The sequence below is a fragment of the Hibiscus syriacus genome, unplaced genomic scaffold (assembly GCF_006381635.1).
Source record: "Hibiscus syriacus cultivar Baekdansim isolate YM2019G1 unplaced genomic scaffold, ASM638163v2 tig00110236_pilon, whole genome shotgun sequence".
Taxonomy (NCBI): Eukaryota; Viridiplantae; Streptophyta; class Magnoliopsida; order Malvales; family Malvaceae; genus Hibiscus; species Hibiscus syriacus.
This window is the reverse complement of record NW_024062640.1, coordinates 768,405-912,583: the sequence shown is the minus strand read 5'-3', so window position 1 is coordinate 912,583 and position 144,179 is coordinate 768,405. Positions and strand designations below refer to the sequence as shown.

General features: G+C 35.0%; 4 protein-coding genes and 2 pseudogenes across 7 annotated transcripts; 2 read left to right on the top strand and 4 right to left on the bottom strand.

Annotated features, from left to right (window-relative positions):
- Positions 1-3,307: 3,307 nt before the first annotated feature.
- On the bottom strand, positions 3,308-4,085 carry LOC120114585 (E3 ubiquitin-protein ligase ATL23-like). The gene has a single exon (XM_039135437.1). The coding sequence runs from the start codon at positions 3,872-3,874 to the stop codon at positions 3,479-3,481; it is 396 nt and encodes a 131-aa protein (XP_038991368.1). The 5' UTR covers positions 3,875-4,085; the 3' UTR covers positions 3,308-3,478.
- A 55,596-nt stretch (positions 4,086-59,681) lies between these two features.
- On the bottom strand, positions 59,682-60,777 carry LOC120114602 (pentatricopeptide repeat-containing protein At1g20230-like). The gene has a single exon (XM_039135454.1). The coding sequence runs from the start codon at positions 60,286-60,288 to the stop codon at positions 59,821-59,823; it is 468 nt and encodes a 155-aa protein (XP_038991385.1). The 5' UTR covers positions 60,289-60,777; the 3' UTR covers positions 59,682-59,820.
- Positions 60,778-66,711: 5,934 nt separating this feature from the next.
- Positions 66,712-70,124, top strand: LOC120114600 (calcium-dependent protein kinase 29-like). Its single transcript, XM_039135452.1, has 8 exons — positions 66,712-67,395; positions 68,535-68,678; positions 68,779-68,931; positions 69,026-69,141; positions 69,258-69,428; positions 69,530-69,657; positions 69,732-69,831; positions 69,919-70,124. Exons 1-8 carry the CDS (start codon positions 66,765-66,767, stop codon positions 69,979-69,981), a joined length of 1,506 nt encoding a protein of 501 aa, XP_038991383.1. The 5' UTR covers positions 66,712-66,764; the 3' UTR covers positions 69,982-70,124.
- LOC120114601 lies at positions 68,730-70,855 on the bottom strand (annotated as a pseudogene).
- A 389-nt stretch (positions 70,856-71,244) lies between these two features.
- Positions 71,245-91,279, top strand: LOC120114598 (probable alpha-amylase 2). 4 transcript variants are annotated; one of them, XM_039135450.1, is made up of 14 exons: positions 73,675-73,685; positions 87,331-87,343; positions 87,554-87,636; positions 87,768-87,792; positions 88,217-88,254; positions 88,489-88,615; positions 88,720-88,946; positions 89,074-89,216; positions 89,293-89,405; positions 89,559-89,647; positions 89,903-90,025; positions 90,567-90,602; positions 90,771-90,869; positions 90,943-91,278. In XM_039135450.1, exons 3-14 carry the CDS (start codon positions 87,619-87,621, stop codon positions 91,135-91,137), a joined length of 1,233 nt encoding a protein of 410 aa, XP_038991381.1. In that variant the 5' UTR covers positions 73,675-73,685; positions 87,331-87,343; positions 87,554-87,618; the 3' UTR covers positions 91,138-91,278. The 4 variants fall into 4 exon arrangements, with proteins under 4 accessions (XP_038991382.1, XP_038991381.1, XP_038991380.1 ...); XM_039135451.1 differs by lacking the exons at positions 73,675-73,685; positions 87,331-87,343 and adding an exon at positions 71,245-71,264 and having other exon boundaries at positions 87,560-87,636; XM_039135449.1 differs by lacking the exon at positions 73,675-73,685 and having other exon boundaries at positions 87,052-87,343.
- A 21,362-nt stretch (positions 91,280-112,641) lies between these two features.
- Positions 112,642-128,251, bottom strand: LOC120114615 (annotated as a pseudogene).
- Positions 128,252-144,179: the final 15,928 nt, after the last annotated feature.

Below are 144,179 nucleotides of genomic sequence, written 5' to 3'. Positions count from 1 at the left end.
ATGGTCAGAACCCATCCGGAGTGCTGGACTTAGCCCCTATTTCACGTATAGGACGTTTCAGTCCTAAAGCATATGAGATGGCAAAGTATCTTCGGGGTATCCATGAGCAGGTGAAACAGACCATTCAGGAGAGCAATACCAAGTACAAGACTCGGGTTGACAATCATCGTCGCCAGGTACTTTTTTATGTTGGTGATTTTGTTTGGGCTGTACTAACTCATGATCGTTTTCCTGTTGGTGAGTATAATAAGCTTAAGGATCTAAAGATTGGACCTTGTGAGGTCGTGCAGAAGATCAATGATAATGCTTACAGGTTGCGCCTTCCCAGTCACTTGAAGACTTCTGATGTCTTTAATGTGAAGCACCTGAGTCATTATTTTGTGGATTCTGATGACACTACTCTGAACTCGAGGACGAGTTCTTTCCAACCCGGGGTGACTGATGCAGTGGGATCTGAGACAGATGATGCTGAGCTGTCAGATTGCACCTTGATGGCGCTGAGATACCATGAGTTGGCAGATCAGCGCAAAGGCGGGAGTTGATTGTGATATGTTCCTTATTGGGGCCGTTTTGAGTGTGTTTCAGTCTTTTGGCCATAACTTTGGCTACAGGTGTCGAAATCGCGCATAAGACCCCAATTCAAAAATCCCCTTTCAATGCGCACGTTGTGGCCTTTATTTCGACCTCAAATTCTACCATTTTCCCCTCCGAATCACTAGTTTTATTTATTTTTTACTATTTATGGTAATATTTCGCTTATCAGCTAGGAAGTCAATCTAAATTCGATTTAGGCCCGATTTTTTGCAGTTTGTTTATTTTATTTCGAATTTTAATTTAGAGTGATTTTCGGGATTTTGCTATTTTTGGCAAAATACGAATAAAGAATATTTTTGGCTATAACAGTCCGGCTTGTGGACTGATTTTTGGATGGTTTTTGATTTGATAATATTCTAATAAACCCTAGAGACTTTTTCTATGGTTTTTTTGGGCGAATTTTCTCCTGTGATTCATCCGTTAGAACGAGCCTGCAGGATAATCGTTATTCTGGCCGGCGTCACAACTTCAGCTTCACCGGTGTTAACTGGTCCTCAAAGGATATTATCCAAGCGCCATAAGCTTGGACTCGACCTCTAACCCCGAAGCTCTGGAGTATCGCTGGAGGTCCTCTTCGTGCTGGAATGGTTAGGGTTTCAAATCATGGTCGCGGTCGCGTTTTCGGTTATTTTAGATTTACCGTGATTGCGGCTGTTGCGGGCACTATTGCGGCCATCGCGGACGTTATTGCGGCCGTCACGGGTAACTCTGACGGCGGTGAAACCCCTATATCACGGCCGAAATCGCGGTCGCGGACCATTTTTTAAAACCCAGGGTTAAGCTAAATACGGATGGTACGGTGAATCCAAACTCGAAAATGGCAGCGGGAGGTGGTGTAATCCGGAGTAACAATGGTGCTTGGATCGATGGTTATAGCCGCAATATCGGGCGCTACTCGTTCTCCACGCTGAGTTTTCGGCTCTCCTCAATGGTCTTCGACTTCCTTGGAGATATGGCGTGAGGAGCATCCTGGTTGAGATGGATAATGCTGAAGCTGTCTAACTCTTCACGACTCACAATCAATGCCATGAATCAACTATCATTATAAGGATTAGAGATCTTCAAAGATGTTGGACGGTCAATTTTTCTCTAATCAGTTGGGAGGCCTACTGCATAGCCGATGCCCTTTTTCGTAAGGGATCAGTCAATGGGTTTGTCCGAGTGGAACAATCAGCCTAGTGAGCTTCATCAAATGTTGCAAGTGGGTCTGCAAGCTTGGCGTATGGATTTAGTTTCGAGTTAGCTTTCTCTTTTTATTATTCTGTCATAAAAAAAAATCTTATTCTTTTTAAAGAATCCGGATTCGGAAAACAACATTTGCAGTAAATATGTCTTATTAATAACTAAAAATATTATAAATAAATAATACATTCAAACTATAAATATAATTATACTTTTAAAAAAATATTTTCTTTTATCATTAATATCTTTCTATAAATTTTAAATTATTAATTTTTAAAACATTGAAAATCCTAATCCATCATATGAATAAATAATTGGAATCAATCATTTACATCCATACCCATTCCAAAAAGATAATGACAAGTAAACTAAACACGTCAATAAATTTGCATCTCTACTTGTATACCTATACCCAATCCAAACAATCCACAAGTTTCAAGAAGTATGGCGTGACCCCTTCTTTCTGGTCCACATCATATCAAACAAAACACACACAGTTATTGAAAGATTTATGTGCAAAACTCATGATTAAAGCATGTAATATATTATTTTATTATAATATTTAACAAGTTAATTAAGTAGTGCCATCACTTTCCTATGCTTATATTACACCTGTTTGTTAGATGGTCACTAAATCCTCTTTAAATTTAATAATACTAGATAGAAAAGCGTAAGAAACAACCCCTAAGAAATAAATAAAACAAAATTATGATAAAAGTTATAATATTTTTCGGTTGAATATAACAAAAAAATGTTATTTTTTACTAACATTTTTAATTTAACCTAAAATATTATGATTTTTATTATATTTTTTATTACGTTAATTTCTTGTCATTCCATAGTCTATTGTACATCAGGAATTCCCAATATTATATATATGCCAAAAATACAAACTTCCAACGATCTTACAAAACTTATTGCTAAAGAGAGAAAAGGTAGAGCCGTAGTGGTCAGGTCAAGTGACAACTTAACTTGCCTAACATAATTTACATTATCATTGTTCAAGTTAGGTTGCTGCATTTATTCATTTGATTTAGAGAAAAATAGGAAACACGAAACCCTAAAACTGTGGGTTAAAAGGGCTAGTTGTTAGCAGTCGGCGAGATGCCATTGCATATGTTCGAGTCTCGCCAATCTGCCACCATTCACAGTCACTCTTCATGCACAATATACTGCTGGAGTTGGGACCCATTTCGGGAAATTAATTCTAAGGAGATATATTCTAAAGCCATTTGTTCCCTTACGTGGCACGCCCAGATTGATGCACTCTGGCCTGTGCACACTGCCAAATGCTGCACTTTCCTGGTAAGTTTTTAATGGTAGTTTTCGTTTAATCTTTTTAATTAAGTAATAATAAAGTTGTTGCTGAGAAGGTACATGGCGTACACCGCAAGGTACTAATGCCAGTTCTACCTTTTTCCAATTACTCTATCAAAATGTTCTTGCTTTACCCCCTTGAATCAAGACCTTTTTTTTTCTACTTTCACAACAAAAAGAAAGCAATTTCTTCAAGGACGGGCTTTTACTTGTCTACATTAGTATCAATGAGAATTGATTCAACTAATGAAATATCGATAAATCAGAAGAGCAACGATAACCCATACATAGATGAAAGTGAAACACTAACATTTTTCTTGATCTCTTTCTAGGAAAACCCTTTATGTAAACACCCAAAACACTGAACTTTATACTCAAACAAGGTTTAGCAGGGATTACCATCACTAGGATCGAACAACTCAGGCTCAAGCTTGGCCCTACAAAGAGGACAAACCGAGTGCTTCGAGAGCCAAGCATCAACACATTGCAAATGAAAGTCGTGACGACAACCGGGAACCATTCTGGCCAACTGATCCGCCAAGATCTCATCGAGACAAACCGCACATTCGGTCCCCAACACAAGGTCCTTCCCGGTAACCTTGGGCAGCTTCTCGAGCTCCGAAACAGGCCACCCTTTCTCACCCACCTGCTTAACCGACGACGACCCTGAATTATCAACCCGATAATTCGTGGCGTACCATAATAGACAGATATAAACAATGAAAACCGCGTTCATGCCGACACACGGCAGAAAAAGGGCTAACAAAATAGAAACCAGCATTGGGTGCTGGTTGCCGGCGACGGCGGTGGTGTTTAGGGCGGGTTGTGGAGAAGGAGAGAGGAGGGGAATAGTGCGCGGCGCATAATAGTCTGATGGTTTATGGGTAAGTGTTAAAGTTTGGGACTTTAGGGAGTTGTTTCTGCTCAGGGAGGGCAAAGGGGGAGGCTTTTTTATGGAGAGAATGGAAAAAGATGGGGTGGTGACCGGTAACGGCTATATTGGGAAGGGGAAATTATAGAATTATTAGCGCTTCAGTTATAGAGAACAGAGCTGAGGCGTATCGTGGAAGACAGACAAAATGCCCTCGAAACGGCACTCACGAGTTTACATTTAGGGTGCGTTTGGTTCACGGAATATAAGATTACCAGTGAGAATGTAAGATTATCAAGGAATAGCATTACTGGGAATGTTGTATTTTGTGTTTGGTTGGCTTAGCAGGAATGTAAGATTACCGTGTTTGGTTAAAGGAATAAAAGATTATTGGAATGTATATTTGACCAAATTGTTCTAATTATATATTTGTGTAATATTACAAGTTGGAAAATATTTATATATTTTCTTTAAAAAAATTAAATTCATAATATTTATATATTTTTTACAAAATTAAAAATAAAAAAAAGTTTAATGAAAGGGTAAAATTTTATTTAAACCTTGAACTTTATATAAAATTTTAATTATAGATTTTTTTTTGTAAATCTAAAATAATTTAAGGATAAATTTGTAATTTAACATTCGTAAAATTTTTATTATTCGATGACAGAATAAATATATTTTTGAAAAAAATAAAAATTTAAGGGCATTTTAGTCCAAAACGCCGGTAATCCAACAATACCTAAGGAAAGGGAGGTAATGACATTCCCGGTAATATACCCCAAAAAATCCACTATTGGTAATCTTACATTACCGGGAATAGGATTCTCAGGCTAACCAAACGGGGGAATGTGGATTCCATTCCCATGGGAATCCCACATTCCCCAATCCAAACACCCCCTTAGGTTTTTATGTCTAATCTGCTTTGTATTTTTCTGCTTGGGAAAATCAGCGAGTGGAAGGGTGATTAATGTGATACACCTATAAGGTGTTTTTTATAAGAGTGTAAAATTAAAATGGATGAAATTATATATTTTAAGATAAATTATATATTTAGTGGTTTAACAATTTGCATGTAGTCATTTAATTTTTTTATTCGTTTTAGTACCTAAACTTTTAAATTTTTATAGTTTAATGTTAAATGTAATACCTCGAAATACGGATTAGTAGTTTGGATAAACTCGAGACCTTTAAGTCAACCTAATTAGACTTCCCAAGATAGTTGCACCAAGTTATATAGGTATTGGGCTTAAGTAAGACCCAAGAGTTAAGGGTAAGTGATGGTTTTATGTAGAAGTAAAAAATAGTGGGATAAAAAAATGTAGTTTACCCATAATTGGTTTTAAAGGTTATAAACCCTCTTATTTAGCTAGATTTCACTGGAACCTTCAAAAAAAAATCTCCCATCTTTCTTTTGCTCTTCTCCTTTCTTATTCCTTCTCAAGAGAAAACAAAAAGACAGAAGTTTCTTGAATCCTAAAATTAGTTTGAAGAAACCAAGGTAAGAACCCTCATCATCGTCCTTCAAGCTTTCTTTTAAACCCTAAAACTTAGATTTTTGGTTAAGATTTATGAAAAATGAGTTTTAACGAATCAAGTGATTGAAGCTATTTTAGGAAAGGATTTGAGTTATAGGGAGTGTATTTAAGTTTTATCTAGTATCTAGTTGAGTAAATAACTCATTTATACCTTGTTAGTGAAAAATGTTGAAGAGAGTTCAAAAGCCCAATGGTAAAAGAAAGGTGGATTCCTAGTTGTTTGAGAGAGGTTATAACATCCAAAGAATCCAAGTAACACACTTATAGCTTCATCATATCAATTGTAGACCATTTGAAATGAGTTTTAGCTAGAAAGTTAAGATTTAAGCATGTTTAGCAAGTTTCCATGGTAGATTGTATAATTGATGTTATTAGCATGTATTAAAGCCTTATTTATGCTCCTTTATGATCAAATAAGACTTAATAATTAATGGGAAACCTCAAGGTAGGAAATTGAGGACTTTGGGAATGTTTTGAGAGTGTTTTAGAGAGTTTTCTCGGGTAAAAAAGTGATATGCAGTATAGGTTTCGAAACTCTAGGGCTGGTTTCAAAACCCCTTATTCATAATAATATTCTGCCAGAGAGGTTTCGAAACCCCCCTCAGAGGTTTCAAAACCCCTGCCTAAAATGTCAAAAATTATATAAAAGGTTGTTCAAGAGGCCTTAGATCCATAGTATGACCAGAAAGGGGATCGAAAATGCGTAAAACACTAGAATAAGTGTTATAGAAGGTGTTTTAAGTTAGGTTGTAATTGATTAAATAACTATAGGGGTATTGATACCTTAGGTAGGTTATCGATAATGTAGAGTGGGTATTAATACTATAGAGTGGGTATCAATACTGTAAGGTTGATATCTATACTAAGGGTATGGTTTGAGCTTTAAAGCACAAGTGTAGAGGCAAGAGAGTGTATCGATATTCTAAGGCCAATATTGATACCAAGGTTCAGAAATGGGCTTTAAGGCAAGAGAAAGTATAGAGGTAAGTAAGGTTTCCCAAAAGCTTATAATTTCTCTTAAATAAGAGTACAAGTGGAACAATATTAATAGTTAATCAAATGTAGAAACAATATGAAATATGGACAAATATCACTAGCCTTGTTGGATGCTCGAGAAAAGATTCGGACACCCGAGTTTCTTTAGTTCAAGGGTCAAAAGAATATATACAACCCGAATATATCCTTAGGTAGGGTGCAAGGCCCTTAAAACCTATAATCACCTTTTTTTGTCTTGCCACCTCTACTGTTGCCCCATGCCTCCATCTCTAACTTTGTAGCTGCACCCCATGCTTGCACTAGCCATCCCGTCACCATTTTTATGTTGCCACCACCAACTTCATAATAACAACATGCCTTGCACACCAACTCAACAACAACCTACACACCATGCCCTGTTATCAGTAGCTGTTTCCCATGCCCATACTGTCATCTGGAATTCACTAAAAACGCCACCATTAATCTTCATGCCATCCTCCATATAACACCTGCAAAGAAAGAGATCGGGGAGGGAGGAGAACCAAACCAAAAAAAAGAAATGAAGACCTTTCCTTTGGGTTTTTGACAACGACAGTTCTGCTGGCCGGACGATAGATCCGAACGGTCAATTAAAGGAGTAGACCGAGGAGAACAACATACCTCGAAACAGAAACGATCCAACGATGGAATAATAGAATGGAACAGTGGAAACTTGAAAGGTTTTGACATTTTTTGTGGAGTTGAAGGCCACATCTCGCAAAACCGAGACCAAATCTGAGTTACTGACGTTAAGACGAACCTCCCCTTTGAGTTTGGCGTCGAATGGCCACCGGAGACCGGTGGCGGAAGATTGTCCTCCCTTCCTCGGTGAAATGATGTAGCTTTCTTCCTCTCTGTTTTCTTAACTAAGATGAAGAAATGAGCACTTTAAAATTATTTTGGTGTTTTGTATGTGCACAGGTGTTAATGCATGGGTCATTTGTGTATGAAGCCATTCTAGTTTTGAATGAATGCATTTTGATTCTGTTTTGGATTAATTTCATATTATTTTGAGCCTTTTATTTATTTTCATTATATTTTCATCCTTTATGATTGTTTACTTATTAGACCAAATTATCTCTATTTATTTTGATCGAGTAATTTCACAATCTATTCGATTTATTAATAATATATGCACTTGCCTTTTAGAACTTATTGTTTCGTTTGTTTTAGGATCTGCATGTTTCATTTTCCCATTTGCAATCCATATGCTTATTCTCATTTTTTATGTTATTAATATATTGTGCACATGGAAGTACACCTACACATATATTAAGATTTATTTACTTTCTATATTTTATCTTGAACTACGTGCATGATATATATATATATATATATATATATATATATATATATACATATTTTAACTTTTATTAAATTTCTTTGATAATATTTTAAGTATTTTAACTAGTATTTTTTATAACACTTATAGTAGAACGGGTGTGAAGAGCACTACTCGATTGAAGTAATGTGATTTGAGACAACATTCGAACAAAAAAGTGAACTTGAAAAAGTTAAGTTTATTTTATAAAAAAATAATAATTATTCCATTTTTTACTTTTTATTTTTATTTTCAATTTAAATAATGTCAATGCATGTTTAAAATGGTATGTTATGTTATTTCATGAAATTATTGATATTTAATTTATATGTGATTTGTGCTTTTTGACAATGTTGAGGAGGGGACATTTCTCGTATAAATGATAAATATATGGGATAGCATTCCCATTGGAGGATGTGCAAATCCTGTGATTTATTCTCAAATTAAGGAATGTTCTCCAGTAATTAATTCGAAACAAATTATTCAATGTTTAATAAAAGGATCACACTTTAAGTACTTATTCAAATTTATGATGTCCACAACCACGACAACATACAAGCGATTAGGGACCAATTTTTGGGCATTGTGGGGGTGCTAAACCTTCCCCACGCATAATCGACTCTCGAACCTAAAAGGAAACTTTGACAAGTACATATCAATTTTTTGTCTTAAAAATGGTTTTTCTTAAAATTGTTTAAATGATGTTTTTAGGTGTTCGACCTGCCTAACTCAAAGGTCAATGGCGACTCGAAATCAATTTAATCAAAATAAATACAAATATTCAAATTTTCCAAATAAGTTGTAAATTCGAGGTTTTCATCAAAAACATATTTGTTCATAAAAAAGATGTTACGACAGCTTGTCGACTCTGCTGGGGATACTTTAGAGAGTCAGGCTATTAGTCCCTTATACATTATCATAGTGGTGGAAATTACGATTTTGATTCCATAGTTAGCTTAGATTATTTCGTTGAATTTTTTTATTATACATTCTTTATGTAAATAGTTGTACTAATGTTTAAATTCATATTTTCAGCTTCACCAAAATTTATCTCGAAAGTTTTTCTTTTATTTTTGTTGTTTTATTTGGTCGAAGGTTTGTGTGTTCCTCCTCATACACCTCACGTGCATTTCCATGACATAAGCTCTATACCCGAGCTTCATCCCAATTAAGTATGGGTGAACGCTTTTCTCTCGTAAGAATTTATTCTTTATATTAGCTTTAGCAAATAACCTCTGGGGTACACATGCCTTATACCTTTGTAGGGATTTATTCCTAGTATGGGTATAAGGAAGTGAATCCCCTTAAATTGAACTCGATTCTTTTAAGCCTGTAATGGGTGAGGATTGAGGGTTTGGCAGCCCAAGGGGGCACCGACAACAAGGACAATTCGAGTACATTTCCCTGATAGAGCCGAAACCATACATATAGTGAACCATAAAATGGTCACCCTAGGTAGATCCAAAACAGAACCTCTTTCCGTTAGTAGGAACCAAAATAAGTTTACATGAAGGAGGAATGACTCTAAACATATTATCGATTATCTTACCTGTACTAACTCATTTATTTTCATGTTTATATCATTTTCACATTTTTTTGCATTGCATTTCATCGACATGACATAATGTGAAAGTGCTGATCCGCAAGGGGATATTTAAGTGAAAATTTTCGCAATGAGAGATAAAAGTTTTCAATCAAGCAGTCGTGTACACAAACATGCACCAAGAGCTAAAATAAGTTCAGAGAGTACAAGAGGGAAACTTGCTTGAAGATCATACAACATTAAAGACTGAAAACGTGGGGATTAATTCATAAGAATTCGATGGTAGTGGTCCTAATCACATGACATAATGGAAGAAAAATTTGAAAAACTGAAGAAATAATTGGAAAAGAATTTGTAAATGATGCAAACATATTAAGAAATTCAGGGCATTCCACTGAGAATTATGGGACATTGAATCGAAAGGTCCAAAATCTGATTGATTCGGGGGCATGGACGTTCGATGAATGATGGGGCATTTTGATGCTAATCAAGAAGAAATCTTTGCATCTACCATGAAGCTTTCTTGCACTTGCATTAAAATTATTGTGTTATTTGAACTCATTTTTATTATTTCTTTAATATTTGCTTAAATATTTTTAAATCTTTTGATGATTGAACTTATGCTACCTTATAAAGTTGTGAACAATTGAACAAGTGTTAATCTTGTAGTTCTTTGAATATCGAATGAATTACAGGTTCTTTTAGTTCCTCAAGAATTTTAGGTTTTTGACATGTGACAAGATTATACATTTCTTATACCATCCAAAACCAAAAATAAAACCTCCCGATTCTTTATCCGAAATAATTCTTGGTCACTACCAAAAGACTAAATTTTGACATTACCTCTATGTGAAACTTTGAAATATTGCCTTTATCTTTTTTGAAACACAAAAAGTCATACCTTTCATTGAGCCAATAAAGTGACACAAACATGTTCTTAGACACAAAACCAATATTTTTCTACCATTAAAACCTGAAGGCATAGAGTACAAGATGTTCACTTGAACGTGAACATTCCTACAAGAAGAAACAATGTGGGACATCTCGAATCAACTTCATGAAAGAAGCATGAAGAAAAAAAATAAAAAAATGAATTCTAAATAATTCTATCATATATTAATTACATTGTTTTCATGTGAATAAAATTAATCCTGAAAATCTATCCCCCTGAGATACCTCTTCTGCAAGAACTTTCATGTATGAAATGATGAACGACCTTCTTTCATTATCCCTTCACAAAAGGAGAAAGCATGTATCACATGTTGTCCCCATTTGAGCCTAAATTATATTTTCTTCTGATTCAACCCTAACTAAGGATCACCCTCCACACTGGGGGGCAAAGTGAAGAAAATATGCTTTTATGAGTTAAGACCATCAATCAAGATAAGATACCATAAGGTAGACCAAATAAGAGGTGTTCGAATATCAAATCAAGGCAAAAAAAGGAAAAAAGAGAAAAAAAAGAAAAAAATAAGAAAAAAATAAGAAAAAGGGAAAAGAAAGAAAACGGATCAAGTATTTCAAAATAATTGACTCATCGAGCTTCAAGTTACAAGATTTAGCAAGTACAACTGGTTCAAAGATCTAGAAACTGGTTCAAAGATCTAGAATCAATTCACCAGAAGATCATGGAACATCAAGAGAAAATAAAAGACATACGAGTAGATTCAAATCGAGTAAGACAATATTGAATACAACAGAACGAATTGATCCTTGGTTCGATAACCCTTAAACATTTGTTTGGTCCTATTTATCCCTTTCTTTCATAACCATGAGCTCTGGCCTACATTACGTGCCCTAAAAGTCTCTTCTAATCATACATAGATTTCTAAAACAGAAGAGACTATCTTCAGATTCATCCCTCCCATCAAGATTAATCTTTTATTTATAAAAGGTTTTCTAAAATCTTTAATGCGTGATAGATAAAAAATGACAAATGGGGGTTCAAGACGTAAAATTTTGAATAACGTCTTGAAACCAAAGGAGGATTTGAGTTGAAAACCTAAAAATGTAGCTCGAATATGAAGATTGTGTAGTTGTTGTATAGGAGGCGATCTCACAAATCCCTTGATAAGACATCACACAACTTGAATGTGCTCATGAGAGCTGAGAACCGAAGAACACTTCCAGTAGATGAGCATAGAAGCTACTCCATCAGATCAATGAACATCAAAGAAACGAGAACGCCATATCTTGACCAAAGACAATAACCCAAGACACCTTATCCTTTACTTAACCTTTCCTCAAAATTAGCATTAATCTTGACACTTGTCAAAGAGATATAAGTTTGAGGGAATAAAATAGCAGTTGATTCCTTGATATCTAATGAACTCTTATTTTCTGATTTGTCTCAATTCTGAACCCAAAGTAAGGGGCATCATTTTTCAAAACTTTTTCATCAAACATTTTCACATTTGAATAAGGGGCATCATTTTTCAAAACTTTTTCATCAAACATTTTCACATTTGAAAGTAAAAGAGGAAGAAAAACATTTTCAAACAAGACAATCTCTCTGGAATAGAGCTTGAAAATTGGCATATATCTCCCAAACATAGAAGCTCATGCCTAGAATCAGTACTGAAGTAAGAAATGATAAATGTTGGGGCATTATTGAAGTCACATATCATCCAAGAGTACAAGATCATTTAATTGAGCATACATTTATTTTCAATGAGACAAAAAGGTGTGAAGACTGAAAATGGTGAAGCATAGACAGTGGAGCTTACTATATATGATTCTTTTGTCAACCATCACAACATACAGTTGTATCATGCTGATGATTTGTCATGCATTAATGTTGAAGCCACAAAAATGATGAATGCTTCATGTTCCAACAGTTATGAAGTTGAGCCAAAGTTGAGTTCATAAGGGGTTTCTAAATCCCAATTGGGAGGTCGTGTTCTGTCTACGCCAATATCAAAAGTGGATAACGAGAAAGTTCTCTTTCCACTAAATGGGCGATAAAACTTCAAAAAAAAATCAATGTAAATCTTGGAGAGCTAAATTCGATGTTAGCAATTGAACAAACACCTTCAATTTCGATTTTGATTGCCTCTATGGCTCCAACTACCATCCTTGGCATGTATGTATTGTAGAACTTGTCAGAGAACGTTAATGTTCTGTGAGTTTTTGCGGTGGGATGATAGCTTTATTGGATTTATACACAAGGTCAGGAAGAGAAAGCCAATTTTATCAGGGGAAAAAATTTTCTAGGGTAATAAGTAATTGACATGAGTTAAGGATTGCAATGATGCACACTGGTGCAAACAAAGAGTGAAGACAATCAAATCAGAGATATAATGAAGAGTGCTCAGGTATCAGTCCCTGACCATTGAATCAAGAAAACATGCATCAACATATACATACATGTTACATGAATTTGCATATTTACATCAAACATTCATCATCACATGCAACACAATAAACTTGGACTTCCCTCTTACGAGGATACTTTTATAATTTCCATTGAAAATTTGTCTTTTTTAAGACCAATTTCATCATCTTATAAATTTTTTTTGAAAGATTTTATTAAAAAAATAAAAAAGAACATCATATGAATTTCATTCTAACATTCTTGAAAATAGTTGCATTCATACATGCATTAGGATTGGTGACAACTAGATCTCCTCAACACGAATGAACCGTGTTGTCTCCAAATTATCAAAATACGTCTCGACGTCCTCAAAGTGAAGAAACAATATTGTCCACCGACCAGATCTCCTCAATGCGAAGGAGCAGTGTCGTCCTCAGACAATCAAACTTTCTCAACGTGAAGGAACTGTCAAATTATCCAGATGGATCAGACTTCCTCAACGAGAAGGAACATTGTCACCTGAAAGCGACCAGAAATCTTCAACATGGATGAGTAGTGTCATCTTCAACATTAGATTATCTCCAGATTGACTCGACTTCCTCAACAAGAAGGAACAACGTGATACATGCATCGCAAGGCTCACATCAAAGGAAGAAGTAATAACTCTTCCATGTGATCTACTCGTCCTTGCCTTAGAAACAAAAGACCAGAACAATAGAAGACTTTCAAAGACTTTTTGAATGAGATCCTGATCTTATTTGGTCAACATGTCTTCTGTATATACGACCTTCTGTATCTTCCCTTTTTAAAGGTTCTTTAATTGTATCAATTCGATATCGGGAACTCAAGATATGGCCATTTTAGTGAAGACGGTGCATGCAGAAAATCATATACGGGATTTTGTAAATATTATAATTTTTCAATATTTTTATTGATTATTTGTAATATAATTTAATATAGGATGATGCATTATCTTTTAGGATTAGATTTTTTATTTTATTAGGAATTAATGTTAAGTTAAAACATTATTTTTAGTTATTATTATTTTATTAGGAATTAGAGTTAAGACATGTTTAGTTTGTTATTATTTTATTCATTAGTTATTTAGAACCTTTAGAACTCATCCCCTATATAAAAGTGGCTTCATTCAACTTTGTAAATTAAATTTGTTTGATTAATAATACAATGAGAGTTCATTTTTGCAAGTGTTGATTGCCTTGTGCCTTCGAAGCTTCTTCTCCTAGAGTTCTTTCAAGTTATTGTGAGGGAGATTAATCTTCACACTCCAATTTACCTTTTCATCGCGACTAGGAGGGTTATTTAGAGTCATTTATCGAGTTTTTCTTTTCATTGCGACTAGGAGGGTTTGATAGGACACTTATCCATCTATTTTCCATTAAACCATCTGCACCATCAATCATCTTTACCGTCCACCTTCACAATGGAGATCTTTTGATTTCTTTATTATCTTATTTTATTTTCAAATTTTTTATATTTTTTTTATTTTGTTATAATCTTATTTCCTTGATTACAACACCTAAAATAAACCCTAAAAAATCCTAGCTGCTACCACCCCATTCCCCTATTCATCCCATTTGTTCTTCATCGAGTCTAGAGCTTTCTAGGTTTGATTCTTCAACAAGAGAAACGTTCATTAATCTTTCACCACTTCCCCTATCAATTGGTATCATAGTTGGGCTGATTCTTAGAAAGAATCAAGCAATCTTGCTTGTTCTTACACACAAAATCGTCAAGGTACCCCAACGGAGCTAGTTCTCAAAATATTCATCATTTCATATCACAAAAGTTTTCAAATGAAGGTATTTAGGGCTAATTTTTTCCATATCTCATATTCATCCTAAGAGTAATATCCAGTCCAAAATTCACTCCAATCGGAGTTCATTAGAGCCTTCAAATACATTATTGAAGTTCTATCGGTAGATTCATTCTAGAATCTTGTCGAATTTCTTGAAACTTCTACAGGAGTAATTTCAAGGTGAAAGTTTTTAGATTGAAACGACATATATTGAATATCATTAAAAAAACATCATAATTTTTGGAGATCAAGAACACTTTTGAACAAAGCGATCTCGAAAAATAGATTGTTTGAGGACTCACCGTTCAACAGAGTCTACCGGATACTACTGATGGTATTTGGCTCTGAAAATTTACAGGTGGTTTCTACACACATTGAAAGACATTCAAGAATTTTTCAAGAATTTTTGGACACCGAAAAAATCCTCAAAAATGTTTCTCAAGTTGACCAAGCATTTTCTAGGTTTCTGGTTTGGTTCTTTTTCTTTCTTTCTTTGACTCTTTTTGCTTTAGGTTCTTTTGTTTTTCTTTTTATTGTTCTTTTACATTATATAATACATTATCTTCCTTGTGTTAGTAGGACTAAAGAGTTTACATACTTCTTCCTTCTTTGCATTCTCTTTCTCTTGGAGTCTAACCTTTGTTTGACCTCTTAGAGCTTTCAAGTTTTTCTTATTGCCTTTGCTAGTAATCAAACTCTAATACGAACTGTGGAAGACTACTTGGTAAAGTGAGTTTTAAAGAGTACAAGATTGTCTTACTTGCCTCTCTGTGTTACTTTCTTGGAGTGACTTGTGAGGTTTCTTGCTTTGTTGAATTTTCTTTCTTTTATTTTTATTTTACTTTAAAATTTTCTTTTGAGTGTTATGATTTCAGGATGGGAGAAAATAACAAAAAGAACTTATGACCATCTTAGCCGCACTTGCACGACTCACGACTCAATTTGAGAGATTTGATGAACTTAATAATATCGTGATAGAACGACAAGAACCATAACTGGATCTACCAAACTAGAATCCAAGACCAAACAATGCTGAACTTTTGGGACCCAGACGAGCACAACCACATTTCCAAGCACCCAAACTCTTTGCAAAACCAAAGTTCATGATCCCATCTTTCAAAGGATACAACGATCTGGACAAGTAAAACGATTGGGAAAGAAAAGTTGATCTTATGTTCGTATACCATGACTGCCCCTTAGCTGAACAAGTTCCCCTCATCACCATGAAATTCGAAGGATATGCCCAATGTTGACATTAAATTTTTGTCGTCAAGCTCTCATCTTCCGAAGACCCTCCACGCATGCAGCAGTGGTCTACAACGGTAACAACCCGAGAAATTTGACCATAACCAAGTCAAGAAAACAGAAAAAAAAAAAGTTTGTATTTTAGTAGGATTCAAACCGAGCATTTCACTTGGAATCAAACTCTCTAAAAATATCTTTTTTATCACTATAAATGCATGTAAGAATCGCATAGAGAAGGGGCACCAAGCGAGGAGGAGTTCTCGAATAGAAAAAACATATAGAGATTCGGGAGAGGGGTGTTTAGAAAAAGAAAGATTCGAAAAAGAAAAGAAAATACTTTACCTCTCGGTTTCAAGGATCCTTGTTTCGCCAGAGTTGAGGGGAACTTCATAACATCAAAGGAAAAAGAGGTCATGTTCAGAGATAGTAGCAGGAGGGATTTGAAACCAAAAGAAAAAGTGGAGAATGGGAAGCCTTTTTTGCTTTGCATGTATACTGGAAGATAAGCGGGTGTTTCATTTTAATTATTTTGGGTAAATCACATGTGTTGAGTTAATCGATCGACGGAATAGGTCAAGAGGGGGGGTAAATTGGCAATAAAAATTTCGGTGGAAGCTTTTGCAGAAAATTAAAAATATTGGCACAACGATTTAGAGTGGTTCGACTTTCTCAACCAAAGTCTACGTCCACTACCTTAGCTATCCACACTAAGGATTTTCCACAAATTCACTAATTTGTCTTTCTTTTGAGGACAAAGAGTAACCTTACAAAACCCTCAAGAATTATACACCAAATTCTTGAGAACACTCTCTCCTAAAGAGAGCAATACAAATTTCACAAACTTACAAGAAAATCCTCACAAGGAAAGATGTTTTCACAATTCTAGAACAAAGAAAGAACACTCAAGAATGATAAAATTGAGCACAATAAGTGTTCTTGAAAGAAAAAATGAATATTAAATGGAATAGGCTTGAAAATGCTCAAACTTGAGATTTGATGCTTTCTCTTTGATTCTCTCTTGATTCTTGATAATTGTTGTTGATCAATGGCTCCTAAGCTTGTTTAAATACTCATTGGATCATTTATGAACGTTGCGGATCATTAGTGAAGTTAATAGAGTCGTTAGTCTGTGAAAACAATTAATAAAACAGCTTGGAGCGTTAGGGGGTATCGATACCCCTGCATAGGGTATCAGTACCCTACTGTGTAAAATTCAAATATTTCGACCGTTATAAGATGGGGGTATCGATACCTCCTGGGGGGTATCGGTACCCTCTGAGCAATCTATTATTTCTCAGAGCCAAATCTTACATGGGGGTATCGGTACCCTTTGGGCAATCTGGTTTTTTGGTTTAAGATTTATTAAGAAAATACTTTTGGCTCGATTAAGGCTCGAAATACTTTGTAAAAAAAGATTAAAACACACTTTTACACTTAAGTAAGGATTGATTTTGACATTTGAAAAACTTGGAGTAATGTTTTGATATTCGAATAGTTTGATCGAATATATGTTTGAAAATTGATTTAGAAAATCTTAAAATCCAATAACATTTAATTTGTTATATCGAAACATAAAAATGTTTTCAACAATCTCCCCCTTTTTGATATAACAAAAAATTTTAGTAATTTTAAGATTTTCTAATTGAAAATCAAATTTTGAAATTACTCCCCCTTACTCTAATACTTTGAAAATAAATTACACTCCCTTACTCTTAATACTTTAATACTTCTCCCCCTTTTTGTTAAATCAAAAAGATACTAAAAACAACCTTAAACAAGGTTTTTGAAATTTAAGCCAATTGATAGATTAAGAGAAAGTGTAAGATGCTAAGATTACAATCAAGAGAAATGTTAGCCATTAGTTTCATAATTCAATATTCAAAAAATAATGTGAAATGGTAAATTGGTCATATTTACTAATATTTAAATGATGCAAAACAGAAATCAAACCCATATATATATATATATATATATATAAGTTCAAACATCCTAAACAAACTCAAACATTCAATCTAAAAACATTAAAAAGTTTAACAATTCAAAGTTCTAGATCCGAAGTTCAATCTTAAGGAAAATCGAAACTAGGCAAGGTCTACTCCATTGGAGGATCAAGAGGAGATAGATGTGTCCATATATTGGCCACATCTCGTGTAAGTGCATCGATTCTATCGTCTATAGCATTGAATCGATTATCCATTGCTTCACGATTAGCTCGAACTCTTGTTGATTCTCCAATTGTTGAGTCCCCATAGTAAATAAATAGGACTCTATGGATGTAAACCATGAATCCATTGATATATATTCTGGAAGTCGAATGTCTCCATAAAAGATCGAAAATATAGAGGCATTTGATCCTCTTGTTGTGCTTGTTCCTCGTGCTGCTCCGACTCATCGTCGGGACCTTTGTCAATGTCTTGCATCAACTGTTAAAGTTCAGGATCATCGTCTGCAGCCAGTGCCGGTAGAGCTCTTGAAAAACTAGCTCCCGGTGTATGCTCAGTATATCGAACCCATTGCCCGATTTAGTTATCCTTTATTCATCCCGATTTTGTTATCCTTTATTCATCCCGATTTTGTTAAGGAAATGAGGTTAATTTTATTTTTGAGAATGATGGCGGCATCAAGGATTACCCTAAGCTCCGTTTTGGCAAACAGATTACTTAGAATACAACCGTAAACTATAGAAGAACAGAGTTTCTTATTAGGGATAAGGTTTACGGTTTCAATAATTTTAGCAAAGAAAATCTGAGGTAGGTTTATTTTATTATTGTTTTGGATACAATGTATCCACCAAAGATCTAGAGCTCTAAGAGTGGAGTATTTTCCTCCGGATGGTCAAAACCACCAAGAGATCATCTGATGAAGGAAACGATCATGGAGATAAATACACTCGCATTATCCTTTCTTTTATAAGGAGTACCTACTGTTTGTTTTTCATTGTCTAAGCTGACATTATTTAATCCAAATGCACGAGCTATGTATTTCGGGTCAATATAGATGAATTTTCCTAGAAGGAAGGATCTAATTCCTAAGGTTTAGGTTTTATCCCGGTTTTGGACACAAATGGCATTGGAATAAAAGATTCGAACAAGTTGAGATAAACTATTGGTTTGAGTTCAAAAAGTTTATCAAATTTCCACTCTCGTAGGGTAAGAAGATATATAAAATATATTTCTAACATAGCTTGAAGAGATGGGATTCGTTCCTCCAGGATTTTGTATGACTCAAAATATTGAGAATACCTGAAGAAGAGATTTTGTCTACGACCAGGTTCATTGAAGCACAAATCACGAATCACGAATAGTCATATTAGGATCATCGGGATTAGGAAATTGTTGGATAGAAGGTGGATTTAGAGGTGGGTTTGGCGGTTAGTTTGAGCGACTAGAGGATGTTATAGGGCATTTTTGAGACATGACTTAGGAAATTGGAATAGAAAAGATTAACCTGCAATTTTAAAACACATGTATGCAATAATATCAATCCCATAACTCAAATGAGTCCTCATTATTTCAAAGTTCTCTAAAATAATTCTAATGGGCAATTTTTGAAAACCGAGTTTGAAAACAAGGTTTTAAAATCAATATATGTATAATTTTTCATGAAAACAACATAATTAAATCAAAAACTACAATTTAAAAACAAAACTCATTTTTTTAAGTTTCGAAAATTTTGAAAAATCTTTAAAAAATCTTGTGTTTTTGATGAAATTAGTTGTAGATTATAGTTCTAAACTAAAATTTAAGTAATGCCCAATATTTATTTCAACCTAGAACTAATTAAAACTAGTCCTGTGTTCAAAATCAATAAAATAGTGGGTTTTGAAAAATTACCTTGAAAAGTTAAGATTAAGTTGATTTTGATGTTGTTTGCACGAAATCAATGACGATAGCAAGTTTAGGAGTTGAAATATGAAGTAATTCTGACTTATATTTGATGGTTTTGGCAAAAATGGAGATTAGAGAGGAAGAGAGGAGTCGTACGGCGTGAAGAGAAGAAAAAGAGGGTTTGAGAGAGAAAAGTTCATTTAGGTGTAATAAACCAGACCCCGTGGAGGGTATCGGTACCCACTGAAAGGGGGAATCGATACCCATGCAAGGGGGTATCGATACCTAGAGCACCAAAACTGATTTTAAACACTTAGAATAATAAATTAATCAACTCTAGTGGTATTGACAACTCATATTATGAAAATTAACTATGTTCAATCAATCAAATCTATCATTAAATTCTATTTGAACATATAATCAATTTTCATTAAGAATCATAAACTCCCCCTAACAAATAGCAAAGAATGCAATCAAAATAGTTATTTTTATAAGCATTTTTCATTTATCTTTAAAAGTGCTAAAATTATTTTAAACACTAAGTGAAGATAGGTCAGTTAAACCTAATTCTCTCCTAAGTGTCCAAAATCTTTCTTTATCTAAAGGTTTTGTAAAGATATCCACTAATTGGTGCAAAGTATCAACATATTCTAGAACTATATCTTCTTTATTGACATGATCTCTAATGGCATGATGTCTAATTTCAATGTTCTTAGTTCTAGAGTGTTGGATGGGATTTTTGGTGAGACAAATAGCACTAGTATTGTCACACTTGATAAGTATGGTACATACTTCAATTCCATAATCAAAAAGTTGTTGTTTCATCCATAAAACTCTTGCACAACAACTACCCACTGAAATGTATTCCGCTTCAGTGGTAGATAATGCAACACAATTTTGTTTCTTTGAAAACCAAGAAATCAACATATTTCCTAGGAATTGGAAAGTACCGGAGGTGCTTTTCCTATCTATTTTGCATCATCCATAATCTGCATCAGAGAATGCATGCAAGCTAAAGCTAGAGTCTCTAGGATACCAAAGTCCTAAACTAGGAGTGTCCTTAAGGTATCTAAAGATCCTCTTAACATCTAGTAAATGTGATTCCTTAGGGCATGATTGAAATCTAGAACATAATCAAACACTAAACATAATGTTTAGTCTACTTGCGGTTAGATAGAGCAAAGATCCAATCATTGACCTATACAATTTAACATCCACACATTTACCTCCTTCATCTTTGTCAAGCTTTGTTGATGAGCTCATTGGAGTGGTGTGAGGTTTCTCATTTTCCAGTCCAAACTTCTTGGGCATATCCTTGACATACTTAGCTTGATTAATGAAGATGTCATCTTTTCTTTGCTTGATTTGGAGTCCCAAGAAAAATGAGAGCTCCCCCATCATGCTCATCTCAAATTCACTCTGTATTAGCTTAGAAAATTCTTGGCAAAGAACATCATTAGTAGAACCAAATATTATATCATCAACATAAATTTGAACTACTAATAAATCTTTACCTTTATAATTTAACAATAATGTAGTGTCAACCTTCCCTTTTGAAAAACGCTTTTTAATTAAAAAGTTTGACAATTTTTCATACCAAGCTCTAGGAGCTTGTTTTAAACCATAAAGTACTTTTGTCAATTTAAAAACATGATTTGGAAATTTTTAATCTTCAAAACCAGAGGTTGTTCCACATACACTTCTTTTATAAAATCATTTAAAAATGCACTTTTAACATCCATTTGATATAATTTAAATTCATTGAAACATGAAAATGCTAATAACATTCTAATTGCTTCCATCCTAGCTACGGGAGCGTATGTTTCATCATAGTCTATGCCTTCTTCTTGAGTATAGCCTTGAGTAACAAGTCTAGCCTTGTTTCTTACTATATTACCACTTTCATCAAGCTTATTCCTAAATACCCATATAGTACATACAGTAGATTTATTACTAGGCCTTTCAACTAATGTCCTTGTTTCTTACTATATTACCACTTTCATCAAGCTTATTCCTAAATACCCATCTAGTACCTACAGTAGATTTATTACTAGGCCTTTCAACTAATGTCCACACTCTACTTCTCTCAAATTGATTTAACTCTTCTTGGATAGCCATAATCCAATGTTCATAATTTAATGCTTCTTTAATATTCTTAGGCTCTTTGCATGAGATAAATGCAACATAATTACAAATATTTCTAAGATAAGATCGAGTTGTTACCCCTTTAGATGGATCACCTATTATCTCACCATCCTTGACATAGTTGTACTCTCTTCGGTAAGAGACTTCCCTTTCTTCAATGGTTAGATTCTCGAGAGGATCTTGAGTTTCCTCATTTTTTGTTTCTTCCTTTGATGATGGTTCTCCCACGTTATGTCTAACGTCATTTGTGTTTACAATAACTACTTCATCATTTACACAAGAATCCTTTCTCGGAAGGGGATTATCATTGAAAACAACATATATAGACTCTCCTACAAATAAAGTTCTTTTATTAAATACTCGATAAGCTTTAGAATTTAAGGAATAACCCATAAAAATTCCTTCATCACTTTTAGCATCAAATTTGCCAAGATTTTCTTTACCGTTGTTTAAAAAAAATTATATCCAAAAGGATGAAAATAGCTAATGTTAGGCTTTTTATTTTTGAAAAGTTCATATGGAGTTTTGTAACACCCCAACCCATACCCGACCCGGATACGAGTTCGAGATGTCACATTGACTTTTTAAAACAATTTCTTTACAAAATAATTGAACATTTGAACTTATATTAAGAAAATACAATAAATACTATTAAATTATGCTTCATTATAAAAATTTAAGAAAAAATACATATTTGTGAACAGTATTATACGGTATAAACAATACCGTGAACAGTACCATGATTAGTACCATGAACAATGAAATTTTTTTAATATAAATTGTGTATCGATGCACTGCTACAGTGCATCGATGCACTGCAACAGTAACTTTCGTTAAAATACTTATAATCTCGTAAAAATCTAAATTTTCATCCGTATAAAATTTATCAATCACATATATGCATTAAAAACATTACAAAACTCAATCGTATGACTTTTCAAAACCGATTAGAACATATCGGATTTAATCCTTTATTTAGATGCCAACCACTTTCCTTATTACAAAATACATATTATACATTTCTTTTTTGATATGATCTTTGGAAAGGAGGAACTGACCTATCTTGCATAACTTTTATCAATCTTCCTCTTCTCAGAACCTACGCATGAAACAATCACACGCTAAGTCGTTGACTTAGTGAGGCATGAAAACGTATGATATTACTCTACTCATATCAATGCACAAACAATTAATACTATCATATCATATAAAAGCATATCTCCTATTATATAACCAATGCACACATATACATTTATCATTAACATACTTATCAGTACTCATATTTCTATCACTAATTCCTTTTTATCATGTACTCATATACTGTACCTTTTTATACTCACCATCGGGCATCCATGTCATTTCATAACAGAGCACACATATTATCATATCAAATTATTTATTATATTTAAAGCCCATGTATACTATTGATAACTTAAGGTATGTGAGTACATTGAGGTTGTGCACCACTATGATGTCACTACAGCTCGTATGAATGTCCCGAAAGACCAGTCCATAGATTCTAAAGAACGTAGGTAATCAGTCCATATATCCCGAAGAACATAGGTAAATAGTCCATATGTCCCGAAGAACATAGGTAAACAGTTCATATGTCCCAAAGAACATAGGTAAACCCTCGACCCTTGGCATGACAACTATACCCCTAGATCTCATATCACATAACATGGGCATTATCATTTATAACAGTTCACATTACTTAATCATATCCTTTCTCTTATAAACACATATTTTTTTCAGTCACGTATCACATATATGTGTAATCATTGATCTTATAATCACATGTTCCTTCTCTTCTGTCACATACCACATGTATGTGTAAACATATATCTAATATCATATAACACGTATCACAAGTGCATGTATTCACATAGACCATTTCATATGGCTTTTATCATTTCTCATTTATTTATGTAATCTTGCATGTCATATCAAGTAACATATATCATATGTTGCATTTTCAAGTAAGCATGTAAATCATGTAACATATGATATCATACATCCATTTCTATGTATTAATACACACATAGTAATCACATAACATTTTAGAAGTTAATTCTTATCATAGTAACTCCATCATTGGCTCATCGCAAGCCAATGTTTGATCAATAACATAAGTACAATTTAAATTTCACTCACCTTAGCTTTGCTTTGATTCGATCCTAATTCTTTGATTGTTCCGGAATTTGTTTAGGCTCAATACCTACATAAACATAATTTCCGAGACAATTATCAAAGGCCTAAACCTTATAACTTGGTATTAATAACTTAGGCTAATTTAATAAAAAAATCAATTTTTCTTTTAGGGGTGTATCGATGCACCATGGGTGCATCAGTACACAAAATAGCTTCAAAATATCCATGCATCGATGCACCTTCAAATTTCGTCTTAGTGCATCGGTACACACTCATAGTGCATCGATGCACCTGGCCAAAATAGGTTATTTCATCCAAAAATCATCAACACTTCACCCAAATTTTCATGTATAAGATCATTATTATGCTACTAAATTCATCTATAACAACTTTAACCAATTCCTATCATTCCAACACCTTATAATCTTCCATATTTCATCCAAATTCTTAAGGCTAAGAATCATACCAAAATTTCCATGTAATCCAAACTTATTTCTAACACTTATAACTTCTTATTCTCATAGATGACAAGTTAAATTCATCCTCCAAATTCATTTAAACCTTCTTATTCAAAATTCCACCTAAAAATCCATTTTCTTTAATCTTTCATAACTTCTTCATCTTTTGATTTTAAGACAAATTAAGCTTCCCTTAAGCTTAATTATCATCTAAGGATCAAACCCCAATTTAAATTTCAGCTAATAATCAACAACGAAGAAATCTTACCTTTGCTTGAGCTCTCACGTGGAGGAGGAAGAAGAAACAAGATGAAGAAGAGAAGTGGAGAAAATATCTCCTTCATCTTATCCCCACCTACATATATATCATTTTTTATCATTTCCAAGTCAAATGACCATATTTCCCTTTCATTCTTTTAATAATTACTAACAACTTTCAAGAAATATCTCTACATAAATCATTGAAGTATTCAACTATTCTACTTTTATCCTCAAATTCTAAAATTTACAATTTAGTCACTAACCCGGTATTTAGGATGTTTCAAGTTTTCTTCAAAATAGGCCTAATCATTACTCGATTAATAACATAACAAGTGGTATTTGTGGTTTTCGCCCAAAAATATTTTGACAAATTGTTTTCACAAAGCATGGTTCTAGCCATTTCTTCTAAAGTTCGATTTTTCCTCTCAACAACTCCATTTTGTTGAGGGGTTCTAGGTGCTAAAAATTATGGCTAATACCATTAGAATTACAAAATTTAGTAAATCCAAGATTTTCAAATTCAATTCCATGATCACCCCTAACACTAGTTATATAGTAACCTTTTTCGTTTTGGATTACTTTTGAAAACGTGATGAATTTTTCTAATGCTTCATCTTTAGTACTTAAAAATAGAACCCAAGTATATCTAGAATAGTCATCTACCAATACAAAAGCATATTGTTTTCCACCCAAGCTAGTATTCCTAGATGGCCCAAAAAGATCTATATGAATCAATTGTAATACTCTACTAGTGGATATGTCATTAATGGATTTAAAAGAAATTCGCTTTTGTTTTCCTTTAGCACAAGCATCACAGATTTTATCATTATCAAATTTTAGTTTATGCAACCCTCAAACTAAATCTCCTTGAATTAGTCGTTGTAAAACACTCATCCTAGCATGTCCTAGTCTCCTATGCCATAACCAAATATCATGCTCATCCTTAGCAACTAGGCATAAATTAGTCATATCTATAGAATCTAAATGCACCATGTATATGTTTCCTATTCTATGACCAACAAGCATAATCCGATTAGATGCAATGTCAACAACTTTACAACCACTAGTCTCAAACATGACATTGATTCCTTTATCGTATAATTGACTAATACTCAATAGATTATGCTTTAATCCATTCACATATAATACATTTTTAATTTGTCACCTTTTGAATTATCACTAAAAGTCACCTCTCCTCTATTTTTGGCGTTAAGCTCTATGAACCGGCTCTTGTCTCCGGTCATGTGTCTTGAGCATCCACTATCAAGGTACCATAAGTTTGAATTTGTTTCCCGTGCCTTGTAGCAAATCTCATTTTCCTACAAACATAGATTAATTTTTATTTTTGGTACCCAAGTTCTTTTGGGTCCATATTCATTAGTCTCTAAAATTCTAGACCCCTTAGGTATTCATTTGTGTATGATATCCTTATCTTTAATAGTAATGAGTTCTTTAGGAACCCATATACTTCTAATGATTTTTCCATTAGAGGTTCTTCGGGGACTTCTATGAATGTAGTTTTTAAAACTTTTTCTAACAAAGTTGTTTTTTGAACTTTCTCCTTTTTCAAAACGTTTTAAATCAACCTTATTGAAAGAAGCTTTAAGATCATCAATTTTCTTTTGATGATCGTCATTTACTCTTGAAAGTAAGTTATGCAAATCGGTATTTTTCTTTTCAAATTCATCTAATTTGATTTTCAATTCTTTGATCTTACTTTCAATATCATTGTTGGTTTTGGGCATAAGACTATTTTCATTTTTCAATTTTGAAATATCATTTTTATATTTTGAAAATAAAGTCTTATAATCTAAAGCCAACTCATTATAATCCTCTAATAACTCATCATAAGATAAATCATCTAAATCAAATGAGTTAGAGGTTACCTGAGAGTTTTCCCCGATGGCCATTAAGCACAAGTTTGCAACTTCTTGTTCCTCTTAATCGGAACCTTCTTCATCGCTCCATGTATCCACATGAGCCTTGTGCTTCTTCTTTGATTTACCCTTTTTCTTCAATAGAGGACACTCATATTTGACATGCCCCGGCTTTTTGCACTCATAGAAAATGATAGGGTCTTTCTCCTTCGGTTCATTTTTGAAGCCTTCATTGCGTTGAATTTTCTTCCTAGGTTGGGCCTCATTAATTTTTTGAATCCTTTGGCTAATAAAGTCATCTCCTCATCATCGTCATTGTCATCCAAATCACTCTCATCTTTTGTAGATTTGAGAGTAACTCCCACGTTCTTCTTCTTCTCCGTCTCTCTCTTTATCTCGTCTGTCTTTTCGAGGTCTACCTCATCTTGAAGCATCATTTCATGAGTGATGAGAGAACTAATAAGCTCATCGAGAGTTAAAGATTTTAAGTTCTTAGCCTCGATGATCGACGTCTTCTTTGATTGCCAAGATTTTGAAAGAGAGTAAACTAACTTCCTCACAAGCTTCTCATTTGGAATGATCTCTCTAAATGATTTGAGACCATTGACAATCGTGGAAAATCTATCTGTCATAGCTTTGATATCTTCATCCGGTTTCATCTTGAAATTTTCATAGATATGAGTTAGAAGACTAATTTTGGATTCTTTTACCTCGTTTGTACCTTCATAAATGACTTGTAGTTTATCTCATATCTCCTTGACGGTTTGTACAAGATGAAACTCTCCCGTATTCATCCGGTCCATGAGCATAAAAAATAATATGGATAGCTTTGGAGTTGAGTTGAAACATTCTTGTCTCTCCTTCACTCCATAATCTTGGATGAGTGGAAGGTTTGATGTATCCATCTTTTATAATATTACATGCTCCCATGTCACTTGCTTGAATGAAATACATCATCATATTCTTCTAATAAGCATAATTAGCTCCATTGAAGAAAGGAGGCTTGTTGACGGGCAATGAATCAAGACTGAAGTCAGAGTTTGAAGTGTAGGCAATTGATGACTTGATTATCGATGTAACTCTTTCCGAATTGACTCAAGAGGTGATTAAACCTTCAAATGAGTGAGGCTCTGATACCAATTGTTTAGTTAATCGATCGACGGAATAAGCCAATAGGGGGTGAATTGGCAATAAAAATTTCGGTGGAAGCTTTTGCAGAAAATTGAAAATATTTGCACAGCGATTTAGAGTGGTTTGACTTTCTCAACCAAAGTCTACGTCCACTACCTTAGTTATCCACACTAAGGATTTTCCAAAAATTTACTAATTTGTCTTTCTTTTGAGGACAAAGAGTAACCTTACAAAACCCTCAAGAATTATACCCCAAATTCTTGAGAACACTCTCTCTCCCAAAGAGAACAATACAAATTTCGCAAACTTACAAGAAAATCCACACAAGGAAAGATGTTTGCATAATTCTAGAACAAATAAAGAACACTCAAGAATGATACAATTGAGCACCATAAGTGTTCTTGAAAGAAAAAATGAATATTGAATAGAATAGACTTGAAAATGCTCAAACTTGAGGTTTGATGCTTTCTCTTTGATTCTCTCTTGATTCTTAATAGTTGTTGTTGATCAATGGCTCCTAAGCTTGTTTAAATACTCATTGGATCATTTCTGAATGTTGGGGATCATTAGTGAAGTTAATAGATCCGTTAGTGTGTGAAAATAATTAATAAAACAGCTTGGAGCGTTGGGGGGTATCGGTACCCCTGCATAGGGTATCGGGTTGTGTAAAATTTAAATATTTTGACCATTATAAGATGGGGGTATCGGTACCTCCTGGGGGGTATCGGTACCCTCTGAGCAATCTGTTATTTCTCGGAGCCAAATCTTACATGGGGGCATCAATACCCTCTTGGGGGGGTATCGGTACCCTCTGGGCAATCTGGTTTTTTGGTTTAAGATTTATTAAGAAAATACTTTTGGCTCGATTAAGGCTCGAAATACTTTGTAAAAATGTTTAAAAGATTAAAACACACTTTTACACTTGAGTAAGGATTGATTTTGACATTTGAAAAACTTGGAGTAATATTTTGATATTCGAATAGTTTGATCGAATATATGTTTGAAAATTGATTTAGAAAATCTTGAAATCCAATAACATTTAATTTGTTATATCGAAACATTAAAATGTTTTCAGCAACATGTCAGGTCCCTGGGGTCTGGATTGTTCATTTATCTTAAGGGTTAATCCCCTTTCAGGTCCCCCATTTGTTTTATTGTATTAGTTTTACCCCTAAATTGAATTTGCACACCGAATTTCCTTTTAAATTCATCCCCTAATTTTCTTTCCCTTTTAATTTAATCCTTTTATCTTTTTTTATTTTTTATTTTATTTTTACTTTATTTCTTATTTTTTATTTATACGATATTATATATATATATATATATTATTTTTATTTTATTTTAATTCTTTTATTATTATTATTATTATTATTATTATTTTATTATTATTTTTTCTACTACTTTGTTTATGCGTATATATATATATATATATATTATAACTATTATTATTATTATTATTATTATTATTATTAACATATATATGTTTTCCCTTTATTATTATTATTATTATTATTATTATTATTATTATTATTATTATTATTAAAATATATATGTTTTCCCTTTATTATTATTATTATTGTTATTATCATTATATATACTTTTTTTATTTAATTTATTTAATTTATTTAAATTTTTTTATCTTTATTGTATATTTTTCCTTTCTAGTTTTATTTATTTATTTATTATATATTTTATTTTTTCCTTGTTTCTTTTTCTTTATATTTTTTATTATTTTTTTTCTTTATTATATTTATCCTATTTATCTTTATTTTATTTTTATTTTCTTTATCTTATCTTATTTATTTCATTTTTTTTAATTTTTTAATTGTTTTTTATCTTATTTATTTTTATTACTTTTTCCCTTCTAACAAGTGTCCTCACTTTTTAATCGTAAGTTTTCAAATCGATCAGAGGTAAGCAATTCGAATCGGGTAATTAAATTTTAATTTTCGCAATTAAAGACAACCTACAAATTAATTGGTATCGAAAGGGCGGTTCAAGGGTGCTAATCCTTCCTTGACCGTAACCGACTCTCGAACCCAACACATTTATGGTAAAACGCAGATTAGGTAAGATGGTGTCTGACCTACCTAAATGTTTTTAAAATGGTCGGTGGCGACTCTAACCCAATTATTCAAGTCGAAGCCCAATTCTAGGCCCAACCGAAAGACAGCCGCGACACCCACACTTGGTGGATGCAAACAAGGAAAAAGATCGAGAACTTCCAAATTTAAACAATATCTTCTTGGACCGACCTTAAACAAACCATGAGAAATCGATTCCTACCACACAATATACACGAGAAGTTAAACTACGACTACACCGACTTCGACAAGATAGAAGTTCAGTTGAAGACTACTACAAGGAGATGCAGTCCTTACTTAATAGGGCTAACATAACCGAATAAGAAGAAGATATCGTGTCAAGATTCGTCGTCAGCTTGAACTCAAACATCACTAATCTTCTTGACCTCCATGGGTACGAAAACCTTGAAGATACACTAAAGAAGGCAATAACAATCGAAGAACAAATCCGAAGGAGATTCCGATTCAGAGAATATTACAAAGGTACTTCATCCTCTTACCAAGGTAATCCTTCAAATCCTTCCTCATCTTCTACTTCATCTTCTCAAAAAAAGTTGAGAGATGAAAACCGGACAAGGAGAAACAACAACCAGCAAAGAATTACACACTTCCAGTCTCTAAAGATCAAATGAGAATTTGTGAGGAGGTAGGGAAAGTAAAAAAAGAAAAAACTGAGAAAGAGGCAAAAGCAAAAGAGGTTACTAGTTACAAAAGCCAAAAGAATAATGACCCTTAGGAGGTAAGTGAACCTAATTGTAAGAAAAAAAGAGTGACTCAAAATCTATGTATGAGCACAAAAGAATTGAGAGAGAACCTTTTTACAAACAGCCTTGCATCCTTGTTCCCTTTAGAAAATCAATTGTTTCAATTTCTAACATTAACAAGGATTTGCCTAGTGTGTTTTCATCTCTTTTACAGGATTTTCGAGAAGTGTTAGGTGATTCACCTACCGCACAGAAAAGAGGAAAACAACACCAAACCAATCTAATTCAAGGTTTCATCATACTTCATCAAACATACAATCTCGAAGAAACCAAAGAGTTAGATTTATTACAAAAAGTCTACATCCCGGAAATCCTTAGTCGTGACGCCATCTTAATGACGAAACATGATTTGAACAACTCCACAAGCTTTATAGTTCGTGCACAGGGAATCCATGTAATTGATAAAAAAGAGAAAGCAACACGGGACTGGCCCATACCATCTTCCATCACCAAGTGTTGTCGAATGGTGCTAGGTGACCCTCCTGAAGGGTTACCACCTGAAAGCCCTAATCACTATGCCATATCAATAAAGAGTCATAATTTACGAGAGTCTAAAGATTCGAGAAAGAATCATTTTGAGGAGTGGGGGAATGATACATACACTAGAGTTCATAATGATAATACATACTTCTTTAGACTAATGTTTCTAGTCGAACCTATTAGAAGAACAAAGACTCAAATATTCAAAGCATATATATTCGGTAAGCATAATGTGAATGAATCATTAAACGATTATAATGTTGCTCCCTTTAATGTTTCAAATTCAAGGTCGAATCTTTTTGAAGAAAGAGAGGATGATACATACATCACAAGGCTCACATAAAAGGAAGAAGTAATAACTCTTCCAAATGATCCACTTGTCCAAGCCTTGGAAAAGAAGACTTGAACAATAAAAGATTTACGATGACTTTTTGAATGAGATCCTGGTCTTATTTGATCAACATTCTTCTTTAGCTATAACCGTCTGTTTCTTATTTTTCCAAAGGTTCTTGAATTATATCAATTCGATATCAGGAACTCAAGATATGATCATTTTAGTGAAGACGATGCATGTAGAAAATCCTATACGGGATTAATACGGGATTTTGTAAATATTACAAATTTTCAATATTTTATTGATTATTTGTAATATAATTTAATATAGGATGATGCATTTTATTTTAGGATTAAATTTTTTATTTTATTAGGAATTAAGGTTAAGTTAAAACATTATTTTTAGTTATTATTATTTTATTAGGAATTAGAGTTAAGACATGTTTAGTTTGTTATTATTTTATTTATTAGTTATTTAAGACCTTTAGAACTCATCCCCTATATTAAAGAGGCTTCATTCAACTTTTTAAATCAAATTTCTTTGATTAATAATACAACGAGAGTTCATTTTTGCAAGTGCTGATTGCCTTGTGCCTTCGAAGCTTCTTCTCCTGGAGTTCTTTCAAGTTATTGTGAGGGAGATTAATCTTCACACTCCAATTTACCTTTTCATCGTGACTAAGAGGGTTGGTTAGAGTCATTTATCGAGTTTGCCTTTTTATTGCGACTAGGAGGGTTCAATAGGACACTTATCCATCTATTTTACATCAAACCATTCACACCATCAATCATCTTTACCGTCCACCTTCACAAGGGAGATCTTTTGATTTCTTTATTATCTTATTTTATTTTCAATTTTTTTATCTTTTGTTTATTTTGTTATAATCTTATTGCCTTGATTCCAAAACAAAAAAAAACCCTAAATAATCCTAGTTACTACCGCCACCTTCCCTTATTCATCCCATTTGTTGTTCATCGAGTCTAGAGCTTTCTAGGTTTAATTCTTCAACAAGAGCAATGATCATTAATCTGCCACCGCTCCCCCTATCACAATGTATTATGAAAGTGGCTAGAACTCCTCAACATGAAGGAGTAGATTGTCAGTCTCTCTTGAGATTGTTTCTCTTGAAACAAATTTTATCTCACTTGAGACAGTTTCTCTTAAAACATAAACCTTGAGATTATTTCTCTCGAAAAAAAGTTTTGTCTCGCTTGAGATAGATTCTCTTGAACATAAACCTTTGAGATTGTTTCTCTTGAAACAAAGTTTCATCTTGTTTGAGACAGTTTCCCTTGAAGCCTAGATTTTGAAGTTGTTTCACTTGAAAAAAATTGATCTCAGTTGAGATTGTTTTCCTAAAAAAATTCGTATCGCTTAAGACAATTTTCTCTCAAAATAGAAATTTTGAAATTGTTTCACTTGAAACAAAATTGATCTCACTTGAGATTGTTTTCCTAAAAACAAATTTCGTCTCGCTTGAGATAGTTTTCCCTTGAAAAGTAAATTTTAAAATTGTTTCACTTGAAACAAAATTTCATCTCACCTTATATAACTTTTCTTGAAACAAATTCCTTTTCACTCGTTTTTTCACTCAAATTTCGAATATGTGACAGTAATTCGAAAAGTTAGTAGAGAATTTCATTTCACAATTCCATATTGAAGAAGAATATTTCAGTAAAGAATTAGTCTTCATCTCAAGTTTTGAAAAATCCAAATCAATCATAAAAAGAGGTGGGTTATCATTTCTAATGGAATGATTCATAATGAGAAGAATTCGTCCGAAGCGAGTGAAAAGTTCAAAATGAGAATAACTTGGAGCTTAGAGATTTCAGGTGGCCAAAATGGCCAAAAATCGTGCTTTAAATCTTTGCTCCATTCCTGTCCCACAATAACGAGCAAAGAAGGGCAGTTATAATCACCATTTTTGTCCTGCCACCTCTGATGTTGCCCCATGCCTCTATCTCAAACTTTACAGCTGTACCCTACTCCCGCACCAACCATCCTATCACTATTTTTGTATTGTCATCACCAACTTCACAACAACACCATACCCTGCACACCAACTCAATAGTAGTCTCCACACTATCCCCTTCCATCACTTGCTGCTGCACATGCCCTATACCTATACTGCATCCTGAGCTCACCAAACACACACCTCCAAGCTTCACGCCATCGCCTGTAAAGAAAGAGATCGGGGGAGAGGGAGGAGAACCAAACTAAAAAAAAGTAAGGGCATATCTTCGGGTTTTTGACAACAACAACTATGGTGGACATACTATAAATCTGAACGGTCAACTGAAGGAGAAGTCTGAGGAGAACAACTTACCTCATAATAAAAACGATCCATCGACGGAATAATCAGATCGAAACAGTGGGAATTTGAAAGGTTTTTTACTTTTTCATGGAGTTTAAGGTCACATCTCGCAAAACCGAGACCATATCCGAGTTACTGACATTAAGACGGACATCCCCATTTGAGTTTGGCACCGAATAGCCACTAAAGACCGACGATGGACGGTGGTCCTCCTTTCCCCAGTGAAATGATGTAGTTTTCTTCCTCTCTATTTTCTTAAATAAGATGAATAAATGAGCACTTTAAAATTATTTTGGTGTTTTGTATGTACACAAATGTTAATGCATGGGTCATTTGTGTATGAAGCCATTCTAGTTTTGAATGAATGCATTTTGGTTCTGTTTTGGGTTAATTTCATATTATTTTGATCCATTTATTTTATTTGCACTATATTTTCATCCTTTATGCTTGTTTTCTTATTAGACCGAATTATCTCTATTTATTTTGATCGAGTAATTTCACAATCTATTCAATTTATTAATAATATATGCATTTGCCATTTAGAACTTATTGTTTCGTTTGTTTTAATACCTGCATGTTTCATTTTCCCATTTGTAATCCATATGTTTATTCTCATTTTATATGCTATTAATATATTGTGCACAGGGTAGTACCACCTACACATATTAAGATTTCTTTACTTTCTATATTTTATCTTGAACTACGTGCATGAGATATATATATATATATATTAACTTTTTATTAAATATCTTTGATAATATTTTAAGTTTTTTAACTCATATTTTTAAAAACATTTATTATAGAATGGGTGTCAATAGCACTACTCGATTAAAGTAGTGTGATTTGAGACGCCATTCAAACGAAAAAAGAACTTGAAATAAATTGAGTTTATTTAATAAAAAAAATAATTGTTCCATTTTTTATTTTTATTTTCAATTTAAATAATGTCAATGCATGTTTAAAATGGTATGTTATGTTATTTCATGAAATTATTGATATTTGATTTATATGTTATTTGTGCTTTTTGACAACGTTGAGGAGGGGACATTTCTCGTATAAAGGAAAATAGATGGGATAGCCTTCCCATTGGAGGATGTACAAATCTCGTGATTTCTTCTCAAATTAAGGAATGTTCCCTAGTAATTAATTCGAAACAAATTATTCAATGTTCAATAAAAGGATCACACTTGAAGTATTGATTTGAATTTACGATTTCCACCACCACGATAACATACAAGCGATTATGTACCAATTTTTGGGTGTTGTGGAGGTGTTAACCCTTCCCCGCGCATAATCAACTCCTAAACCTAAAAGGAATCTTTGACAAGTGCATATCAGTTTTTTGTCTTAAAAATGATTTTTCTTAAAATTGTTTAAAAGACGTTTTTAGGTGTTCGACCTGCCTAACCCAAAGGTCGATGGCGACTCCAAATCAATTTAATCAAATAAACACAAATTTTCTAAATAATTCATAAATTCGAGGTTTTCATCGAAAACTTATTCATTCGTCAAAAAAGACGTTACGAAAAAACTGACTAATTAAGGCCGAGGCATGACACTCGCAAGGGGTAGTTTAGTAGGGATATATCCTCGGTAGACTAGAGGTGTTCATGAGCTCCGAGATGCAGTAATCCCTCAGCCGCATCATGATTTCTGCCATAGCATAGAGAGTGAGTAAACAAGTATACTCACTAAGTAGCTCAGATTAATATATTTATAGCTTAAATCTTTCAGTGATGTATAGTTAGTATGATTTAGCTGTTAGTGTGGCACTGAGCTAGTTAGCTCAGCCTTCGGATGTTTTCATTGGCAGGTTAATAGATAAGCTAGTTCGAGAAGATTTAGAGTGACCGAGGTCCAGATCTAATGTAGAGCATAGTACGTCATCCAGTTTCTTAAAGTGCATGTATATTCATAAACCCAGTTGTAAAGTCAGTTTAAGAGTCGGTTTGTAATATTTTAAATGTCAAAATGTTTTATTTGGAGAGCTCTCCAGTGTTAAAGTTTCAGTTATGTTTTATGTGAGATTTTCTATTTCAAAATGATTGATTTTTATTATTACAATAGTTGTTCTAAAGTTATAAAAAAATGAGAAAAAAGGTTGGTCAACACTTCGGTGTTCCGTGTGGCACTCGGATCGGTCGATGTGTGTCGAACTGGTCTAGAGTGTTACATTTAATGGTATCAGAGCATAAATTTAGGCGTTTCTAGGACCCATGGGTTAGTGTCGATCAGTGTCGTTAAAGAGTTTATAAGTATATATGCCCTTAAAGAGTTATGACATATTTCTGCATATGAAATAATAGAGAGCTCATGCCACAATAGAAATGATAGACATGAGAGTAGAGCATCCCTAGCTGGTGATTCTAGTGATGCGAGTTTAATGTATAAGTTCTATGGCTTAAGTTTAGGAAGAAAGTTAGGACTAAGATAGTGGAGTTTAGTGAGAAGCCAAAAGTTCAAGGATCGTGTAGCCCATTAGGGCACAGAAGGTTTTCTTTAGTGAAGGTTTCGTGGAGAAACCATGAGGTCAAGGAAACAATCAATTGGTTAGCTTAGAGGAGTATTATATTAGAGTTGCGCAACAGAAGCATAGATGTCGATTTTAGTAGAAGATTTGGTGTCAGCAGTGAGTTGTTGAGTGCCTTAAGATAGGGTTTAAGTTTCCAACCCTTATAGTTATATTTTCTAGTGGATAAGATCTATCGTAGATGCCTAGTAGAGTTTCATAGTGAAACCTTTCTCTAGGGAAATTTTGGGGACAAAATTTCTTTTAGGAACAAAGAGTTGCAATATCTCGAAATATGGGTTAGTAGTTTGGGTCAACCCGAGACCTTTAAGTCAAGCAAATTAGACTTCCCAAGATAGTTGGACCAAGTTATATAGGAATTGGGCTTAAGTAAGGCCCAATAGTTAAGGGTAACTGATGATTTTAAGTATAGGTAAAAAGGAGAGGGACCAAAAATATGGTTTACCCATAGTTGGTTTTAAAGGTTATAAACCCTCTTATTTAGCTAGATTTCACGGGAACCTTCCAAAATAAATTCTTCATATTTTCTCTTCTATTCTCCTTTCTTCTTCCTTCTCAAGAGAAAACAAAAAAAAAGTTTCTTGAATCTTAAACCTTGTTTGAAGAAACTAAGGTAAGAACCCTTATCATCATCCTTCAAGCTTTCTTTTAAACCCTAAAACTTAGGTTTTGGTTAAAATATATGAAAATGGGTTTTTATGAGCTTTAAGGAAGCAAATGATTCAAAGTATTTTAGAAAATGATTTGAGTTATAGGGAGTGTATTTAAGTTTTATCTAATATCTAGTTAAGTAATTAACTTATTTTATACCTAGTTAGTGCAAGAGGTTGAAGAGAGTTAAAAAGCCAAGGGTAAAATAAAAATGGATTCCTAGTTGTTTGAGAGAGGTTATAGCATCCAAAAAATCCAGGTAACACGTTTATAGCTTCCACATACCAGTTGTAGATCATTTGAAATGAGTTTTAGCAAGAAAGTTAAGATTTAAGCATGTTTATCAAGTTTCTAAGGTAGATTGTTTAATTGATGTTATTAGCATGTATTAAAACCTTATTTATGCTCCTTTATGATCACATAAGACTTAATAATTAATGGGAAGCCTCAAGGTAGGAAATTAAAGACTTTGGGAATGTTTTGAGAGTGTTTTGGAGAGTTTTCTCGGTGAAAAGTGAAATATGTAGTTTATGTTTTGAAACCTTCGACTGGTTCGAAACCCTTGTCTAGAATGACATTCTACAGAGAGGTTTGGAAATCCCCTCATAGGTTTCGAAACCCCTGCCCAAAATGTCAACAATGGCCTAAAACTTTGTCCGGGAGGTCGTAAACCCATAATATGTCCATAAAGAGGATCGAAAATGTGTAAAACACTAGAATAAATGTTATATAAGGTGTTTTAAGTTGGGTTACAATAGATTAAATAACAATAGGGGTATCGATACCTTAGGTAGATTATCGATATTGCAGAGTAGGTACCAATACTGTAAGGTCAATATATATACCAAGGGTACGGTTTGAGCTTTAAAGTACGAGTAAGTGTAGAGGCAAGCGAGGGTATTGATATTGTAAGGCTAGTATCGATACCAAGGTTGAGAAATGGGATTTAAGTTAAGAGAAAATATAAAGGTAAGTGAGGTTTCCCAAAAGTTTATAATTTCTCTTAAATAAGACTACAAGTGGAACAATATTAATAGTTAATCAAACGTAGAAACAATATGAAATATAGACAAAAAAGACTAGCCTTTCTTGATGCTCGGGAAACGATTCAGACACCCGAGTTCTAGTTCAGGGGTCGAAAGTATAGATGCAGTCTTATCCTTAGGTAGCGAGCAAGGCCCTTAAAATCGAATAACTAAGGCTGAGGCTTGACAATCTCAAGGGGTGGGTTAGTCAGAGGTATGATGTCCGATGTAAAATTCTGGGGGCCATATCCTCGGTAGACTAGAGTTGTCTGTGAGCTCCGAGATGCAGTAATCCCTTAGTCGCACCATAATGTCTACCATAGCTTAAAGAGTGGGTATATGAATATACTCACTAAGCATATCAGATTAGTAGACTTGATAGCTTAAACCTTTTAGTGATGTATAGTTAGTATGATTTAGTTATTAGTGTGGCACTGAGCTAGTTAGCTCAGCCTTCAGATGTTTCCGTTGACAGGTTAGTAGATTAGCTAGTTCGATAAGATTTAGAGTGACTGAGGTCCAGATCTAGTGCAGAGCAGAGTACATCATCCAGTTTCTTAAAGTGCATGTATATTCATAAACCCAGTTGTAAAGTCAATTTAAGAGTCGGTTTGTAATATTTTAAATGTCAAAATGTTTTATTTGAAGAGTTCTCTAGTGTTAAAGTTTCAATTATGTTTTATGTAAGATTTTCTATTTCAAAACGATTTATTTTTATTTTTACAATAGTTGTTTTAAAGTTAGAGAAAGTGAGAAAAAGAGTTGGTCAGCCACTTCAGTAGTTCCGTGTGGCACCAATATCGGTTAATTGTGTGTCAAACTGGTCTAGGGTGTTACATTAAATTTTGAACGGATACTAAAATGAAACAAAAACTAAACTTCATGTATGATTTTGAAAAAAATAAAAATTTAAGTACCAAAACTGATAGTTTAGGTACTAAACACGTAATTTAACCTAGTTTTTATAACTTTATCTATACTACTACAATTATAAAATTTATTAAGTATATGTAATCATAGATTACCATTATTAATTGTGAGAGTTAGGGGTGTTAAAAATGTAGGTACTTATAATAAAAAATATTCTATTTTCCAGGTCGGGTATTCTACTAGTTATTTTTTTAGGGTTTTAGGTTGGGCTCAGATTATAAAGTATTGCTTAACTGTGTACCCAATATATATATATATATATTTATATTAAATTGTTTTTTATAGTTCTCAAATTATTTCACTCTAACATTTTAAATTCCTAATTGCTTAAATTTTATATTCTAAATTTTTCATTTCTTAAATTATTTCACATTAACATTCTAAGTTATTTTTTACAAATATTTATTTTAACTTTAAAACATTTTAAATTTAATTATATATTTTTTTTATTTTGATTTTTAATAAATTTTCTTTTAATTATTTAATTTAAAATTTTAAACTTTTTGTGTGGATTATATATATATTATAGATCTTTAAATTTTAAAATTTAAATTTTTTCTATATAATCTTTTAAAAAATAATATAATTTAAAGAATAAAAAACATTATAAACTGGGTACTCGTAATTTGAAAATACAGCTACCCAACTAACGGATACTTTTTTTTTTTGTTTTTGAAAATGTAATGGATCAGGACACGTATTTTTGGTAGCCAAAAATTCTAAATATCCAATATTTTAGGTACTTAAAAATAAGGGCACCCTAGTGTGTGTTCATTCCCACTTAAGATAACTTTCATACTATTAATAGTTAAATTAATAATGAATAGTGTTATTGAAATGGAAAAAGTTTCTCTACTTTTGTGGTTTTCAAACTAAGATAAAAACAGGTGGTGTATTGTAAATTGATAATGGATATAAAATAAGATTGAAAACAGAAAGGATTGGCAGTGGATAGTGGAGTATGGGCAGAGGTTGAGAATTGCATATGAAAATTGGGTTAGAAAAATAATGATTGGCAGAGAGATTTGGTTTGGCCCATCGAATTCAATTATATAAGGAGAAAATAACCTCAGTGATCAAAAATCACATATAATATACGATTTTAACCAACTTTTTCCGGATTTGCCAAAATGACCAACAAAATCGCAATGCGATCGCTAATTCGCAACGCGATCTCCATTATCGCAAATCAGTTTCCAGATTCGCAACGCGATTATGACTATCGCAATGCGATTTTCCAATTTCGCATTGCGATTTTCCCAATTCGCAATGCGAATAAGTAAATCGCAATGCGAATTTGGAAAATCGCAATGCGAATTTGGAAAATCGCAACGCGGTACTGACTATCGCAACGCGATAATACAAAATCGCAACGCGATACTGACTTTCGCAACTCGATACTTAATTTCGCAACTCAATACTGACTTTCGCAACGAGATAATACATAATCGCAATGCGATTTTCAAAGCGCCATTAGTATCGCAAAGCGTATTTTATTTTCAAATTCCAAACACGAATATTAATATATTGGAACACTGAACCGTCCACAGTATATCCCGTAATCGCAACTCATAACCTAAAACCTAAAATCACAACTCAGTCTCATCTCCATCTCTCACTCTCTCACCCATCTCCGACGAAATCCATCCCCATCTCCGGCGAAATCCGTCTATCTCTTATCTCTCAGAGCCACCCTCATAATCAGAAATGGAAAATCAACCAAATCAACCACCGAGGGTTAGTTTTTTTAATTATTTTCTTTTTGAAATTTTTGCATTATTATTAGGTTTTTCATATTGAAATTGATGATAAGTTTACTGGTAATTTCAATAATAGATTAACCATTTCACTTAGATTGCTTATTAAATCAACCGAGAATCGCAACGCGAAATGAAAATCGCAACGACAAAATCGCAACGCGATTTTATTCTCTCGTTGCGATAGTCAAATTCGCGTTGCGATTTTCATTTTCGTGTTGCGATTTTCATTTTCAGAAACTATTCTTCTTCTGCAAATTGAAACTTGAATGAATTGCATTACTTCAACCAAAAAACAAAGACAAATAAGAAATTCACAGTGTTGCAAATTTAAGTTTGAAGAATAAACTACTACTCTTTATGTTTATTATTGTTTTTGGTATATCTTCACAGTGTAGTTTTTGGTATATCTAACTTAGTATGTTTATTGTTTTTGTAGAACTTTTATTCGGCTCAATTGACCTTAAGAAATAAAGTCAGCCTGGCCAAAACAATTGCGTCGAAGCTTTTACCTGCACAAAGAAAAATGTTTGAGGATACTTGCTTCGGGCCATGGCTGAAAGTACAACATCTCGGTGGAGATGCGATGTTGACACACCTGTTTCTTCAAACCATGACTAGGGATCTACCAGATACTATACAACGTCGTGATGAAGAGATATGGTTTGATTTTTCACCGGCGTATACGTGTTTTGGGCGGGAGGAGTTTTGCTTAATCACCGGTCTACGCTTCGGACACGATGATGTAGGTCGGTACACTAGACACATTACCCGCCCATCATTGTTATCCCGGATTTTTCCTGAGCTGGAGAGGCCGAATCTACATGTGGAAGACCTGACGATATTATTGAATAAGAAAGATGGTTTTACTCGGATGGATAACATCGATGTTGTCCGAGTATGCCTTCTAATACTTTTGCATGCCGGCTTTTTAGGCAGAGAGGCCAGACAACCTATTCTGAATGATCTAATCAAATTGGTAGAAGACCTAAATGCGTGGAACCTGTTTCCATAGGGCTCGTATTTATGGAAAGCTACATGGAATAAGTTATCATCTGCCTTGGATGATCGAAAAAGTTTGCATGGCGATGGTTCCAAATACACTTTGACAGGCTTTATTTGGGCCTTTAAGGTAAGAATTTTTATATAATGTTTCCAAAATTATAAGTAATTATTTAACAATTACTAATGTTTATTATTATATTGTTTGTAGATTTGGATATTTGAGGCCTTTCCCGCCATGAAGACATATGCAATAAAAACTTCAAATGATATTCCCAGGGCTATTTCCTGGAAGAGGAAACGGACCTTGCAATGGGAAGATTTACTACGGTATACGACAATAAAAAATGTAAGTTAACATAAATACTACCATATGTTTATAAACAAGTTATTACTAGTACACGTTTAACTTTGTTTGAGCTTTTATATTGTTAGGAGGCCAACACTCCATTACAGAGGCTGACACCCATGGAAGCTGAGCTTGCCACTGATTGGTGGCAAGCTAGTAAGCGTTTTTTTGATGGCACGGATGATGAGCAGCCTCCACTTCGGGAGCCATCACCTCACCCAGAGCTATCACCTCACCCAGAGCCATCACCTGATCGACCCGACTATACACCTCCACAACGACAGCCATAACCTATTCTATCACATCATCGAGCCTCTTCTCCACCATCACCGCAAGATAGGCGACCGGCAAAGATGCCACGACATTTATCTCCCTGTTCTCCACCTCCACCTCCACAGGATGAGTTAGGAGAGTTACGTGATGAGGTCAATGCCTTGCGTGAGGAGGTCGGTACTTTACGCAAAGACGATGGTGTATGGCGTGTTGAGGTGTCTACTTTACGCGATGAGGTAGCCGCTCTACGTGAGATGGTAGTATCGTTGCAGAATGAGGTTCATACTCTAAGCAACAAGGTAAGTTTAAGATTTTTCATATTTAACTTGATGATAAATTTACACGTAATTTCACTTAGATTAACCATTTCACTTAGATTGCTTAATAAATTCATTCGGTTGCTGCCAATACTGCTAAACTGTTTTTGTTAGTATTTGTTTTTGATTTTGTTTTTGTCTTTTGGTTGAAGTAATGTAATCCATTCAAGTTTTAATTTGCAGAAGAAGAATAGTTTACTTTCGCAACACGAAAATGACTATCGCAACGCGGAAATGGCTATCGCAATACGAAATGAAAATCGCAACGACAAAATCGCAATGCGAAATGAAAATCGCAACGACAAAATCGCAACGCGAAATGAAAATCGCAATGCGATTTGTGTTTCGCGTTGCGATTTTGTCGTTGTGATTTTCATTTCGCATTGCGATAGCCATTTCCGCGTTGCGATAGTCATTTCCGCGTTGCGATAGTCATTTTCGCGTTGCGAAAGTAAGTTTCGTGTTGCGAAAGTAAACTATTCTTCTTCTTGAATGTTTATATATGTTGTCCTTTTAAATGTTTATATAAGTGCTTACTTCTGGAATGTTATCTGATGCATTTTGTGAACTATGATAGAATAATGACTTGGGTGAATACAATGCAAGTTTGAAACATATTTGTCTTTGTTTAATATCATGTCTGTTTGTTTACTGATTTATGTATTAATTTTTTTAGCGGCCCGATAAGTGGATGCTTTACGTCGGGTTTTCCTTGCACGACGGAGTTCACGCATCAGACGGTGTGCACGTGCTATTACGTTTCCGTTCACCCCAATGGTGCGAAGACTCCGCAAGAAGAAGCCCGACTCACCTGTCATTCCTCAAGAGTCCCCTCCAATCGTTCAAGAGGCCCCTATCATCCCTCAAGAGTCCCCCCCCCACCGTTCAAGAGGCCACTGTCATCGTTGAAGAGGTCCCTCCCACCATTCCAGAGCCCGATTCACATGGGGTAATATATCGAATTATTGAGAAACCCCCACCGTTGCCGGACATGATGGATGAGAGTTGGCTCTCGTATGAGTTACCGGCTAGTACCCTTCCGGTATCTGAAGTGGAGAGGAGACAACTACCGGAAACAATTCTGGATAATACCCTTTGGGCTAAGACCGCAGTTGATTTTTATCTACATGAGCGGAGCCAAGGGTGTTACACTGATATAAGCAAACTCAACGATGAGATGTATTTGTTGCTTAATCGGTCTTGGTGGGGTGCGTTATTAGGGGTTGAAGACAGTGGCTATTTCGATGGGAAGGTAAGTCTTATATTTGACTTATATATGATTTTGATTAATTTTTTAAAAAATTAATGTAATTAACTAATATATGTCTTTTCTTTGTAAAACAGCATATCGATGCGTGGGTGTCACGTCTTCTAATAATAAGGAAGCTTAGGAAAAATAAAAAAAAATTCGCGATATACAATAATGCCGGCGGCTTTTCACGCAGTTCACTTGAAGAATCAACGAGATGAATCATTTTCGTTGGGCAATGGACAAGCTAAACTTTATCCTGCATGGTGGGAGGTCGATAAGGTTAGTGTTTATTTTTTAAATTTTTTAAAGGTGTTCATAAATAAGTGCGCAAATAAATGAATTATTACTTATGATTGCAGGTGTTTATCCCTGTTTTGGAACGTCGTCATTGGCTTCTCGTCCAACTTCAGCTCCCATCCCTGAAGATAATAGTATATGACAGCATGATAAATTACATATCACTGTCTGATTTGAGAGATATTATCAAGGGATGGAGCTCTCATTTGGCTAAATTCTTGGATGGGATTAATTATTGGACTCATTCTGGACACAAGAAGCCAAAGAAGTTCAATGTCACAGTTGTCAAAGACGAGACCGTGCCACAACAATCGCCGGGAGCCAAAGGGGATTGTGGTCCTCTCGTATTCATGTGCTTGGCGCGTTTGACGACGGGAAGCACAGAGTTTCTACCTCCTACCGATAGAGATAGAGCTGCAGTAGGCTTGTGGTTTCGGCATTATATGGCTAGGGCGATATATTCTAGACACTGCCTACCTGCATCCGCGTTATGAAAGTATCCACTGTTAATTGGTAAGTCAAATGCAAGTTTTGTTAACATATATACTTCTTTTGGTTTGAAAATGTTTGGTTAAGTACCTATAATTCAATAATTTGTTGTTTGTAGGTTTTAGATGTGTAGGAAGTCTTGTTTGAGCAAATGTTTGGTTTTTGCAGGTTAATCCTTAAGTGAGCTACGTGAAATGGATGTACGGGTGCAAAAGTTGATTCATTGATTCAATAATTGATGAGGAAATAAGAATTATTATTATTTTTTGATTGTTTAATTGATTTGTAAAAAATGATTTGTAAATGTTGATTTGTTTAATTAGTGTGTACATAATTCTTATTTGTGCTTGTTTAATTGATTGAAATGTAATAGTTGATTTGTTGATTTTCAATCTGCATTATGTTGAAGGCAAAACAGACTATCGCAACACGAAACTGACTATCGCAACGAGAAAATCGCAATGCGAAATGAAAACGGCAATGCGAAATGAAAATTGCAATGCGAAATGAAAATCGCAACGAGAAAATCGCAATGTGATTATCATTTCGCATTGCGATTTTCTAGTTGCGATAGCCATTTTCGCGTTGCGATTTTTCATTTCGAATTGCGATAGCCATTTTCGCGTTGCGGTAGTCAAATGAATGTCTAATAAGTGATAACAACTGAACAGATCATAGCAATGTTCAAACTCAAGTTACTAATACATGCCTAACTGAAAATGTTAAAAGTGCACACATAAAATACACATAATACAACGTTTGCATTTAAAAATCACCTAAGTTAACAGTCCCAAAAGGTGAAGCCGGTTGTGATTGGGATTTTGAAGATGATTGCGATTTTCAGAATCTCGTTGCGAAAGTCAGAATCTCGTTGCGATTTTGTATTATCTCGTTGCGATAGTCAGTATCGCATTGCGATTTACTTATTCGCATTGCGAATTAGGAAAATCGCAACGCGATACTTACTTTCACAACGCGATAATACAGAATCGCAATGCGATTTTCAAAGTTCGCAATAGGTTTTAGTTTCGCAACACAAATTTTTTATGTATATATCTACGCAGAAGCAACAACTCATAACCTAAATCCCTAAATCGCAACTCATTTCATCTCCATCTATCACTCTCTCCGGCGATATCCGTTCCTACATCCTTCCCCATCCGGCAACAGGTCTTAGTTTCGCAGTTCGTTTGTTTAGTAAATTAATTTACAACCATGAAATCATCTAATGTTGATCATGTTTGGATAGATTTGTGTTTTGGAGGGTTATGGGAGAATATTCATGGTGTTTTACAATATATGCCTTTACCCATGAATCTTCAACTAAAACTGTCATTAAAAAAGTTAACTTATGAAACTCTAATGTTATGTGTTTCAAAGAAATTGAATTTAGAGCCCCTAAGTGGATTTAGGCTATCTTATCAGAGAAATGGTAAAGTTTATTTGTTAACCGACAATGAAGATGTTGAACGATTCATTGCTTACATTAGTGTTTCAAGTGATGATGTTACATTGTATGTTGTTGAACCTAGAAGTAGTATTGTTGGGTCAGTAGCGGGTAGTAATCAACTAAGTTTTTCTCAAAACCCACAACCTTTCTCTAATCCAAATCCCAATCAACTTTCAGCACCAAATTCTGATTTTCGTATTGACCAATTAGACGATGATGAGCCAACAGAAAAAATTGTGAGTACTAGTCAGTATTCGAAATTTGATCTTGGTCAATACCCGGACTTTGATATTGGTCAATACTCGGATTTTGATGATGTTTCAGAAGAAGAAACAGACCCTGCGTGTAATGATTTTGATATTGGTCAATACCTGAATTTTGATGATGAAACAACCGTTGCCTAGGAAGATGTTGTTGATGATAATGAGGAGGAAGTTACGACTGTGAATGAACATGTTGAACATCCATTCTGTAATTCATATAATTCTGAAGAAGAAAAAGAAGAAGAAAAAGTCCCTAAAGAAAAGAAAATGCCACGGGAGTATAACTGGAATATACCAGAATTACTTCAGATACCGGAAGAAGAGTTGGTAAAGAAAGCAGTTGATTGTTACACAAAAGTTATTCGTATCAAGAAAGATGATTGTTTTGATACAAAGGAAGACTTGAAGATAGCTTTGTATACGAAATGTGTGGAAGATGGCTATCAACTAAAAGTTAACAAATCAAGCAAAGATCGTTTTGAAACAAGGTGTATGATTGACAAAATTGTACGTGGCGTATGATTGCAAAGAGGATAAAAGATTGCGAAATGTTTCAAGTTAGAACTTTTATTGATAAACATACATGTTCAAGAACCCAAGTTTTTCCTCACCATAGACAGGCAAACAAAAAGGTGTTGGGTGGTTTTCTGGCTGAGTTAATGTTTTTGAATGGCAGGGTATATCGGGGACATGAAATTATGACTGACATGAATGCTCGGTTCAAGATTAGTATATCATATTCTCAAGCTTGGAGAGCCAAATGTTATGCCTTGGAATTGTTGAGGGGGTCGCCAGAAGCATCGTTTGCCCAACTGCCGGCTTATTGTCACAATTTAAAGCTGAAAAATCCTGGGTCGGTAACTCATATCAAAACAGATAGAGATGGACACTTTGAGTTGCTGTTTATCGCCATTGGTGTTGTGGTTAGTAAATCAATATAATTCTGTTGACTCATTTTTGTTAGTTACATGCATTTCACATTTAAATGATTATATTTCTTGTGTATATTATTTTGTAGATTCGTTCGTTTATTACTTGCATGCGCCCAGTTATTATAGTTGACGGAGCACATTTGAAAGGTTGATACCTTGGAGTAAACTTATTAGTTGTAGCCATGGATGCTAACAATGGGATATTGCCAATAGCTTACGGGGTTGGCAAATCTGAAACCTCTGATTCATGGACATGGTTTATGGGGCATCTTAGGGATTGCATAGGTCCTATTAGCAATCTGACAATCATATCTGATAGGGCAAACTCAATTGACAACGCTGTTAGAAGGTGTTTCCCAGATGCTTTTCATGGACTTTGTGGTGTTCATTTGTATAGAAATCTAAAATCGAAGTCTGCTGGTATAAAAAAGCACAAATGGACATACTGGAAGGCTGTAAAAGCTTATCAGGAAGTGGATTTCAATAAGCATATAAACTATTTAAGACGTGTTTTGCCTCAGTGTGCTCAAACACTAGAAGATGTCGGGTTTGAAAGATGGTCAAGAATACATCAACTTGGAGCAAGATATGGTTTCATGACGTCTAATAGTGCAGAATCAATCAACGCTCTAAGTCGTCATTCCTGGAAATTACCCATTACTATGTTAATGGAGTTTTTTCGAGCCTCTATTCAACAGTGGTACTACAAGAAAAGAAACCATGCAGGTATTATTTCTTTGAATTCGTAACTTATCATATATTTTACTAAGTATTATTTATTTAAATTTACAGGAACATTGGAACATCGTGTTACACCATGGACTGAAAAAAAGATAACGAAACGTGTTGTGAAGTCAACGTCATGGAGAGTTGAACCATGTTCAAACACTTTGTTTGAAGTACTGGATAATAACTTAAATGGGCTTGTCGATCTAAATGCAAGGACGTGTAGTTGTATGAAATGGCAAACATCTGGTTATCCGTGTGGCCATGTTATAAAAGTTGCTCTTCATCTAAACCAAGATGATTCAAGCACATACGCTATGGATTGCTACACTACATAAGTATATCGACAGACTTATGCCGAGATTGTCTACCCTATTCCACATCCTTCTGAGTGGGACATACCAGATGACTTACAAACAGTTTTGCCACCAGCCATGGACAGAAGGCTACCTGGCCGACCAAAAAGTCACGATCGTATACCGTCTAAGGGTGAAGAGAAGAAGAGATCGACATGTAGTCGGTGCAAGGAAAGTGGTCATACAAGGTTGACATGTGGATCACCAGTGCCATCACTATCATCTTTTCCTCTACCAAAATATGGATCATCATCAAAATCCAAAGCTCATATGGTGTCAAGAAAAAGGCAATCAAAATCGCAATCATCTTTAAAATCCCAATCACAACTGGCTTCACCTTTTGGGACTGTTAACTTAGGTGATTTTTAAATGCAAACATTGTATTATGTAGATTTTATGTGTGAACTTTTAACATTTTCAGTTAGGCATGTATTAGTGACTTGAGTTTGAAAATTGCTATGATCTGTTCAGTTGTTATCACTTAATAGGCAATCATCTTAATGTCTATCGCAACGCGGAAATTACTATCGCAATGCGAAATGAAAATCGCAACGCGAATTTCGCAATGCGAAATGAAAATCGCAACGCGAATTTCGCAATGCGAAATGAAAATCGCAACGCGAATTTCGCAATGCGAAATGAAAATCGCAACGAGGGAATCGCAATGCGAAATGAAAATCGCAACGCGAATTTAGTTTCGCGTTGCGATTTTAGTTTCGCGTTGCGATTTTCATTTCGCGTTGCGATTCTCTCGTTGCGATTTTCATTTCGCATTGCGATAGTACTTTTTGCCTTCAACATAATGCAGATTGAAATCAACAAAATCAACCATTACATTTCAATCAATTAAACAAGCATAAATAAGAATTATGTTAACATCAATTAAACAAATCAACTTTTACAAATCACCTTTTACAAATCAATTAAACAATCAAAAAATAAGCAATAATTCTTATTTCCTCATCTACTATTGAATCAACTTTTGCAACCATACATCATTTTCACGTAGCTCACTTCTGAGATTAACCTGCATAAACCAAACATTTGCTCAAACAACACTTTCTACACATCTAAAACCTACAAACAGCAAATTATTGAATTCTAGGTACTTAACCAAACATTTTCAAACCACAAGCCTATAAACCTACCAATTGTTTATGGACATTTTTATAACGTGGATGCAGGTAGGCAGCGTCTCGTATATATCGATCTAGCCATATAATGCCGAAACCACAAGCCTACTGCATCTCTATCTCTATCGGTGGGAGGTAGATACTTTATACTTCCTGTGATCAAACGGTCCAACGCCAAGCATACGAGAGGACCACAATCCCCTCTGGGTCCTTTCGTTTGTTGTGGTGCGGTCTCGTCTCTGCTAACTGTAATATTGAGCTTCTTTGGCTTCTTGTTTTCAGAACGAGTCCAATAATTTATCGCATCCAAGAATTTAGCCAAATAAGAGCTCCATCCCTTAATAATATCTCTTAAATCAGCCAATGATATGTAATTTATCATGCTGTCATATACTATTGCCTTAAGGTATGGGATCTGAAGCTCGACGAGAAGCCAATGTTTACGTTCCAAAACAGGGATAAACACCTGCAATCATAAGTAATAATTCATTCATTTGCACACTTATTTATGAATACCTTTAAACTCAATCTAAAATAAACACTAACCTTATCGACCTCCCACCATGCAGGATAAAGTTTAGCTTGTCCATTGCCCAACGCAAATGATTCATCTCGTTGATTCTTCAAGTGAACGGCATTAAAAGACGTCGGCATAATTGTATATCGTGTATTTCTTTTATTTTCCTTAAGTTTCCTAATTATTAGAAGACGTGACACCCACGCATCGATATGTTGTTTTACAAAAAAAGACATATATTAGTAACTTACATAAATTTAAAAAAAAATCAAATTAAAATATAAGAAAAATATAAGACTTACCCCTCCATCGAAATAGCCATTGTCTTCGACCCCTAATAATATGCCCCACCAAGACCGATCAAGCAACAAATAGATATCATCGTTGAGCTTGCATATGTCAGTGAAACACCCCTGGCTCCGCTCATGTAGATAAAAATCAACTGCGGTCTTACCCCAAAGGGTGTTATCCAGAATTGTGTCTGGTAGTTGTTTCCTCTCCACTTCAGATACCGGTATGGTACTGGCCGGTAACTCATACGAGAGCCAACTTGAATCCATCATGTTCGGCACGTCAGAGGGTTTCTCAAGAATCCTACATATGACGCCATGTGAATCGGGCTCTTGAATGGTGGGAGGGACCTCTTCAACGATGACAGTGGCCTCTTGAACGGTGGGAGGGGACTCTCGAGGAATGATAGGGGCCTCTTCAACGATAGGAGTGGACTCTTGAGGGATGACAGGCGAGTCAGGCTTCTTATTGCGATGTCTTCGCACTATTGGGGTATACGGAGACTTAATAGCACGTGCACGCCGTCTGATGCGTGAACTCTGTCGTACAAGAAAAACCCGAAGTAAAGCATCCACCTTATCGGTCCGCTAAATAATTAAATACAAATTTCAGTAAATAAACAAACATGATATTTAAATAGTGAAAACAAAGACAAATATATTTCAAACTTTCAACCAAAAGACAAAACAAAGACAAATACTAACTTCATAGTGTTAAAGAATACACAGTTTAGCAGAATTGGCAGCAACCGAATAAATTTACTTCAACCAAAAGACAAAACAAAAAGACAAATAATAACTTCACAGTGTTAATAAACAGTTTAGCAGTATTGGAAGCAACCGAATAAATTTACTAAGCAATCTAAGTGAAATGGTTAATTTAAGTGAAATTACGAGTAAATTTATCATCAAGTTAAATATGGAAAATCTTAAACTTACCTCGTTGCGTAGAGTATGAACCTCATTCTGCAACGATACTACCATCTCACGTAGAGCGGCAACCTCACCACGTAAAATAGACACCTCCACACGCCATGCACCATCGTTATCGCGTAGAGTACCGATCTCCTCACGCAAGGCATTGACCTCATCACGTAACTCCCTTGACTCATCCCGTGGAGGTGGAGAACAGGGAGATAGAAGTCGTGGCATCTTTTCCGGTCGCCTATCATGAGGTGATGGTGGAGAAGAGGCTCGATGATGTGACGGGATAGGTGATGGCTCTCGTTGTAGAGGTGTATAGTCGGGTCGATCAGGTGATGGCTCTGGGTGAGGTGATGGCTCTCGAAGTGGAGGAAGTGGAGGTTGCTCATCATTCGTGCCATCAAGAAAACGCTGACTAGCTTACCACCAATTATTGGCAAGCTCAGCCTCCGTGGGTATCAGTCTCATTAATGGAATGTTGGCCTCCTAAAAATATAAAAACTCAAACAAAGTTAAACGTCTACTATTAATAACTTGTTTATATATGATAGTATTTGTGTTAACTTACATTATTTATTGTCGCATATGGTATTAAGTCTTCCCAATCCAACAGACGTTTCCTCTTCCAGGAAATAGCCCTGGGAATATCATTTGAAGTTTTTATTGCATATGTCTTCATGGCGGGAAAGGCCTCGAATATCCAAATCTACAAACAAAATAATAACAAACATTAGTAATTGTTAAATAATTAATTATAATTTTGAAAACATTATATAGAAATTCTTACCTTAAAGGCCCAAACAAAGCCTGACAAAGTGTATTTCGACCCATCGCCCCGCAAACTTTTGCGGTCATCAAAGGCAGACGACAACTTAGTCCAGGTAGCTTTTCGTATATACGAACCCCGCGGAAACAGATTCCATGCATTTAGGTCCTCTACCAATAATATTAGCTCCTGAGGAATAGGTTGTCTGGCCTCTCTGCCTAAAAAGCCGGCATACAAAAGTAGTAGAAGGCATACTCGGACAACATCGACGTCATTCATCCGAGTAAAACCATCTTTCTTATTAAACAATTTCTTCATGTCGTCGACGTGTAAGTTCGTCTTCTCTATTGACTCATCAGGAAAAACCCTGGATAACCATGATGGGCGGGTGATATGACGAGTGTACCGGCCTACATCATCGTGTCCGAATCGTAGACCAGTGATTAAGCAGAACTCCTTCCGCCCAAAACAAGTATACGCCGGTGGAAAATGAAACCATATCTCTTCCTCACCACGTTGTATACTGTCGGGTAGATCGCTAGTCATGGTCTGAAGCCACAAATGGGTCAAATTAGCATCTCCACCCAGATGTTGTACTCTCAACCATGGCCCGAAGCAGGTTTCCTCAAACAATTTTCTTTGTGCAGGTGAAAGCTTCGAAGCAATTGTAGTGGCTAGGCTAACTTTATTCCTTAATGTCAATGAAGCCGAAAAAAATTTCTACAAAAACAATAAACATACCAAGTTAGATATACCAAAAACTACACTGTCAAGATATACCAAAAACAATAAACATAAATAGTAGTTTATTATTGAAACTAAAATTTGCAACACTGTTTTGTCTTTTGGTTGAAATGAAAATCGCAACGAGATAATGAGAATCGCAACGCGGAAATGACTATCGCAACGAGAGAATCGCAACGCGAAATGACTATCGCAACGAGAGAATCGCAAAGCGAAATGAAAATCGCGACGCGAAATGAAAATCGCAACGAGAGAATCGCAACGCGAAATGAAAATCGCAATGCGATTTTGGTTTCGCGTTGCGATATTTATTTCGCGTTGCGATAGTTATTTCGCGTTGCGATAGTTATTTCCGCGTTGCGATTTTCATTCTCGAAACTATTCTTCTTCTGCATTACTTCAACCAAAAGACAAAACAAAGACAAATACTAACTTCACAGGCTAAACAGTTTAGCAGTATTGGCAGCAATCAAATGAATTTAATAAGAAATCTAAGTGAAATGGTTAATCTATTATTGAAATTACCAGTAAACTTATCATCAATCTCAATATGAAAAACCTAAAATAATGCAAAATTTTCAAAATAAAAAATAAAATAAAAAACTAACCCTCGGAGGTTGATTTTCCATTTCTGAATGATTGTGAGGGATTTTTGACTGTGAATGGTTGTGAGGGATTTCGCCGGCGATGGGGACGGAAATCTTCGGAGATGGAGACGGATTTCGCCGTAGAGAGTGAGAGATGGAGATGGGACTGAGTGTTGTGATTTTAGGTTTGAGGTTATGAGTTGCGATTACTGTGGACGGTTCAGTTTCCGATTTATTAAGAAAAAATTCGTGTTTGGAATTTGAAAAAAAAATACGCGTTAATACGAATGGCGCTATGTAAATCGCATTGCGATAGTAAGATTCGCATTGCGATTTACGTATTCGCATTGCGATTTTCCTAATTCGCATTGCGATTTACTTAATCGCGTTGCGATTTACGTATTCGCATTGCGAATTATGAAAATCGCAACGCGAATACGTAAATCGTAATGCGAATTAGGAAAATTACATTGCGATAGTCAGTATCGCATTGCGAATTTCCAAATTCGCATTGCGATTTACTTATTCGCATTGCGAATTGGGAAAATCGCAACGCGAAATTGGAAAATCGCATTGCGATAGTCATAATCGCGTTGCGAATCTGGAAACTGATTTGCGATAATGGAGATCGCGTTGCGAATTAGCGATCGCATTGCGATTTTGTTGGTCATTTTGGTAAATCCAGAAAAAGTTGATTAAAATCGTATATTATATGGGATTTTTGGTCACTGAAGTTATTTTCTCATTATATAATTAAATATACTAGTGGTACACCTAAATGTACAATTTTACTTTTGATTTGAGGTGTGGGGATCGTGTCACCTAACTTGTTATTTAAATTCAGTAGGAAAGGATAGGCTTTAGTATTAGGCTTAGGCCACATATCCTATGATTTTGCAACATATCATTGTATCTACGAAAACAACACCAGGAGATAAATTTGTTTATAATGCTTGCTTCTACAATTTTAAAAGTTGGGTTTTGAAAGCAAAATAAATTAGTGTCATTGAACTTTAAGATATGTAGGTCGGATATTTAAAAAATACCTTTTAAAATAATTTTAACAAAAAATGCTTTAAAAGACAAAAAGTAGCCCGCGTTTAACCAGAAACTTATTTTTAAAGATTCAGGAGTTGATTACGAGTGGGAAAAGATGAACACCCCACAACGCCTAAAATTGGTACCTAAGCGATTATACGTATTCTAAATATTGAAACTTGTAAATTCAAATGATATTTAAATTATGATCCTTTTAGAAAAATTAAAAAATGGTATTCTTTTATATAAAAAATCCTTGGAAACATACTCCTTACCAGTCAAGATGTATTTCCCTAGATTCTCTATATAAAAGGTCATTGTCTTAATTTTATAAAAATATATATTTAATATTCCCTAGAATAAAAATATATAATTTTGTACAAACAATTATCGGAGACACGCTCATTGCTAATTAAGGCGCGTCTCCATAAATTTTCCACACAAAATATTATTTATTTCGTAATTTGATAAATTACATATATATCTAAAAATAATATTTAACATAAAAAATAAGGTATACTAATATAAAGTATAGGGGCTAAAATGAAAATGAAATAAATTACATGTACTGGAAATAAAATAAAGCTAAAAATAACATGAAGGCTAAAATGAAATACGATAAAATGCAAAGCTCAAATTAAAAGACAACAGAACAGTAAATGCAGAATTTTTTTAAAAAGGACTGAAATATAAATGCTGAAAATTTAAAGGGCAGAAATTAAAGTACAAAAAATTAAAAGAAAGAAATGTAAATAACAGAAAAATAAAATGTATAAATGTAAATAACTGAAATGTTAATCGAACAAAATTTAAGGTTAACAATTAATGAGTTAGAAGTTAGTGGTTATTTTAAAATTTTATTTAGACCATAAATAATGCGGATCTTAGCCTAGAGCAGCTCACCACAAGGTCGTAGAATAATTCAAATTCGATAATAAAAGTTAGTAAGTTAGCAATTAGTATGTTAATAAATAATTAGCGTTTGCAAGTTAGAGGTTAGTAGTAAAATTAAAATAAATAATAAAAAATAGTGCACAATTTACAACAAATAAAAGAAACAAGCAAATGACTGAAATGTAAACAAGAAAAACATCGAATCCAATTCAAAAATAAAATTAAAAAAACAATGGCTATTTTTTAAAAACGTGGCGAACTTCAAAGGGTTTAAACGTTGTTTTTCCGGAAAGTTTTGACTATAAAACCAACCATTTTTTTTATTTCATTTTTAACCTAAAAAAACATCCCGACCTCTTTTCATTCTCTCTCAGTCAGAAAAACATCAACCCAGAAAACCCGACGCCAGCTACAGAGCGACCATCGTATATAGGTGTCGCCTCCTAATGATAATTAAATTTAATCATATAAAATAAAATTTTAGGTAGTAACTTGACTTTATAATACTTCATATCAAATAATTTTAATTTTTTTAAAATTATCGGAACAAATATGGAGATGATCTTTTAAACTAGAGAAAATTATAAACTATTAAATTATTATCAAACATAATATTGGTGGTTATTAAACTATTATCAAAGTTGTGATTAACTAGTAATATAATGTAAAAAAAAAGAATAAAACATGCATTATTTTACTATTCATCATATTGTTAACAAATATATAATAACATTAAATTATTTAGTCACTTTTACTCATTTATCGGGTTAAAAGTTGGGTCAATGTTCGGTTCGAATTGGATTTGGTTAAATTAAATCCGGAGTGCTTTCAGTTTGAGTTGTTTTTTGTTCAGGTTGCTTTCGGTTCGAGTTAATTTCGGATCGGGTTAATTTCGATTCAGATTGTTTTCGGTTCGGGTTAATTTTGATTCGAGTTATTTTCAATTCGGATCAAATTGAATATGAGTCCATATTGGTTCAACTAAAATTTGGATCGGTTTTAGTTCGGGTCAGGTATAGATCGAATTTTGGATCAAGTTTAATTATCATGTTTGGGTATATATCGGATATTAGATCGGATTAATTGATTCGAGTAATTGGATCAAGTTTACCAGGTCTATGTGACACTCAAATCTTTCATATTTGGGATATATCAAATTAGTTGTTATATAACCCTTTTCATTGTCATTCATCTTGTTTTTAAAACAAGACAACATTCACTTTTTAAAGGTGACAAATTTTGGACGTGATGAAATCCTTTTGGGGGTTTGATTCAGAGGATATAAAATAGAATATTACATCACTTAACATATTACTTGGAATATTTTATTATCTTGTTTGGTTTGTTTGACATGAATATAAGATTATAGTGTTTGGATGAAGGAATATAAGATAAGAAAAATGTATCTTTTAACAAATTGCCCTTGAGATAATTTTCTTTTTTAACAAATGAAAGTTCAAAGAAAATATACTTTTTATTATTTCTAATTTATATATTTTTAATAAAAGTTATATACAAATAATTTAATATATATTTTTATTAAAATTTTTAATAAATTTATTTATATATTTTTAATAAACTTTCTACATAAATAAATTATTTGACAAAATTAATATAAATAATAATAAAAAATCTATATAATATTTATAAACTTACTGTTGGGTATGAGTTCTATTATGTGAGGAACCCATCACCTTAAAAAATAGTTTCAACATAAAAAGAGTTGCAACCTAAAATGTGGTGCAACTTGAAAAGTGGTGCAACCATAAAATAGGGTGTAACTTAAAATGACAACCATAAAATAGGTTACAACTTAAAATAACAATCATAAAAGAAAATGTAGTTTTGAAATATTTCTTTTATTTTAAAGGTATTTCTGTCCAATTCGATTAGAATTGTTAAATACCTAAGATTTACAAGGGAATGAGAATCCCAGAAATGTAAGGGGGAAATATTGTTGGCAATACTTCTTTACCTCTTGGTGGGAATGCTTTTAAATCAAACGTGGGTATATAATTCCGAAAAAGATTATTCTCATTGATAATAATTTTTTCCTTGATCCAAATGCCCCCTTAATTTTTTTCACGATCAATATTTTTTTCATTAACTGTATACCTCCAAAATCATTTTTTTCCCCAAAGAGACCCTTTAAAAGAAATTTTAAAAAGATAATTTTATAAATATTTGATCTTACCTAACTCAAGACGATCAATGACGACTCAATCTCTTAACGAACTTTTCAAGATAAAGTATTCACGTAACACCTAAAAAAACAATTTAAACGATATATGTTTGCCTGTAAGAAAATTCGAACATTGGTCATCAAACTTTTAATGAATTCAGATTTGTGCAAAATTAGATATGGATGATTTTTCTACACTTGACAAGTAGTTACCACTAACAACGAGCACCATTAATTTAATTTATAAAAATTTAAATTTTAAAAGACTCAATGTATAATTATAAATTAGTTAAAAATTTAAAGATAAATTATTTAAAATAAAGGTTAAACTATACCAGTGACCACCTAATTATTACCCTTTTTCAATTTGACCAATATTTTTGAAATTGTCAAATAGGTCACTCAATTATTTAAATACATTCAATTAAGTCACTTACCGTTAATATTTAACGAAGAAGCTGATGTGACAGTTAAAATATTTGGTATAATTACACATTTGGTCATTGTTACTTATATATTCTATCAATTTGATCCTAATTTTAATAGATTAAAATAAACTCAACCCTCAAATTAAATGATTCCATGTATAATGACTCAAAATTTAACTTTTTATTTTAAAAGTTACCACATATTCTATATTTATAACAAAACAAAGTTTAAAACAAAACTTTTTTCTTAAAAATTAAATAACTCGAGCAATAATCTATGATATTAAATATGATGTAAGATTAAATTCATATTTCTTGCTGACAGACGGATACTATTTGATTTGGATTCAAATTCAATAATAATACACAAATAATTTATATATAAAAAATAGATTTATATTTTCGTACAGATTTTTGAATTCAAATAATTCAAAAAATTGCAAACATGCCACATGGCGTGAATGAAAAACAAAACAAATGTTAACCAATCAAAAAGTTGTGGATCCATACTCCATCGGCAGCAGATCAATGAAGCTCAGCTTTGAGATTGAGATGAGAGAGAGGCTTCTCCTGAATCGATTTTCCTGTCCCCTGATTTCATGATTATTTACCCATATAACAATATTGGTCCGTCTAACTTTTATGATTTCAATGATGAACACGGAAGAAAAAAAGGAGAAAATTATTCAGGTTTAGTCCCCAGATGTCAGGATCTTAACGGAGCAATATGGGCAAAAGGATACACACGCAACTTCCTATTATTAGGTTATGTCCGGTCCCATGCAAAAGACAAGTTTAAACAACTCCCTCATTCCAGTATTTAATCAATATCCCATTTCACTTTTTTCATTTCAACTTCTTTTGCAAGTATCCACCTCTTGGCACAAAATAAAATGCACTACATGTTTTAGAGGATTACCTTTTTGTAATAATTCCGAGCACCATACCAATTGCGGATAAGTTCGAACCAACAAATCATGCTTTAAGCTTCTCTTGATCACTGTCCAATCTTCCTTTGAAATATAACTTGATTTCACATATGGAACAAAAGGTCAAGTGTCTCACACAGATTGGTTAACATCGTTGACAGATGTTTGCGTATAACCTCAGCTTTAACCAGAAATTAGTTCCATTTTCCGACTCTAATCGAATAAAATTAGACCAGCAAATGTAGCAAGCATCCAAAAGATGGTAAGTATTTACTTTAAAATGGAAGAAATCGTGGCCGTAACATCACAGCTTCTTATACCATGGAACTTCAACAGCAGTGGTACTGAAAGAAATGACAAATTTTCAGCAAGGGAAGATTTATACATGCAGCAGTAGCTAGAGTCCCTCCGCCAAGCTGTAACCACTTCATATTAGTTGTACTTAGAATGCTTTCAGAGGCAACAATCCCTTCTTGGTCAAGAATGAAATTAACAATTCAACATCAATTTATAGCATTTTGCTGCAAAAACATTTAAAGTATAGAGCAAGAAGAATTCACGTCAAAATCTAACTTATAAAGTTATAATTACACCCACTCTTCGGAACATCACTTTCCAAAATTAATAAGTTCTGTGCTCATGGGACGGCATAATAGAGGCACTGAAGCTCCTTCCTGTCCTAACATTGCCGCAGTACAAAGTACGGGAAGAGTACCAGTGTGAGACTACAAGCCGCCTGATAAATGATAGCTGAACTGAGGCCACTCAAGGTGAAGCATGTTTCATTAAAAGCTTGGATGTTTTGAAACCCCATTTTCGAGAATCAAAGGAAAAGCATGGAAGATTGAGGTATGACAACCACTGATGGGAGTACAGTAATCTGCTGTGATTAACTCGTGACTTCTCTTTACGCACCAACATTCACTAAAGCACCTGCAAAGAGTACAAATGAACCATCAATTCATGAGTTAACATATCCATCATGATTTTTTTTTTTCAAAGGAAACTGAGATAAGATGTTTATGATCCTTTCCGGGCAGATTTCGGTTTACTCCACTGTTTTTTTTTGGGGTGCATTTAATACCATTACTAGCTAGAATGCTAGATAAGATGATCTAGTATAAAAGTATTGCTGGTAATTTGGTTCATTCTTTTCGACAGTAAAGATAAAGAAGACTTGCATACTAAAACTTAAGTCATAAAATTTGTTCACCAGTAATCCCCACAGGAACAAACTCCATCTTTAAAATGATGAAATCGATTTGCGTCTTTGACATATGTTTCTCTCCCTTCAAAACCAGATATAAATTTTATAACCGCATGACAATCACCACATATTCTGAGATTTTTTATTATTTGCAGTGGAGAGCCCGGAGGAGTATTCAGAAGCCCAAAGGCTACTGCTAACTTCTCACTATGTCCGCATAAGATCTGCTCCTTGTCCTGCGCATCTACATCTTGCAATACCAAGTTGGTATTCGGTAGGTAACCTGCTTTCTTCATCTCCAAGCTCAATTCATGTAACTTCTCAATAATCTCAGTCATTTGTGGATTTGATTTATCTCCTGCAAGAAGCATGTACACTCGGTTCTTGATCTCAATCCAACTGCAACCAGGGTTCTTCTTCATGCTCCTACTCCTCATTACATCTCTCACAGCATCTACTTTATCCCACATGACCTTAGATGCATATATATTTGAAAGAATGATCTAATTTCCAGGATTATTTGGTTCTAATTCAAAGAGATTCCTTGCAGCAATCTCGCCTAAATGAATGTTATTGTGAAGCCTACAAGAACTAAGCAAAGCTCCCCAAACGCAAGCATGTGGTTCAAATGGCATTTGCTTGATCATGGCATACGCTTCTTCTAGCTTTCCTGAACGACCTAGAAGGTTTACCATGCAGGAATAGTGCTCCATTTTTGCTTCAATTCCATGGTCTTTGTACATGCTATTAAAAAAATGACAACCTTTTTCTATAAGGCCACCCTGGTTGCATGCAGATAATAGACAACTAAAGCTGATGAAATCAGGCTTGTGCCCTTTCTATTGCATCAAATGAAAATAATAAATAGCTTCCTTGGCCTTACCATGCATTGCATAACCTCCAATAATTGCATTCCAACTGAGTTTTTGTTTGGTATACTATCAAAACAAAGTTGAGACAAATGGCGTGAAACCCCAAAACCCAATTTAGTAATTTAAATCAACTCGAAACCTTTAATTCAAGCCAATTAGACCTCCCAAGATAATTGGACCAAGTTATATAAGTGTTGGGCCTAAGGTAGGCCCAAGAGTTAAAGCTAATAGATAGTTTTAAAGTGAGTTAATAGGTGAGGGACCTAAATTATAGTTTACCCATTTTGTTGAAGCTATATTTACCCCTCTTTTTATATCAATTCACGTAAATCAACCCCCTAATATCTCACCCACTCTTCTTTTTCTTCATTCCATTAGTTTCCATTTTTTTTCCTTTCAATAGCTAAGTTCAAGCATTCAAATCTTAGATTTGTTAAGTCAAGGTAAGAATGTTTCACTCCTTACATCAAGCTTTGTTTCAAGCTCCATTTTGTGAGTTTTAGAATTTGTTTTCAAAATGGGTTTTTGGGAGTTTGAAAGGAACCTAGAGATTTAAGCTTGTTTTAAGTAATATTAAGTAGTATAGAGTGTTTTAACTTGGTTTCCAAGTCAAAGTCAAGTTAGTAACCCCTAGTTTTGTTTTGATTAGCCAATGAGGTGGGTGAAGTTCTAAAGAAAAGGATAAAGGTAAGGTGACTCCTAGTTGAGTTGAGGGAGATTTTAGCAACCATAGGCTAGGTAACACACTCATAACTCTTTCATACTCCTAGTGATCATTGAGTTCTAGCTTGAGAATAAGTTATGAAGCTTAGTGTTATATGTTAATGGTAGATTACATGATTTGTGTTATAAGCATGATATAAAGCCATTTATTCTCCTTGTAATCACATAAAACTTTAAGCATGTTTGGGGACCTCACTAAGGTCTTTGAGATTGAGAAATAGAGTTTTTCGTATGTGTTTTATAACTTATGTAGTAGAATATTGATACTATAGGGATAGTATCGATACTTGTTCTTCGTTTTGGGCAGATTCGTGAGTTTCTAGGCAAAAGTATCGATAATCTTTCAAGAGTATCGAAACTTTGGGTCATAGTTTCGAAACTCCCATAAAGTTTCGAAACTGGGCAGAACAGAATGTTTAAAAGTATAGATACTTAAATAAAGTATCGAAACTTTTTAAGAGTATCGATACTTTCAGTATGTTTTGCTCAAAACGTTGTCCGAGAGGCCCTAGACCTATAGTATGACCATAAATGAGATCGAATAGGTGTAAAACACTAGAATAAGTGCTATAGAAGGTGTTTAAAGTTGGGGTAAATGAATGAAATAGCTGTAGGGTATCGATACCTTAGGAAAGCTATAAAATATATAAAATAAAATTTAGAAAAATTTTGCTTTATTTGAAATTTGATACGATACAATTATATATAAAATAAAATTTTATTTTTATTTAATAGAACTACAATCTAATTAAAAACTATATATAAAAATATTATTACGATTTTCCATAAATATATAAAAAATAACTATAATATTATCTCATTTAGATCAAAACTCATTAGAAATTAAACGTTCATCCCTAATTACCCTAATTATAACGAAGTGAAGCATATTTTAAGTCACTAAGTATGTAAATGTTTGGGTAAATTATTTTTTCACTCAATTTTACCTATATTTTTGTTTTGGGCATTTAATTTTTTTAAAAATAATTTCATCATTAAGCTTTCAAATTTTGTTAGTAAACTCGATTATTAAACGTTTAATGTGTCAATCGATCAACTGAATAATGTTAAGGGAAAGGATAAATTGCCTCTTTAAAATTTTGAGGAAGTAATTGAAAGACAGAAATAATTTTCACAATGATTTAGAGTAATTGAATTTTGAATTTAATCAAAATAAACTACCTTAATTATTCACACTAAGAATTTTCTCAAATCATTAGATTTAGTTACTTTTTGAGTTCATCGTGGGCTTTTTGAGCCGAGTATCAAGTAATTTGTTTTGGCTCATTAAGAACTCGGTCAAATATTTATCAAACTTTGATCGAATCAAATTCAAATAACTCACGATCTATCTCATCTCATTTACAAATCTAATTATAAGAAATAGAAACTCAAAAGCATTCCTTTTGATAAATAAAACATATATGATATCCTAAAATGAAGTATTAATTACTAGTACTCAATTGCTTAACATGTCTATTCTTATCTGTGTAAATAATTGATATTTTTTTTAAGGTTAAGGCACTGACCTTGAGGTTCTTGTGCTGTGGAGCATGGGAACATAATCTTAGAGATCGCATCTGTTGGTGTGGGATGATGATCTGGGATCTGTGTACCCCTGTTCTGTCTTGATTCAATCGTATATATTTCATCTGCAGCGCCACTTGATTCCTTGGTAGGTAAGACAGTTGGACTCGACTTCTCGGCGCAATGCTGCTTTCCATGTCTTAAGTTCACTCCTAAACTGATATCCATCCGGAAGAAAATCATGCAAACTTTAGAACACAACGGTGGCCAAGATTTCGAAGCCATTAACGATGACCTAAAGCTCGAAATCAGTGGTGGATCTAGAAATATTTTTAAAGGTGGACATGATATATAATAACCACTTATATGAAATTGACATAAAATGAAATTTTAAGGTGAATATAATCAATAAAATAAATAATTATTCGAAGAAAAATCAAAATTAAGAGTGAACAAAGTATGGATCTGCCGCAGGCTGAAACGGGTCTTTTATCATCAATGTTTCTTCCTCAGTCTGTATCGACAAAGGCTACCAAATTAGGGTGTTGCTCGGGTGAGGTGAACACTAGACCATTAATGATCAGGGTTCCTCTTAAATACCTTAATGTTCTTGTAGATACCTAATTTCGTCCTCTAATATTATAGTATTATATAATATATTTACATTATAAATCATATTATATAATATATGCATTTATATTTAAATTTGTTTTCATTTGCTTTACAGGCTCAAGCCCAATATTTTTACAAGGGGTGAACCATCACCAACATTGGTCCAGCAGGTAGCACAGCAGTAGACCCGTCTGATGACCAGCAGCTGACTTGGAGCCCAAACTCATCACCCCAGCGTCACATGAATCACGACGGCACGTCTCGCGCCTCAGCAACAACCCGATCGTGTCCACAACATCCGGCGCAAGAAACAAACACCAAGCATTAGTTATACTCAAAGTGAAACACTCAATCGAGTCTAAAAATAGGAATTTCATTCCTATAAATTGATGTAAATTCACACACTAGGGAGAAGAAGATTACGAGGCAAAATCATACGAAATAAGGAGAGCATTCGGGGACAAAATACGGTGGAACAAAACACCGAACAAAAAAATATATTCATTCGAACGGAAAATACAAAAGCATTTCGAGGGAATATTAGAGAGATTTGGAATACAAAACCCAGAGAAAATACTGAAAAAACCAAAAGAAAAATCAATCGAAAAAGAAAAAGAGAGAGTCAGTTTCGGACTGTGACTTACGAGATTTGAAAAAGTATCCAGCAACGGCGACACAAATTTGTATTTCTATTTTTCCTGCTTCACCTCTCTTATTTCTTTCTCTTCTTGTAGATTTATATTTATCCAATACACTGGAATACTTTATATTTTCGTTGAATTTGATCAGATCTGTTGATTTTGCACTCTCATTTGTCGGTTGGTTCTTTGTTTTTATGAATAAAAAAAAATGAGAAAACCCATAAAGGAAAAGGGAAAGCCTTTTTAATTTGGCTTTACACGCATTCTGCAGATTATTTGGAGAGGAGAATTACTTTTAATTTAATTTTGGGTTAATCTTAGTTAAGTCCTTACATTTATTACCATGTTTTATATTGATCGCTTAAAGTGTTGGTCTATTCATGTTTAAGCCCTTCCATTTCTGTCTTGTTTTTACACATTGACCACCAATTTTTTGCGTCTAATCATATTCAGGTCCTTATTATATTACCTTGTTTTACATTTTAGTCACCATCTCGTTTAGGTTTAATTATTATTCAGTCCTCAAACCTTTCATTTTACCATTCTCTTTAATATTCATTTTTATTTAATTTTATTTATTTTATTTAATTTCATCTAACATATATTTTTTTGTAGTAATTTCAATCGATCAAAGGTAATTATTCAAATCGATGTTTTAAATTTAAATTTAAATTTTAAATTTTCGCAACTAAGAGAACCGACAAATTAATTGGTACTGAAAGGGCGGTTCAAGGGTGCTAATCCTTCCTTGACCGTAACCGACTCCCGAACCCGACACGTTTCTGGTACAACGCAGATCAGGTAAGATGGTGTCCGACCCACCAAATTCGTTTTAAAATAGTCGGTGGCGACTCCAAATCTATTTTCCTAAGTCGAAGCCCGATTCTGGGCCCAACCGAAAGACGGTTTCGACAGTTCTCTTAACAGAAACAGAACAGAAACAGGATGAGTTTCACACGGGGCATGCGTGAATTCTACTACCTTCTCCACAGTTAAAGCAATGCCCGGTCTAATGCGGCAAACATACAGCAACGCACCCATAATGCTACAATATTCTCTAGCATCTAGAAGTTGACATCTGATTCATTTTGTGTTAGCTTTAAGTAAGCAACTGTTGGTGTAGGCATAAGCTTGGCTTGTTCCTTCTTAGTAACTTTAGTAGTTTCAATATGTCGAGTGAGGGATTAAAATAGCGGACTGCTATTGTAATAGCGTATGTTATATAACGGTATTGGTGTCGTCTAAAATCGTTATTGCATGATCGTAATATCCGCAATCACCGTAATAATGCCCGTAATGTCTACAATCGTGTTAAACGTAACACAACAAAAAATGTGACCGAAACCACAATAGAAATCCCTGAAAATGGCTGAAGGCTAAAGTATCTTCATATTTTTTTCACTTCAATGTCGAGAAAATGATTCAGCTCTCCCAAGTATTTCAAAGAGAACTTTGAGCTTAACAGGGTTACAACCTTTGCTATCTCTTCATCCGAATCATCTGTAATTATAATATCGTCTAAATATACAAGCAGGTAACTTTGTAGACCATTGTTGTCTCTAACAAACAGTAAAGCATGAGCTCTGAGCTTTTTAAACCGATCTCTTTCAAGTACTCTTTAAGCTAACTTATAGAAACATACTCATTTTGTTTCTAAATTTTGAAATTCATATTCTTATCATTTTTTGTCAAGGAATGCTTAAAAATTATAAATATTAAAAAATTACTATGATTTTTTAACTTAAAAATATAATAAATAAATAGTAGTAGATTCATTATGATAAAAGATAATTAAATACTTTTTTATGAAAGTGATTAAAATTTTAATATTTTTTAAATCGTTTTTAATAGTTTATAATTTATTCCTTTTATAATTTTTAATTTAAGTGTTATTATTATTTTTTAATATTTTTTTGAATTTTTAATAACTTTTATATTTCAAATATATTTTATTTTTTTCTTAAATTTTAAATAAGCATTCCAACTTTATAAAAGACCATTTAAGCCTTTGATAGGTGTCAAAGAATCAATTAAGTTCATATATCACATCATTATTCAAGGTTTCTACATTAGCATTATGAATTATCACATCAACACTATGAAATTATGGATGATCACATTAGTATTATAAATCATCGTGTTAATCTCTTAATGGTCAAAACGAGTTTATATTAATCAGAGTAATGATATTGAATTTTTATTTTTTCAATTTAAAAATTTCATTAGATACAAAATTAAAATTACAATCTATACTATTTTTTTAAAGGTTCGAGGGTGTTAGATACCATTCAACCTTATCTTTATCCTTCCCTCTTTTTCTTTCTTTCTTTATTTTTCCCTCTCAAGCAAGGCACAACAAATATATAATGCAAACAAAGAGGTGAGGAATGATACTCGAGACAATCCAAGACGCCAAAGCAAAGCACCTAGTCTAGTAAAGCAACAACACAAGTGTAACCTAAACTATTCTTCTTATATAAGAACAAAAATAACAAATATAGCCTCCCCTGCAACAAATCATAGCAATCCAACCAAACTTGTCTCAACTCTAAAACTTGAATACAGTCATCCATGGGACTCTGCCAGTCTCTGATATTCTGCTTGAAAAGAACCCGCTCTTATGACATCCCAATCGCTTCCACGACCGAGTCTTCCCTTCCTAAAATGCCCAAAACTCCATCATCATCCCACATTGGGACCATTTTGCACAAACCATACGTAGATGTCACCACCGATTACGATCTCGACAAAGAGTTGGGGAGAGGTCAGTTCGGAATCACTTATCTCTGCACCGAGAAGGAGACAGGTCGGAAATACGCCTGCAAGTCTATTTCAACTAGTAAACTAACCACTGAAAAGGACAGGGAGGATGTTAGACGAGAGGTTTCGATACTGCAGCACCTGACGGGGCAACCGAATATTGTGGAATTCAAAGGTGCTTACGAAGATAGGAAGAATGTGCATTTGGTAATGGAACTGTGTTCGGGTGGGGAGCTTTTTGATCGGATCATAGCTAAAGGGAGTTATTCGGAACGTCAAGCGGCTTCTGTTTTCAGGCAGATTGTGAACGTGGTGCATGCATGTCATTTTATGGGGGTTATGCATAGGGACTTGAAGCCTGAAAATTTCTTGCTGGTTAGCAAGGATGAGAACTCTCCCATAAAGGCCACGGATTTCGGACTCTCTGTATTCATTGAGGAAGGTTAGCTCTATTTCTGTTCCTACACCTTTGATATTGCTCTGTATATTTTTGCTTCTTTGACTGTTATTCTCCGATCAAGGTCATGTTATGCTCTAGGGAGATGGATAACTTTGCTTCGTATTCATTTTAATACAAGGAAAAAAAAGTTAAACTGCTTATATACCCCCACCCGCAATATGATATATCATGATCAGAAAATACTGTGGCATGAAAAAAAAATATCAAATGATATGACATGATCATAAAACATTATATAATGTGATAAGAAAATATATCATGGTTTTTGAAAAATTGATCAATAAGAGAGTTAAAAAAATCCCATTCTAAATTTATCCATAAACTTTAAACCATTTTATATCAATCCTCAAACTATCAATATCATTCCATTTTGATCATTCTATTAATTTTATTGATTAAAAAACTTAATCTATTTTTGAAGGTCATAATAATTAAACATGTAACCTTCTAAACTTTATGGGGACCTTCTAGAATGATTTTTTTAGAAAGTCATGAATTTAATTTTCTGAAAACTATATTAAATTTTTTAGGTCAGGGATTCAACTTCCATGAACTTTAAAAACTAATAGAATTAACACATTAACGAAAAAATCAAAATGGAATGTTAATTGATAATCTAAGGACTAGCCATATAATATTCTAAAATTTAGAGACAAATTTAGAATGAGATCATAATTTAGAGACCTATTGTACAATTAACTCATAAATAAATATAAAAATATATAATTCATAAAATTCTAATTAAAATAATTAAAAAAAATAGATTTTTCAGAATCTAATATTTTTATTTATAGATTTTCAACAAAATAAAAGATGTTTTATCGTGTGGGACTTTTTGATTAGGCCATGTTATCTTATCAAAGGGCTAACAGTAATTACAATTAAAAAGTAATAGCAACTCCATGTACTGGTGGGTAAGAAAAACGATGGGACCATAACAGAAAATGTTAACATGAAATGATGAACGTGGTGGTCGGTTCATGGCATCGTGATTGATGATTAACCCTCTTATATATACGCCCAAAAAACCAGATGTTAATGAAAGCAGTGATTAATCACTCCACCGGGAAAGTAGGATTACAAAGTAAGATTTATGCCTTAAATTTCCAAATTTATTTCAGACAGAATGTATAGGGACCTTGTTGGGAGTGCTTATTACGTTGCACCAGAGGTGTTAAACCGGAGATATGGCAAGGAGATCGACGTGTGGAGCGCTGGTGTCATTTTATACATTCTTCTTAGCGGAGTGCCTCCATTTTACGGAGGTATGTACCTGGAAATAGAGGACAAATATTATGTACATAGATAGCCATTAGGATTTAGATGATTCTTGATCAAAGTCCTGATACCTCTTCAAATTTGCAGAGACCGAGAAGGAAATCTTCAAAGCAGTATTAGAAGGTAATCTTGACTTAAAAAGCCAACCATGGCCATCTATATCTGAAGGCGCAAAGGATCTCATCAGGAAGATGATAGCCAGGGACCCTAAGCAACGGATTACAGCTGCTGAAGCCCTAGGTAAAAGATTCAGTTTCTGGATATCTTTTTAGGCACAGCTCTTCAAGGTGAAAGGGAAGATTTCAAATGTTCCCATTTTGTGTATTTGAATCAGAACATCCGTGGATCAAGGAGGGCGGGGACGGATCTGACAAACCCATCGATAGTGCTGTTCTTAGTAGGTTGAAGCAGTTCAGAGTAATGAACAAGCTCAAGAAACTTGCCTTAAAGGTATGACCTACGTCTCTGGTTTTCATGTTAGACAATCATAGTCGTCCACAAAAGCACAAATTTCTTTTATCTTCCCACCAGCTAATATCTTCATCTGTAAATTTGATTTCTGGAAGGTGATAGCAGAAAACCTATCATCAGAAGAAGAGATCCAGGGCTTGAAACAGATGTTCAAAAACATCGACATCGATGGAAGTGGTACAATAACACTAGAAGAACTCAGAAATGGATTAGCTCGATTGGGATCGAAGTTAACTGAACCAGAAATAAAGCAGCTTATGGACGCTGTAAGGTTCTATCCCGAGAATATAAAATATATAGAAACCATTTACATAATAATGAAACAAACAAGCTGCAACATCTGAATGCCTAAACCTTGTTCTGTCAGGCTGATGTGGACAACAGTGGAACCATTGATTACTTAGAATTCATAACTGCAACAATGCATCGACATAGGCTTGAGAGGGAAGAAAACATAGTCAAGGCTTTTAAGTTCTTCGACAAGGATAACAGTGGGTTAGTATATTCCACTACTGCCTAGTCAGTTTCGAACATTATTGATTCATTGACTGACCGATGTTTTCTTTAAGGTATATCACAAGAGATGAACTAAGACAAGCTATGACACAGTATGGAATGGGAGACGAGGCTACCATAGATGAGGTCATTGAGGATGTTGATACTGATAAGGTTTTAGTTTCTCTGCTTTTTATTTAAACAAAACAAATTGTCTTTCATTCTGTTGGTTTCATTGATTCAGATCATTTTTATGGACAGGATGGGAGGATCAATTATGTGGAATTCGTAGCCATGATGAAAAGAGGAACTCAAGACAGATGAACAACTAAGAACTCGAAAAGGGTTTTCTTTAGTTGCAAGCTAAACAATATTTCCCACCTGTGGTTGTGATTTGTGATGAACTCATTGTTAGATGCTGATACTAAACGCTTCAATTCTGGATATGGAGGTCCAAATTCATATGAATAATTCATAATCGAACAAAGCTAACGCACACGATGATTCATTATAAAAGCAAGAGACAATATTTAACTTATATATATTTGCTTTAAAGGATAATCAAAATCTGACGAAGTTGAGAAATGAATCAATCGTTACCGTCCATCTCCACGCTCCTTCTGAATCTGCTGTCTCTGCTTCTCGGCTAGCTTCTCCAAGGCAGATTCAACCGCATCTCGCCCACCGATAAGCAATCGGGTCAGAACTTCCGGATCCTTCTCGAACCGAGCTTCTTCGAACTCCTTCCTCGCGTTGTCTCTCAATATGTCACTCCAGAGAAAGCCCCGCGAATCGGTCCACGTGAAGAATCAGGAGGCTCGAAGTATGTCGCGGTAGAGAGCCGCGCCTCTCGTCGATTGCTGGTGAGACTCTGTCGATTCAGCAATTCTTCTTCCTCATCATCTAGGGATTTCTCCTTCTTCACCACGTGTCTATCAAGAATCTCTTCTAAGGTGTCCGGACCTTCATGTAAAAATCGTTGGTTGAGGATGACGTTGCTTCTACAAAAGAGCATCGAATGGATGGTTAAACTTGAGCATCTTCGCAGGTAACCGATCATCCTTTAATTTTATGTTATTTGTCTCGGAAGATTATTTTTCCGAGCAGTTTGACCAAAAAAGTGGAGCTGATTCACAGAGAAAGACAAACAACACGGCTGGGAATTTGGTTGGTATCTTTGTTTCAGCCTTCATCCATTTATTATTTTATAGCGTTTGGCTAGCCGAACAATTAAACATCTATCTCATTTTATGGCCCGATGGCAGCTATGGCTGATTGGGTCTTACGAGCACTACTTTTTGTTTTGATTGGTTCAATACAATGAAATATGAGGATTTGGATTGAGTCTCTTTTGATGGAGGTGAACTTTATGAATTTTATAAAAAATTGGTCGAATGATGTTTTGAATAAAAGGATATTTTATACAAGGAGTTAAAAAAAAAATTATTACTTTTTTATATGGGATAAACGTTATAAAGTCTCATAAAAGACACCCAAAAGATATTGCGGATTTCCATAAGACATTACGATTTTAATGTCTTTTAAAAAGACGCGGCTTCCAGGCATACATAGAGCTTGAAGAAATCATCAAATCTTTTGAAGGTATTTCAGGAATCGTTAAATCTTTCGGACATCTTTCATTTGCAGGCATGCATAGAGCTTGAAGAAATCATCAAATCTTTTAGAGGTCTTTTAGAAATCGTCAAATCTTTCAGACATCTTTCATGGGACACTGTAATATTCACCCTAAATAAAAAAAATATTTTCTTTTATAATACAGAGACAAAACCAAGCTCACAAGACAGGAGCTGCTGCTTCTTCAACAAGGACCTCTATCTCCCTCGGCAGATAACGAAAACTAGCAGACCCAATTTATTTGCCTCTCGCCATAGCCGCAAGCTGATCTGCTACACTGTTTGCATCATGATTAGCATGGCCAACCTTCACTTCCCAATCTCCTTAACAGCTTGTGAATAAAAAAAACTGCACCATTCTCGACAAGCCTGCTATTATTCTTGAGAATCTTCACTGAGAAAAACTTTTTTTTCAAAGCATTATATGACCAATTTTATCTAAATTTTGAGAAGAGGTATTTTGCTTGCAAAGTATGTTTCCACCAAAACAAGCTCTCATGTTCGAGTCTTTGTGAATACAGAAAATCCTCTCTTGGAGATTCACCTACCAAAATCAGAAGTACGATTCGGGTCGATCTAGATTAGTCAAAATGAAACCTTAGAACCCTTATAGTCAATTTTATTCTAGATTATCTGTTGATAAATCGGGCAAAGTAAACGAAAGAACACAAGAATTTAACGAGGTTCGGCAATGTGCTTACGTCCTCGGTGCCTAGGCGGCGCTAGAAAATTTTATTCAATTCTCATAGGTTTAGGTTACATCTCTATTTATAATAGAAAACCCTGGTACATAATTACAAAATTAACCTTGTACCGTACCGCGGGGGCGCAACCCCCACACCCCCAACCCACATAATCATAACCCCCTCTATGAGACCATTACCGATATATTTATGAGTCATACCTTACAAATCTCCACCTTGGCGAATATCCTGCCCCTTAGGAAACATTCAATGTGGGTTGGGTTACCTTAGTTCTTTAACAACTTGAAACATTCAACAAGTCCAAGCAATGCTTGAACTTTCTGTCGTAACTGGCTTGGTGAACATATCAGCAGCATTCTCATCAGTGTGTACCTTCTGAAACAAAATCTCTTCAGATGCAACCAACTATCTGATCTTGTGAAAACGTACATCAATGTGCTTAGTTCTAGCACGATATACCTGATTCTTAGCTAAGTGAATAGCACTTTGATTGTCGCAAAGCAGCTGAACTCCACCTTGCTGAACACCCAACTCCTTCACTAAACCAGTGAGCCATAAAGCTTCTTTTGTAGCTTCAGCCGCTGCCATGTACTCAGCTTCAGTTGTAGATAGTGCCACTACAGATTGAACAGTAGACTTCCAACAAATAGGTACTCCACCAAGAGTAAAAACATACTCTGTCGTAGATCTTCTATTATCCAAGTCACCTGCATAGTCTGAATCCACATATCCTACAACCAAAGGATTATCTCGTTGACTACCAAAAACAATTCCATGTCCCACAGTACCCTTTAAGTATCGAAAGATCCACTTGACTGCTTCCCAATGTTGCTTACCAGGTTTAGACATGTACTTACAAACTTGACTAACAGCATGAGCTAAATCAGGACGAGTACATACCATTGCATACATCAAGAAGCCAACAGCATTAGAATACGAAACCTTTGCCATATCTTCAGCTTCCTTATCTGTCTTAGGGCACTGTTCTGATGAGAGCTTAAAGGGGTTCGCCAATGGAGTGCTAACTGGTTTTACGCTGCTCATCGCAAGCCTTTCTAGCATTTTTTCAACATAACCTCGTTGAGATAGCCACAGTCTCCTTGAGTCTCTGTCCCTGCAAATTTCCATTCCAAGAATTTTCTTTGCAGCACCTAAATCTTTCATATCAAATTCCTGACTCAATAAAGTTTTCAAACCGATAACATCATCCATGTTCTTCGCAGCAATCAACATATCATCAACATACAGTAATTAAAAAATAAAAGAACCATCATCAAGGCTCTTAACATAGACACGACAATCATACTTACATCGGTTGTAGCCAATCTTGATCATATAGGAGTCAAACCGTTTATACCACTGTCTCGGAGACTATTTCAACCCGTACAAAGATTTCTTCAATCTGTAAAATAAATGCTCGTTTCCAGGTTGAGTGAAACCTCCAAGTTGAGTGAAACCTTCAGGTTGCTGCATGTAGATCTGCTCCTCTAAATCACCATGCAAAAAAGCAGTTTTAACATCCATCTGCTCTAAATGTAAATCCCAACTGGCCACCAATGCAAGTACTGCTCGGATTGAAGTGTGCCTGACCACAGGAGAAAAAATTTCATCATAATCAACTTCTTTCTACTGTGAAAAATCCTTTGCTACCAAACGAGCCTTGAACTTGAACTTCTCCCCCTCTTTTTCTGTTACTGTTGGTTTCTTCTTATACACCCATTTGCAACCAATCGGCTTTTTACCCTCAGGAAGGCGAACCAACTCCCATGTATGATTGTGATTCAAAGACTCTATCTCCTCAACCATGGCTGCCATCCACTTGTCGTTTTCCTGAATAGTAACAGCATCATGAAAATTAACCGGATCATCACTGCTAAAAATAAGTGCAAAAGAGACCAAGTCTTCAAAACCCAATCTACTCGAAGGCTTTATATTCGTCTGTCTCACCCTATCTCTGGCGAGACTATAATCCTGCAAATCATCCGTAGTGGAACCACCAGAAGTCGGTTGAGAAGTTTCTGGTTTCTCAACTGGAAACTGCTCGAAATCCACCACAGTCGTGTCTTTCTTCTGTTACAACATGGATTGTTCATCAAAAACAACATCTCTACTTATCACAATTTTCTTCGCAACTGGATCCCAGAACTTGAATACTTTGACACCTTTCTTGTAACCCAGAAAAATGCACTCCTTCGATTTTGCATCAAGTTTGGATCTCTCATCATCAGGTACATGCACATAAGCAGGACAACAAAAAATCCGTAAGTTATCAAAACTAACATCATGACCAGTCCATACCTCTTCTGCAACTTTCCCAGCCAATGATGCCCTTGGCGATCTGTTGATAAGATAACACGCCATGTTAACAGCCTCGGCCCAGAAGTGTTTGGGAAGCCCCACATTCAACCGCAAACATCTGGCTCTTTCATTCAATGACCTGTTCATCCGTTCCGCAACACCATTCTGTTGTGGTGTCTTGCGCACTGTAAAATGTCTCTTAATCCCGTGCTCCTTACAAAAGTGTAAGAACTGTGAATCTGTGTACTCCGTACCATTGTCAGACCGCAAACACTTGATTTTTCGTCCTGTTTGGTTTTCTACCTCAGCTTTCCACAGCTTGAACTTCTCAAAAACTTCAGATTTCTGTTTCAAAAAATACACCCAAACTTTCCGTGAAAAATCATCAATAAAAGTAACATAATACCTAGATCCACCCAAAGACGATGTCGTGGAAGGCCCCCATACATCAGAATGCACATAATCAAGAATCCCTTGAGTTGTGTGCCTCGCAGTCTTGAAACGGACTTTAGTCTGTTTACCAAGAACACAATACTTGCAAAAATCGAGCTTACAGCTTTTGACACCATGCAACAGATTTCTTTTGTGTAATTCTGTCATACTACGTTCACTAAGATGAGCAAGACGCATATGTCACAGTTTTGTAGTATCATCACAGGACTCAACAGAATGAACTCCACCTGCAACGGTACTCCCTAACAATCTATAAATATTTCCTGCAGTCATCTTTCCTTTCATCACAGTCAAAGCACCTTTAACGATCCGAATGGTTTCCCTATCCTCATCAGCCTTAGGGATAAAACCATTCTTGTGCAAAGTGCCCAAAGAAATCAAATTCTTCTTCAAATCTGGGATATGTCGAACACCACTCAACGTCCGAACAGAGCCATCATACATCTTAATTCTGACATCACCAATACCAACAATATTGCAACATCAATCATCACCCAAATAAACAGAACTAGAATTAACCGACATGTATGTCAAAAACCATTCCCTATTTGGCGTGATGTGATAAGAACATCCAGAATCAAGAATCCACGCATCCGTCAATTAAGTCGTTGAAATAGAAAGCATATCACCCTCACTGCAATCAGAATTGTCATCCTCGACCACGTTCACAGACTTGGATGAAACGCCACGCTTCTCATCAGTCTGCTTTTTCAACTTCGGACAGTCTCGCTTCATATGTCCCGCCTCCTTGCACTTGTAACAGTGAATTGTCTTCTTATCCCTAGATTTGGATTTGGAATTCCGCTTGCCAGACCCTGCCTTCTCTGGCTTCATTCCACGGTCTCGATTACCCTTGACATATAAGCTATCGGCTTGAGAGTTTTCCCCTGCATTCTGCTTCCGCTGGTTGTGAGCCAACAAGGCTGCAGTAATCTCCTCAACGTTGATAGTCTCTTTCCCATATGTAAGAGTAGTCACCATGTGTTCGTAAGAGGGAGGCAATGAACACAACAAAATCATCGCTCTATCTTCATCCTCAATTTTTACATCAAGCCGAGCCAAATCAGAAACGATTTGATTGAAGACATTCACGTGTTGCGCCAAATCATGATCGTCCTGCATCTTCAGCCCATACATCAATGGTCTTGGTGCATGTACTAGTTAACTGAAATCTTTCCCTACCTAATTTTTCATAAACCTTATTGATTGTTTAGTTTGAAACTCATCAATATTTCATTAGAATGCTATGAGGGTGTGATTAGACATGCACAAAGTCGGATAAAAAATCGATCTGGATCGGATAAAAATCGATCCAATTTTTTCACCTAGCCAAAAAACCGGATTTTAAAAAAATCAGTTCGGATCCTAACCGGTTTGGAGGGCCGAATGGTGTAACCAGTTTTGGTTTGAAAAAAATCGGTTTTTTAAAAAAAACCGGATATAAAAAAACCGGTGGTAGTGTATTTATAAACATTTTATACATGTGAAGAGCATATACACAAGAAACTCATAACGATAAATTAAAATACTTAAATATTACAATGTTAAAATTACATCGTCATCAATTGCAACAAAGTTTACGATAATTGAAATAGTTAAATACTTTAAAGTTCGATAAATTAAAATACTTAAAAACTTCCAAGTTCGATAATTGAAACAAAATTTAAAAATAAACTACATCGCCGTCTCTTCTTCATCATCTTCACCTTCTTCGTTTGGAGGGGATATTCCAAGTTCGACTTCTTCAATGTGTAAGTTTGCTTCCAATTCGGCATCAATTACATCTTCTAGGGTGGTGATATATTGCTTCCGAGCTGCTCCATCCAAATAATCCTTCAAACAAATGTATACTTCCACCGACTCGGGACTTAGTCTTGATCTCTATTGCGATATAACCCTGCCACTAACAGAAAAAGCGGATTTCGAAGCTACCGTAGAAGATTGTACGGTTAGTAAATCACGGACCATGGCGGCTAGAATTGGAAATTATGCTTCCTTTTCTTTCCACCAAGCCAAAATATCCAAACTTTCAAACTCTTCAAATGTCATTTTTGATAGAAAATTGCATGACATGTAATTTCCCAACTCGTTACTTGGGGTGGTAGTACGTGATCGTTTGGATTGGGAATTTACTAGAGTGTTAAAAAGTGACAAATTTATGTTACTTGGACGTCTACTAGATGATTTTGCATTCGTTCTCATTTAATCATGTATTACACTACTTGATCTGTATTTAGTTAAATAAATTGCAAACATGTCTCGAAAATATTTGTTAAAATAATTTATTTGGTTTTGGACAAAGTTGGGTTCAGCATCGGTTAGATTAAAAGCAAACACAATTTGTTCGATTAGTGTTTCAACCCTGCCAACATTTAACGTTGGGTTTAAAGGGGCGACACAAGTAAAAATGGGGGGAATCTCCTTAAAATATTTTAAAAGTTTTACCTTCATTGCAAAGCCAATTTCTTGAAAAACTTCGGTTTCAAATTCAAAGTCATTTAGTCGGTTAGCCAACAAAAATATTTGATTAAGAACCAACGGGCTAGTCGGGTAATAAACACCGGATAAAAAAGTTGTTGCATTTTTAAAAGCCCCAAGCAAATCGATTATTTTAGCTATAGTTTCCCAACTCGAATCTGGATAAATGTATGGGACATGACCCCTCTCGAAAAGCCGATCGTGAAATGTTTGCAATATTTCCCTTTTCCTTAAGGCGGTATGCATCATCATCCAAGTTGAGTTCCAACGAGTTGGACAATCCAAATTAGGACTCAAAACTTTTTTATTAACCGACTTACAAAATCGTTTATACTCATTTAGTCTTTTGTTGTTGTTACAATGAACCGATTTTATCATTGCTTTAAATTATAATCTAATCGGCTCAATAACCTCCAAATCGGCTTGCATAGATATATTAATTATGTGTGCAACGCAACGGGTATGAAAAAACGCATCGTCTAAAATCAGTGAAAGTAATATTTTCAATCTTGGAACCGCGTTTGTATTATTCGATGCATTATCAAAGGATATAGAAAAAACTTTATTTTCTAATTTATAAAGACAAATTATCCTTTTTAAAAGGGTAAATAAATTAGCACCGGTATGCAGCTCACCGAATAATTCAAACGCGATTGTTCTTTTCATCATTTGCAAATTATTTTGATCTAACCAATGTGTCGTAACGCCTAAAAATGAATTTCCGGTATTATGAGGGAAACTCCAAACGTCACATGTAAGCGACACACCATAACGGTGTTCTTGGAATCCTAAAATCATTTTTTCCCTCGCCGTACGCCACATTTTTATAGCATCTCTTCTAAGGGTAGTACGACTTACTTGAGTATAATGTGGTTGCATTAGTTGTTGAATTGTTGCCGTGAAATCTTCATCATCAAAGTGGTCGAACGGCAATGCTTTTGTAATCACGAACTTTGTAAACGCTTCTCGTAATTTTTCGTTGTCGTAAACAAAAACACCACCTTGCAGTGTAAGATTCGATTGACTTGGATCTGATCTTGAGCGAAGTGCCTTGCATGATTTTGTAAAATGGTTCTTCAACGTTGTGTTTCCTTCCGGTGCATAAAACTTTAGACAAAGTTTACAACGCGCCCTCCTCGAGCCATTTGACATTTCACATAAATCGTAGTGATCTCAAATATCTTTGTTTCGAGTGTGTTCGATCACTCTCACGACTTCAAGGTTTCCCTGACGAAAAATTTAGCCGTGTTAGGGTCGGTATTTGTAGCCATGATGAACAAAAAATTACAAAAATAAGATTTGAGAGATGTTTAGGTGTTGTGTAATAAGATTTGAGAAAGTTGTAATCAAACAAATACATCCCAACCTATTTAAACATGTTTAGGGTGGTAAAATGGGGATTTATTTAGAAAAAAAACGGTCACAAAACCCCCCAACGGCTATATTAACGGCTAGTTTTTAAAACTCAGACCGGATTTTTTTCTAATAAAAAAATGATTTTTTATCCGGTTTTTTTCAAACCAGTTTTTAATCTGGTAAAAAAATCGATCGTCCAATTTTTCCCAAAACCGATTATACTATCCGGTTTTTAAATATCCGATCCAGTTTAAAAAAATCGATTTTTTTCAAATCTAATTTCGGATATTTTTTTTGTAAAATCGAATATTCAAATTTTTTGTGTACTTCTAGGTGTGATAGTTCTCCTACATGTTTTTCTGGAGTCCTAGTTTCCTAATTTGACAAAATATTCCAGTTCACCCTTTCTAATGTCTCTCTCCTTTTGGATTCCTTTGTTTGATAAGGTTAGTTCGATATTCGTAGGTTTAGTCTCGATAGTTTAAATAAAAATAATTTAAGCATTAATTTTACGACTTAACTATGATTGTAGTATGAATTTATTTATTTTTGTTAATTTAATTATGGCTTAATATTAAAATAAGTGTCCAGACCATACATATTTTCTCTAATAGGTGTCTAAATTATTTTTTTAATTTATCCCGGTGCCTAACGTTACCAACATTATCCATTTTATGTGCATGAGCCGTCACCGGTGTTATTCTTTCGTTAAGTGACACGTGTCACAACCTGTTAATTTTAAAAAATTAAAAATTAAAATTATATATATATATTTTTAAAAAAGAAAACATAAATTTTGAAATAAACCCGAAAATATTAAAAACTTTCATTTCAATCCCTAAACCCACACTGAACACCATCTTTTGTCGTAGATGAAGCTCCACCCGACCTCCCCTCCCCCCGACGACCAAAACCCTCATGAGACTGTGACCATCGACGACGAATCAACGTTTTATACCCCGTGAACCCTAGGATGAAAATCACGATCCCAAGCAATTCCGACGACCAATCGACGGAAACTACTACGATGTATGAGTAGGAGGATGGTAAGGACTATGTTGGTGGTGGTAGTTGTGGCCGGAAAGGGTGGTGACAGCGAATTAAGGTTAGAATTTGAGATTTTGGGGTTGTTTTAAGATAAAAGAAAAATTAGTTTTTTATGTATAAATATCATAATATTTGTAATATTTAAAAAAATAAATTTCAAAATTAATAGATTGTAGCACGAGTCACTTAACGGGGTAAATTAACGCCGTTGACAGCCCGAACATCTATATGGGTAATGTTTAGCACTTGGATGAGTCAAAAAATAGTTTAATTACATGTTTGGGAAAAACGTATAATTTGGGCGTTATTGAGTCTTGAGGATTATAAAACCGACCATGAATTAAGTTAAACCTGATGAACTCAAAGTATTTCACAAAGAAAAATGTTGAGTGAGATTTATTTTTTGGTTTAATCATTTAGTATTTGTGGCTCAGCAGAAATAAATGACTCTTTATCCTTCATTTTGTGGAGTGCGGATCAGTTTTAGACCATAATAGACGAGTGAGAATGAAAACATGTACGGTGTATAAATGGAGCCATGCCATGACTCGATGTTGGAATAGCTTGATACGTCAAACGATTAGTTGACAGCTGTCATCAATTGGGTGGTATAAGATTAATATAGATGGGACTAGAGATGCGACAAGAGAATGGTTAATGAATTTTGCTAAGAACATCAGTTTTTTATATGATATTGAAGCAAACGGATGTTTGTAAAGGATTATGTTGTAGGGGTGTAAACGAGTCGAGTCGAGTTTGAGTATTGTTGAGCTCGACTCGATTTGAAAATTTTAAAATAGAGTTTGACTCGACTCGAAAACTCGTAAGCTTAAAATTTTCAAGCTCGACTCGAACTCGAAATCCTGAACTGAAGCTCGTGAGCAGCTCAAAAAGGCTCGAAATGAAAAAAAAATCTTAAACTTAACTCGATCAAAGCCTCAAACTCGAACCTGAACCTTAAATATATGAAAATCTTACTGTATATTTTTTAAAAAATAAATACATAAATATTAATATTAATAATAATTCATTTTAAAAATAAAATAAAATCTTAATATTTATATTTTCAAGCTGCTCACGAGTTTTTCGAGTCGAATATCAAGTAGCTCATTTCGGCTCGTTAAGAACTCGAGTCGAGCTCGAGTTCGAGTCGAGTCCATTCGATCCGAGTTTTTATCAATCCTTGATCAAGTCGATCTCGAGTAGCTTGCGATCTGTCTCGTCTCATTTAGCGTTTCAACAGGTATCCTGCATGAATCAAACGTTTCAAGATATCAAGTGATTCGGATTTGAAATATCCGGATATTCAATCTAAAAATTTAAAAAAAAAAATTAGATCATATACATATGACAATTTTAATAATGCAAAATATTCAGATATCCAAAATTTCAAATTAAATAATATATGTATCCGAAAATATACACCTCTAAATCATTACACTTGTACTCTTCTCTTTTCCATAACAGCTGGCTTAAATTTTTTTTATAAATTACTTTTAATGGAAAATTCTAGAATGCAATTGCAATTCATCACTAATTTTATATGATAAAATTTATAAATGATCATTACATAATGTTAAAATTATCCTTTTGTACATTTAACTTTTAAAAGCTGCATAATGAATATTAAATTTTAATTTTGTTACAAAATAAGCACAAAATCATTAAGAAATATCTCATTTGCCTCTTCAATTATAATTAGAATTTAATTTTACTCTTAATTTTAATTGAAATAATTTTTATTAGGTTTGTTGATTTGAAAATAAAATAGATATAGATAAAATAAATATCATCTTTTAATTTTATATTATAAATATTAAATTTGTACAATATAAATTAAAAATTATTTGATATGATATTATAAAATTATGGATGTATGATTTTTGAATTATATTTAAATTTGCTAAATAAAAGTTAATGCTTAAATAAAATCATTATAAAAAATAATTTTATTACTTGATAATATAAATTTTCGGACGTCAAAAAGTATAATTTTTTTATTTTTAAAATATAATAATAGTTAAATAAATAATTAGTTATAAAATAATTTTTTCTTAATGAACAAATTAATTTCATTGTTTGATAATTACTTTTTAAAAATATTTTTTTAATTTTAAAAATAATTTATTTTAGTATATTTTTTAAAAATTCTAATTTTTTATAATTACTACTTAAAAATATTGAAAAATATTAAAGTGAAATTTTAATTATAATTGAGGGATTAAATAAAATATTTTTCATTAATTTAGCATGTTATTCACCTCTTAATAACATTTAACTATTAATATTTATTTATTTTTGTCGGAACCGTCTTTCGGTTGGGTCCCGGAATTGGGCTTCGACTTGGATTAAATGCTTTGGAGTCGCCACCGACCACTTTAAAATGAATTTAGGTGGGTCGGATACCATCTTACCTGATCTGCGCAGTACCAGAAACGTGTCGAGTTCGGGAGTCGGTTACGGTCAAGGAAGGATTAGCACCCTTGAACCGCCCTTTCGGTACCAATTAATTTTTCGGTTGTCTTTAATTGCAAAAATTAAAAATTTAAATTTAAATTTAAAAACTCGATTCGAATTACTTACCTTTGATTGGTTGAGATTATTACATACAAAGGCAAAAAGAGTATTAGATAGAAAAATAAATAAATAAAACTAAAAGGCAAAAACATAAAATAAAAAAAAATGTAATAGTAAAAAAATGAATCAAGGGAAAAAAATAAATAAAGACAAAAAAGAGTAAATAAATAAAAATAAATCAAAGAAATAAGAAAACAAAGGAGAAACTTAAATAAATAAATAAATATTATTTTGAAAGTAATAAAATAGAAGCAAAAATAAATAATGCTAATAATAATTTAAAAAACATGGTAATAAACAAAACAAAATAAAATAAGAATTTGGGATCAAATTGCAATAAAAATGTAAAATATGAACGGGAACCAAATTGAACCAATTGAAAATCGAGTGGCCAAATTGCATATGGTGACTGAAACGAATTACACTTCAGAACATGGGGGACGACAGAAAGAGTTTAAGAATCTCTTATTTGCACAATGGTCCTTGCTATATATATATCAATAGCCCAAAATCCCCTTCATTCTCTCATTCACCCAAATTATCAATCCACTCAAACTCTCCCCCCTCTCGTCGGATGCTCTCAACCCAAAACCAGTCGGCCATCTAACGTCCCGAAAACCGCCGCCTCGGTCGCCACAAGCGGCAGCCGGGTAAACCAAACTCAACCCACAGACTCTTCTCAATCCCGGAAAGCCGAATCCTAGACCCGATTGTCCTAAAAACACTCCTATCGAAGTAGATCTAGCATAAAGATCTGATTTTTACCCTTGAAACCTTTCGTATCCCGACGTTTTCTGTAACATCCCAAAATACGGGTTAGTGACCAAAATTGTAAAATTTCAGAATATGGTGATTAAAGTAGAATAGTTTAATAGTTTAATGATTTGTTCGGAAATATTTCCTAAAAGTTTATAGTAATAATCCAAAGAATTAAATGGCAAAATGGTCATTAGACTTGAAAATTATAATTAAATGATATATATATATGGATAAGGATAGGAGATTTTCCAGAAATCTCTTCTCTCTTTTCTTCTTCATTTTCTCTTCTCCACGTGTGAAGCCAAGCAAAGGTGAGTTTTCTCTTGAGCTGATTATGTGCGGAAATTTAAGTTTAGTTTTGATTATTAGATGCTAAGTAAGATTAAGGAAGGATTAATTTGCTTTAAAACAACAAAATGAAGAGTTTATGAGGATTTAAAGATTTGGAGTTTTTGAATGAAATATCGAAATAAAGTTTATATTGAGAATTGAAAGTTGAATTTGACTTGTCATCAAGTTAATTAAGGGATAGGAAGTGTTAGAATAGGAATTTGAACATGTTGCAAAACTAGTATAATTTTTGCAATTACATAGGAATGACTAGATTTGAAGTTAAAGAAGTGATTATGGAATAGAAATAAGTTTAAGTATGTGTATTAAAGTTGGGAGTATTAAAGGAAGTGAAATATGAAGGTTTGAGTTGAAAATTGATGATTTTCGAGCTTAGAATACAATTTCTGGGTAGAGGGAACCGATACCCTATGAATGGGAATCGATTCCCCCTCTTGAACGAAAAATTCCAGTATGTTCAGGGGGTATCGATTCCCCTGGGGGGGTATCGATTCCCCCCTAAATGAAAATATAGAATTGATTCATTAAATCGGTTTAAGTTATTAACATCAAGTTTAAAGTTTAGGCTTCTGATAGTTGTTTTGAAATGATATATTTATGTAGATATTGAGCCTAAACAAGTTCCGGAATAATCAAAGGATTATAATCGAATCAAAGCAAGGCTAAGGTGAGTGCAATTTAAATTGTACTTATGTGATTGATCAAACATTGGCTTGCGATGAGTCAATGATAGAGTTACTATGGTAAGAAGTAACTTATATAATGTTATGTGATTACTCTGTGTGCATTAGTACATAGAAATGGATGTATGTTTATATGTTACATGATTTACATGCTTACATGAAAATGCAACATATGATATTAGATATGTGCTTACACATACATTTGGTATGTGATAGAAGAGAAGGAACATGTGATTATGAGATCAAGGATTACACGTACATGTGATACGTGACTGAAAAGAAAAGATATGTGTTTATAAGAGAAAGAATATGAATAAGTAATGTGAACGGTCATAAATGATAATGCCCATGTTATGTGATATGAGAGCTAGGGGTATAGTTGGCATGCCAAGGGTCGAGGGTTACCTATGTTCTTCGGGACATATGGACTGTTTACCTATGTTCTTCGGGACATATGGACTGTTTACCTATGTTCTTCGGGACATATGGACTGTTTACCTATGTTCTTCGGGACATATGGACTGTTTACCTATGTTCTTCGGGACATATGGACTGTTTACCTATGTTCTTTGGGACATATGGACTGTTTACCTATGTTCTTCGGGACATATGGACTGTTTACCTATGTTCTTCGGGACATATGGACTGATTACCTAGGTTCTTCGGAATCTATGGACTGGTCCTTCGGGACATTGATCGAGCTGTTGTGACAGCATAATAGTGCACAACCTCAATGTACTCACATACCTTAAGTTCTCAAAAGTATACATGGGCTAATACATGGTCTTTACAGAGAGTAAATAAATAAATTGATTTGCTACTATGTATGTTTTGTTGTGAAGTAGTATATGTGCTCCATGGTATGTAGAGAAATGTTGGATATATATATATATATTTATACGATAAAAAGGTATTAAAAGTACTTGTATTATCTTATGTTATCATGTCTACTGAATTATATGCGACACGATTGAATTCATAGATTGAATGTTTATATTTATGAGAAATGTATTATTATTATTATGTTTTTGCTTCACTAAGTCTATGACTTAGCGTGTAAGTGATTTACACGTAGGTACTGAGAAGCAGAAGGATCAAAGCTAAGTTCATAGTAACAACATATCTCTGCTCAAAGACCAGATCAGAAGTAAATCACACAGTATGTATTATTATGTGATAAATAGGTTGGCATGTAAATAAAGTAGGTAAATTAGGTATTTATGCTCTGATCGAGTTTTGTAATATTTTAAACATATTTATATAAGTACAAATGCAAAGAAATGAACTGTTAAATTTTTACGAGTGTTATGTACAATTTACGAAAATCACTGTAGCAGGTTACTGTATTACTGTTCATATCGTATTTCACCGTTCATAAACACGTTTTTATCTCAAAATTTTATACCAAACATAATTGAATAATACATGATTGTATTTTCTTAATATAAATTCAAATGTTCAGTTATTTTACAAGAATAAAGGTTTTGAAAATGTCAATGTGACATCTCGGACTCGTATCCAGGTCGAGTACGGGTTGGGTGTTACATTTTCCGTTCCTTGCGACGGCTTCTTCCCGAGTCTAGATCGGGTTGTTTTTTGTTTTTTTTTTTGCGTGTGGTTTGCTGCTGTTACTATTGGCTTGACTGTGTTTGGGTTATTTGTTTTTGTGCTTCCTGTTGCTTCGATTGCTCTCGGTGTACTCACCGTGGCTTGATGATGGTGGTTTTGTGGTTTGAATGATGGTTTGGCTTTCTGTGTTGATGGTACTTGGTTTACTCGTTCACTGTGTTGGTATTGTTGGTCTTGTTGTGATCGTTTCTTGGGTTCGATGGTTCGTTCTCCGTGTTTACTGTTGATGGTGGTGATCCTCCCCTTTTGCATGGCCTCACCGGGGGCTTTTTATAGCCCAGGTGTTGGCCGTTCTGGTTCCGAGATGAGCGGGATTGTGGCCGTTGTGATGTCGTTCGTCCCGGGATGGGTCAATCCCGGGATTATCGGTTGATTGTTTCGCCCGTTCTTCAACCGTTTGACCAGTCACGTGCGCCCCTTGACTCTCCAATATGTGGCGCTGATTGTTTCCAGAAACCCTAGTCTGATGCTCGTACGGGCTGGGTTAGGCCCACTCTGGACTCTTGGACTGGACCCTGGGACAAAAACGAGAAAAGGAAAAAAATAAGTAAAAATAAAATGAAATGATGGTAAATAATAATAATAATAATAATAATAATAATAATAATAATAAATATAATAAAAAAACATTTTTTAAAACTATATAATATATATGTTTAAAAAATAATTTTCAAAACTATATAATTTATATTTTCAAAAATTGTTTTAAAAACTTATATATTATATATATTTTTCAAAAACGTTTTAAAAATTATAATATATATATATATATATATATTTATGTTTTTTAAAAATGTTTTAAAAACTATATAATATATATGTTTTCAAAATGTTTTAAAAACTATATAATATATATACGTTTTCAAAAAAAATTTAAAAATTACATATTATATATTTTCAAAATGTTTAAAAAAATCATATATTATAAATATTTTCAAAATGTTTTAAAAACTATATATCATATATATATTTTCAAAATTATATATCATATATATTTTCAAAATATTTTCAAAATTATATAATATATACATATATATTATAAAAAAATAAAAATGGCCACAAATAAAAAAATAAGCATGGACGAAAATGACTGTCGACAATTTTTAATAAAGTTCAAATTTTAATGTGTGTTTTGTAACTTTTAAAACGATAAATAAAATTAATTTAAAAAATTTGTGACATTTATGAATTTTACTCCATTTATATTAGTGGTGTATTTTAATACATACCAATAGTGTATTTCAACGAATATCGCACATTGTAGACTCATCCTTTTAATTATAGATTTTTCTTAAAATATCATGTTTAACCTTAATTATTGCTCTCGAGAACCAATGGATTTAGAGCCTAGATCTGGACAACTCTACTTAATGCTTAAGCTATGCTTTCTTACTCGGTGAGCGGTGACTCACTATGATTCTAACCGTTAATTCTCCCCAAATATTTTTTAAGACATATCGATTCCTTAACCTTCTTCATCTCCAACTCGCTCGATAGCGACAGCAACAGCAACGGCAACTCAGGCTCGCCGCTATTCACCATTGAAATATGTATATATATAACATTGTAAAAGCCTTCTTCTTCAAGCCAATTTCCCTCTATTTCCTTCTCAGAGCGTAAGGTCAATTCCCGGGCCTTTGCCTTTTGTTATTCATTCCTACCTCTGGAACGCGAGAACCCATCCACGCTGCGAGCGGATCGCAGTCAAATTTATATAGTTAGTTTCCTTCCTGTAAAATTTCCACGCAGTTTCCGCATTGATCGCAATCTTGAAAGTTCATTACTTGCTGATCTACTTGTTTTAACTTTTCCCGTTTAGAAAAAAAGAATTAGCTTTCTAAATCTAAACAATTACACAGATTTTTTGTCCTTTGCCCTTATATATTCTGAATTTAAGTTAGAAATTTGGACTTGTTTGCGTTTGCAGGGTGTCTCAGTGCTTCATTTTCCACGACCCAGCGTCAAATTTGGGCAGCAACTACTTGACTCGATATGGATAACTTGGAACATGTAAATTCTTGCTCCGTTCCATTTCAAGATGGCCTTTTCTTTTTAAAAAAAAAACAAAAATCAGTTATTCTTGTTGAACTTAAAGCTATTGTATACCATTTCCTCTGATGTTGAGATATACTGAAATGCAGACCGTTGAGGAAAGCAATGATCTTGGTATGCTGTTATCTTTCTCTTGCATATGTGTTGCTTCTCTATTATTTATTTGGTTATCCTATCCTGAATTGATTATTTGGATTTTGAAGTGCCTCGATTTGGATACTTGTTACGGCTAGAATTGTTTAGGTTTCCTTATTTTGTTTATTGTATATCAAGAGAGCAAAACTAACAGTGAATTAAACTTGTTCTTTCGGTTTGCCATGCTTCTTGATATGAGAAAAACTAAACAAAACTATTTCACCTGAATTTTGTGAATAATCAACTTAGCGCCTGTGGGGATTTATTTACTACAATCGTATTGTTGGCGGATATCTTAAGATGAAGAATTGGAAGATTTTGTTCCTTCTTACTTTTGGAGTTTTCAGGGAAAAACGTTGGAAGAAAAATTACTCCTAACTGTGTTTTTGGATTTAATTTTTAGGTGTCGTGTTGAGGAAGGGAAGGGAAATCCTTTTGCAGGTAAATTTTATGTTGTTTATCATTTCTTTTACAAAAAATTGGAGATTTGGATTGACAATGTTGATTGTATACTAAATGGACCGATCTCTTTATGTATCTGAAAGAGGTTGGCTCAGTTTTGACATTATCAAGTTGTTATCAAGTAGTATGTGAAATGCATGCATAAAATTCTTCATAAAGAACTGAGGTTTGACAGCTGAAGCTATTTTAATAGTTGCTTAATATGTTCAACAGGGTTTTAACTGGGAGTCTCAGAAACATGGCTGGTGGGAAAACTTAGAAAAGAAAGTTCCTGATATTGCAAAATCTGGGTTTACATCTGTATGGCTGCCACCAGCTACTCATTCCTTTTCACCCGAAGGTTGAAGACAATTTTTCTTCAAAGCATGAGATAGTTTGTTAGAAAATGTACATGCCTGATCGGGATTTATATATTTGCATCTGTTTCCTGTTTTCTTATTACAGGGTACCTTCCCCAAAACCTATATTCACTCAGTTCGTCATATGGGTCTGAGCAGTCATTGAAAGCTTTACTTCAAAGTCTGGAGAAGTTCAAAGTTAGAGCAATGGCTGACATAGTAATCAATCATCGTATTGGAACTACTCAAGGACATAGAGGAATATATAACCGTTATGATGGAATTCCACTAGCATGGGATGAGCATGCTGTCACGTCTTGTACTGGTGGATTAGTAAGGACATTCATATTTTGACTGCCTCTTTGATGCTTTTCATTGCATGGCCTTCAATGGGATTTTCTTATGTAAGGTGGGTATAACTGTGCTCTAAGTTATTTTCTGACCTCAAATATTGTCTTAGGGTAACCATAGCACTGGAGACAACTTCCATGGGGTTCCAAATATTGATCACAGCCAAGAATTTGTCCGGAGAGACATCATAGGGTGGCTGCAGTGGCTGCGTAGTATTGGTTTTCAAAATTTTCGCTTTGATTTTGCAAAGGGGTAAGAACAATATAGTACTTGTGGATTATTTTTGTCTATAAATGATCTGCTTTCCATCTCACTATGCATACTTCAGTTATTCAGCAAAATATGTGAAAGAATACATTGAAGGAGCAAAGCCTATATTTTCTGTTGGGGAGTATTGGGATTCTTGCAATTATAATGGATCTATATTAGACTACAACCAAGGTATGTGCGTAATTTGTTTTTTGTATTGAGATCAGTCATCCATAAAAGATGTTACTCTTTTTCATTACAAAGAGACTGATAATTTTATTAGCTGATTGGTTAAGAATTTTGTCATGTCTGTGTTATGACATTGGATTACAACCTCTACTGCAGATAGCCACAGACAAAGGATCATTAATTGGATTGATGCCACGGGGCAGCTTTCAACTGCATTTGACTTCACAACCAAGGGGATTCTTCAGGTATGGTGCAGAAAGCATTCTAACATGTACAAAGAAAATGGGACTGGCATTTTTGTCTACAGTAGAACCATATTCCGATGATAATGATTCCACTGTCTTAAAACGGCACATTTTCATCTTTGTCTAGATTTCTACTTCACCTTCATCCCCTGGTTAAGACCTGCCAATCTGTAATGATACTGTTCTACTCCATATGAAATGAGATTCTTTTGTCTTTCAATTTCTTTTGATTTTTACTTGGTTGTAATGATGCAGGAAGCTGTAAAGGGGCAGTTCTGGCGCCTGCGGGACCCTGAAGGGAAGCCTCCAGGTGTAATGGGGTGGTGGCCTTCTAGGGCTGTCACATTTATTGAGAACCATGACACAGGCTCAACCCAGGTACTAGAGAATTTCTTGATTTATCGCAGCTCTTTAACTTTGATGGCTGTGAGGGCGACATAGGAGCAAGTACTACCTCCTTATGACTTGTAACTTTTTCAATACTGACACTGTTAGGTCTTTAATTTGTCCCTTTTTCCAAGTTTGCTTTTTCAGGGCTCTATTGTAGTCTTTTTCCAATGGCATGACATGATATCCTTCAAATTTAAATCACCTTAGTTAACAGAAACCATGTATATCCTGTTGATATGCTTTTGTTAAGATTGGCAGTTCTTAGAAACTTAGCATGAAATGGAAAAACTAGAAACATCAATCTGATCAACGTTTAAATTGTGCTTTAAGTATTAAGGGTTCGGATTTACCTCTATGAGTGGTAAGCCTGAATCGAAGGTGAAGGATATATTCTGCTGAACATTTTCAGTAAGAAGTATTTGTCAAATTTCTATAAAATCGTTTGCAATTTATGGTAACATTCAAGACCTATATCTTCCCAATCTGCATTTGGAATCAACTCACCCCATCAATTGTTTAAATCTTGCAGGCTCATTGGCCTTTCCCCTCAAATAATATTATGGAGGTATGAGATGCTGTCGGTTGCATATACCCAACAGCATTAGATAACTTGCATTACAATTCTCTGCCAATGGGCTCAAGACAACTTGCAGCCACATTCTATCTGAAATGCTGTTAAAAGTTTTGGTGTTTCTCGGTCTCATATGTGTTATGGATCCATGTTTTCTTGTAGGGTTACGCATACATACTTACACATCCAGGAATACCCACGGTGTTCTATGATCACTTCTATGATTGCGGTGATTCCATTCACGAACAAATTGTTAAATTGGTACGCTACACAACCATTTCCTTATAATTGGTATGGTTTTCGAGAAAGTAAGGCTTAAAAATCTTGTATACAGATGGAGATAAGGAGGAGTGAGGATATTCACAGCCGGTCATCTGTCAGAATTTTGGAGGCCCAAGACAATCTCTATTCCGCGATAGGAGAGAAAATATGCATGAAGGTTGGGGATGGTTCATGGTGTCCAACAGACGGAGGGTGGACACTAGCAACTAGCGGACAAAGATATGCAGTATGGCAAAAAAAGGAATAATCGTATAGCTTGTTAGTTTCTTTTCAACTTTTGATCCTCTCCTGCCGGGAATGAATCAATAAGTTATAGTATAGAAATGGCGATATGGCGTGGTATGGTGTACTTAGATTGAGTTAATGGCGATGCTTATTATCTATGTCCGAGATTAAACTGCATTTATTATCAATAGAAATAATATTCTATATGGCATAAACTGCATTTATTATCAATAGATATAATATTCTGTATGGCATCTTTAACGTAAGATTTTTTTCCGAATGTTGACACAAATAAGACAGTCTGGATAGGTTGGCACTACATATGGATGGCATTACAGCTCGACTTAAACACTCTTTATCACAGATGTATCACATTGATTAACTATAACCGTCTTCAATCCATGTTTTGCATATAATCCAACACAACCGATTATAACATGACTCACTTACCATTATTAGTTAGGGTAACATTTTAGACCCCTTAGTTATAGGGGATATCGATTTAATTATCAACCTTTAAATTCTAAGTTATACCACTTAATTATTTAAATGATGTCAATTATGTCATATATATTAACATTTGATAGAAAAAGCTAAAATGTCAATTAACAAAATTTATATAATTATACATTTTATTCTCATTATTTTTATATTCTATATTATTAATCCAATCTTAGTTTTAATTTAATATAATAAATTTAATCTTATGATTACTTTATCCTTATTATTTTTACATTATATACTGTCTAACTGGGCCTGGGATTTGTTTTCTTCTTATTTCCTGACCTTAGCTACATAATAAGATATATAAATAATGTTGTATTTTATATTACGGTAAATTATACGTTTACTTGTGGAACTTTATTTTTCTCTTATTTTAATCATCTTACTTTTAATCTTTTTAATTTATTCACTGAATTTTAAACATTAAACTTTTTTTATCACTAATTTATTTCTTAAAATTGTCGTGATGAAACATTTTTTTATTAATTTCTTAATCAATTAATATTTTATTAATATTATTTATATAAATTTATCTTCCTTATCAAGGAAAAACAACCTCTTTCTCTATCAAGATACATCATCACTGTTTCACCTATTTTTCCTTCTTGTTTCACCTCTTTTTCTCCGTTCCCATTTCAAAACAGAAGATGGAGTCTCAAGAACCAAAGGCTATCGACTCCACTTTGACGCCTTCGATGTACTCGAACGGGGTGATGTTGAAAATGAAAACCTTCTTGGAAAGTAGTGATGGCGATATGGGGTTGTTTGGTAAGACGGTGGTGGTTGGCGGGTGGGTTAAATCTTGCAAGTTTCACATTACCATCAGTTGACTCGAACTCTGTTGAAATAATTTCCCTTTCGAGAAAATGCTACAATGGCTAAAGATGTTGATTTAGGTGATGGGTTTGATTAATAAAGTGTTGAGATTGAATGCTAAAAGTAATAAACTAATAGTAGTCTTTCTTTCGAATTTGCTTTGGATTTTCGAAATTGAAAATTAAAGATTGTAGTAAAGCTTGTGATGGAAGATTCTAAGTTGTGAGCAGAGAATAAGATGGGTGCTTGAATGAGAGAGAAAAGGAAGGAAATGGGTTAAGAGGAGGAAAGAAAATCGGGAAAGAGAAAAGCTTTGGGGGATTGAGAAAGAAGAGAAGATTTTGGGCAAAAAAAAGGGATCATTATAAGGAGGATTTCATCTCCAATGTTAGTCTTTTCAATCTAACTCCATTATCCAAGAGAAGGAAGGAAGATTTTAGGGGGGAAAAGGGTAATCAAGAGGAGGAGGGAATATTTTGTTGTTGGATTTTCTTAAGTTGAAGAGAAATATAGAGAGAGAACGAGAAGAGGAGGAAGGATAAAGAACGAAAGTAGGACAGTGGGGGAAATTTTTAATTATTTTTTACTTATTTTTAATAATTAAAAAATATTTATTTAATCTACTGTTAAAAAATGGTAAAACTCACGAAATAATGTGCTTAGAAATTTTATTTCATTAAATAATGTTCTTCAGATTAATTGCTTAAATAAAAATTAATCTGCGGGTGATTATATCTAAACTGTGGGTAGTGGAAGAAGAAGGAATTTAAGCATATTTTTAGAAATCCATAATTAAATTAGAACTCAAAAACCTAAACCGTGGGTGTTGGAGGAGAAGGAATTTGAATTTATTTCTTACGATTTGTTAATTATATTACGAGTATTAAATTACTAAAGACGAATACTTTACAATTTCAATTTTTTTTTATATAGATTAGTATAAAATCTTAATTTAATTTAATTTTGTTATTTTATTTATAGATATAAATAGACGAAAAAATGCAGATTATGACATTGGCCTAAACCCTAAAATATTTTAATTATCATTAAAAACCTTAAACCCTAAACAATAAATCTTAAACCTTAAACCTAAACATTCTCCCTCCAATCAATTTCTTCTTATAAAAAATAATTTTGTAACCACCATTATGGTATATATCACCATCCTCTACCCCTTTCATTGCCCTCAACATACTATGAATTTATAAAGGTTTTTATCAATAACCAAAATATTTTAGGGTTTAGGGTCACTTATCTTGTATTAAGGGTTTAGGGTTTATAGTTTAGGTTTTAGGATTTCAACAACAACAAAAATATTTTAGGGTTTAGGATTCGCAAAATCAATAGTTTTATGTTATTTATATTTTAATCAATACAATTACTCAAGTGTCGATACTTTTATGTCAGGTGTCGATACTTTCGATAGGTTATTTAGCTATTTCTTTTAAAAGTATCGATAATTTCTTACGTATACTTATTAAAGTATCGATACATTCAACATATCCAGTAGCGCTTTACCAGTTTTGTCATAATAAAACCGGTTTTGTCATATTTTACCTGTTATATTATTATGTATCGATACATGTTTATAAATTATCGATACTTTATAGGCGCTTTTGTGGTTTCTTTTCTTTTAAATTCCAAAAGTATTGATACTTATTTGAATAGAATCGATACATTCAACATATCTAAAATTTAGTGAGCAAACTAAAAAATTAAAAATACGGTGAATAAAACAAGAGAAAGAGTAAAATTTCGTGAGTAAACATATAATTTATCTTTATATTACAAATATAAGATTTGATCAAATGGTTAAGGAAGGTCCAAACAAGGAACAAAATAATTTAAGACTCGCATTATTATTTAAATCGTTAACATTTTGAAAGTTGAAGTGGATGCTTTAGTAGCTTTGCAAAGGCAAGGTAACGTTCTTGCCTGACGATGCTATGCTTATGCCATAAATGTAGTATACCATTACCTGCACTGCGTAAAATAATTCATATGCAGCTCAATCAAGTACAAAACCTCAATTAAGTACAAAACATCTCTTTTTCTGCTGTAGCAACACTCTCATTCGCCAATTTGGTCTGCTGCTCGTAATTTATAATTCTGTTGTAATGTTACAGATGAATTCATCACCATTTTTTCTTGTGTAGCAACATATATAGCGAACCATGGTATGTGTTCATATGTTGAACTGCCTAAACACCATCCATGAAGTTCTCATTGGGAAGCTTGAAGGGGACGATAATTAAGAACGACTTTAGAACCACTAATCACACATGAAATACACACACTGAGAAAAGAAAACAAGGTGCGAAGTCAAAGTGGCATGATAGTGTTATGGAGGGAAAACATATATTAGAAAGCATAATGAGTAGAGAATTCACATAAAGGATAGTTGCCTTCTTTCATCAATAGATACAACATCTATACAAGCTGCAAAGTCTGTTAATCCTCAACTAACTATCTAACAAACTAGCTAACCACTAACATAATGGCTAACTACTCAACACCATATCCAGTAGAACACACACGTGTACTCTTCTAATAACAGTCTAATATTCCCTTTACTCAATCCCATCTTCGTTCTTGGTTTAAACAACAACAACACGCATATTTTATGCGAAACTCCTCAAATGCAACCTTAGACAAAGGCTTGGTGAAACTATTCGCAACATGGTGTGCAACTGGTATGTAGTTCACCTGAAACTGACAAGTAGCAACTTTCTCTCGAACAAAGTGAACGTCCAGGTTAATATGTTTAGACTAAGCATGGTAAACAGGGGACACTCATCGTCACTGCACCTGTATTATCCCACCAAATCACTGATTCCTGATGCTGGTGCAGTCTAGATCAGCAAGTAAAGCACTCAACTAGGTAACTTCAGTTGTAGTATCTGCAACACAATTGTACTCAACTTCCATCATCAATCTCGACACATTGTTCTGCTTCTTAGAGCTCCATGCAACGAGACACTTAACAACAAACACCCTATAGTCGGATATGGACATTCAATCATCTATATTTGCACCCCAATCAACATTAGAAAATGCAACAACAGTCAACCCAACATCAAACGGTTGGAACAAAAGATCATAACCAATAGTTCCAGCCAAATATCGAAGTATCCTCTTGACTACAACCATATGATTTTCACGTGGTGCATGCATAAAATGTGCAACCTTTCTAACACTATAGGCTAAGTCGGGACGTGTATGACACACATACAACAAAGAGCCAACTATGCTGCGATATTCGCTAGCATCCGATAACAACTCCCCCTCGTCTGTTGAAAACTTATAAGCCAAAACCATTGGCATGGCATAGGCCGCTGCACCTTTTATTCCAGCCTTCTCCAGTAATTCCAGCATAACTTTCTTTTGGCTTAGCACAACAGAACCACGTGAACGACAAACTTCAATCCCCAATAAAAATTGAGCATACCAAGATCCTTGAGCGAGAACCTGTCTATAAGCAATTGCACCACCTTTTGAATTATGCTGGATGATTGCCCAATAATGACAATAACATCAACATACACCAGCACATAGATATCACCATCATCTCTCATACTGACAAACAACGATAGATCTGCTCGTGATGCAACAAACCCTATTTGCACTATATTATCTCTAAGTTTGGTATGCCAGTTTCGTGGGGCCTGTCAAAGATCGTAGAGAGCCTTTTGTAGTTTACAAACAAGAGGAGTTCCATCCTTTGTAAATTGCTCGAACCCTAGTGGTTGCTGCATGAAGACATATTCATCTAAGTCACCATTAAGAAACGCATTATTAATATCCATATGTCTCAATTCCCATCCATTTTCCACGGCTAAGGCCAAAACAATATTAAAGGAGGAAAACTTCATAATCAGGCTGAAAGTATCAGTAAAATCATATCTTAGCACCTGTAAGAAGCCATTTACGACCAACCAGGCTTTATAATGATGAATAGAGCCATTGGGGTTTCGTTTGAGCTTAAACAACCACTTGCAGCCTACAGGTATATACCCCGCTGGAAGTTTTACTAACGGGCACATGTTATTCTTTTGAAGAGCATCAAACTCAGCTTGAACTGCCTCTCTCCAATTGGTAGACTACAACGCTTCTTGCATTGTGGAGGGTATTTCATCCTCAAAATAAATAGAGTATGATTTGGGTTTAAAAACCCCACATTTGTTGCATGTCAGCATGAGATGATGATTTTGTCTCTGCAGGATTGTTACAGCACTTGTATTTAAAGGTAAGTCTCTACTAACTCGTGTTGAGTCGCTTGGAAAATCTTCATAAGCAGCTGCACATGCACAAACATGCCTGTTTGTACCATCCATATTAAGAGATATGTCAGGCATGACCTCAGCAGCAACATCAGGTGAATTAACCTATTGATATGGAATTCGTTTTTGTTACTGACTCATAACTTCATCAACCATTTCTCCATGCACACTGCCTTCTACAACAACTGGAACAACTACGTTTTGCCACCTTCTAGCATAAGTAACAATATGAATTTCCTATGTCTGGAAACCAGAAGCATTATGTTGCGAGCTAACTACCTCTTTATCTGCAAATGGAAACACTAGCTCATTAAATACAACATGACGAGATATATAAACCCTTCCATCACTTGCAAAACACTGATAACCCTTATGTTGAGGGCTAAATCCCAGATACGTGCAGGACTGGGAACGAAAATATAACTTCTGGTTTTAAAACGACCTCAAATGTTAAAAATATCAACACCCAAACACTTTCAATTAGAATACTCAAGCTTTTTGTTGATCAGCTTCTCAAACAATGACATCCCTTCAAGCATCTTTGTAGGTAGATGATTGATGAGATGAACAACATATACCATTGCATATGACCAATATCGAATAGGAAAGGACGTATGAGCCAACAGAATAAGACCAAGCTCAACTATATGGCAGTGTTTTCGTTCAACAATACTGTTATGCTCCGATGTATGAGGACATGACAAACGATGTACTATCCCAGCCTTGGAAAGCAACACATAATATACGATATTTTCTACCCCAATCTGTTTGAACAACTTTGATCGATACTCCAAATTGATTTACTACAAACTTATGAAACAACTGAAACATTGATAGAGCTTATGCCTTATCTTTTAGAAGATAAATCCATGTAAAACGAGTAAACGTAACCACAAAAAAATATAGTAACTAAGGCCATTAGATGCAATGTGAGGAGGTCTCCATAAATCTGAGAAAATAAGTTCAAAATGAGCAGAATACTGAGTATTGGATGGAGAAAAAGGCAATTTGTGACTTTTTCCCGTAAAGCAAGCCACACAAGTTTTATTAATATTAGCTTCAAGCTTTACATTAATATCCTTATCTATTTTATCTAAAGCATACTGAGTTGGATGCCCTAAACAATGATGCCAAAGCTCGAACTGAGATATATCTGCTAACACAAGATGAGCAGTAGCACCAAACCCTTCTTCACGTTTACAACCAAATACAAAGTATACATGCCACCATTTTCTTCACCTCACCGTAGGACTCTTTAGAATATTCATCTCGAATATAACACTTCTCAGCATGGAACTCAAAATAAACGACATTATCCCTAGTAAGCTTAGAGACCCAAAAACAAATTATTTGTTATACGAGGCATATGTAACAAATCATTCAATAGCAAGGTTCTTAAAGAAGAAGCCACAATTGAATTGTATGAATATCAAGGGAAACTCTATTTCACACAATAAGTTTACCTGGACCTCTAAACTCAGCAAGGTTTGAGACATTGGCAACATCAAGAGTAATGTGGTGCGTTTCTCTCGAATCTACTACCCAGTGATCGACTGATTTAGAAACCACATTAGTTTATGGTTGACCTGCTACTTGATAACATCATTTACAACACTCACAACCCAGGTTACAAGTTTCAGGAACAGAATAATGACCATTAGTAGACTGACCTTTGTGAGACCGAGTATCAGATATAATACACATGAAATCGTCATCATAACGATGCCAACAACGATCAACCAGGTGACCAAGTTTGCCACAAAACTGACATTGTATTCGAGCTCTTCCTCGATCTCGACTGTCAGACCAGATCAATGAAGGTGAATGTGAGGATTTGGAATCACATCGACCACTATTAGAGGAATCAAGAACCACCTCATGTCGAGCAACATTGGCACTCATAGGAAGGGAGTCTAACGATTCATCAAAATTGGCTAACTGAGCCTCAGCATCTAAGAGCACCATATAAAGACTTTCCAAGGAGAGAGTTTACTTCATCATTGTGATAACCGCCATAAACGGTTGGTACTTTCTGGGCAACCCTTTCAAAATGCTTACAATATGACCAATGTGCGAGACTGAACCTCCACTCGAAGAAGTGCATTGCACACTCTCTTCACTTGAATAAGATAAACGTGCATGTTATATTCCCTTTCTTAAGCGATTGTAGCTTACAATGCAAGCCCATAGCAGCAGTTGTAGATCTGTTAGCAAATAGTTATTGTACTATATTCCACATTGCAATAGCCGAGTCAGCACCTAGAAACTGAGGAAGATGAGGAATGATAATGGAAAAAAGCCACGATGTAAATGCACTGTTATACGCCACAAAATCTTCAAAAGCATCATTAACAGACAGCTCACCGTGATCATCAAGAACCGTCTAGTCAATATCCGTTCCATTCAATGACTACAAACAGTAAGTAGAATCTGCTGTTTCCATCGCAGGAAATTCATTTTGTCGAGAATGACATTAACTTTCTTATGCGATAAGCCTTTGGATGACTCCATAACCAACGAACAAGAATGAGCAACAATGAAAGCTTAGAAAAGAAACCCAAGACCTTCAGTGAAAGATACCATATTAGAAAGCATAATGAGTAGATAATTCACAGAAATGATAGTTGCATTCATTCATCAACAGATACAACAATATACAAGCTGCAAAATCTATTAATCCACAACTAACTATCTAACAAACTAGCTAACCACTAACAGAATGACTAACTAATCAACACCAGATCTACTAGAACACACATGTACTCTTCTAATAACAACCTAATAACATATAACAATTGGGGAAGAGGACGAAAAGGTTTTGCCAACTCAGCCACAGAGAGAAGCACCACGAGAGGCATCTCATCCTCAATGGCAATCCAAGGAATCAGGAAGTGCATGATATAGAGAAGAATGCCAAATGGGTTAACATATTTTTTGGTTGAATAATTCTATAAACTTAGCCATCAAATATAAATAAAATGAAAATATATAAAACGAAGGTTTATGTTTTCTTCAATATATGCGTATTTCTTCTTTCTATTATTTTCTTTTTTCATCTCTTTTTATAATTCAATTTATTTAGACAATATATTGGTACTTTATTTGAGAGAGAACGATGGTAAACAACATTGATACCATTAAAGCTCTACAATGAAAAAAATTTAACCTCCTTGCAAAATACCGCTGAAGAACACAAACATACCCTACAAGATGTAATGCGACAGTTGACAGTGTTAACTTCTCAGTTGGGGTAGAACACGAAACTTGGTCGTAGCGAAAATGATCGAATAAGGTTGGGTTCAACAAAGTTAAGGTCAAGATCAAAGGTGAGATCAACGATAGTCTCCCTTTTCCTCCAAAACCTTTTATATTGAACTACCTTTGTTTACGGGAGGCATCTACCCAAGATTTCTTTGGTTTTTTATGGTACAAAAGATCATCATCGTTTAACTATTGTGTCATTTCAAATAGAAGTGGCTAAGAAGTGATTTTTGTGGATGCAACGTCAACGACAATTCTCTGATTGGAATTAGTTAGTTAAATCAATCAGAAGGAGATTCACGACCACCAAAATAGAATCATCTGATGGTCAGTTCACTAAACTAACACAGACCACAACCGTAGATGACTATCAAAGTTGATTTGAGGATATGACACTAAGAACAAATAATCTTTTCGAGTTATTCTTGACCCAATGTTTTATCTTTGGACTTGGACTCGACTTTAATAATGAATTCTTGATTCATAGACCTCAATAGATGAATTAGGTAACAACATTAGTAAGGTTGTAGGAAGCAAAGATTGACAAGGAAAAGAAAACAGTGGCCCGTAATTTTAGAGCAAATTTATTTGCACTATTGCCCACTCCTAGCAACAACAACGGGCCAAAGGGAACACCTGGTAGATCCCCCCACCTCTATATATAGAGGGAGTAAAGTCAAACAATGTGAAACCTAGAAGAATAACCACGGTGGAAGCGCAAGTTCATCGTGAAAAAGGTCTATATTATTATTGCGATGAGTAATATATTCCAAGACATAAATGCAAGAATCCACAACTCTTCTTGTTAGATGAAACAATATATAAGAATGAGAACAAGGTTGTATTAGCAGTGTTAGCAATGTAGTTATTGTAAATGTGCCACATTGGCTGTGTGACTAGATGATGTGCCACGCTGGCTGGTTGTTAGGAGGCTATTACTCGGTTGTTAGAGTTGTTAAAAATAACCGCTTCATATATTATGTATAAAAACCAACTTATGCTTAGTAATCACATATTCCATATTCTTGTATTCATTTTTGTGTTCTTAATAACATTTTAAAATGGTATCTTTCGCCATTGATCTTGGGGATTTCTGTTTGGCTTCCGTTGCTTGAGTGGTTTCTTGATGGATTTCACTACAAGTTCTAAAACATTCTCTCACAAGAAGGTAAATGTTATTCATGATGAAATGAATTTTCTCCTTTGGAAGTATCAGATCTTGCTAACCATTCGGCGTCATCAGTTGGAACGGTTGCTTACAAGTGTTGTGGTGACTCCATCGGAAACTGTGGTTGATGATAATGGCATTGTTTGTGTCAATGAAGCGTATGAAGATTTTATGGCTCAAGATAGTTCTTTTTCATCCTGGTTGTTGTATACTATCAATACTCATCTTCTTCCTCAATTCGTCAAAGCTGAAACGGTGGCGACCATCTGGAATACAGTTCTTCATTTTTTTGCCAATTGTTCAACGACAGTTGTCATGAGCCTTCATTATAAACTTCAGTCCTTAACAAAAGGATGCGATAGTATGCGTGCTTACCTAACTTGTGTGAAGGAGGTTTGTGATGCTTTAGCCTCCTGTGGTAGTGTCGTACCTCAAGTTGAGCACATTATGCGTATTCTGAAAGGTCTTCCATGAGAATGTCTACCTTTCATGGCGGTTATAACTTCCATGAGAATGTCTACCTTTCATGGCGGTTATAACTTCCATGAGGGAAACTTTGTCCTTAGAGAGCATTTCTACTATGCTTTTTGATGCAGAAACACAACTTGCTAGTTTTGATGATCAACTAGAAACTTTTCCTATTAGTGCAAATGTTGCTCAGGGAGAGATAATGAGCTCATCGATATTGAATAAAAATTCTGATCAAAGATATGCTTATTCATCTGGATCTCAAGCTGGTAGTCGGGGTCGTGGCAGATATCGGGTGCAGTGTCAACTTTATGGAAATGTTGGACACCTGGTTGATCGATGTTGGCATATATATGATCAAGACTTCTCGTATATTCCTTATGCCAATCGTGGGCAATATCAGTCGGAGTATAAGACTACCCCTCTCCAGGTAACTTTACAGTTTCATCCATTGATGGTGGTTATGAGTGTTATACTAAACAAAAGACTGGTTAAGTTGTGGATGGCCAACCATAGGCTCATGTCACTTCTATGCCATCTGAACGTTAGGTGGTTGACACAGGAGTTACACATCATATTACTTTAGATGCTAATAAGGTTTTGAATTTATCTTAGTACCTTGCACCAGGTAAACTCTTAATTTGAAATGGTATGCCCCTTGATGTTGCTTTGGTTGGTCATTCTCTTGTTAATACTTCTTCGTGTGTGCTTTTACTGAACGATTTATTGCATGTGCCACAAATAACCAAGAATTTACTTTCAGTTTCTAAGCTTGCTAGGGATAACGATGTTTTCCTTGAGTTCCATGCCAATCGATGTTGTGTTTGGGATGAGGCTACTGGAAATTTGCTTCTTCAAGGTGAAGAGCATGATGGTTTATATTTGTTTGCTATGAATAATAACCCCTTAGAAGTTAATGTTGCAAAAGCAATACAAGCTTAGTATCTACTTCACTGAATGAACTCTGGCACCAACTTCTTGATCACCCAGCTGTTGATACTTTAGCAAAATTAGCTAGTAAACTAGGCATTAAAGTTCATTCCAATGTAAATAAAGATTGTGTTGCATGTCATTTAGGCAAAAGTCACAAACTTCCCTTTAGTGAATCGAATACAATGTTTGCTTCTTAATTTGTTCTTGTTTATTCAGATTTGTGTGGACCACTACATGTGGCTTCAAATGGATTTCATTTTTATATTTCATTTGTGGATGCATTTACTCGCCACACTTGGATATATCTTTTGAAATGCAAGGATGAAGCATTGTTAGCATTTCAACTATTTCAGAAACTTGAAGCTAACCAATTTGGATGTACTATCAAGGCATTACAAACATACTGGGGTGGTGAGTTTTGAAGCTTATCACCAGTATTGGCTCGAGATAGGATTATGCAAAGACTAACATGTCCTCATACTTTCGAGCAAAATAGTATTGTAGAAAGAAAACATCGTTATATTATTGAACTAGTACTGGTTCTATTAGCTCAGGCATCTCTACCGATTAAATATTAGTCATATGCAATTATCTTTGCAGTATATTTAATTAATTGTCTTCATACTAAAGTTTTACAAGGCTTTTCACTATTTGATAAACTCTTTGGGAAAACACCTGAGTATTCCATGATAAAGGTTTCCAGGTGTCAATGTTTTCTTCACTTAAGGATGTTTCAAAATCAGAAGTTGTCATTTAGGTCTCAAGTCTGCACTTACCTGGGTGTTAGTCCTCAGCAAAAAGGGTTTCAATGTTTGGCACTTGATGAAAGAATATATGTTTCTCGATATGTTGTATTTAATGAATATTTTTTTCCGTTTAAAGAAAAAGAGACTTGTGATTTGTTGGATTCTGTTGTGAACACTAGTTCGACTAGTCAATCCTTACGAGTTATTATTGATGTGAGGAATTCTTGTTTTCAGTCTCTACATGATGCCCCAAATACAACTACTTGCATGAGGTGGTTGATGGTTATGCATCACCTACTTTGAATGAGGTGGTTGATGGTGGCTCCCAACACACTTCTGATGCTACTGCTGGAAACTGATGGTGCAGGTACAAAGACTAGTAATGTTCCTGATGATTCTGATGGTGTAGGTGATGGTATTACTGTCACTTCTGAGCCTGATGTTAATGTTTCTCACACTCGTGTTCATCATATGATGACACGTAGTCGATGTGGGATTTTTAAACCTAAAGTTTTTTCGAGTGTTGTGGATGATGATGTTCCTGTTACAATAGGTGCTACTCTCCAGTGTTCTCACTGGGCTACTGCTGTTCATGATGAATACAATGTCTTAATAAATAATGGAATTTGGACACAGGTTCGACTCCCTGAAGGTAGGACGACTGTTGGATGCAAATGGCTCTTTTGTATTAAGTGTAACCCTAATATATCGGTCAATTGATACAAAGCTCGCTTGGTTGCCAAAAGATTCTCTCAAATCCCAGGTTATGATTTCAAGAATACATTTAGCCCTGTAATTCATTTTTCTATGTTTAATACAATACTTGCCATAATTGTCTCTAATAGGTGGGAGCTTCGACATGTTGATATAAACAATGTGTTTCTCAATGGAGATTTAACTGAGGGTGTATACATGCAACAACCTCCTGGGTTTGAGAAGACTGATGAACATGGCCAACCTCTTGTGTGTAAACTTCAAAAAGCTCTTTATGGTCTTCGATAGGCACCTAGAAATTGGCATGTTAAGCTTAAGGATAACCTGTTGCAAATGGGGTTTATAATATCTCGAGCAGACCCTTCATTATTTCTCAAGTGTGCTGATAATGGTTTTATCTACATTCTTGTATATGTGGATGATATAGTCATTACGGGGCAGTCTTCTACTATTTTACAGAAGATTGTATTAATGTTGCAGGATCGTTTTTCACTTAAGTATCTTGGGGAGTTGAGCTTATTCATGGGAATTGAGGTCAAACATGTTAATGGTTCAATAGTTTTGAGTCAGAAAAAATATATACTTGAGCTATTAGAAAAGACTGGAATGTCAACTGCAGCAAGTTGTGCCATGCCAATGGTAGTGTCCCCCAAACTCTCGCATGAAGATGGTGAGCTTCTTCTTAATGCTAATGAATACATAAGTATAGTTGGCTCTCTTTTGTATGTTTGTCATACACGACCTAACATTTCATTTAGTGGGGGACAAGTTGCTCAATATATGCATGAACCACGAGAAGCTTATTTTGTTGCAGTAAAAAAATACTTCGCTACTTATCCTCCACTCTTAACTTTGGACTTCTATTCTCACCTGTTGTTCATGGATTGAACATTGTTGTATTTGCTGACGCGGATTGGGGTGCTAGTATTGATGACATGCGTTCTATCACTGGATATGGTGTATTTCTTGGCAAGTATCTCATTACATGGTGCTCGAAAAAACAACGAACAATCTCTCAGTCTACGATGGAGGTCGAATACAAGAGTATAACAGATGAAACTACAAATATAACTTGGGTAAATGCTCTTTTGGCTGACCTTGGCATTCAACAGTGTCATGAGCTTGTTGTCTGGTATGAAACACCAGTGTTGTGGCCATGAGCGCCAATCTAGTCTATCATGCTCAATCCAAGCATGTTGATCTTGATGTTCATTTTGTTCGTGAGAATGTAGCTGATGGTCAACTATGTGTTAGTTATGTTCCATCTATACATCAAATAGCTTATGGATTTTCTAAGCCCCTTGCCCGAGCTGCGTTTGAGGAGTTTCGCTATGAAGTATGTGTTCATTCTTTTTAATACAGGAGACAAGAAAAAGTAGAGAGAAGATTAGCAGTGTTAGCAATGCAGTTATTGTAAATGTGCCACGTTGGTTGTGTGACTGGATGATGTGCCACGCTGGTTGGTTGTTAAGAGGTTGTTACTCGGTTGTTAGAGTTGTTAAGAATAACCGCTTTATGTATTATGTATAAAAACCAGCTTATGTTTAGTTATCACATATTCCATATTCTTGTATTCATTTTTGTGTTCTTAATAACATTCTAAAAGGCCGTAAGAAAAGAAAATGATGCAAATATTGAGGAAGAAAAAGATGTAGTGGGGCAACCCTCTTTGGTGTCATTAAATGCTTTGCTGGTTGTTATACGCCCAACACACTACAAGTTAAAGGATTGATTCAAGGGCAAGAAGTCCAAATACTAATTGATGGTGAAAATACGCATAATTTTATGTAATCAACCAAATATTTGGGATTGAAGGCTGTTGAGACATCTCATTTTGGGGTTTTGATGGGTAATGACGAAGGTTAAAAAGTGAAGGATGTATTCGTAACCTTCAGGTGAAGGTTCAAGGGTCTACGTTGCCAACATATTTCTATTTATTATTGTTGAAAGGTACCGAAGTAGTGTTAGAAGTGGCATGGATGGCTATGTTGGGTCCTATTACCATGGATTACACCTAACTCACCTTGAATTTCATGTGAAAGGGAAGAAATATAAGTGGCAAGGGGAAACTAGTTTTGGTTTGCAACTGGTTCAATATCAACCACTAAAGTAGATGAGCAATACACAAGGAGTAGCAGAATTTTATTGCTTGCAATTAGATACTGGAGAGGTTCTTGTGAGAAACAAAGTGCATAAAGAAGTGTTGTAATTACTTGAAGAGTTTGAGGAAGTGTTTGTTCCTCCTAAAAGGCTGCCACTGCCACGAGATATTGACCATCCTATCCATTTGGATCTTGACAAAAATCCTGTGAACGATCAACCATATCAATATCCATATTACCAAAAAGAGAAAATCGAGTGACAAGTGAAAATAATGTTGGAAGACCAGGTCATTCGACGAAGTAACAGTCCATTTTCATCGGCAGTGGTGTTGGTTAAAAAAGACGAAGTTGAAGATTTTGCGTTGATTATGGGGCATTAAACGTGATTATCATTAATGGTGTGTTTGGTTGGGGATTGTGAGATTCCCATGAGAATGGAATCCACATTCTCCCGTTTGGTTGGCCGGGAATGTCATTCCCGGTAATCTTACATTACCAATAGTGTATTTTTTAGGATATATTACCGGGAATGTCATTAGCTTCATTTCCTTAGGTATTGTTGGATTACCGGCATTTTGGACTAAAATGCCCTTAAAAAATTTTCTTTCAAAAATATCATTTATTTTGTTATTGAATAATAAAAATTTTATGAAGATTAAATTACAAATTTATCCTTAAACTATTTTAGATTTATAAAAAAAAAAGTCTATAATTAAAATTTTATATGAAGTTCAGGGGTTAAAATAAAATTTTACCCTTTCATTAAACCTTTTTATATTTTCAATTTTGTAAAAATATATATATAAATTTTATGAATTTAATTTTTTTAAAGAAAATATATAAATATTTTTCAACTTGTTAAAAAAATAAATATATAATAGGACAATTTGGTCAAATATACATTCAGTAGTCTTTTATTCCTTTAACCAAACACGATCTTTCATTCTTGCTAAACTAACCAAACACAAAATACAACATTCCCAGTAATCCTGTTCCTTGGTAATCTTTTATTTCCACTGGTAATCTTACATTCTGTTAATCAAATGCACCCTAAGGGAAAAAATTCTATTCCTACAAAAGAAGAATTGTTCGATGAGCAAGGGGCTACCTGGTTCTTCTCGAAGCTCGACCTTCTGACAGGGTATCATCATATTAGAGTTCGCTCTAAGGATGTGCACAAGACCACATTTCGAACACACAAAAGTCATTACGAATTTATCGTAATGCCATTCAACCTCACCAATACACTGTCCACTTTTCAGTTAACCATGAACCTGGTTTTTCTAACATGTTTGCGTCAATATGTCTGTCTTTTTGGATGATATATTGGTGTTTAGCAGAACTTAGTGATAATTTAGAACACTTGAGAAGGGTCTTGCAGATTCTACGAGCAAATGAATTAGTGGCTAAGAGGTCCAAGAGTACCTTCTAACAAGAATCAACTGAATATTTGGGACATGTAGTAACTTGTCAAGGATTGAGGATGGATCCAACCAAGGTAGAAGCTATTCAACAGTGGCCCGTACTCGAAAATATCAAAGAAGTGAAGGATTTCTTGGCTTGGCAGGGTACTACCGATGATTTGTTCATGGGTTTGCATTCATAACAGCTCCTTTATCTGATTTATTTAAGAAAAATAACAATTTCTCCTGGTCACCAAACCATCAAGCTACATTTGACCAATTGAAAGAGTGACTTCATACAACGCCAATTTTTGCTCTTCCTTGTTTTGACAAAGAATTTATGGTTGAGACAGATGCATCATAGGTAGGAATTGGAGCGTTGTTTCTTCAATACAAGAAACCATTGTCATATTTTAGTTAAAAATTGAGCATAAGAATGCAAGGAGTTTCCGCATACCACCGAGAGATGTTTGCTATTACCCAAGTCGTGAGTCAATGAAGATAATACCTTCTCGGCAGAACATTCTTCATTATCATTGACTAAAAATCTTTGAGGGAACTTACACAACAAACCATTCAAACACCAGAACAACGTTGGCTTTCAAAGTTGATTGAGTATGATTTTGAAATTCAATACCGACCCGGCAAATTAAATCGATTGTCTATGCGTAATCATGGGAAGATTCAACTATGCTTAAGGCTTTATCCAAAACCACTTTAGGCATTCTTGGATATCTAAAGAGCTAGAAGCATTGAAAAAGAGCTACAGAACCTCTGGAATCAAATTCAAGAAGGAAAGCTCTCTAATACGGAGTACAAAATTCAAGAAGGGTTCGTGTTATTTAAGGGCAGAACCGTTGGTCCGAATGAAAATGTGTTGAAAAGCTTATTGTTGAGAGATTTTCATAACTCAACCATGGGAGGACATGCGAGAATCTAGAGAACTTGGCATCGATTATCCACCAATTTTTATTGGAAAGGAATGTGAAATGATGTGCAAAATTTTGTTCATGATTGACAAGTATGTCAAAGAATGAAAGCTGAAACATTAACCCCTGCAAGTTTACAACCCTTGCCGATTCCGGAGCAAGTATTTGAGGATATTTTTCTAGACATCATTACTCCTCTTCCATCCATCTTTTATCTTCCTCTTCCTTTCCAAATAGAAGCTAGCAAGTATTTCAAGTTTGGTGTGGTTAAATCAAGGTGAGAAAAATAATCTCCATTCTTCTAGCTTCAATTTAAGCTCCACTTCTCAAGTTTTTAGCCATGGAAACGAAAATAGGTTTTTGAGAGGTTTATGAGAATTTATGGATTCTAGCCCGTTTTGGGTAGATTTGAATTATACAGAGTGTATTTAAATTGTATAAAACACCTAGTTTAGTTAGTAATATATTTTTCTACCTTGTTTAGTGAAATAGGTAGGAGATAATTTTAAAGCAAAGGGGAACGAAAAAAGTGTCTTCTAGTTGATTTGGGAGAGGCTTTAGCAACAAGGGAAATCAGGTAACACACTCGCAACTCATTCATACCTTTAGTGAGTCATTGGAAATGCAAGATAGCATATGAGTTCAGTTTAAATGAGCATTTCCATGGTAGATTTCATGATTTATGTTTTAAATATGTTTTAAAGCCTTAGTTATGACCCTAATTGATCACATAAGACACTAATAACAATTAGGAACCTCAAAGTAGTAATGTGGGTGAATTTGAGAGCCCAAATAGGGCCATATTGAGCGAGGGTATCGGTATTGAAAAAACAATATCAATATTATCCTTCAAACCAGTCTGAAATTATTTAAGTTTCAAAAGTAGTATTGATACTAAATTAAAAAAGTATTGATACTAAGTGTCCAATATCGATACTCCAAGGGTAAGTATTGATACTGGAGGGTTTTTAAAAATATCGAAGCCAAATTTGGTATCAATACTCATGAGAGTATCGAAGCCTAGGGTAGAAGTATCGATACTCCTGGGCATATTTCAACCATCGAACATAAAATGTGTATCGATACCCAAGGAATGTATTGATACTAAAGGACCAGTACCGATACCGAATGACCAATATCAGTACTAGTGTACATTTTCGGCATTATTTTTCAAGAAATTTTAGGAGAACTATGAGGTTTCCCAAGAACTCTATAATTACTTCAAATAAGATTTCAAGTGGAAACATTAATAATGATTAATCACACTTAGAAATAAGATCAATTAAGGTGACATAAAACTAGCCTTGATTGATGCTCGGGAAACGATCAGGACACCCGAGTTCCTTTAGTAAGGATAGCAGTGTAGAAGTATAGAATCAATCCGAATATCATTAGGTAGTGCGCAAGGTATTTTAAATTGACTAACTAGAGCACAAGGTCTGACACTCTCAAAGGGTGGGTTAGTCAAGGGTGTTGTATCTGATGTAGATATTCCATGCCTCATCCTTGGTAGACTAAAGAGGTGTGTGAGCTTCGAGATGCAGAATCTTTCAGTGTGACACTGGGCTAGTTAGCTCAACGTTTGAAATTTGTATCCTTATGCAGATTTATGGGTGGAGCTGTTGAGGAGCTTTTGTTCAACCTAGGCCCAGAACGAGATTTCAAAGTAGAGTATGTCTCGAGTTCTTCTTAAGAGCATGTATATTTGTATACCTCATTTTACATATTCAAGTAATATCTTGTTTTAAACGCAGGTCTGTATAAATTGAATTATTATGTTTTTTAGAGTTCTTGATGTAAACCGTTTTATATAAATGTTGTCGTTTTATTTCCTTATGAGCATTTACAAATGTTTGTTATAATTGAACAAATAAAGAAAATATTTGATTAACCACTCCGATGGTTCCGTGTGACATTTTAAACGGTCGATTGCATGTCATACTAGTTTTAGGTGTTACAGCCCACGTGCTGCTAAAGGGAATTATCGAACTCCATGGTGTACCTCGGAGAATGGTAAGCGATAGAGGCCGAATTTTTCTCAATGAGGTGTGGACTGAATTGGCTCGTCTACAGGAAACTCAACTTTACATGAGCACAACATATCATCCTTTATCCGATGGGCAAACGAAAACTCTTGATCATTGTGTCGAGATGTATTTGCCTTGCTTGACTACAAACGAACCTGGTAAATGGGAGAATTAGCTTTCATGGGTCGAGAATTGGTATAATACGTCGTATTAGGTGTCGATACAAATGACACCCTTCAAAGCATTGTATGGTCATAAACCATCCACGATAATTCATTATATGGAGAAAGAAACCAATAACAAACAAGTCGATCAAGACCTTCGAGATCGCGATGCAATTTTACATGAACTGAAACAGAATTTGATACAAGCTCAACTATGAATGAAGAACCAATATGATAAACATCCATAGAAATTGAGTTTAACACAGGGACTTAGGTGTTTGTTCGTTCACAACCATATCAGCAGATATCACAATGGTTAAAACGACAACAGAAACTTAGTCCACATTATTTCAAACCTTATCGCATTTTAGAATGTATTGGAGCTGTAGCATACTGTTTGGAGCTACCAACTACTGCTCGGATTTATCTTGTATTTCATGCGTCACAACTTAAACCTTGTCGAGGACAACCCCAACAACAAATAACGCCATTGCCATTATTGGAACAGCACTGGAATCCCGTCAAGCTTGAGGACAATGTTGCAGTAAAGGAAGGGGGTGATGTTATAGATGGAAAACATATAACAACCGGGGAAGGGGTCGAAACAATTTTGATAACTCAACTACAGAGAGAAGCATCAGGAGAGGTCAACTCATCCTCAACGGCAATCTAAGGAATCAGGAGGAGCACGATAGAGAAAGAAGAATGCCACATGGGTTAACAGATTTTGTGGTTGGCTAATTCTAGAAGCTTAGCCATGAATATAAATAAAACAAAAGGGTGAAAGAGGAAGGTTTATGTTTTTAGTAATATATGCGCACTTCTTCTTCCTATTATCTTCTTTTTCTCAATTTTTATCATATTCAAATTTAATTACACAATAGAGAGCAAATTATTCAAGCGCTCATCATAGCTTAAGAGAAGGGAAAGTCAAGAGCATGGAGCAAATTATTCAAGAACATTCTAGCATTAGCAAAAGGATATATCATGTTGCTAAATTATCATACTCAAAACAGTCTTAGAAAATGACCAGATCAGGAAGACGATAAGGTTACTCCTTCCAAATAAAACCAAAAAAAAATGGAAAGGAAATGAAATGAAATTAAAAAGTTAAATCAAGCTCCGTAAGAACCTTCCCATGGCCATAGGACATACAACTGCTTAGAAGACAGCCATTTCGAGTTCCCATGAACTTCTTCCACCCTCAGCCCATAACAACTGCTGGGAGGTCACTATGAAGTATAAGTGAATCTTTTTTATTATGGTTACCCTATAATAACAGAACCTGTTACAAGGATAACAACGGAATGAAGCAGTGACAGAGAAAACAAAGAAGACAATCAGAAGCCAAACATCTTTTCAAACCCATTTTGAGCTAGGATTGATGTTTACAGCATCACTAAAAAATTCAACTGAGCAGAAACTTCCTTCCCTAAGATCAAGTGCTTTGCTGACATTAAGAAATAAAAATGTTCTCAAACCACATAACTTTCAACTACTGCCACTCTAAAAGCGTGATTCCTTGTATATAATTGGGAGCAAATCATGAATACCATCTAAAACTACGCAGAAACAATAAGAAATTTAATGTGCCACAACTATAAACAGACCATAGTAACAATTCAATTCAACTTAAAACAATAGATATTAACGTGCCGAATACACAAAGACCATAATATCACTTCCATTTAACCTGATGGATAAACCCTTAAAAATTAAAGTACTAATCTAGACTGACAAACATGAAGACCTGCTGAAATCATCACACGATAGGAATTGAATCAATTTTTTTGTTCATATCATATGAACTCAGCCAGAAACATGAACATAAGGAAAACAAAGAGAATTTCGGAAATTCAAGTTTTTTTTTTGCAATGATTCTGGAAGCATTCTGAAAATATATTATTAGCAAAGAGCAAAACCCTAATTTTTCAGTCGTTCTCTCAACGTAAAGGGGACATAATAAAGAAATGCAGTTTCAAGGGGAAAAACAAAATACTAGACAGTAGGATTAGAAGAGTCTAACTATCGTCACCAAAGAGGAGGCGGAGGCGGAGGCGGGGTGCGAAGCGACCAGAGGGCTCGAGGGAAGCTTCGTGGAGGGCTCGAGGGAAGCTTCGTGGAGGAGGCCACGTTTTATGTTACGCATTCGATCGGTGAGAGATTGTTTCTCTTGCTTGAGAGCAGCTGTATCCTCCTCGAGGTCGTGGATGCGGTACTTCTGGCCCAAAGATCTGACGCTCAAAAGCAAAATCCCGGACATCGCGAAGAACTGGATGAAGTTGTGTTTGCATTTCATGGCGTTTTTGAAAAAACCGAGCGGGCCTTGCATTTCGGACGGTAGAGGGCGAGTCTGGCGGTGCCGACGAAGCCATGGGTGTGAAGGATGCTGTAGCAACAAAAGAAACTCAAAATCTCTGCGGGGAAATGTGGCTGAGGCTGACTATAAAACATAGTAATAAAAAGACAATTCAGATTTGGGCCTCGGACCATTGTGATTCAGATTGGGTTTTAAGTACTCATTCTGTAAAATCCGCCCAGTGAATTGCACTTGCAACAGTTATATTAGGGTAAAGTATTTGTTGGACCATTTAACTATTGTTTCCTTAATTTTGACCATTAATTTTGAAAATCTGTCAATCACTTCATCTATCTATTTAATCGTGCCAATTAAGTCGGTAGACATTAATTTTTGACGAAGTTATTGATGTGAAAATTAATAAAATTAAAATAATTATATAATTGTTTATTATTATTTGTATATTTTATCAATTTAATTCTAATTTAGTTTTAATTAACCATCTAATCGTGAGATGACACTTTTAGCGTGAGAGTAATAGAGTGGCTGATTACCTAGTGAAGGTGCACCTAGTTGATGATTCCCCAATAAATATTATCGAGAGGTTTTATAGAGATTCTAGTGGTTCTGCTTATTTGCATGTACATGCTAGATAATGTGTAATTCTTGATTACCCTTACATAAAAAACAAACAAACATAATTATAAGTACTTAATTGGGTTTCATCTCCTTCTAATTCAGATGTAACCCAGTTTGCATGGAGTAACACTAATGATATTATTGTATGTATAATGATGAAGAATATTACATTACAACAAGCGACACCCACCGGGTATTGTACTTACAATTAAAATGAATTAAACGAGTAATTAAGTAATAGACGTAGTTGTTAATCTGTCAGGTAGTTCTTATGACCTAAAGCCTGTAGACTAATTGAAATCCCTGTTTAATTATCTTCCAACGTGAGCCCAAAGCAATGAAAATTGGATGGATCTATCGTTTTCCTACATCTTGGTCATGTTAGAAGGTCACCTATACCGGTGGTGTTTGACGTCGTCTGCCCTTCAGCATTGTGATCCTGATGGCCGGTATCACTGGAGCCGGTGCCCGGCGAAGCACCATCAGCTTTTTTATGAAGAGAAGCTTCCGTCTTCCCATGGCCATGGTGGTCACCTGTATTCTGGGCAGCCTTCTTGTGCCACTGCTTTAGGGCCTTGGAAGTTTGTTCATCGAAGATTGACCTCTTCATGGTTGATCCCATCTACAAATCAACAATCAGTCAAGCACATTTAGAACTGATGAGTGTTTAGAATCTTCAATATTTGCTCGTTATTTATTCAATTTTGTGGAATTACTGCTGCTGATTTGATTATGTTATGCCTATTTTCGTGCAGGTCCTTACTTTCCAGAATTAGTGATAAAATGGGCAAATTCTGCATTTTTTTATTATTTGGTCACGGCTGGAGACATGGGCACGACTCTGGGCACGACGCGGTCTGACGTGGCAGTTTCTAGAAGGTTCAGTCAGCGACGATTTCTAGAAGACTTCCTCCGCACGCATTCTGGAAGATGGACGAGCAGAGTTGCAATAGGAGACTAGTTTAAAGTTTGAATTTAAATAAAAAAACAATTATCTTTAGGATTATTTTATTTATTTTCTTTGCTTATCCTTAGGCTTTGAGAGGCTATAAATGCCCACTTGGGGTAAGCCTAAACTCATCACTCAGATTATAATTATCTTTTCTCTCTAGTTTTTCTAAAAGCTTTCTCTTTTTACTTTTCAAGTTCTTTTTATTTTTCTTTTATTTTTCAAGATTTGTTTTCAAAATGCTTAGTATGACTTTTGTCATGCTTAACTAAATTTTTCATAAGCCGAGAGCTGACGCGATGACTCAATTCCAATGGGAGAATTGAAACTGGCCCTTAATATCTTCGGAATATCTCTCTCAATCTCTGTGCTTATTTTTCAAAATCAAAACAGTTTTCAAAATCAAAGATTAGCTTTGGTCAAGAGGTTGTTACGATTAAACGTATGGGAGGAAGATTCGGCTTATAGAAAGCAATTCGACTTCCTAGGAACACAATTGGCGAGATAGCTTTGCCAAGAGGGATTTGAGATCGAAATTGACGATTATTGAAGCAACAATCCGAGTCTGTCGTCACGAACTTAAACGGAAATTGATCTACGACAATTGATGTTGTTAGAATCAATTCCCGAAGCAGGAATCAAATATTCCCTTGGGTATTCGATATACAAGATAGAGTCACAGAAATTACCCTTATAGACAAAGTAACCGACATGAATCCCAGAGGGAAAATCTTATTCGATGATCTAAAGGAAATTGAGTCAAAGCAAGGCTTGAGGCTATTTTTATCGTTTTTATTCACAATCTTCATCCTCTTATTTTTACTTTAATTGCTTTAATTTATTTAATCATTTTTTTACTATTTAAATCTCATATTACAAAACCCCTCATTTTACTATTCTTCATCTGGTTAAAACTATTCAAACATAAATTTGTGATTTTCTAAGTCCTTGAGGATTCGACCCTTATTTCTCTAAACTACGTATTTCCTTATTTATTAATCGAGAAAAAGGAATTTATTTGACATTGAAAATGACAGTTGTCAAATTGGCGTCGTTACCGGGGACTTCGTCAAAGCTACTAATTTTTTGTTTGCTTTTGATTTATGACCAGGTCTAATCCAGGAGCATTAGTGGAGTACGACCCGGAGATCGAAGCCAAAGCTAGGAGACTCCACGCACAGACACTTCGGGAGAGAAGGAGACAACAAACAGATCCAGAAGAAGAATCAAATTCAGGTAATATAAATCCGATGGTCGAACTTACTATTTGGGAGTTAGCCGCGACTCCTACTAAACAAGTTCCTTTGAGCATTGATTTTCCCCAAAGCGAAACTCCATACCAGTTGGAAACCGACCTTATTCATCTCCTCCCTACATTCCGTGAATTGCCAAACGAGGATCCACACAAATATCTCAAGGAATTTCATATGGTCTGCTCCAGCATGAGACCACAGGGAGTAACCGAGGACCAAATCAAACTTAGAGCTTTTCCTTTTTCCTTAGCCGATTCGACCAAGGAGTGGTTATTTTATCTTCCTCCTAATTTATTACTACATGGGCTCAAATGACTCGTATTTTTCTTGACAGGTTTTTCCCTACGGCGAAAGTAAGCGAACTACGAAGGAGGATACTTGGAATCAATCAGCTTGATGGATTGTCACTTTACGACTACTGGGAGAGATTTAAGAAGTTATGTTCTAGTTGCCCACAACATGGGTTAACTGAACAAACACTCCTTCAATACTTTTATGAATGATTATCTCCCCTGGAAATGAAGATGATCGATACTACTAGCGGTGGAGCCTTGGTGAATATGACTCCTACTGAGGCTAGGGACTTAATACGACAATGGCTGAAAATTCCCAACAATTTCGTATAAATAATGATCCTTCTCGAAGGGTTCATGAGATAAGTTCATCTTCCTTGGAAAATAAAATAGATAAGTTAACCGAAGTCGTCAACTCTCTTGTTGCAGGAAAGACATGACCAAACCGATTATGTGGAATATGTGCATTACCTGATCATCCGATAGACGGTTGTCCACTGATTCAAGATGATGCAACAGTTCAAGTCAATACAGTCGAAAACTTTCCAGGTCCTCCCCAAAAAACTTACAATCCCTACGACAATACTTACAACCCAGGATGGAGGGATCATCCAAATTTTAGTTATGCTCAAATATTAAGGTCGGATCAAGGTTATCAAGCGAGACCACCTCCACCACAACAACAGCCGTATAAGACATCATTAGATTCGATTGTCGAGAGGTTAGCACTTACCCATGAAAAATTCCATATTCATACTGAAGCCCTCTTCCAAGATATAGACAAGCAACTGAGCCAACTGATTCAAACCGTGGGGAGATTAGAGTCACAAAGGAGGCTATCATCACAAATTGAGCCGAATCCAATAGAGAATGTTAGCTCCATCACCCTCCGAAGTGGTACAATTGTTGAACAACCAGACCCAAAGAAAGTAAGCGTAAGATCCTGGAAGAAAGAAGAAAATTCGAACTCTCAGAAGGAAGAAGAAGCAGTTGAAGTAGAATCTCGAGAAGAGAATAAAGACGAATCGAAAACTAATTCTACACCATCTCCCTATGCCATTCCACCTTCATTTCCGGAAAGATTCATTAAAAGAGAAAACAATCAGATGATAGAGAAATCTTGGATGTATTACGAAAAGTGGAAATAAATATTCCGCTTCTTGATGTAATCTGGAAAGTACCGAGGTATGCCAGGTACCTTAAAGATCTCTGCACTAATAAAAGACGACTGAATGGAAACGAGAAGGTAAATTTGGGATAGCATGTCTCAACTATTTTCCAACGAAAGTTACCACCAAAACTGAAAGACCAAGGTATGTTCGCAATACCTTGTAAAATTGGTAAAGTTAGGATTAAGCGAGCCATGTGCAATCTAGGTGCCTCTATCAATGTAATGCCTCTCTCCGTCTATAATTTAATTTCCACTGAGCCTTTGAAGGAGACAAGAATTAGACTTCAGCTTGCCGACAAATCAATTATTTATCTTGAAGGACTCATAGAAAATGTTCTAGTAGAGGTAGATGACTTAATTTTCCCTGCTGATTTTTATGTGATTGATATTAAAAATGATCGTAGCCACATTGGTTCTAAAATCCTCCTCGGTCGTCCCTTTATGAGCACGTCAAATACAAAAATTGACATTCGAAGTGGTATTCTTACTATAGAGTTCGACGGTGAGATTGTAAAATTTAATGTTTATAAAGCAATGAGATATCCGGATAACGTGCATAATATTAATTTTGTTGGCGTTACTGAGCTTGTTGATGATGAATCTAACTTTGTTGATGATTTATATAGGAAATCGGATGATAAAAAAGATGACATAAGGGAGTTGAAAAATATTTCAGTTGTTGATTCAGATTTGATCTTAACTCCTTTAAACACTAAATATTTACCTTCCCTTTTGCAGGCACCAAAAACTAAGCCGAAACCATCGAGGAATCGTTTGAAAAAATCATTCTTTGGTAAAAAATATGTTTTGACGGCTATTCTTTTCGATAATATTTTTAATTTGGGAAATATTCGAAGAAATCTTTATGAGAATTTTCGAATTTCTCATAAGAAATTTCATAGTTGGAAAAAGTGAATGAAGTGGAAGTATTTGTCACAGAACCTGTAGTCTGAATCAGGTCGTCGAGCTAACGACGTTAAACAAAAGCGCTTAATGGGAGGCAACTCATTGTTTTTAATTCCGTTACATTTTTATTTTTAATTTTATTTTTATTAAGCATGTTTTATTTAATTTTTTTTTATTTTGCAAGAACCAAATATTTTGGATTCAAACTTAAAAAATGAAGAATTACGAAAATTTCATTCGAACCGTGCCGATTTCGGAATCTACTGAGCAGTGAACAGTCGAACAAAGCAAAAAAATACCCCAGCCCGTGCGCACCGTTTCACTAAATGACGCACGTTAGCAAAACCTCTTAAGGGAGGTCGGCGCATGTTAGCAAATCCCCAAAAAATTTTCCCCTTTTTTGTTATATTTCTGTCGCCCTCACTTCCCAATCCTCTCTTCTCTTCCTTTTCCCTTTGACCGTGAACACCACCATCCCTATCTCTATCACCCTTTTTATTTTATTTTTTAAATTCCCTTTTATCCTAATTAAAAACAAAACCCCAAATTTCATTCAAACTCAATCACCCACCCCTCCAACGCACGATAGAACCAAACTTAACCCAACCCTCTTCATATTCTCAAACCCGATCACTCCTTCCCCAAAAGTACGAGACCATCATCCTTTCTTCCTCTCCTCATCGTCGCCCTTGCTAACGTGCTTCAATATCTCTACTCTACAATGTTTTCGAGGCCATAACCAAACACTCCGACCACGTCATACCGTTCGACGTTCGCACCCACTGTCTCTCTCCACCCCAGATCTAGCACTATTCGTTATCCATCTCTGCTATGCTCTCCATCACTGTTCTTCTAGTGCACACCAACCGAGGTCATTACTTCCTCTCATCCACAACAGTCGACTTTTTCATCGTGTTCGATGCATTCAGTGACATCGAAAAATACTCCGGAGGTAAATTCTGATCTTATTTCCATTCAACTATTACTAATGTACCATATGGCTTATGGTTTTACAGAGGATTTAAAAGCCGATTTTCCACCGACGATACAACCTGACCATGTTTCTAGTTCACGGCATCAAACCCGAGTCGCCTACTTCTTTGCCTCCCACCATGGTCGTGGTTTACATTAAATCCAGGGAGTACTCTATTCCTTCTCTTGCACTTTAGTTTTCCGTTTTGAGGCAAAACAGTTTAAGTGAGGGGGAGTAGAGTGTATGTTGAATTTCCCTTTGCTTATCTTTATGTTTTAATTCTAGTATGTGTTGGTTGAATTTGATGAAATTTCATTGAATTTCTTTGTCATATTGAAAATTTTTGGAATGCTATGATTATTTTGGAACACATGATTGTTTAGGTTAGGATGTTCTTGATAGTGAATAGCATGAACTGTGATCAAGTTAGTATTTTTTGTGATATTCCATGACTTTGTTGGTTGAAATGTGATTAACTCAATGGATGAAACAATTTGGTGAGATTTGAGCCATTACGAGTATATCATTTTCGCTCTTATTTTGTTGGATTGAGTGTTTCGAATTTAGCATTGATATTCTAGAACCTGCATGTTAAATACTGTTGAGATTACACATGAACATGATGCTTAAAAATGATTTGGGCACCTTAGGATTAACCATTTTGTTTCCCCATAAATAGCCTACCCATGTATTTTTCCCTAGTTAACCACTTTCGAGCCTACTCCCATTTCTTTATTTTCACCATATTTATAAACCCGAGCCTTTTATTTTATCACTCTTTTCTACATTTTCAGGGCAAGTGAACAGTTATCAGATGTATGCTCCATGAAAAAAAAGAAAAAAAGGAATTATTCGAAAGAAAGAAAAAAAGACGTGAAAAAAATGGAACAACAACAAAGAGAAGAAAAAAATGCACTTCGAAAAGAAATTTGTTGTTTGATATGTTGTCTTTTTATCTTGTTGCGCTTCATGTTTTGTTTTGATGGAGTTGAAATTATTATTTTTTAGTTCCTTGCCTTGAATATTTATCCATATATTTAGCCTTTTCCCCACCTTTACCTAAGCCTCGTTGCAACCAATAAAAGACCCTTTGATTTATGAATCGTGTTCTTATTAGTAGTGGAGATTTGATTTACTTGCATGTCTATGGTAATATCGTGTCAATTCTGGCATTGAGTGTTTCTTTACCCCAAACACATTGATTGAATCATGATAAGGCATTGAGTTAAATAAGCATTGAGATTGATGAATTAATGGATATTACAATTGCACTTGACTTGTTCCAATTGGTGATGTTCAGTTGATTGATTTCTTGACTTGAATAGTTATTGTGGTCTCTACCTTGCTTCATTGAATGTGAAACTTGACAAAGAACGGTAAATGAAATTTTTGACTGATTTGATTAATCATACTTGAGGACAAGCATGAGATAAGTGAGGGGGAATTTGATGAGTGTTTAGAATCGTCAATATTTGCTCTTATTTATTCGATTTTATGGAATTACTGCTGTTGATTTGGTTGTGTTATGCCTATTTTCTTGCATGTCCTTACTTTCCAGAATTAGTGATAAAACTGGCGAATTTTGCATTTTTTATTATTTGGTCACAGCTGGAGACATGGGCACGACTCTGGGTAAGACGCGGTATGATGTGAAAGTTTCTAGAAGGTTCAGTCAGTGGTGGTTTCTATGCCTTCTGGAAGATGGACGAGCAGAGTTGCATTAGGAGACTAATTTAAAGTTTGAATTTAAATAAAAAACAATTATCTTTAGGATTATTTTATTTATTTTCTTTGTTTATCCTTAGGCATTAAGAGGCTATAAATACCCACTTGGGGTAAGCCTAAACTCATCATTCAGATTACAATTCTCTTTTCTCTCTAGTTTTTATAAAAGCTTTCTCTTTTTACTTTTCAAGTTCTTTTCATTTTTCTTTTATTTTTCAAGCTTTGTTTTCAAAATGCTAAGTATGAATTTTTTCATGGTTAGCTAAATTTTTCATAAGCCGAGAGCTGATGCGATGACTCAATTCCAACGGGAGAATTGAAACAGGCACTTAATATCTTCGGAATATCTCTCTCAATCTCTGCGCTTATTTTTCAAAATCAAAACAGTTTTCAAAATCAAAGATTGACTTTGGTCAAGAGGTTGTTGCGATTAAACGTGTGGGAGGAAGATTCGTCTTATAGAAAGCAATTCGACTTCCTGGGAACACACTTGGTGAGATAGCTTTTCCAAGAGGGATTTGAGATCGGAATTAACGATTATTGAAGCAACAATCCGAGTCGGTCGCCATGAACTTAAACGGAAATTGATCTACGACAATTGATGTTGTTAGAAACAATTCCCGAAGCCAGAATCAAAGATTGCCTTGGGTATTCGGTATACAAGATAGAGTCACGCGGATTACCCTTGTAGACAAAGTAACCGACGTGAATCCCGGAGGGAAAATCTTATTCGATGATCTAAAGGAAATTGAGTCAAAGCAAGGCTTGAGGATATTTTTACCGTATTTATTCACAATCTTCATCCTCTTATTTTTACTTTAATTGCTTTAATTTATTTAATCATTTTTTTACTATTTAAATCTAATATTACAAACCCCCCATTTTACTATTCTTCCCCTGGTTAAAACTATTCAAACATAAATTTGTGATTTTCTAAGTCCTTGAGGATTCAACCCTTATTTCTCTATACTACATATTTCCTTATTTATTAATCGAGAAAAAGGAATTTATTTGACATCGAAAGCGACAGTTGTCAAGAACCCAAAACATTGTCTACCATGGATCGCTAGGGGCCATAGTATTGAATTACGACCACAATACATTACAACAACCGCTTCATAATATTTTCTAAAGTCACCGCGACACCATAACATAAAATCATAATAATTTTTAAAAAGTAAATTATATTTTATCCTATGCAACATCCACAACCGCAACTGCAGCAACTGTAATTAAGTACTATGGCAAGGGTTAAAGAGGATTTACTTAAGTAACAAGGGCGTAGAGTGGATGTGTGATGTAGCTGCACATGAATTGGACTAGTACCATGTCCAAAATTCATCCTTCCATCTTTATAAGTGCAACATAATACATATTTATAAAACATAGAGTAATGGTTTACCCCAGACAAACTCTTACGACTATAAGAGTAAAATCTTTATGAAAGCAAGACCTTAGCCCGAACTCATACTGCATTATAAGGAATGGTTAGAAAAACCAGTTCCACTTTTTATAGCCATTATCTGGATAGGAAGAAGAACATCAACGTTACCCATATCCAAAAGAAATATGTGATCTCGAATGCATTCAACAGATCAAACATATACATAAAAGAATATCAGAATTTACACAATGGTGGTTATTGTGATGCGAATTATTGAATGGGTAAAAGAAAAACACCTGAAACAAAGATGAAGTGGATAAGATGGAGGACTAAGGGAGGCCAATCGAACCAAAAATGCTCGTCAATGACTGACACAAGAGGCTTCCCTTGTATAACAATGTGTTTTTCTACTATTTTCAATGCAATTTGTGCTATAATTCCTTGAAGTTTGGTTCCAATTGCTAAAGTTACCTTTTTTTATTTAGAAAATAAAAAGAAGTTGTTATATCGAAAAAGGTCTCTGTCTTCGAATACTCTCTGAAAAGTTATCTTTCAAGGGTTTCCATGCGAGGCGGTAGCCGCCTCCACCACCTTCGTCTTTGTTGTTTCACGCTATGCTTTTACCACTCCTCTCTAGATTTCATAAGCTTAACTCAGTGCTGTCGAATCCTCTTATGTTCTTTGATCAAGTGATTAATTGGCCCTGCTCTGTTGTTTTTGGGATTAGGTTTCGTTGGCTTTTGTCCTTAAATTTACTACTCATTTGGTTGGGTGTTCTCTTCTAGTTTGGTGAGGCTGTTCTTTTCTCTTCCAGTTGTGTCTTCTCCTGATTCTTATTATTTGATGTTTTGTGTTTGTGATATGGCTTGCTTCTGATATTTTTTTCATAGTCTAATCTGTTTTCGGAAGTCAAGTCGTGATGGCTATATTTGTATGCAAGCTGTTTGTGGTAATGCCATAATGTTATAATCTATTGTCCGTTTAGAATATTATGTATGAGTGAGAGTGTTTAGGCCCTCCTTCGGTTTCTGCTTTGGTATTTGTGGCTAATCTTTCATTCTCTTTTCATGGGTAAGGTTCTTGGCAGATTGAGGGTCACTATGGTGAGGTTCTGTGTGTGTTTTTTCTATAGAAGAGTAGGTGAGTAACATCTAGGGCTGGATTCACAAATTTTCTAGTTTTGCTTATCTAGAATTTTTTGAGGTTGGTGCGTGAATATCAAGGGTTCAGAAGGGTTAAGGCTTTGGTCTTGAGGATGTTTCGTGGTGTTTAAGTGGAGCTGGAGCAGTTTAGTTCTAAGTTTTTTTTGTAGGTTTATTTATGTGTTAGTCTGTTTTCAGTGGCTCAAGTTTTATCGGTTGCCAAGCAATTTCTTGGTGGAGCTCTTCATCTCACCGTGTTCTGTTTGGTTGGTGGTGGTGTCTAGTGGCCTGTACTTGAGTGGGTGGTTCAGCCTTGTGCTTTGGTGTTATGTTTCAAAGAATCAACAATATAAGTTAGTTGATTCAGGTGCTTTTCTCCTTGTCAGTATTTCAAATGTTAACTCACTGGTCTCTAGTCGGATGAGTCTTGTTGCAAGGTTTTTTAGAGTAGTTTGCAAGGTTGAATTTCGGTGGAGATATTGTTGTCTGGTTATTTTCATATATATTTCATTGTTAGTGTGGTGCTTTTGATTTTTTATCATTTTAGGGTTCTTATGGGGTTCTGTTCTTTCAAGCAATGAAGTTACAAGTTCTAGAATCCGTTCTGCTGATGCCAGATTGCCTCTGGTAGTGCAGTGGGCTTCAGTGGTCCATGAGATTTGTTCGGTTATCATTAAGGGTAGGGTCTTTTCCTTTATTTTTCTTTCGGAGGTTCTTGATGAAGATAGTTTGTGCTTTGATGGCTCTTGGGCTGGCGGTGGAGTGGTGATCTCAACGGGTGTCAGTGATGGGTTGCTTTCTAGGTTGCAGGAGGACTCTTGCTTTTGCTGGCTTCGAGGTAGCTTTTCTGAAGTTTGTTTCATGGAATTTCTGAGTTGAGGTGTGATGTTTGGTGCTCTGACCTTTTGCGGTATTAAGGTAGTGTGGAGATAGTTTTTTAGTGTGCACATATTGTTTTATGTTGGGCCACTATTCAGTGGGTGGATGTTAGCATCGATATATATGGTATTAATTTTTTGTAGTGCCCATACTGTTTTTCGAGGAAGTGTGGAAGGTATTTCAGCAAGTAGTATGGTTGTCTGTGTTAGCTTTATTATGTGTTGGTTTGGTGATTGTAGTAAGGTGTGGGTATGGGCTGAATGATGTTACTATTCTATGTGTATTTGCTCTCTACCACCCAAGGTACACTCTTTTTCCTCCATTTAGGATTAGGGAGGTTTTTTAATGAGGGCCTTGAGGTGGTGTACTTTGTTACTCTCTTTAATACAAAGTACCCTATTTCAAAAAAGAAGAAGAAGTTGTTATATATGGAATATAATAAAGCAAAAACTACTTATTTGTTCATCCATCTATTTTATGGTTTCATTTTGGTCACTCAACTATTTATTCTCAAAATCATGCTTAACATTATGTTTTTATTATGTTTTAATCACCGACATTTGAAAAATAAATAAAATTGTTGATTTGACACTTTTTTTAATGATCACATGGAATTACCTGATAACATTGCATTATCTTATATTAACACGTCAATATCATTGTTAATTTTTTAACAACATATGATCAAAACACAACATTAGGTATGATTTAAAAAAAGATAAATGACCAAAATAGAACCATGGGATAAATAAGTGACTAAAATATCCAATTTACCCTGTAATAAAATGGGGATTTAAGTTATCATGGACAAGCTCTTACCACCAAAGGAATCATGCCTATGAAAGTCATAACATGCCAGCCTGAAAGCATCAAACAAGTATGCATGAATGAATATACTTGAATAAGAGGGATTAAACAAATAAGTATCAAGTACACAAATGGTCTCCCAATTATAAGGTGAGGGTGATATTTTGTTGAGTCTTTCGATTATTAAAAGTTACAAAATGATCTCCCGATTATATGGTATTATTTTTTGAGTCCTCGTGCTATAAAAATTATAAAATAACCATTTGACTATTCATATGTTCCAAACTTGTCATTTTTCGTAAAAAAATGACTATAACCTGAGTTGGATGTTAACCTTTTGACTGAGATATGATAAAATTTGATCCCAAAATATCAAAAGATTATATCTTAGTCAACATGTTAATGTGTAGCTCATACGACTATCAATTTTTTTAACAAAAAAGGGCGAGATTAGAACATATGAATAGTTGTATAACCATTTTATATCTTTTAATGGTAGAGAGACTCAACAAAGCAATGACCTATAGTCGGGGGAATATTTTGTAACTTTTAATAGTTGAGAGACTCAACAAAGTAACGCCTTATAATCGAATGATCATCTTATAACTTTTAATAGTCGAGAGACTCAATAAAGTAACACCTTATGGTCGGGATCATTTTTGTATTTTACCCAACTAATAAATATAAAAAGGGGTAAAAGACAAGAATTAACCATGGACATCAAAGAGGAGAAAGAGCACCGCCATACCCCATAGTGCCGGACTGCAAGCACCAGCGATATCAGTAGAGAAATGAGGTTAATTGAAGTAAAAATTGAAAAAAGAAATGAAAACTCACGTAATTCCGACAACCACCTTGAAGTCATCCTCTAATGATTTTTTTATGTATTTTTGAAAGTCAAACTTACTCTCGGGTGTTAAATGAGTCTATATCATTCGTATCAAGTTATTATATTTGTCGCGGAAAAAAGAGAAATAAATCTCGAGCAGAGGAAACTCACACTGACGAATCCATGACGCATCGTACAATAATCAGCCTTGCGAACTGACCTCAAGAATTGTCACCAGAAGCATATCTGCAACAGTTTATTCATTCCTATGGTCTGATTGTTTAAACCTTTTAAGCTTGTAAACAGAAGGTATAATATCAAAAAAAAAAAATACTTTTAACGTTTGATTAAATAGTTACTTTAATCCTTATTCTTTTATGTAACATTTTAACTCCAACGTTTCATTTTAAACCAAAAAAATCTCTATGTAAATGGGAACTATTAGTCATCAAACGGTAAACACTCCAAAATATGAGATTTTTTTGTGGTAAAATGAAATGTTGAAGGCAAACATGACAAAAAATGAACAGAGGCAAAAAAGACAATTTAATCGAATGTTAGAGATTTTTTTTACCCCGTAAGTCAAAATAATCCAAAAAAATTTAAAAAATCAAAATGATTATTTAATTTGTTGTTAGGTGTATTTGTTTTTGTTATACCTAAATAAAACTGAATTAGGTCTTACGAAATAGAAGGTGAATTTTGTTTTTGTCCATGCCCCTCTGGTGTGGTCCCTCACAAATGATGTCTCATGAGTGAGCCTAAATCTTGAAGGATCTAAATTAGCAAAGCAACACAACAATTTTGATTAGTCGAAATGCATGCATGCATGCATAGTACTGATGATTAACAAGTGTTATTATACCGTTAAGTTCATTAAGACTATTGATACACTCCCGTTCCCACTCCTTCCATCCTCGGGTCTGCAATGCATAATAAGAGATTCAGAATATATAATCCAATTAATTAAAGACGAGGGAATTTCAAGAAAGTGAAGGAGAAACATCCACCTTTAATCTTCCGAGCATCATAGTGGTGGCGCTATATAACACGTGAAAAACAGCTAAAAAGAAAATGAAGATGTGCAGCTGATGCAATGCATGCACTGATATAAGTGGCACGTACCCCTACATTCCATCATTTACAACTACTCTAGTCAGAAACTTGGATGCAACGAATGAAACACTAATATATATGTATATATATATATTGAAGACATGAAGCATTTTACTCTGTCGCAAGCTGGTGCGGATTCCGCACCGCTTAAAATCCTACGCGCATCTTCGTAAAAAAGCAGTCTCCGATGATGTTCCTCAGAACCACCTTTATGATCACCATGATCATCACCATGACCATGACCATGACCATGACCATTACCATGACCATGACCATGACCATGACCATGACCATGACCATGACCATGACCATGACCATGACCATGACCATGACCATGACCATGACCATGACCATCACCATGAGCATCCCCTTGACCATACTTTTTGGGGCAAAACAATATTGTATCCTCAACTTCCTCTGGAATACAGATCCGGGAGATATAACTCTGCCCGAAAGTCAGGAGCAAAGAAATGAATCCCAACACCATAAGTTCTGCAACAAAAACAATAATTCTGTAGAAGAAGCAGAAGAAATAAATTATTATTCTTAAGTAGAAATGTAATGGATTGATGTTAATTACCGCCTTTAACTTTCTCAAGAGCCTCGTATAAAGCCTCCTTTTTCTTATGTTCAAATATATGCAATGTTAAAATGAAATTGTATGGCAAAGAAAACATATACAAATTTAAACAAGAAAAATAGAGAAAATGATATCAGTGCCTCCCCAACTGAGTGGAGAACCTTTTCAAGAGCGATTGAAATGAGGATGATCAAAGCAACAACCACCGCCACAGCCCAGGTGGGTGTCTGATCAAGCTCTCTGCCGGAGGCTCCTCCTCCCCCATTTTTTTATTTTTTTTATTTTAGATTGTACAGTTATCGTTATAGATAAAAAAAACACTTTTTTCGTTATTTATTCATAAAGAAAATGAAAGGAAAAAAAGAAGAAGAGAAAGCCAATGGTGGCGCTTGATTAAACATGCACGCATGTACCCACCAGCTTTATCGTAAACCAAAGGCCAAGTCAAGTTTCATCCTGTAATCAAACATATCCAAATTATTATAAATTGGCATTTACACAGGTCTGGGTTTAGTGATTGATGAGGATTCATTCCATTTCTTTGTAAGAACAACGGTATTGACATTGACATGTGGCGGTTTCTCAACCAAACATTTGAGTTGACTTTGACATTGTTGTTCCTAATTTGAAGTTTCCGCTCTTGGCTCCTCATCTTCAACCTTTTATCGCCTTGCATTACGAATATTATTTATTACCTACAAGCCTGTAGCCTTCATAACCCCATTTTGTTATTCGTTACAGTGTTTTGACTATAAGTATTAAACTGAGAACAAAAAGAACATCAGCCAGTCTATAAATTTTAATATGCACATTTAATTCAACCAGATTTAGTGATACGAAATTAAATATGTAATTATAAATTGTTAAAAGAAAATGCACCACCAAACTTAAGCTTAAGTGAACCAAGCCAAGTGTTAAGTGTTCATCTTTTGAATGTTTAACACATTCTCAGTTCACATCTCATTGTTCCAAACCTAAAGGCACCACTCTCCCTGTTAAGTATATCAGGCTTGAACGGGGTGTTCAAGTGAAATCTTGTAGACGTGTCAGTTCCAGCAAAGGCAGTTGTTGAGTTGTCAGCATGCAGTTTCTAGACTGTTAGGGTTGTTGATAAAAGACTGTAGTGCTGTACTATAAAATGATATAGCTTCCTGTATACATCAAAGTTGTAAAATAGATTGTTTGATTCATCTTCATTCTTGATTTGTTTGTAAACTCATTATGGTATCAGTCGCTTCAAGATCCTAGGGTGTCTTGTTTTTGTTGGGTGGTTCTTGTGTTCTTTGTATCATGGAGTTCTCCGGTACAGTCGGTAAGTTCTCCTCCAACAAGAAGGTTAATGTGGTTCTGGATGAGACAAATTACCTGCTATGTAAACAACAGGTTTTACTCACCGTTCACATCCATCGCCTGGAACACGTGTTAACTGGGCAGTTGCACTCTCCACCGGAAGCTGCTTTTGATGAAAATGGTGCCCTGGTTCGCAATGAGATGTACAAGGAGTATATAGTATAGGATAATGCTCTTGCATCCTGGCTGCTATCGACGATTAGTCCCCATCTCTTGTCCCAGTTCGTTGGAGCTGAAACTGCTACGGATGTTTGGCGTCCTGTGCATCAGTTCTTTGCAAATCGGTCTGCCACAACAGTTATGAACCTTCACTATAACCTTCAGTCTTTGAAAAAGGGCAGTGACATAATAAGAGTCTATCTCACCCGTATAAAGGAGGTTTTGATGCATTGTCCTCATGTTGAATAGGTTGCCAGTATCTTGAAAGGGTTGCCCAGGGAAATCTAGGGTAGAGTGAGTCTAAATTTCAATTTTTACCGATTATTACTGAGTTACCTATCAGTACATCTTCTACTGAAAACAATTACCACTCCACAACCTCCTAACACCACCACATCTGATAAATGAAAACCAATCCACTAATCCTATCGACTCTCATAAAACACCCAGGTCATCTACCGATGTTCTCATCTACAAAAGACGACCCATACAAGCTCTACCTTCCACACCGTAGCCAATGCATTGTCAAGAGCCAGAACCGCTGCGATCACTGCCGGAAACCTGATCATGTTCGTGATAAATGCAAGAAACTACATGGTCGTCCGGCTAACTAGACTCCATCAAAATCCTTATCGCGACCATTCCACGGTAACTCTATTGTAACAACACTGGAAGGTAGTTCCTTTTCTCGTCAACAGTTGGACGATCTACGACAAATGTTTGGTTATTTACAGATTCCTCCTACTACTTAGCCCAAGTCTGTCTGCACTGTTAGCGAAGGTAGTTCTCCTTTTGCCTCCTTATCCCCTTCACCCGGATGTGTCTCTTGGATTGTTGATTCCGGAGCAAGTAATCATATAACGGGTAACTTCAGTTTATTTTTAACATTTCAATAAAATGGTATCTCATGCAGTGTTCGTACTGCTGATGGCTCCCAATCACCGGTTAAGGACAATGGCTCGATTTGCATTAATAGCTGCATTATTCTATCTAATTTTCTATTCGTTCCAAGTTTAACTTGCAATCTTCTTTCGATTAGCAAATTATCTACCGATTTGAGTTGTACTTCTCATTTTACTCATGATCATTGTGAATTTCAGGATTTGACCTCGGGGATGGTGATTGGCAATGCTAGGCGTCGTGGTGGACTCTACATCCTTGACGCTTCTCCTTGTGCTCTCGTTCTAAACCACTCACCCATACCATTTATCTTTTCATTTGTTTCAGTTTCTCCTACAAATGCGGCTGTCAACATTGTGTTATGGCATTTTAGGTTAGGTTACCCAAGCTTTCCTTATCTTGCAAAATTATTTCCCAAATTATTTATTAATAAAAATCTCGCATCGTTTTCTTGTGACATTTGTTTTCTTGCAAAACACATTCAGAGCTTTTATCCTCCTTCTCCCTCCCACTCATCTAAACTTGTTTTCTTAATTCATAGTGACATTTGGGGACCTTCACGGGTTACGGGTTTACATGGAATTCATTGGTTTATTACTTTTATTAATGACCATCTCGTACCACTTGGACCTTTCTTATAAAGGAAAAATCTGATTTTTGTATCATCTTAAAACGATTCCAAAAAATGGTTGAAACACAATTCCAAAGTTCCATTGGCATCCTGAAATCTGATAATGGTGGGGAATACCTCTCTCAATCGTTGGGATTTTTCTTCTAGGAAAACGGAATAGTCCATCTCACTTCATTTGTCTACACTCCATAATAAAATGGGGTCGTCGAACGTAAAACTGTCATCTTCTTGAGGTAACCCGAGCACTCATTTTTTTCTTCTAATGTTCCAAAATACCTTTGGGGTGAGGCTCTCTTAACAACTAATTTTCTAATCAATCTTTTGCCTAGAAAAATTATTGCCTTTAAGTGTACATGGGATATCATTTCCACTAAATTTCCTCATTTCAAACCTTTTACCTCTTCCGTTCCTCTTCGTGTCTTTGGTTGTACTGCATTTGTCAATGACCACAATCCTCATAAGTCTAAACTTGATCATCGGGCAATTCATTGTGTCTTTGTTGGTTATTCATCCCATCAGAAAGGTTATCGTTGCTACTCTCCTTCTACAAAATGATTTTTCACATCTATGGATGCCACTTTTCAAGAACATAAACCGTTTTTCTCAAAAACCGAAATCCAGGGGGAGAGTGAGTCTGAATTTCAATATTTATCGATTATTACTAAGTTACTTATCAGTCCATATTATACTGAAAAAACTACCACTCCACAACCTCTTAACACCACTAAATCTGATAATGAAAACCAATCCACTAATCCCATCGACTCTCATAAAACACCCAGGCCATCTACCAATGTTCTCATCTACAAAAGACGACCCAAACAAGCCATACCTTCTACATCGTAGCCAATGCATTGCCAAGAGCCACAACCAGTAGTGATAAATATTGGAAACTACATGGTCTTTCAGCCAAATGGACTCCATCGAAGTCCTCCTCGCGACCATCCTATGGTAACTCTGCTGTAACAACATTGGAAGATGGTTCATTTTCTCGTCAACAATTGGACGATCTACGACAGATGTTTGGTCATTTATAGATTTATCTTGCTATTTAGCCCAAGTCTGTCTGCACTGTTAGCGAATGTAGTTCTCCTTTTGCCTTCTTATCCCCTTCACCCAGATTTGCCTATTGGATTGTTGATTCAGGAGCAAGTGATCATATGATGGGTAACTTCAGTTTATTTTCAATATTTCACAAAAATGGTATCTCATGCAGTGTTCGTACTGCTAATGGCTCCCAATCACCGGTTAAGGGCAGTGGCCCAGTTCGCATTAATAGGCGTATTATTCTGTCTAATGTTCTATTTATTCCAAGTTTGACTTGCAATCTTCTTTCAATTAGCAAATTATCTACCAATTTGGGTTGTACTTCTCATTTTACTCATGATCATTGTGAATTTCAGGATTTGACCTCGGGGATGGTGATTGGCAATACTAGGCGTCGTGGTGGACTCTACATCCTTGACGTTCCTCCTTATGCTCTCGTTCCAAACCATTCACCCACACCATTTATATATTCCTTTGTTTCAGTTTCTCCTACAGATGCGGTTGCCGACATTGTGTTATGGCATTTTAGGTTAGGTCACCCAAGTTTTCCTTATCTTGCTAAATTATTTCCCAAATTATTTTTTTTATAAAAATCCCACATCATTTTCTTGTGACATTTGTTCTCTTGGAAAACACATCCGGAGCTCTTATCCTTTTTCCCCTCCCGCTCACCTAAACATTTTTCCTTAATTCATAGTGATATTTGGGGACCTTCACGAGTTACGGGTTTACATGGAATATTTGGTCTATTACTTTTATTGATGACCACTCTCGTACCACTTAGACCTTTCTTATGAAGGACAAATCTGAGTCTTGTATCATCTTCAAACGATTTCACAAAATGGTTGAAAAACAATTCCAAAGTTCCTTTGGCATCCTGAAATCTGATAATGGTGGGGAAAACATCTCTCAGTCGTTGGGATCTTTCTTCCAGGAAAATGGAATAGTCCATCTCACTTCCTGTGTCGACACTCCACAACAAAATGGGGTCGTTGAACGTAAAAACCGTCATCTTCTTAAGGTAACCTGAGCACTCATTTTTTCTTCTAATGTTCCAAAATACCTTTGAACTGAGGCTCTCTTAACAACTACTTTTCTAATCAATTGTTTGCCTAGTAAACTTCTTGCCTTTAAGTGTTCATGGGATATCATTTCCACTAAATTCCCTCATTTCAAACCTTTTACCTCTTCAATTCCTCTTCATGTCTTTGGTTGTACTTTCTTTGTCCATGATCACAATCCTCATATGTCTAAACTTGATCCTCAGGAAATTCACTTTGTCTTTGTTGGTTATTCAATCCATCAGAAAGGTTATCGTTGCTACTCTCCTTCTACAAAACGATTCTTCACATCTATGGATGTCAATTTTCAAGAACATAAAATGTTCTTCTCAAAAACCGAAATCCAGGGGGAGAGTGAGTCTGAATTTCAATTTTTACCGATTATTACTGAGTTATCTATCAATCCATATTCTACTGAAAAAACTACCAATCCACAACCTCCTAACACCACCACATCTGATAATGAAAACCAATCCATTAATCCCATCGACTCTCATAAAACACCCAGACCATCTACCGATGTTCTCATCTACAAAAGACGACCCAAATAAGGCCTACCTTCCACACTGCAGCCAATGCATTGTCAAGTGCCAGAACCGGGTTTAAATCTATCGACAGATGAAGGAGATGGTGACCAAAGTAAGTTAGATGTGGTAATTGATACTAGTGAGTTACCAATTTCTCAAAGCAAGGGAGTTAGACGATGTATAACTCATCCTATTAGTAAATTTATTGTTTATGGGAAACTAATGTCTGGTATTAAAATTTCACAGCTCAGGTTGATCATATTTACATTCCAGAAACCATAGAGGAGGCATTAAAAAGTCCTGAGTGGAAGAAAACAGTTGAAGAAGAAATTTCAGCTCTAGAAAACAACAAAACATGGGTCATCGTTGATCTACCTAAAGACAAGAAACCAGTCAGCTGCAAATGGGTCTTTACTGTGAAATTCAAGGCAAATGGAAAAATTGAGAGATATAAGGCTATACTTATGGCAAAAGGTTTCAGTCAGACTTATAGAGTTGACTATCATGAGAACTTTGCTCCAGTTGCAAAAGTTAACACTAATCGAGTTCAATTATCCTTGGCGGTAAACAAGGATTGGATACTTCACCAAGTACTAGACTTGAAAAATGCATTTCTCAATGGCAATCTTGAAGAAGAGGTTTATATACAAGTTCCACCAGGAATTCATTCTGGAAATAACCTGGTATGTAAATTACGAAAATCATTATATGGTCTAAAATAATCACCTCGAGCTTGGTTTGATAGATTCACGAAGCTAATATTATAAGATAACTACAAACAGTGTTAATCCGATCACACACTGTTTGTAAAAACCGCTCCTGATAAGAAGAAGCCAATTTTAATTGTCTGCGTTGAGGATATCATTATCACGGGTGATGACTTAGTTGAAATCAAAATGTTGAAGACGTTACTAGCAAAGGAATTTGAAACCAAAGATTTGAGAACTCTAAGGTATTTCCTAGGTATGGAGGTAGCGAGATAACGAGAAAGAATTGTCATAAATCAAAGAAAGTATATTCTAGACTTACTTTCTAAAACTAGAATGACTAATTGTAAGCCCTCGAAAACTCCTGTAGAAGTTAACTTAAAATTGAGTAAAGATGGAAACCCAGTAAACAAGGAACATTATCAGAGGATAGTGGGTAAACTCATTTATCTATCTCTAACTAGACCTGACATTATTTTTCCTGTTAGCATTGTGAGTCAATACATGAATGATCCGAGAGAAGAACATATGGTGGCAGTCAATCAAATCTTAAGATATTTAAAGATAACACCAGGGCATGAGTTGATTTTCAGAAAAAATGAAGACAAATCGGTTAAAATCTTCTCATATTCAAGTTGGGCTATAGAATTAATAGACAGAAGGTCAACCACCAGATATTGCTATTTTGTATGGGGAAACCTAGTAACATGGAGGAGCAAGAAACAATCAGTAGTCTCCAGGAGCAGTGCAGAAGCAGAATATAGGGCGATAGCACTCGGGATATGTGAAGGAATTTGGCTACAAAGACTCTTAACCGAACTAGAGATGTGCGACAACAACTATTTTGAACTTCAAAGTGACAACAAATCTGCGATAAGCATTGCAAAGAATCCGGTGCACCATAACAAAACAAAACAAAACATGTGGAGATCGACAGACACTTTATTGCAAAAATAGTAAATGAGTGAATTGTGAAACTAAATTACGTCTCTTCACAAAACCAGCTAGCCAATGTATTGACCAAGGCACTTCCAAGGATTTCCTTTGACGAAATTACATCTAAGCTGGGTCTTCACAATATTTACTCCCCAGCTTGAGGGGGAGTGTAAGTAGTGTTTAGGTTAAACTCTTCTTCCTAATTTATCTCTAAAACTACTTCTTAATTTGTTGAAAATATTACTCCTATTTCATCTAGGTCTCTAATTCATGTGTATAAAAAGCCTATGTACCCTCTTATGTAAGATGCAATTATTGTTTGAATAAAAATAATTTCATAATCAAAAGACCTTGTTTACCAGTCGGAAAACTCTGTTTACTAGAGCCGGAAAACTCTGTTTCTACAATTTGTTGCATATTTCTAAGATAACCAAAAACCTGCTTTTGGTTTTAAAGTTTGCTAGGGATAATGTAGTGTACTTTGAATTTCATGCTAAGCACTGTTATGTTCGTGATGGGAAATCTGGTGAAGTTTTGATAAAAGGAAGAGAGGTAGATGGGCTTTACACGTTTTCTGTGGAATCCTCTGAGTCTAGTCGTGTGCATGTTCAAGCAAATGTTTTAGCTACTCAATATAGTTGTACGAGTTGTGGCATCGACGGCTTGGTCACCCGACTTTGGAACACTTGAAAAATTTTGTAATACCTTGAATGTGAATATACCAAAGAATGTAAATACCGTTTGTAATGCATGTTATTTAGGCAAAAGCCACAAGTTACCATTTCCAGCTTCCAGTACGGTTTATGGGGTCCCTCTAATATAGTTTCCAACAACTCTCGCTATTATGTAAGTTTTGTTAATGCCTATACGTGACATACATGGCTGTATTCATTGAAAGGCAAGTCACAAGAAATTCATGTATTTCGTTTCTTTCAGCAATATGGAAATTAAGACACAGTTTGGCTCACAAATTCTGCTTGTTCAGAGTGACTAGGGGAAGATTTTCGCAGCTTATCTCAAGAGCTTCTCAAGGCTGGTATTTATCACAGGCTTACTTGTCCACAATATCTGAACAGAATGGTGTTGTGGAAAGGAAGCATAGGCACGTTGTAGAATTAGCTCTTGCTCTTCTTGCCTAAGCTTTCATGCCAATTTGATTTTGGGCTTATGCTATGGTTATGGTTATATATCTTATTAACTGATTACCTACACAAGTTTTGCAGGAAGCTCGCTATTTGAGAAACTATTTGGTAGGTGCTTGGATATAGATATTATCCACACTTGCGAGCATACAACATACACAAACTGGAGTTTCATCACAGCCCTGTGTGTTCTTAGGTGTTAGTTCTTAGCACAAGGATTATTTGTGTCTTGGAAGCAATCGTATTTACGTATCCAGGCATGTTATCTTCGATGAATGTACTTTTCCGTTTGCTGACAAGAGTACTGATGCTAAGGTGTCTACATTTGAGTTGCCCTATCAGTCATTTGAGATTGTAAGTGCTGTTGGCTGTTAATGGCTATTTAAATTGAAAAAAAACCCTAATGGGTATGTGCTTAAGTATAAAGCCAGGCTTATAGCCAAAGGCTATTCACAAGTGCCAGGCCAAGATTTTAAGCACACCAGGATTTCAAATAACGGTCTGAAAACGTGATTTCATCCGCGAAACAGTGGTTTCACCACTATCTGAGTTACTCGATACACCCGCAATAGCGCTCAATCGCGTCGGTGACGACCATAATCATAATAAATCCGAAATGACCGAAAGCGTAACAGAGACCGCGATTTGAAATCCTAATGCACACCTTTAGTCCAGTGGTAAAGTACTCAACAGTTAATATTATTTTAGCTGTTGCTGTAACCAAGGGCTGGACTCTGAGGCAAATAGATGTTAATAATGCATTCTTTCATGGCAAGCTGACTGAAGATGTCTATATGCAGCCGCCGCCGGGGTTTGAAATATGCTGCTGATGGTAGTTTGCTAGTTTACAGCTTCAAAAAGCTATCTATTGGCTACAAAAGGCCCCACGAAACTATCGTGACAAGCTCAAAACAAGTTTGCTACAGCTAGGATTTATAGAGCCAGAAGCTAATGTTTCTTTTTTATTCGGAATCATAATGACTGCCCAGTCTATGCTTTAGTGTATGTCAAAGATATTGTGCTTACTGGGCAGTTGAAAGATGAGCTAGATGGTGTTGTTAAGGCACTTAATAAAATTTTGCTCTTAAAGATCTTGGCTCACTCACATACTTCTTGGATATTGAAGTCAAGAGGAATGGTGATATGCTAGCCTTGAGTCAAAGGAAATACATATTGGAGCTTCTGGAAAGGACTGGTATGGTGAATGCTACGCCTACTTCCACTCCAATGATAGCTGCAACAAAACTTGTTGAACAACCTAGAGCACTTCTTGCTAAGGCCAAGGAATACAGAAGTATTGTTGTGCATTGATGTATGTTAGTCACACAAGACCAGATGTGGCACTTTGTGTCAACAAAGTAGCTCAATATATGTATGCTCCTTGTTAAGCACGTATGATAGCTGTTAAACTAATACTTCGATACTTGGCTGGAACACTTGAGTTTTGTTTGTATTTACACCTGGTAGTCTGAGTGTTGCTGCATTTGCGGATGCCGATTGGGGTGGTGACATTGATAACCGTACGACAATGTCTGGTTATGGTGTTTTTGTAGGTGAGAATCTTGTGGCTTGGAGCTCAAAAAAACAAAAGGTTGTCTATTGTTCGACCATGGAAACCGAATACAGGAGTGTTCCTGATGCAGCAGCAGAAACTACTGTAGAAAAGTGTTAACTGTTTTTAAATATTGTTACACATTCTGTTAGTTTGTTAGATGTTAGTTATTGAGTTAGTTACAGGAATTTGTTTATATAAAGGACCTATTTGTTGTAATTGAGAGTATGAGGAATAAAATATAATTCTGCCCAGACTTAATTTTAACATGGTATCAGTTTAGCCCAGGTTATTCTTGGGTCGTCCTCACTCTTCCCGTGTTTTTTCCTTCCACCCACAATCCTCTCCTCTTGATTAGGTTTTGCTCTCTGTGATTTCTCTTGACGAGATGAATACCCCTGACACCACCGCCGTTCTTGATTTCAGCCATCCATTGTTTCTACACCCGTCTGATACACCTGGAGGCGTTCTCGTTTCTCATCGCCTGGTTGGCATTGACAATTACAACTTATGGAGCCGCTCTATGAGGATTACGTTGCTGGCGAAAAACAAATTAGGTTTTGTTGATGGCACCTGCTGCAAAGAGGACTACGATGAGTTTTGCACTCTCAGTGGGAACGCTGTAATGCATTCGTCATTTCCTGGATTCTCAACACGGTCAGCAGTGATCTCTCGGCTAGAATCGTGTTTGCTTCAAGCGCTGCTCACGTCTGGACAGATTTGAAAGAACGTTTTGACAAGGTAGATGGATCCAGAATTTTCTTCTTGCATCGTGAAATTACCACTCTAAGCCAAGGTGATTCTACTGTTTCAGCTTATTTTACATGATTAAAACTTTTTTGGGATGAATATCATGCCCTAGTCCCTCTTTCGGCCTGTAATTATGAAGTTTCTCAACAAAATTCCAAGCATATTGTACAGCAAAAGCTGTTGCAATTCCTTATGGGTCTCAATGATACTTACTCTGCTATTCGCAGTCAAGTCCTCATTATTCAGCCTCTACCAAGCGTGAATCAAGCATACTCTATGATTGTGCAAGAAGAGGCACAACGAGCTCAGTTGTCTCTTGTTTCGGGAGTCACAGCTATGTACTCCAATACATATGCTAATTCTGATCGAAGGCGTTTCACTAGTGTTTGTGACTTCTGCAAAGTCAAAGGCCACAAACGTGACAACTGCTATTGCTTAATTGGGTTTCCTCCTGATTTCAAGTTCACAAAAAAGAAGAATCCTCAGGCAGCTCTTGCTACCAATCTCTCGTTACCTGAATCTGATCATGATTCACAATCTGGTGGTTTCAGTACAGTTCAGTCTGCTCCAGTCTTCACAACAGCCCAGTATCACCAAATACTTGAGCTCTTAAATAAACCTCCATCGGTTGATGCTGTTGTCAATCTCGCAGGTATCACTTCTAAATGCTTACCTGCTTCTGATAATTCCCTTTGTTGGATCCTTGATACAGGGGCTACTGACCATATGGTGTCTGATATCCATTGTTTACAGTCTCTTAATTCGTGTAAGTCTAGTTCTGTCCATTTGCCTACTGGTAAAACAGTTCCCATTACCCATACTGGTAACTTTCATTTTAACTCAACTGATGTCATTCGAAATGTTCTGTATGTTCCTGATTTCAATCATAATCTATTGTCAGTGTCAAAATTAACCAAAGACCTCAATTGCAGTATCATTTTTTACCCTCGTTTTTGTGTTTTGCAGGATCTCTTCACTGGGAAGATGAGGAGGATTGGTAGGCAGCTCATGGTCTCTACATGTTTAATTCTAAGGACCTTGTTTCTGGTTTGTCATCCACACATTTTAGTTTTGATTTGTCACCATCAAAATGCAAGGTTGATTCTAGTTGTATGACTGTTTCTTCTTCTAATAATACAATGCTTTGGCATGCAAGTTTAGGGCATGCCACTTCTGTCAAAATGCATAAGACTCCTTTTTTGAGTTCACTTTCTTTGAATGAAAACACTGTTAAACAATGTTCTGTGTGTCCTCTTGCAAAACAGTCAAGATTGCCTTTTCCTATTAGCTCATCTAGGTCACTTAAACCCTTTGATTTGATTCATGTTGACTTGTGGGGCCCCTATAGAATTTCAACACATAGCGGTCATAGATCCTTTTTAACTATTGTAGATGATCATACTAGGCTATCTTGGGTTTACCTGTTGAAACTTAAGAGTGATGCTTTTTTATTTCTTAAACAATTCTTTGCGCTTGTTCAAAATCACCATTCTACTTCAGTTAAGTATATTCGTAGTGATAATGGTGGTGAGTTTTTTAGTGATCATTGTTCTGAGCTTTTCTCTTCACTTGGCATTATTCACTAAAGCTCTTGTGTTCATACACCCCAATAAAATGGGGTTGCTGAACGCAAACACAAACATTTTTTAGAGGTAGCCCGTGCTCTTCGTTTTCATTCTCATGTGCCCATTAAATTTTGGGGTGAGTGTGTTCTTACTGCCTGTTATATCATTAATAGGCTTCCTACTGCCATTCTAAACTGGAAAAGTCCGTTTGAAATCTTTTATCACAAGTCACCGAATCTTTCTCATATGAGAGTGTTTGGTTGTCTCTGTTATGCAACCAAAGTTAACTATAAAGACAAATTTTCTCCAAAGGCTTCTCCTTCTGTTTTTATGGGTTATTCATCAACCCAAAAGGGCTATCTCCTTTTTGATCTTCATTCAAGATCTTTTTTGTCAATCGTGATGTGGTCTTTCATGAAACTATATTTCCCTTCTCATTCTCATTAAACAAGCCTTCTCCCTTTTTCCCTCCTCAACCTCCCATTGTTAATTCTGATTTTCTTACCCTTGAAATTTCTGCCTCACTTACTCCTGTAAATTCTGTCTTACCTAATATGTTTCTTCTTCTTCTTCTTCTTCTTCTTCTGCATCACCTCAAGTTTCAACTGGTTCACCAATTCACCCATCAAGCCCAAGTTCTCGTTTCATTGTTCCACCTGAAAATCAGTGTCCACCTCAAAGAAAGTCCACTAGGGTTGTCAAACCTCCTAATTGGCTACATGACTATGTTCATTCCTACCAATCTTCATCTCTTCCAAGTAAGTATCCTATTTCCAATTTCATTTCTTATTCTCACTTACCCTCTAAAACTCAATTTTTCTTATCTTCCACCTCTCATTTAAGTGAACCAAAAACATATTATGAAGCCATTACTAACCCTCTTTGGATCCAAGCCATGAAAGAAGAGATTGATGCTTTGGAATCAAACAACACTTGGTCTATAGTCACCCTGCCTTCAGGGAAAATTCCAATAGGGTGCAAATGGGTTTACCGAATCAAGTACAAGGCTAATGGTGATGTTGAACGTTTCAAAGCTCGCCTTGTTGCTAAAGGGTTCAATAAAAAAGAAGGAGTTGACTTTGTGGATACCTTCTCCCCAGTTGCTAAACTGGTCACTGTTCGAACTATCCTTGCTACTGTATCAATTTTTTCTTGGCCTCTTTACCAAATGGATGTATACAATGCGTTCTTACAAGGTGACCTGGTTGAGGAAGTCTATATGACACTACCTGATGGTGTTTGCAGCCAGGGGGAGTCTAAGGTGTGTAGACTGCATAAATCTCTTTATGGACTCAAACAAGCCTCTAGGCAATGGAATTTGAAGCTAACAGAAGCTTTGCTTATGGCTGGTTACATACAGAGCAAATATGACTACTCAATGTTCACAAAACAGTAAGGTAGTGATATAGTTGTTTTATTGGTGTATGTTGATGATCTTTTAATTACTGGTAGTAATGAAGTATTGATAGCAGAACTAAAGCATATTTTGAATAAGAACTTCAAAATGAAGGATCTTGGAGAGTTGAAATACTTTCTAGGATTAGAAGTTTTAAGGTCAAAAGCAGGGATAGTGTTGAATCAAAGGAAGTATGCTTTAGAGCTGATTGAAGAAACTGGAGTAGGGGGAGCTAAACCGGCCTGGACTCCTCTAGAGCAGAACAAGAAGTTAACCACAGTTGAGTATGATGAAACAATTTGTAGTAATGAACAACTGTTGCAAGACAAAATTGTTTTTCAGAGACTTATAGGTAGACTAATATATCTGACTCACACACGGCCAGACATTGTCTATGCTGTTCATTTCCTCAGTCAGTTTATGCATAAACCAAAACACTCACATCTTGAAGCTGCATTGAGAGTGGTAAAATACATCAAGAAAAATCCAGGGCAGGGGATTTTATTAAGTGCTACGAGTGAGTGCAGATTGATTGCCTATTGTGACTCTGACTGGGCTGCCTGCCCTATGACTAGAAGATCTATAACTAGTTTTTGCATTAAGCTTGGAATGTCTCCAATTTCTTAGAAATCCAAGAAGCAAAACACTGTTGCACCCTCCTCTGCAGAAGCTGAATATAGAAGCATGGCAGGGACGGCTGCAGAAATAGTTTGGCTAAAGGGTTTGTTGGGAGAATTGGGGTTGAAAAACATAGCACAAGCTAAGCTAAGTGTGATAATAAAGCAGCCTTGCAAATAGCAGCAAATCCAGTTTTCCATGAGAGAACCAAACACATTGAGATAGATTGTCATTTTGTCAGAGAGAAGATTCAAGAAGGTTTGATACGAACAGAACACATCAAGACAGGAGAACAACAAGCAGATTTGATGACTAAAGCCTTGGGTGTACATCAACATGAATATCTTGTTTCCAAGTTTGGGATTAAAGACCTCTTTACAACCACCAACTTGAGGGGGAGTGTAGAAAAGTGTTAACTGTTTTTAAATATTGTTACACATTCTGTTAGTTTGTTAGATGTTAGTTATTGAGTTAGTTACAGGAATTTGTTTATATAAAGGACCTATTTGTTGTAATTGAGAGTATGAGGAATAAAATATAATTATGCCCAGACTTCATTTTAACAACTACATGGGTAGAAGCAGTTCTATCTGAGTTGGGAGTGCAGGAGAAGGCTACACCAGTTATATGGTGTGATAATACTAGAGTTGTTGCCATGAGTGCAAATCCGGTCTATCACGCTTGATCGAAGCACGTGGACCTAGATATACATTTTGTTAGGGAAAAGGTTGCAGCAAACAAGTTACGTGTTATTTATGTTCCAGCTAACTTTCAGATTTCAGATGGGCTAACAAAGCCACTGGCCAATGCGGCGTTCGATAAATTCAGAAAGCAGGTTCGGGTTCTACGTGTTAAAGGAAGAAGCAAGGAGAATATTAAGTATATCAGGCTTGCATGTGTTCACGTGAAATCTTGTACACGTGTCAGTTCCAACTAAGGCAGTTGTTGAGTTGTTAGCATGCAGTAGGGTTGTTGATAAAAGACTGTAGTGTTTGTACTATAAAATGTATAGCTTCATGTATACATCAGAGTTGTGAAATATAGTGTTTCATTCATCTTCATTCTTGATTTGTTTGTAAACTCATTACTCCCTGTCAAGGATGAACTGAGGGAACGGTTTGACATTCGTCTCCAAAAAATTTAAATTGTCATATATTTAAATTTTTATTTTTATTTTTTATTGATAATATATTTTCATCCGTCTAAATTCTTATAAATTCATCTCTTCTTTAGATTTTAGAAGTTCATCCTTTAACATAAAATCATATGTCCAATCTTACTCTGAATCCTTTTACTTGTCTCTTTTCCTTCACCAAAATCCTAAAGCTCAACTATTTGTTTCTCTCGTTTAATCTATTTTCTCTCAATTCCTTACGTTCTTTTTTCATATGATTTCACTCAGTAGAGTTGGTTCAATATAGAAAAGTAACTATTCAAGAAGGATATTAAATTAAACAAAATTATTTTTATTATATAAATATTTTAGAGCCAATTGAAGATTATAAAGGTAATAAGCAAATTCATGGAATATAGGGATGAGTATTCAATTAAGTTGAATTGAGTTAAGTTAAAAAATTTCGAGTTAATTGAATTAAAGAGTTTTACTTTATCATTCTAACTTGATTTTAATTCTTTTTAGTCGAGTAAAGTTATTTGAGTTTATGTTCAAATTTAATTGTAACCATTTATAATATTATGGTACACATTAATTCTAATTTAAAAGAATTTCTCTAACCGTATAAGAATTAAATAAATTTATATGAATTAGGATCCGCTTACCCTATGTAAAAATTGTTGAAAAAATGATCAGAAAAGAGAATTTGAAAAATTCTCTCATACACACTTTAATTTACATTACAAGTATTTAGAGTGATAAAAAATACACTAACTAATAAAATGCTTGGTAACTAACTGTGAAACAGACAAACTAACTATTCTAACTACTTTCAACATTCCTCCTCAAGTTGGGGGTTGAAAGACATCTTTAACTCCCAACTTGCCCATCAATTACTCATGTTGTTGCACTCCTAAAGCTTTAGTTATAATGTCTGCCAACTGTTCTTTAGTTTGCACATAACCTATTTGAATCACTCATTCTTGTAACTTTTCTCTTACAAAATGGAAGTCGATTTCAATATGGTTTTGTAAGTCGATTTCAATATGTTTGGTCCTTTCATGATAAACGGTATTAGCTGTAATTTGAAATGTAGCCTTGTTATCACAAAACAATTTGGTTGGTTACACTGGTTTTACTCTGAGTTAA

Coding starts and splice junctions, on each gene's coding strand:
- LOC120114585 (XM_039135437.1), bottom strand. CDS start 3,874: ATGCTGGTTTCTATTTTGTTAGCCCTTTTTCTGCCGTGTGTCGGCATG.
- LOC120114602 (XM_039135454.1), bottom strand. CDS start 60,288: ATGTGGGATAAAGTAGATGCTGTGAGAGATGTAATGAGGAGTAGGAGC.
- LOC120114600 (XM_039135452.1), top strand. CDS start 66,765: ATGGGACTCTGCCAGTCTCTGATATTCTGCTTGAAAAGAACCCGCTCT. Junction 68,932..69,025: donor TACAGCTGCTGAAGCCCTAG/GTAAAAGATTCA, acceptor TATTTGAATCAG/AACATCCGTGGATCAAGGAG. Junction 69,658..69,731: donor TTCGACAAGGATAACAGTGG/GTTAGTATATTC, acceptor GTTTTCTTTAAG/GTATATCACAAGAGATGAAC.
- LOC120114598 (XM_039135448.1), top strand. CDS start 87,744: ATGTTGAGATATACTGAAATGCAGACCGTTGAGGAAAGCAATGATCTT. Junction 88,947..89,073: donor CGTCTTGTACTGGTGGATTA/GTAAGGACATTC, acceptor ATATTGTCTTAG/GGTAACCATAGCACTGGAGA. Junction 89,406..89,558: donor TATATTAGACTACAACCAAG/GTATGTGCGTAA, acceptor CCTCTACTGCAG/ATAGCCACAGACAAAGGATC.